Genomic DNA, 144,179 nt, shown 5'->3' with positions numbered 1-144,179 from the left:
TGGACTTTCAAAAGGCATTTGATAAAGTACCACATAATAGACTTGTCAGCAAAATTAAAGCCCATGAGATTAAAGGGACAGAGGCAGCGTGAATACAAAATTGGCTAAAGGACAGAAAACAGAGAGTAGTGGTGAATAGTTGTTTCTCAGACTGGGGGTAAGTATACCCTCAGGGGATGGTATTAGGACCACTTCTCTATTTGATATATATTAATGACCTGGACTTGGGTACAGGGCACCAACAGTGCTCACCGCTCTATAGATTTATACTAACCCACTAACTTACTGCAGTCTTGTGCAATTCTTTGAATAGGAAGCGGAGAAGAGCCCAGCATCAGTTCAAGCGAAGCTAGGATCCATGGGAGCGCTATTGAGCTCACCGTTCTTTTCTAAGCAATTTCTGGGCCAATGTTTTTCAGATTGGTGATATGTGGTGTACTGGATCTGTGCTGGTCCCTCTTTTGTTTCCCATTTATATAAATGATTTGGACGTAGGCACAAGGAATGATATCAAAATTTGCTGATGATACCAAATCGGCATGGCAAACTGTGAGGAAAAATGCAGGTGATTCCAGGAGGAGATCGATAGGTTAGCGGAGTGGGCAGATAGGTAGTGAAAGTAGTTCAACGCAGAAAAATACACTTTGGAAAGAAGAACAGTGAAAGAAAGTACACCCTAAATGGTAAGATTCTCAAGAGATTGGAGGAATAGAGCGATCAAGGAATGCAAATAAATAGATCTTCAAAAGGTATGAGTGAATGTCGAAAAGACCAAATAAAAGCAAGATATAGTTCTGGGTATTATAAAGAGGGACAGTGAATAAAAAAGCAAGGATGTGATGTTGAATTTGCACAAGACGTTGGTTCGGCCACAGTTGGAGTATTGCATGCAGTTCTCGGTGCCCCCTTATCGGAAGTGTATTACAGCCACGGAGATGGTGCAGTGTAGATTCACTAGAATGATACCAGGAATAAGAGGTTATAATTATAAAGAAAGGCTTGAAAAATTGAAGCTTTTCTTTTAACGAAAGCTGAAAAGATTCTCAAAAGAGAAAATGAAAGCTCGTGAGAAAAACAACAGTGGAAGATTGTTTCCAATTAGTTGATAACAAGGGGGCATAAATTCAGGATCAGCATGAGAAGAATGAAGTGGGAAGTTACAAGACATCTTTCCCACACATAGAGTTTTTAGATTTGGGATGACTTACTGCGATTGACTGCTGAGGCAGAAACAATGATATCAATTAAAAGGGGGAATTGGAAAAGTATCTGAAGAAGAATTAAATCAAGGATATGCGGACAGAGTCGATAAATAGGATTGGAGTAGATAGCTCCAGTTAAGGAGATAGTATTGGCTCAGGCATGAATGACTAAATGGCCTCCTTCCGTGCTGTAAATTCTATCAGACAATATGAAGAGAAATAAGCAAGAAAAACTACCCTCAGGAAAAAAATTGAGAGCGCGACTGGGAAGAATACAGGAATCTCCCAAAAATATAAAAATATGGTCGGAGGAGCAAAGAGGTAACTGGAAATGAGCAGAGCTGTAGAAGCCAATCACAACAGTAAGAATTTCTTCCAGTATTATAGCAGTAAGATGGTTATCAAGGAAGAATTGGGACTCTTAAGGATTAAAATGGGGTTGAAACTGAGGATAAACTTAAAATAGTTGGCATACTAAATGATTACTTCCTGGAAGTATTCACTACAGAAGACACTAGCAGCAGACGACATATAGAGGAAGCTCTATATGGGTTTGGAGGAGGTCCCATTGAAGTGGGAACAAGCCAGCATAATATCTATTTTCAAGTTAACTACAGATCCATTAGCCTTACCTTGAAATCGATCATTAGGAGCAAAGTTGAGTACCTTTATGAAAATAACCTAAAAAGTGGCAGCCAGCATGGTTTCAGATAGGTCATATCCTGTCCCACTAACTTCCATGACTTTTTTAGGCGGTGAAATCCGAAGTCGATATTGGAAAGCTCTATGACGCAATGGCCCCAAAAATGCATGGCCCTCTCCACCAGCAGAGGTGTGCGGAGTAGGCACCGGTGACCTCTGCTCCTGATCCCACCAGAGGATCAGGGATGGGGGGGGGGGGGAAGGTCATCTCATTTACATGGGTTTGTCATGAGCCCGTGCAACTATGGGTGCATCTGGGGTACCAGACAGAGGAAGGGGGCAGGACAAGTGATGGTGGCCAGCTGTTAGTGCAGCAGCTGGCACCATTAGAAATTTTAGTTATTTCTTCAGGCCCAGTTTATAAGGGGGGCCAATTTCAATGACAGAGCTGCCGGTATTATTGGGGGTCCAAGTCAGACCACCTCCACCACTGAGCGCGGCTATATGCCAGGTTCACCTAGCCTTCGGGGCACTCTGCAGTGGGGAAATCGGAACCGAGGAAATCCCCAGTGTGGGAATTCCCTCCCCCCAACCTTGTCCCTTCCGATGTCAGGAGCTATGTTTGAGGCAGATGGACTGCCCAACAGGGTGAGGGCAAATTCCACCATGGCCCAGACCTGCCTTGGGATAAGAAAAGAACATTCAAGTGTCCATGAAGATCCTATTATAGCAAAAGTGCTAGTCTGACTACAAGAATAGCATTGAAGAGACTGTCATTACCAACTCTTTGAATTCACCTCAATTTAGCACATCTCAGTAAATCTAACAGCAGAAAATAATTTGCTGAACTATATTGTCAGGAGCTTGAAAATCTTTCCCTGGTTGATGCAGTGGGCTGGATTATTCAGGAGACAGAGCTGGAAATCTACAGACTGTGGGAATTTTCACTAAAAGTGAAATCCATTTGTTGGTGTGTTTTCAGTTGTGCAACACTAGGTGCCACTAAGCTCTAATTTAAAATCCTCCATCTCCAAAAATGTAAATGATATCTATCCAAGTTCCTTCTTCGCCCACTGGGTCAAAATCCTGGGACTCCCTACTTAACAGTGTTGTGGGAGAACCTTCACCACACGGACTGCAGCAGTTCAAGAAGGCGGCTCACCACCACCTTCTCAAGGGCAATTAGGGATGGGCAATAAATGCCGGCCTCGCCAGCGACACCCATATGCTGAGAATCAATTTTTGAAACTTTCACAGTGATGGTAGTATAGGACCCAAGAAGGTATACACTTTGAGGGCATTAATGTGGTGGGTGTAAGGACCTTGGTGTGATGGGAGGAGGGATGGTTGGTGCATTGGGGAGGGGAGGGTATCTGCAGGTAAACCTCTACTAAACCTCACAGCTATTGTAGCTGGTGCCATTGTTCACCCCGCTCTCCCTCACCATCCTCATCTTGCAGCTCCTGCATTTCTTCCTCCGCAGGTGGTTCCAAGAGTTGGCTCCTTTGCAGGGCAAAGTTATGGAGCATGCAGCAGACCACCGCAAAATTTGGAGACTCTTTCGGGGCTGTGCTGCAGAACTCCTCCAGAACGGTCCTGGCAGCGAAACCTCCGTATCAGAGGTTTGTTCGATCCGAGCTCTGGTGGGCGCACAGCCATGGGGCTCTTGGGTTCTGTGCCCGGGTTTCTGGCAGTAACATTCCGAGTAATGACGGACAACTAGTATAACTCTGGAGGAAACATGAGTAATGACGGAAAACTAGTGTAACTCAGGAGGAAACTCTTTCATGCGGCATATGGCCCTGAAATCATGTAGAGGCCATTTTCGGCATGGAATTTCAGGGCCGATATAATTTCCACGATGGGATTTACGATCTCCATTACTTCAGTGGATTATAGGGGGAAGCCCGAGAGAAACGGTGTGAATGGCAGTTTACTTTCTCCCGCCAGAGCTACGGCGGGGCAGCGGGAGAACCCTCACGGAAATGCCAGGCGATTAACTCCTTGCTGGCATACCGAACACTGCCGAAGTGACCACAGGACAGCCGGAGCCTAAAAGTTGGTAGGCGGGCTGGCCGATCTCATGGGAGCATTAGAGCAGAGCGCGATCCTGTCCACACCAGCCATCAGCACACGTGCACGTCCAACATGGTTTGCTGGACAGTAATAACAAGCAGGAAGCTCTGGTTTTTCGCCTCCTCCCTTGTCCAGTGGCACTCAGGTCAATTTTAGCATCCCCTACCAACGCCCTGGAGATCAACCGACTCAACATAGACCAGGGTCTGAACCCAGGACCTTCTTATACAGGAAGGCTCGGCTGCTTAACCAGCAGAGTCATTAAGGGGTCCATCACTGTTTTTTTGCATGTGATTACAGCTGATCAAATTTCTTTCCTAATCCAATCCTAGGAGAAATTTTAAAATAACCTGGAGTATTACTGTATTTATATTGCAGCGGTGGACATAGTTCGTCTGGTGTACAGTCACTTTCCCTCTGTGACACTTGTGCCTGTTTGATTTTCACTGTGCTGGAAACGATAAGCTGCCATTTTCTCTGGCTGTGTGCACGGTGCTGGCAACAGTGTAAATGTTTCCGGTCCCGTTCCCCCCACCCCCCTGCCATCCCACAGCATCAGGGACTTTTCAATAACTGGACCTGCTGAAGTTTGAACTGGTGCAGTTATTTTCACTTTTCCCCTGCCTTTCCTGAAGGCACGAATTCCTTTATTGTATTAAGGTTCCACGTACAGCAATTGTCTCCAAGTGGCATTATTCACGTGTGAGCTATTTGACAGTGTGTGTCGGCAGCCTTGCCAACCGTTGAGGGCAGCGTAGCCAAGCTTCATTCTGTCTCGCCTGCTGTACACGTGCACCTCCAGCAGACTGCACTTTATAGCAGTCAGAAGCAGGAATCCACAATGAAAGTCCAAGCTTCTGCAGGCTCTCCCCCCCACCGCTCAGACGCCAGACCCTCACAGCAACCCCTCCCGCTGGAATTACCTTGTTGCCGGCAGTCTGATCTGTGTTCCCTCCCCCCGCCGGCCATTTGCCACTGTCCTCCCAAAACAGCGACCGCCGGCCTTCAAAGGAGGCCCAGCAGTTAAAATCTGCCAGAATTACGACCAAGGTTCCCATGGGGAATTGCAGTCCTTTCCTACCGGTTTGACTTTTAGACTGGCTCCCTCTAAATGCACGACACCTTCACTTTGCCCTTTACATAGAATGTACAGCTCAGAAACAGGCCATTCGGCCCAACTGATCTATGCTGGTGTTTATGCATCTAACCCTATCAGGATATCGTTCTATTCCTTTTTCCCTCATGTGTTTATCTAGCTTCCTCTTAACTGCTCCATGTGGTAGCGAGCACCACATTGTTTCAGGTAGCTCCACTTTTTCTGATTAGCAAGTCGCGTTTTCAGAGTGTCCGTTCAGTTCAGTAACCACACTGTGCCAAAGTGTTGCGAGCATCAGGTCTTTCTTGTCGGATCAAATGTTGTATTTTAAAATCAACTACAACAAATTTGGGATCCTTAAACTCCCGGTTCTGACTCTCTTTCTCGCTGGCTTTACATCACCACAGCTGCTGCTGTGAGACATGTTGTTAATGAGTCATTATCTGAGGAACCCTGAATTAGCCCCTTTATTGTGTCATGTGTCTCATTAGCACACATTTAAAATCTCATTTCTGTACCATTTATGTCTTACTGTGATCGGCATATGCGCATGCACATTGCACCAAGGAGAAAGAAGACAAAAATATACACCGCCGAACACGGCCAGGACACAGCAGCATAAAGGTCTGCAGGAGGAACCAGAGCACACACTGGTAAAATTAACCTGTGTACTCTTTTGAAGAATTTTCTTGTAAAAGTTTTTAGAGGATATCAAGCTTGGCTGCCAAAATTTGAAATATATTGCAAGACGATCAAGGCTTAATCTAAAATTTCAGTGTAATACTTGGGGGCATTGCAGCTTTAAAGCCTTTTGATGTGATGTATGGAAGCCTGGCTGAATCATCTTCCCCCATAATAGGATTAATACTGTTTCTTGAAGCAGTCTGACTTCACCTAAGTATTTTAAATCCCTCTCACCATCCTCGTAGAGGCCAATTCATTCTCAGGGTATCACATCACCCAGAAATAAGTTTCTCATAAATGCAACTGAAGCAGTTCTGATTTTTATAAGGAAAGGCCTGAGCTAAGAGTCATTTTGATCGCAGACTTGACTTCCTGCTGTCACTTGCTGTCTGCTACGCTGTACATGCTGCCACTGCTGTGCTATAACTTGTCACATTGTCAGGGATAAGAAACCCATTAGGCTTGGATTTCATTAAAGCAGAATAAATCTCTTGTTCCGGTATCTTTTATTAAAAACAATCAGGGTAATTTATCGTACCACACGTAAAGCAGGCGTAGTGTAACACTAATACCCTGTATCGAATGCTTAAGATGTTTGTCACCCAGTAAATAAAATAAGACAAAATGAACACAACGCAACTCAATGTAAATGTAAATCTTCTCTGAAATGTAATGATGTGCATAAAAACTGAATGTACCAGTGCCAAACAGTAACTGTGAACCTTAGTGAGGCATTTTTTGAAGTGTAATAATCTATTGCACCAATGCCAACATTACTTGAAATAATACACCTCAGTGCCTTAAACTCTGTTGATGACCTGTACAGAATGTCTGTTTTCTTTTTGGATTGCATTTATATTTTGCATTGTACACGAATAAAGTTGATTTTTGGAAAAAATAGGGGATAAAAATAGCAAAGAACATACAAAAATATATTTTTGGACAAATTCAACATGATTTACTTTATAGCTCTATTTTGAAATCAGTTGATTTGGTCAACTTTTAAATATTCTTATTGCCAAACTATATTTGAAGCATTTTTTATTTTATCTGTGATCCAATGTTTAATTTGAAACAAAGTGTTCATGTGCAGAACTATTTATGTTCTTTTTGAAGTGACATTTCCGTGCAAGCATTTTATATTCTCCTCATACTTTTTTAATGTTTGCTGAACATTTTTCTCAATCAACATATGTTGCAGGTGAATTCTTTTCACCTTTTTTCTAGTAAACCATTGCAAAGTAACATAAACACTTACCTTATCAGGCATGTGGATCAGAGGTTCCGAATGTAAAGCACTGCAGAGCTAGTTGTAACCGAGCTCAATGCTGGATAACCTTCCATCATGATCAGTCCGAGAGATTAGGAATAGCATTATTGATCCATAGACCATCCTTCACTAATCCCTGTACAGTGATCACATCCTCTGAACTGGGTTATTACCTAATATATTATACTCTTGCTGAGTAGATGATGAATTTTCTACAACTTTTTATACACTCAAGAGGGGGTCATTTAAAGCATGGTCTAATGCAAAACGAATTTATTCGCTGAAATTCCATTTCTTATTTGTGCAAAAAGGACAGTTTAAGACTACTGGAAAGTTCAGAGAATTGTATTTATGTTGGTTAGATTCTCATAGATGCAAAATTAAGAAACTAATATTTTCAATGGAAAGAATAAGGGTTGGGATTAAAAGGAAAAATAAGTGTAATAAATTTAATACAAGCAGGGTTCCGCTGGGATGAATAGGGCAATATTTTGTTTAAAATATAATTTAAGTGTGAGTAGAATGTATTATCACATGTTTCAAGCATTTTTGACATTTGGTCTATTCAACAATGTTACTTCATTTTCATTAGCAATGGTGACTATCTTTAACAAATCATCTGGGTTGTCTGGGGTTTGCACTAAAAAAACAGCCTTCCCCGAAGCCATTTAGGAGCTGAAATTCTTCTTTCCACGGAAATTGCAAAACAGGCCTTTTTTTACAATAGACATGAGCAACAACTTGCCTTTATATAGTGCATTTAACGTAGAAAACACACCTCACAGAGATATAAGGAAATAACCGATGCGGCCAAAGGAGATAGGATGGGTGACCAAAAGCTTGATCAAAGGGGTGGGTTTGAAACAGGGTCTTAAAGGAGGAGGGGGAGTTGGCGAGGCGGAGGGGTTTAGGGAGGGAATTCCAGAGCATGGAGCCTAGGCAAGTGAAGGCATGGCTGCCAATGGTGGGGTGAAAAGAGAGGGGTGCGCAAGAGTCTGAGGAACGGTGAGTTCGTGAGGGTGGACTTTGTAGCACTGGAGGAAGTTACAGAGATAGGGAGGAATGAGGCTACGGAGGGATTTAAACACAAGGATGAGATTATTAAACTTGAGGAGTTAGCCAGACTGGTAGTCAATGTAAGTCAGTGAGGGCGAGGATGGTGGGTGACTCGGACTTGGTGTGGGTGAGGATACCGGCATCAGAGTTTTGGATGAGATGGAACTTAGAGGGCCTGTAGAATAGGAGGCTGGCAAGGAGAGCGTCAGAATAGTTGAGACTGGGGGTGAGAAAGACATGGATTTGTCACATGCAGAGTGACATCTCTTTGCCCTTATTATAGATTTAATTTGCACTCTGCTGTAATCCTTGCTGCCAATTATAAATTGTACTCCATGGAATTAATACATTTCCAAGTTGATTAATGAAAATAGCCACCAAGATCTGACTCTCCAAAAGATTCCTCTTTCTTAACCACTGGTTTAAACTCGTTCCTAGCTGATAAAGGGTTAATAATTCGGCTTTAATTAGTTTAATGTTAACACTGAGCGTTAGCAGGCTATTCGACTGTGTGGTGGGAAGAGGATCAGACACCACATCTGAGCCTGATCCGATCTCCCCCAACTTTCACACACGTGTACTTTCCTACAAGGGTCACTAGATGGCGATCAGGAACAACAAACCGAGCTGATTCCTCCCTCCATTCCCCTCCCCTCTCCCACCTCCCTCCGTTCCCCTCCCCCACCTCCCTCCGTTCCCCTCCCTCCCCCACCTCCCTCCGTTCCCCTCCCCTCCCCACCTCCCTCCGATCCCCTCCCCTACCCCCACCTCCCCCCGTTCCCCTCCCCTACCCCCACCTCATTCCCCTCCCCACCAGGACTCTGAGGTCAATTGTGGTGCCCCACTGCAATCTCAACTGAGATCAGCTAACTCAGCTCAGTTAGGGGATTAATCCCAGTTCAAGCCCCACTCCAGAGATTTGAGCACAGAATCCAGGCTGACACTTCAGTGCCGTACTGAGGAGTGATATTATTAAGATGTTGTGCACTTGTGTGGAAAATATTCCACATATATCCTTGGAAAATATCCTTGACAATGGGAGTTTTTCCTTTCTTGCACTGGCTGCAATGCACGGTGCTCGAGAATTCCATCTGACTTATCCTTCGCACAAACTCCGATTCACCGGTGACAACGAAGAGATTACAGTGGAGTCTGCGAGTGTAAACCAAGCATTTCAACAAAGAAAAATCATAAATCAAGAGAATAATTCAGACCTCACAGCGGAAGGCAGAAGGTGATGTAACAACAGCAAAGTCAGAAACAAGATCCTCCCAATCAAACATTTCAAACTCTGCTGCAGTTAGCGAAAGACCAAGATAGTGATCACATTTCTGCAATACAGTAGAGTAAGGGAAATTTTGAAATCACGGAGACTTGTCAATGCACAAAGAAACACCTTTATGCCAACTGCATACAATGAACCCGTGTGACTCCTATTGTAACAAGTGTATTGTTAGTAGTGATTTAAGATGGAGTTTTACTCGGAGCAGTTTTCCGAAGGGAGAGTTAATTCCCTGTCAGCAGCAGCTGGAGGCTTTTGCCGATTTTAACCGCCAGGACTCATTTAAATTCCGCCGTCCGCTTTCTGCCCCAGCACGGGTGGGGAGAGGGCGCAGAGCGGCCGTCGACTTGTGGGTAAGTGTTGGAGTGTTGGGAAGAGGATTCGAGGGGGTCTCGTTGAAGGGGACAGGGGAGTGGGGGGAGGCCACGACTTTCCTAGCGGGGCTTAGAGGAGCACTTCTGCTCCTCCTGGCCCCTCGGAGGAAGGTTTTCCACTTTCCTTTTGGGCCCCTTCTTCCTTCCTTGCAGCTTCACCTGGCGGGAAAGCCGCAATGGCTTCCCTGCGCAAGCTCGCGTCAAAATGCAATCGGGATCCTACTGATGTAATAGGACCCCAATTTGCACAGATTCATGAGGCCCCCCCCCCCCTTCCCCCTCACCTCTGCTCGTTTTAGGCGGGCACCTCAGCCGCTTGCTGAACCCTGCAGGTGGCGGAAACTGGGTGACATCCAAGAGGGTAAGTAATCCCTCGGTTTTAGGGGCCCACCTGCCCCGTTTCTGCTTGGCGGGGAGGGTAGTGCCACTTTGTTTCTGGCTCTTTATTTCCCACCATGTGCAGCCTTTGTGCCCTGCGCCTGCCATTGATGGGGGACGCTTTTGAAGCAAAATAAAAATAGCTTGTGCATATATAGTTTTTTTTAATTCATTCTTGGGATGTGGGCGTCGCTAGCAAGGCCAGCGTTTATTGCCCATCCCTAGTTGGCGTGAGAAGGTGGTGGTGGGTCTTCGTCTTGAACAGCTGCAGTCCATGTGGTGAAGGTACTCCAACAATGCTGTTCATTGTAACTGTTTGATACAACCGACTACCTTGTTAGGCCACTTCATAGGGTAGTTAAGAGTCAGCCACATAGGGTGTGGGACTCAAGTCACCAAATCGAGTGTTCTTCCCTAAAGGACATTAGTGAACCAGATGGGTTGTTATGACAATCCGACAGCCTCATGGCAACTTTTACTGAGACCAGTCTTTTTTATTTCCAGATTATTTAAACAGAATTCAAATTCTCAAACTGCCACGGTGGATATTTGAACTCACGGTCTACTGAATTATTAGCCCAGGCCTCCTGATTACTAGTCCAGTAACATAACCACTGCTTTGAACTTTTTTTGCGGCAATACATTTCCCAATTACTGCCTAAATTGCCTCCATGTCTATGCCAGGGATAGGGGAGTGACGGTTCATCATCATTACTTAGTTGCAGCTGCCCTCAGATTGGCATCAAACCAAAGCTTTCGCTTGTGCCACTGATTTTCAGAAAGCTGCCCAGAATTCAATTTCTGATAACAAGTCGAAGGCACTGAGGTGACCGCTTCATTCGTGGTGAACTGGAGCAAAATTATTGGGGTTAATTAAGTTCATGTTTACTGCTGTAATAGGATTATTAATAATACCCAGAACTGTGCACGTATCAACTGACTCCAGTCAACCCCAAGCTTTATGAAGCAAATCGCCGTGGTAATTCAGGATAACAAGTGTACCAGTTTATAGTCGACAGTTCTGATTGAAGGGTCATCGACCTGAAATGTTAACTCTGTTTCTCTCTTCACAGATGTTGCCTGACCTGCTGAGTATTTCCAGCATTTTCTGTTTTTATTATAGTTGATAGAATGTGCTAATTTCTTTTAATAGCTCCATTTTATACCCTAATATGTGAATTAACAGGAGGTTCAGCTTAATAATGGCTGTGATTTACATCGTGTCCATTCAACACTTTGATGACGGATCCCACCTAAAACATTAACTTATTTTACTCTTCCAGACATTGATGGGACCTCTATGGAACTTCCAGCACTTTCTTTACTTCAGACAAACGTATTCTATGTTCCCTTGTCGCTTCTGGCGGAAAATCCTGGAAATGGGCGAGGATAGTGGGGGGTTTGTGGAATAGCTCCCAAAGAGTTTCCTACTGCCGCCCCCTGGAGTTGGGAAGCTGGTGTCACTTTAATTGAAAATTCTGCCCAATATCTGTATTGTATTGTATTTTTTTTTAAAAGGACAATAATGTGAGGTGAAACTGTCTCTGTGGGAAAAAGGGTGTTTGACAAACTTTCCCCTGTTCAGGGAGGGAGATGAAAAGCAAGATCCTGCGTTATTTTCATCATGTGATGTTATGTGCAGCTGATGCAGTGACGGATTTTGGCACAATTTACTTCGTTGCATTTTGTGTCCAATCACAAATGGGAAAGAGGTTTGCCAAACACTTTTATATGAAGATGGTGTACCTTTGAAAATGGAATCGATGAAAAGAACAGACTAGATAATTGGCCAGACGGAGAGGAAAATGGATCAGGGATCCATTATGCTGCATTCCCAGCCATTTTCGCACCTGCCATATTTTCCACTATCATTTTAAGTGGACATCCAAAGCATATGCCCATTTTAGAGTGGGTGCACGTAAATGACATGGTGATCTCAAACACTCCATTTCCACCTCATTTCCACCGAGTGTTAACCACACCAACATAAAACCTAAGTCCACGGTTGCTAGATCTGAGGTTGGAAGTTTAAATGAACAAGTTTGTTCAGTTACTGTTGCTGTTCAACTTTATTATTGTTACTTTTGTTGTTTCTTTTTGATTTTTAACTGGTACCACCTGCTTTGCCATCATTCTTGGTGCTACTTGCTGAAAGACTGCCATTTGGTCTTCCCCGTCTGCCCTCTCAGGTGGATGTAAAAGATCCCGCGGCACTATTTTCGAAGAAGAGGAGTTCACCCCGATGTCCTGGCCAACATTTATCCCTCAAGCAACATCACTAAAAAACAGATTATCTGGTCATTACCACATTGCTGTTTGTGGGAGCTTGCTGTGCGCAAATTGGCTGCTGTGTTTCCTAGATTACGACAATGACTACACTTCAAAAAGTAATTAATTGGCTGTAAAGCAGGTTGGGACGTCTGGAGGCCGTGAAAGGCTCTGTATAAAAGCAAGTCTTTCTTTTTTATTTTCTCTCCCTTTTCAGACGGGGCACAAGAGGTTTCCGATTGGGGATTCGCCTCTATCTTTGCTTCTTGGAAGAAGAGGAGAAGGCGGAGCAGTGGAGAAAGACCATGCTGATGAGGCTGCACCACAGGCGCATGGCACCCAGCCACCAATACCCCCAAATCAGAGAATACAGACAGAGTATTCCTGCCTGGATTTGACCATCAAGCAGTGCTTGCAGATGCTTCACTTTGCGAGGGAAGCTTTTAACAGGTTTATGCCACATATTGCAAGCTGACCAGCAGCCAGCCGGCCACCGCCACCCTTAACACCTATACGACTGGTCGTAACAGGCTGCTGCTGATGGCATTTGTAATGCAAGGCACGGACAACCAGTACCAACACGACACAGCACTACAATTTTACCAACTGGCAGGATTTCTCCCAGTCTAGGGAGTTACAAATGGCACCCGGGTGACCACACATGTTCCTTTCAGCAATGGACAGCCACACATCAACAGTAAATCATGCACACACTCAACACACAGCTTGTTTGTCACCAGTAGCACAACGTCATACAAGTGAATGCTCACTTCCCTAGCAACTGCCACAATACCTTTACTTCAAGGAATTCCAAGGTATCACCACTCTTTAATACAAGAAAAAAATCTCCTCAGAGATAAACACTGTCCACTGCATCTTTGGATGATGACACCGGTGGATTTTCCCAGGACCCCACCTGAGTAGCACTATAATTAGGTCCATTCATCTACTAGAATCATTACTAAGTATTCCCAGAGGCTTGTTGAAGGCATGCTTCAGGTGTTTGGATTGATTGTGGGGTCCTGTAATATAGTCTGGCAAGGGTCTTGAGGATCATGGTGATCTGCAGCATGCTGCACAACTTCACCCTACAAAGAAACCTCCTCATGGAGGTCCCAGAGGACGGAGACCCCCAACAGCAGGAAAGGGTATCAGCAAGAGGAGCAGTAGTTATGAAGGAGTGGAGGACAACCTGTTGCTGGCTTCAAGAGAAATTTATGTCAGTCTGATATGGAAGACCGTCTTTTGACGACAACATCTGACTATTACAATCCTGCCTCTATCTTCCCATTTCGTAACATAAAACTGTCATTATCCACAGACCCTTCTCCCTGCACATCAACTCACACAGCTCTGGTTCATGCCACCTCATCAAAGCCAGTCCCAAACCTTGCCCAAAAACAATGTCTGCATACACAACAGCTTTAATGCTACCATAATTTTATTCAAAACCCACAGTATGTATATCTGCGTAATGCTTCTTACAATTTAGATGATTCTATAAGAGCTGGAGTGTGGGACTAAATTAGACAGCTCTTCCAAAGAGCCGGCAGAGGCACGATGGGCCGAATGGCCTCCTTCTGTGCTGTATCAGTCTATGATTCTATGATTCTAAACATACGTCTTCTTGGTGACAGAATGTGAACTATAAGATCTTAAGACTAATCTAGTGCTTCTCCTTGGAGTACATGAGGTGACTGGCTGCTTCATCTCAATAGGAGTCTCTTTGGATTAAGGTGGCTCTTGTCTTATGGCAGCTAAGTCCTGAGAGGGACCTCTTGGCGACGAAACTAAATAGTGCTGCACTGCCGGCACGAACTAGTCACAGGGAACAATCCCTGCGCTGGAATGTGTAGGCCCGAGGTACACTCGACATTGGGCCTCGGGCCTCATTTAAATTTGACCAGCAAGCTGTGGATGCCTGCTGCATGATTACAGGCAGCTCGCTGGGGAAGCAGTTTTAAATTTTGGGCCATTGCTAATTGGGAGAGAGGGGAAGTTGATCAGGAGAGGGGGGGGAAGGCGATCGGGAGGGAGGGGGGAAGGTGATCGGGAGGGGGGGAAGGCGATCGGGAGGGGGGGGGAAGGCGATCGGGGGGGGGGGGAAGGCGATCGGGAGGGGGGGGGGAAGGCGATCGGGAGGGGGGGGGAAGGCGATCGGGGGGGGGGGGGAAGACGATCGGGAGGGGGGGGTGAAGGCGATCGGGAGGGGGGGGGGAAGGCGATCGGGGGGGGGGGGGGAAGTTGATCAGGAGAGGGGGGGGGAAGGCGATCGGGAGGGGGGGGGAAGGCGATCGGGAGGGGGGGGGAAGACGATCGGGAGGGGGGGGGAAGGCGATCGGGAGAGGGGGGGAAGGCGATCGGGAGAGGGGGGGAAGGCGATCGGGAGAGGGGGGGAAGGCGATCGGGAGAGGGGGAAGGCGATCGGGAGGGGGGGGAAGGCGATCGGGAGGGGGGGGAAGGCGATCGGGAGAGGGGGGGAAGGCGATCGGGAGAGGGGGGAAGGCGATCGGGAGGGGGGGGAAGGCGATCGGGAGAGGGGGGGGAAGGCGATCGGGAGAGGGGGAAAGGCGATCGGAAGAGGGGGGGAAGGCGATCGGGAGAGGGGGGGAAGGCGATCGGAAGAGGGGGGGAAGGCGATCGGAAGAGGGGGGGAAGGCGATCGGGAGAGTCATAGAGTCATAGAGTCATAGAGTTATACAGGACGGATAGAGGCCCTTCGGCCCATCGTGTCCGCGCCGGCCATCAGCCCTGTCTACTCTAATCCCATATTCCAGCATTTGGTCCGTAGCCTTGTATGCTATGGCATTTCAAGTGCTCATCCAAATGCTTCTTGAATGTTGTGAGGGTTCCTGCCTCCACAACCCTTTCAGGCAGTGAGTTCCAGACTCCAACCACCCTCTGGGTGAAAAAGTTCTTTCTCAAATCCCCTCTAAACCTCCCGCCTTTTACCTTGAATCTATGTCCCCTTGTTATAGTACCCTCAACAAAGGGAAAAAGCTCCTTAGTATCCATCCTATCTGTGCCCCTCATAATTTTGTACACCTCAATCATGTCCCCCCTCAGCCTCCTCTGCTCCAAGGAAAACAAACCCAATCTTCCCAGTCTCTCTTCATAGCTGAAGCGCTCCAGCCCTGGTAACATCCTGGTGAATCTCCTCTGCACCCTCTCCAAAGCGATCACATCCTTCCTGTAGTGTGGCGACCAGAACTGCACACAGTACTCCAGCTGTGGCCTAACCAGTGTTTTATACAGCTCCATCATAACCTCCTTGCTCTTATATTCTATGCCTCGGCTAATAAAGGCAAGTATCCCATATGCCTTCTTTACCACCTTATCTACCTGTTCTGCCGCCTTCAGGGATCTGTGAACTTGCACACCAAGATCCCTCTGACCCTCTGTCTTGCCTAGGGTCCTCCCATTCATTGTGTATTCCCTTGCCTTGTTAGTCCCTCCAAAGTGCATCACCTCGCACTTTTCCGGGTTAAATTCCATTTGCCACTGTTCCACCCATCTGACCAACCCATCTATATCGTCCTGCAGACTGAGGCTATCCTCCTCGCTATTTACCACCCTACCAATTTTTGTATCATCAGCGAACTTACTGATCATACCTTTTACATTCATATCCAAGTCATTGGGAGAGGGGGAGGAGATCAGGAGGTTGGGAAGACGATCAGGAGAGGGTGGAGACGATCGGGAGAGGGTGGAGATGATCGGGAGGGGGGGAAGAGGAGATCAGGAGAGGGGGAGGAGCACATCAGGAGGTGGAAGACGATCAGGAGAGGGGGATCAGGAGAGGGGGAAGACCATTGGGAGAGGGGGAGGAGCATATCAGGAGAGGGGGAGGAGGAGATCGGGAGAGGGGGAAGACCATTGGGAGAGGGGGAGAAGGAGATCTGGAGAGGGGGAAGATCATTGGGAGAGGGGGAGGAGCAGATCAGGAGAGGGGGTGAAGATGATCGGGAGGGGGGAAAGACGATTGAGAGAGGGGGAGGAGGAGATCGGGAGAGGGGGAAAGATGATTGGGAGAGTGGGAGGAGGAGATTGGGAGAGGGGTACTAGATCGGGAGAGGGGGAGGAGATCGGGAGGGGGGAAGACGATAGGGAGAGGGTGGAGATGATCAGAAGAGGGTGGAGACGATCGAGAGAGGGAGAAGAGGAGATCCGGAGAGGGGGAGGAGCAGATCAGGAGGGGGGAAGATGATCGGGAAAGAGGGGAAGCCGATCGGGAGAAGAGGGAAGACCATCGGGGGAGGGGGAGAAGCAGATCGGGAGAGGGGGAGGAGGAGATCGGGAGGGGGGGAGGAGGAGATCGGGAGGGGGGGAGGAGGAGATCGGGAGGGGGGGAGGAGGAGATCGGGAGTGGGGGAGGAGGAGATCGGGGGAGGGGGAGAAGCAGATCGGGAGAGGGGGAGGAGGAGATCGGGAGGGGGGGAGGAGATTGGGAGAGGGGGAGGAGGAGATTGGGAGAGGGGGAAGAGATCGAGATAGTGGGAAGACGATCGGGAGAGGTGGAGGAGGAGATCGAGAGAGGGGGAGAAGATCGGGAGAGAGAGAGGAGATCGGGAGCGGGGGCATTAATCTTTAATTTCTGGAGACTCCAGGACAATCCTGGAGAGTTGTCAATGCTCGGAAGGCCTGTTTCATTTTGAGGGCAGTTTCTGCTTCACCGCTGGGTTCAACTCTCTTGAGGATGCTTAACCCTTTATCCTGTTGCAGGCATTTAAAGCCTCTAACCACACACTATTTTTCCACTCCAAAAGGGTGAGGTCCTAATCAGAGGCATTTGCAATGGCTGGACCTTGCCAGCATTATTCAACTCAGGGTGACCCCAGTAATTAGGCGGGGTCAACAATGTGTAGCGTTGGTTGGTCGGAGATCAAACCCCACCAAACATCCAGCGAGGCTGGAGCCTCCACAGCACATCTAGGCTTACATAAATTTAGCCAAATTTCATCATATTGATGAACATTATAATAATGGGAAAGCAATACATATTTTTATTTTTAGGATTCATTTATTATGATAAATATTCCCTAATTTTATATCCATTAGCATTTTAATTCATGGGGAAATATTATTTCAAACAGCTAAAAATATCACAGTTGGTTTTCTGCTTTCTGGGTTTAAGATCCTCCAAGATTCTATTCCACATAAAATGCCAGTGTGTGTATTTGGAATTTTAAAATCCACTTCAATGCATAGTCCCTTGCAGTTCAATTTCAATCCTGAGAACGGTTAAGAAAAAGTAAATTCATCCAAATCATTCCCCTATGCAAAGGGGATTGGAATAATTTAGTTCAGTACGCACTATAAATCACTGCTAATATGCGCACAGACCATTTCATCCCAGACTGTTATTCTCAGAGAAGTGTGCTGATAAATCCCTGTCTGGCCAATTTCAATTAGTCCACTGCCTAAAAAAAAAACACACATCTGCCACAATCTCTTGCATATTTCTCTCAGCACATTTTTATTATTATTACCAGAATAAAATATGTAGCCTACAGCCATTTGCAAGTCACCGTTTGCCTGTTATTAATCGACCTGCAGTTGGGGGATGCAGTGGGAAGTCGCGTTGCACGTTGATGGTGGTTTGCAAGCTGGATGCTGAGAGCTTGTAACGTCATCCACAGGCTCAGGTTACAGCTGCCTGCAGTCCAGCTCCCGGTGTGATAAATATTCCAAATTTACGCAACAACTTTATTAGACCAACACATTCGGTGAAAACCAATATTTTTTTTTGTGGACAAGCCAAATGTGCTTATTTTGCTATTTTGTGTAAAGTCGAATTCAGAGAATCAGAGTGCTCAGTTAGTAACCTTTGTGTGGGGAAGGGTGGAAGGAGTCTGTTTCTTGTAGTAAAGTTTTTGATATGGGTAAAGAGAGAGAAACTTTAAGTATCTCTTGCATTGGTGGTTCAGTGGTAGAATTCTCGCCTGCCACGCGGGAGGCCCGGGTTCGATTCCCGGCCAATGCAATTGTATATTTTTTTTAAAAATCCCATGTGTTGGACAATTGCCTCACAAATTTTCTACGATGATCACTGTGTGGCACAAAATTTACATTTTTTTTTTAGCTTCTGCCAGTACATAAAGTTGTTACTCTATAATGTTGATTTCTTTCCCCCTGCTCTAACACAGTCCAGAGGATGATGAAGCATGCTGATTGCTCCCTTGGCAGTGAATCCTTAATATTTAACAAAGGCAACTTTTGCAGGCAAAGATAAACGGAACCATGTCACAGATTTATCATAGTATCACAGTAGGCACAGCACAGAAGGAGGCCGTGCAGCCCATCGTGCCTGTGCCAGCTCTTTGAAAGAGCTATCTAATTAGTCCCATTCCCCTGCCCTTTCCCCATAGCCCTGTAAATTTTTCCCTTTAAGTATTTATCCAATTCCCTTTTGAAAGTTACTATTCGGTTGGCTTGGAAAGTTACAGTAGCAGGAAAGATTCACGCTGTGACAACTTTTACTTCTACAGGAGCCGACCTTGATTCAGATGTTGTGAATCATCCTGCAGCAGATGGCAGACCAGTGACATGGACGTGGAGTATACAGGTCTCCTCTGACATGTCCAGGTCTGGGTCCCAGGCTAGTGACAGGTATAACCAAAACGTCTCGGGGGCCCTTACACTGCATTTGTTGGCTGCGCACAAGCTCCTCTAACGCAGCATGTTTGGAACCTCTGAGGGAATACCCATCGTCACCTCTTTGTAGGTTGTGACATCCGTTGGCGGTAACCAGTAAATTAATGAAGAAAAGTATTGGCAGGGAAAAAAACCGTAAAATGCAGCAAAACCAACGAATGCATGGAGCAAAATGCAACAAGGGATACATGAAAACACTAAAAAGAAAGCCTATCTTCTCCCTTTCAGAAGGTCCCAGGACTTCCATGCATCCAGTTTATATGGGTTAGGCATGTGTTCTAGGCACCCAATAAAGGAAAAGTTGGAGATGCAAATCTGAAAGGATTTTAATATTTAAATCTGTGGATTTGCTTTTAAATGTCTAAAAGTTACAATAGATACCATATTTCTGTCAGAATAATTCTCGCCTTGTGAAATTTCATATTAGAACATTTTTAAATACTAAATTGATGTTAGGACGACAGATAGGAACGTACCTGTTATTCTTTCATAAAGTTACAAAAAAAGTGACTACTTCACTGAAAAATTGGTGTTTTGCAAATACATTGTGTTATTAATAGAAGTATTTTAGAATCTCTCTGGTAAACTGGGTCATGTAACATATTACACATTGGCCCTTCCCATGTCAGATTGGTCCAAATGTCTCTTGCAACTGGCAAACAGGTAAGAATATGGTTTAAAACAATTAGAGCCAAATATCCTGGCTCGCATGGCACCAAAACATTTTAGCAAGAGGGCGAATGTTAAACGGGGGGGGGGGGGGCGGCGGGGTGGAATTCGGCATCTCTGTGAGAACAAGGACAGCTCACACAGCAGAACATCAGGGAGGCCATAGAATAGATAACATTAATGTGAGAAGGTGGTTTACACCAAAATAGGAGATGTGGGTGCTACAAAATCGACATTTGTGGGGCCGTGCAAGGCCGAATAGGGGGGCTGTACTCAGATAAGAAAGGCCATGCATTCCTCAGAGGAACAAACAGCTTGTAATCAGAGATGAAAGGTTGAGGTCATTAGTTACGCAATGTAGAACAGCTCATTTGGGTTGCTAACGTGGCGTCAGCCTGACAAGGTAATTTATGACCAGCAGATAAGGCCAGAGATGTTTACGTGCAGAACAACTTAGCCGAATAGTATAAAAATAGGGCATGCCCTTCCCAAAATTTAGAGCTCTTGAGAGGACAATAGGAAGTCCACCGCCGCAGGCTGCTACAAATGTCAGATCTAATCAATCTGAGTCCGCGGGCAAACCAGGTTGTATTAATTGCTTGTCATTTAATGTAATCTGAAGACAGTTGTATTGTAATTATTACACTGTTGAGAGTCAATTTATTAAAGCTTGTTGTTTCATAACCGCTCGGGTAAGAATGAAGCCTAAGTTATTGTTGAAGGATTAACAACCCTTTGTTGTGACAGTAACAGAGAAATAATCCGCTTACAGCATCCTTCTCATGGTGCAGCTGCTCTTCTGCACAGCCCTCTCTGAATCACTCATGCACCTTCCTCTTCATCCTCCAGCCAAGGTTGCCAACTTTAGTTGGACGTATTCCTGCATGGTTCATCACATGGTCTCCTGCCTCCATCCACTCCGCTCCCACCACTGGTCACCCAACATTTCCATCCACATGGTGCACCGCCTTCCCATGCCATTTGGAAAGCCAATAGGCTCTTAATTATCCAATTGGGTGATTCTTGACTGTCTATCAAACAGCCTTCTTAATCCCTTAATCCCGTCTCCAATATTTTTAAAACTAATAAATGAAAGTGTTCAAAAGATAATAAAAATAATCACACACAATTTGTTTTTTTAATGCCCCCTATGATTTTTCTCTTGGGTTGCTCGTAGAGGTGTCCTGGAGATTAATCTTTAATTCCTGGAGAATCCAGGACAATCCTGGAAGTTTGGCAACCCTACCTCCAGGGCCTCCTTTAACTGCTTTTGTCGCCAGATTATGTTGCAGTGCTCGTTAGGAAGACATTTTCCGCATTAAATCACTTATTAAAAAAATTCCTTCTAGCAAATCAACAAAAATAGAAAGAGAGGTTTTTTTATTTTGTTTTGGTTGTGTTGCCCAACATTCTAAAAACACTGTGGATTTTAGCCAGCATCAAACACTTTAATGGTGATGAAAGCTGCTTCTGATAGCTCCAAAATTCATAGTAGCTGCTACACAGTAACTGGAAAAATGCTCCTATTGAAGGCCACGTTCGTATGATGAGTATGGGCCTAGAAATTGAGCTGAACGGCGAACGGACGTCGCCTGCCACTCGTAACTAACTAACTCACCGACAAACCTTTTGCAGGTTTTTGGGCACCAACTTGCTTCAGTGGAGACCTGCAAAAAAAATGCAGGGGTCTTTCCCGGGCTTCTCTGAGCTGTGAGCAGGGGGGCGGTGGGCGGGGGGGGGGGGGGGTGGAGGGGGCGGGGAAAGGGGTTCCCTCTCCCCTCAACCAATCAGCTGGAAGCGTCATTGACAAGCCATGCGGTCAGAACCAGGAAGTGGAAGCGTCCTTCACAGGCCCACGCAGACCAAGAACCAGGAAGTGTCAGGGAGATTAGTAAACTCTCTATAAAATTAGTTGGAGAAAGCAAAATTAAGAGAGGGTAAGACTAAAAGACAGAGGTAAAAGAGACAGAAAGAATAAGTAAAAAAAAATGTAAAATTAAAATTTAAAAGAAAATGTCCAACAACAATTAGGTTCAGGGGGAATGAGACTCCACATTTTTAAAAGTTAATTTTCAGTACCAGAGAGGTTGTTTGGCAGTCATTAATACTTACCATGCTGTTAAAAAGTTAGTTTAGACCTAAAAAAAAAACCAGCGTATCTTTTTTATGGAGAGATTAGATTGTTTCCAGCTGGTCCATTCATTCAGCTGGCGAGATCGCTTTACTGTGAAACTTTCAAATGAGCAGGGAAAATGTTAGAGCAATTACCAGATTTCTGCGTTTGACTGCACGTGTGCTCTCCGGAACGTGCTCTTCCATTTGCTCTGAAATAGCGGTGAGCACTGTTAGTTATTTCATGAGCAATTTCCAGGTCATTGTGACTCTTTCCCATTCATTGGAATCAGGAGGCAACAAATGAGACACTACTGCAAACTGAGACCCATATCATAGGAGTGCTGGTATGTCAAATAAATAACAATGGCAATTTTCAGCCGGTAACTGACATAGTAATTCCTGTGGCGTACACCTTCCCACAATCTCAGTCTTTCATAGTATTGGTTTTGTCCTATTCGACTGAAAAAAATGTATCTGTAACTAATTGAGTCAGGCACAAGAACTGGTCTCCGCAGTAAGAAAATATTTGTGAGCTGCAAAAAAATACATAAATTACGACCTAAATAAAAGTATCAGAAATAATCTTAGCCCTGCAACTGACATCAACGTGCAACTGAAGAGGGGCTGTTATTTTCTGAAATCATGTATCATAGGATAGCTGATTTGTCAAATAAACAGCCAAATTTTATTTTTCTTTGTATACATTCCTAAATTCATCCACCTGTGAACAAATCTATGCTTTCTTGGCTCAAAATTAAAATCGGAAAACTAGAGGGTGGATTTTGACCTTTGGGCGACCCCCTTGGCGGAGCGCGCTGATCGGCTCCCGTTCCAGCGATGAGAAGGCCACCGCGATTTTGAGCTCCTGGCCTCATTTAAATTTGGCCGCCGAGCTGCGGCGAGCCAGACATACCTCCCGATGCAGCTCGCAGGACTGAGGCCTCAAGATTGGGCCGGGGCAGCATGGCGAGTTGGAGAGGGGTGGGGCGGAGGGGAGGGGAGGGGAAGGGGGGTGGTGTTTGCAATCGCGAAGGTTGGGGGACCCGGGGTGGTGGTGACACATGGAGCATTCATCCGGGGCGCACAAAAATATTTCAACACTTACCTTTGGCTGGGTCTCTTCGGTTCCAGCGCCCGTGGAACTGGTCGGAGCCTGCAGGATGCACACTCTGGCCATTCCGACCTAAAATGGTAATCAGGGTCCTGTTTATGTTATGGGACCCCGATTTCTATATTAAAAGGGGCCCATCACCTGAAACAGGTGGCGGTGGGCCCCTTTCAAAATGGAGCCGACTGCGTCGCCGGTGGTAACGGGGCGGTAAGTCTACCGACTCCATTTTGAGGCTGTTAATGCTCCGTTAACGCCAGGCGATGGGAATGAAAATTGGCCCCAAGGAGTTTAATCAGCAATAAGATTTTGGAAGCAACAAATAAAATATTTTGAATAGGTAGATAAGCAGGTACAACTGTCTTCACAAAGTATGATGGTAAAAGGAGTTGACGTGCATTTTCAGCTGATCCTTAGCTCTCCTGAATTCACTCAATGAAGATTACAGAACACAAAAGCTACAACAGGTGTATAATGAGAACTCACCTTTTATTTCTCTCTCCCGCACACATACACACACACACACACACAAAGCCTCTCTTAAAAAGATACTCAATATAAAATTTGTCCTCTTGTTTTTGAAAATTACTTGAAAAAAAAGTTACTGGGTAAAAAGTGCTTTGGAGGGAGGGGGTAAAGAAAAAAAACTCCATGAGGTCAGCTGACTGGTACTGAGGCATCCTGGGAAATTAGGTACACTGCACAAGCTCAGACTGCACAATCCAAATTCAGTTTGCAGAAATCGCAATTCTTGGCCAAAGTATAAAATTCAACCCCAGGCCTTTCATTGAAGGCATTAAAAGACACAAAAGACAATTTAATGGATAAAGGTAATCATGTTATTGTAAAATATGTAACAGAGGTAAAGGGCCAGTATCTAAACCCCTGCATCATCCGATCTCCCAGCAACAAATTTATAAACTAAAGCCGGGCTTCTCCACATTGGCAGAATCCTGGTGCACCTTAGTTTGGCCAGATTTCAGGAAATTTCTAGAATCTCCAAATAGAAAACCATCAGTTTACTGTCGTTTCAGATTTATTCCAGTTAGTAATTAATTTCCTCTTTTTCAACCTAATTGAGAACTGCAGTCTGTTTCTTGGAAAGCAAAGAAATCCAGATATGTCTCAAGCTTCCCTTTACACAGATGTGTTAAATTGAGATTTTTGGGAGCGATGACTTAGCGTTTATGAAGCCACAGTGCATTTGAAATGTATTAACTGTAATTCCTTAGATATTTGATACCAGAATTTGTATGACTGCCAAACATGGGGCTTGTCTCATAATTACCAGGCTTTTTTTGATAAACTGAGTAAAATATAAATGTAAAGGGTAGATTTTTCAATCATCAGAAATGTCTTGCTGGCATAAGTGGGAGAACAGGCACCTGAAAATCTTGACTTAGTGATTTCATTGGGTCTCTGGTCATGATGCGCCCTTGCAATTTTCCAATTCGTGTTGGCTGTCAGAGTATACTGTGTGTGACAGCTTCATTAGTCATGTATAATTAGTGTTAATTAAGGCATTGCAATGCTGCTCTCAATTTTTCATTTTTTAGGGCAGAAGTCCTGTTCAGCATTAAATGCTGTCATCGAAATTGGGCATACAGCAACACTGAGGAAGATCAACGGAGCTGGAGTACTCTCAGCTGCCATTATACCACAACTGGTTCTGGTACATCGGCCTGATAAAGACAGAGGGAATTACCTGAACCGGCACTCCCAGTAAGGAATGACGCTTGCAGGGAATACGAGTTGGGGAATTGCAGTCCTGCAGCTTCTGATTTTCTGCCCATCTAAACGAGTGGACCCTATATCAGGCACTGTGGGCTTGCGATTTCCTGACCAGCGCTCCCTGCAAACACTGTTTTTCTCCAGAAGTGCCCAATCAGCCCTCCTCAATCAACTGTTACGCCTCTGCCTCTGGCCTTGTATCAGGATCATTTGCTGCATCAGGGGATTTGCCACCCTCTCTTGTCTCAAACAAGTGAGAAGTGCATTGTTCGGCAAAGCCAAACTTTGATTTCCTTTTCCCACTGAATAGCAACTGCAGCATGACACAGTTGCTTATAAAATTTAGTGGGGGGGGGGGGGCGGTGGGGGGGTCACTGATGACATCCACGTGGTCTCCCTGCAGAACTTTTGTGTATCAGTAATTGAACATGCATCATGCAGCTAGGGACTGCTGTGTGAAGCACCTTTAAGTTTTTAATGTGAAAACAGGTCCTATATATATAGAATCTTACAGCACAGAAGGGGTCCATCGAGCCTGTTCTGGCTCTTTGAAAGAGCTATTCATACAGTCCCACTCTTTCCCCAAAGCCCTGCAAATTTATAGAAATATATGCTATGTTGCTGTATGGCCATACATGTTCAACATTCAAATAGCTGTATGGCAGCATGACATCACTGGAGGGGTGAGCAGAACAAGGATAACAGGTTCTAAGGTCACACTTTATGACAGGCATATTTGGTACAGATACTTGTAGAAATCTACCAGGTACCATTGCCTTGGCACCTTTACTCAGCTCTGCCATTTTCTTCCTCATTTGCAGTCCGATCCTCTGGGTGTTGCAGAAAGCAATCACTCTCTGCCAGTTATTTCCTCCAAGGAGATGGTTCACATAAGTGTCACTGAGGGTAAATCTCCTGTGTCTCACTGCATGCATCAGCACTTCAAGGGCACCATCTGCAAATACGCCTGTGTCCTTTCTGGATGAGAAACAGGATGAATCTTCAAACACCTTTCCTTCAGTTCATGTGAAGTGGGCGGTTAATTCAGAGACAAAAGCAAAATACTACGGATGCTGGAAATCTGAAACAAAAACAGAAAATGCTGGAAACATTCAGCAGGTCAGGCAGCATCTGTGGGGAAAGAAACAGAGTTAATGTAAAGGTCGACAATCTGTAGTCATTAGTTAATTCAGAGAGTTCACTGTTTTCAATATTATTTATAGATTATGAGGGGCAACCTTAAATAAGACTTTTGCTAGCTAAATCGCTATTGCATTTACAACATACTTAGGTTGCTTTGTAAGGAAAGCTCACTGTTGCTTCTCAGTGCAAAATGCAAGCAAGTGATTTAAAATAATTGGAAGATGCTGAACATTCGCAACCATTATCACACAAAATATCTTAGTTCACTATGCTTGCAACCTTGTGATTTGTCACGCTTTAATATAGTTAAAACTGTGCACTCCCTTTCCTCGTTTGTGCAGTCTTTATGCAACTATAAAGTCTGCAATTTTAGCTGCACTTCGAAGTCCATAGTCTTATCTGCCATTGCATTTTAGATGGAATAAAAAGTCAATCAACATTTGGCTACTGCCACAGTTTAAATCGTTGCAGAAATGCTTAGAAATCCCACCTTTTGTGTGAGCTCCCAGGAAAAGTCCTTCTGCACAGGCAGGCACTTACCGTACACAATAAATTGGGGCCAGATTGAAAGGTGCAGCAGAAACAGCCATTCACAACTTATTAAATTAATGGGTGGAAAATCAACTGGGTTCATTGCGGACATGCAATACTCCCTGCCCGATTTTCCTTAATCTACTCCAGTCAGGCAATGGTATACATACATACAAGAACTAAAGAGGAAATTCTGCCCCATTGTGTCTTAAAACAACAAACTTTTCAAAAGAAGAAAAAACTTTTGTGAAATCAGCAGTGGAATCACTGAAGAGTGACCAACTGCGCAGTGTTTGGTTCTATAGTGAGATTCTGTACTCGATTTACTATGAATACTGTTGGATTGACATTTGTACAGTGTCGATAACACTGTTAGTACCAAACCACACACAAATGAGGAAAAAACATTCAGAGTAGTTCCTATTGATGTCTCACCGAACCACTGACAGAATTTCTATCTGCTATATGGGCAGGCCTGGTTCCGATTGAAAGCTAATATGCTTCATTTGCTCATTGTTAAAATTTTCTCAATATTCAACCTTATAAACTATTTAACAGAGAGACAGCTTTTCTTGCAATTTGAATAATCGTTGATTTTGTTTTTTTTCTAATTGCATCTTGAATTGTTTAAGATGCGCATTTTAGAACTGGATAACTAACTTATGTCTTGATTGCTGAGTTTTTAAAGATAGATTTTTCTCCCCTTTATTGATATTTCTTGCTGCTTTGTGCTGTTCCCCACCTGTTACGTAGCCTGTTCCCAAACCTCTGGCTATGCACCCTGTCACCTGCCTCCTGGAAGCACACAAGAACTTGGGGTAACTAATCCTCCAATTTTACCTCTTTCTCTTTAGAGACCGATCATCCTCTCTTTGTGACAGATCATCCCAAGTTGGAGAAAAACGGATTCAAAAGCCTCCATCGTACAACCCGTGATATATCATGTCAGTAATGAACATGCTTTGTCACTGGGCTGTCTTGATTTATTGTAGACTTTTCCATTTTGCCATTCCATTCTATGACTTTCACGTTATGTACGAGCTCAGGATTTTAACACTGGGTGTGAAATTATCTGCATAGTTTTTGCTGAACTTTGCATCAATTCCTAGAAAACCTGATGTAATCCTGCAAGGGTTTGTTACGTGCATTAGTGGGGAAATTGAGGTTGGCAACGACAAATGATATTATAGTTTATGTTTATTCCAATGTGAGCCGAGAATTGGTTTTAAGGTACTTGGTTTCAATGCACACTTAATACACCATGAATACAAGGGCATAAAAATCTGTGTGCAGTCAATCCCGGCATAACTGCCATGATTGACTTGCTGTCAGAATATCCAGGGTCAGGGCAGATTGCACCCATGTTACTGGAAGGTGCCCGCGCCGCTGTTACATTGAGTTTACAGCACAGAAACAGGCCATTCGGCCCAACTGGGGTTTATGCTCCACACGAGCCTCCTCCCTCCCTACTTCACCTATCAGCTATTCCTTTCTCCTTCATTTGCTTATCTAGCTTCCCCTTGAATGCATCTATGCTATTTGCCTCAACTACTCCTTGTGGTAGGGCGTTCCACATTCCAACCACTCTTTGGGCAAAGAAGTTTCTCCTGAATTCCTATTGGATTTATTAGTGACTATTTTATATCAATGAGCTCTAACTTTGGACTCCCCCACAAGTGGAAACATTTTCTCCACATCCAGCCTAACAAAACCTTTCATTATCTTAAAGACCTCTATCAGGTCACCCCTCAGCCTTCTCTTTTCTAGGATGTGGAGATGCCGGTGATGGACTGGGGTGGACAAATGTAAGGAATCTTACAACACCAGGTTATAGTCCAACAAATTTATTTTAAAATCACAAGCTTTCGGAGATTATCCCCTTCGTCAGGGGGATACTCTCCGAAAGCTTGTGATTTTAAAATAAATTTGTTGGACTATAACCTGGTGTTGTAAGATTCCTTACATTTCTCTTTTCTAGAGTGAAGAGCCACAGCCTGTTCAGCCTTTCCTGATAAGGATATCCTCTCAGTTCTGGTATCACCCTTGTGAATCTTTTATGCACCTTCTCCAATGTCTCTATATCCTTTTTATAATATGGAGACCAAAACTGTGCACAATACTCCAAGTGTGATCTAACCAAGGTTCTATACAAGTTTAACATAACTTCTCTGCTTTTCAATTCTATCCCTGTAGAAATGAACCCCAGTGCTTGGTTTGCCTTTTTACGGCCTTATTAACCTGTGTCGCTACTTTTAGTGATTTGTGTATCTGTACCCCGAGATTCCTTTGCTCTTCTACCCCTTTTAGACTCTTAATATCCAAGCAGTATGTGGCCTCCTTATTCTTCCTATCAAAATGCATCACCTTACACTATGAGCACATCTCGGGCGCCCCACCAGAGCAGAGGGGACAGGAGAGGCAGCACTGGCCGGCTGCTCTTTTTTTGCTATGCTGGTGTCATCTGTACAAGGACATTTTTGAGAGGGCACATTGATGCCATTGCAAGGGGAGCTGATTTACCCAGAGAGGTGCCATCATTATTTTGAGGATCCAGGGTCCAGGCTGGGCACTACTTATGCTACTAGTGACGCCGCTGTGCCTTGATTCTCTTGGCGTACCAGTCGCCCAGCATAACCCAGGCTGGGGCCAAGGAAATTCCTGATGTGGGAATTCCCTATCCCCTTGTCACCCCACCGATGTCACCCCAAATAATATCAAATAAAAGTATTACACAGAAATAAGCACAGGATGTGTGTCTTTAAAATGCGGATTGAATGTATAAATATTTTGTATTATTTTCCTATCTAGGTGTAATTAAACATCTTGGGCCTGATTTTAGCAGGCCTGCGGGTTTCCGGCGGGTTGGGTTTCGGGTGCGTGGCCTCCGCGCCCGGTGAAATTAGTGGGTTGCCCGCGCGATCGTAGCAGGCAATCCACTAATTGGAATCATTTACCTGCTCCTCCGGGGTCCACGCTGCTGGTCTGCGCGTCGGGCGGGCTGCGCATGCGCAGTACGATCTGTCAGCTGGAGGCTCTCTAGTTAAAGGGGCAGTCCTCCACTGACAGATGCTGCAACCAATGGAACAAATTACAGCATGGAGCAGCCCAGGGAGAAGGCTGCTCCCAGTTTAATGATGCCTCACCCCAGGTCTCATCAGATGGGGTGAGGAGGAGGGGGAGGGCAGAGATCTTCCACCCGGCGGGCGGGAGGAAGCGGCCTGCCTCTGCCACCAAGAAGGCCTGGCTCGAGGTGGCAGAGGGGGTCACCTGCACCACCAACATATCGCCCACCTGCATACAGTGCAGGAGGCGCTCCAATGACCGCAGTAGGTCAGCCACAGTGAGAACACTTACTCTTTCCCCTACACTCCGTCTGCCACAACACCGCCCCCACCCCACATCTCCTTCGGCACCGCCAACACTACTCTGTCACATCACCCCTCATACCCACTCAAACCCCATCCTCATCTTACCTGCACTTACTCACCTCGCCAGTACTCATCCCGCCACTACCACTCAACCCAATCCTCATACAATCTCATGGCTCTATCTCATACTCACCCTCTCGTGCATCTCTTTCACGGCCAGCCTCACTCAACCTGCCACTACCTGTGCTGCAGCCACAGGGCATGCATCACATATGTGCAGTAGGCAGCGTAAGGCAAACGTGTCGTGAGCATGAAGGGGATGCACAAGGGTGTTTGAGGGTTTGTCATGGTTGTTACTTATATTGAATTTCTGACCAACGCACATTACATATTATATTGGCACCACTACTGCCATGTCTCCGCGAATCCTGTCTGTTGTGTGCAATAATGCCCGCTCCTGGGTATCACTATGAGGACCCACCACTGATGCCACCCATTGTGTTACTGCAGAGTAGGTGCAGGTGTATTTGCAGGGCTCTTCCGCGCAGACGAATGAGAGACATCGGCGGTGTACCCGGCTGCACCCTGGAAGGATGCGGTGGAGAAGTTGTGGAGGGCAGTGGTGACTTTGGCAGCTACAGGTAAGCAGATGGTTCTGGGGCCAGCCAGGAGCAGCTCGGCATGAAAGAGCCTGCAGATCTCCACGACTACATGTCGAGTGAATCTGCGCCTCCGTGTGCACTGCTGCTCGGAGAGGTCCGGGGAGCTGCGCCTCGGTCTGTGGACCCTGTGGCGAGGGTAGTGCCCTCTGCGACGCGTCTCTCTCTGCGGTAGCCCTCCCTCCTGCTGTACAGGTGGATGTGTCACAGCACTGTGTTGTGGAGCTCCACGTGTCAGAGGTGGACGGCGTGGCCAGCGAGGCTGGTGATGCTGTTCGCCCTCCGAGGGGGTCATGACTGCAGTTACGGCGGCCCCCATCCGCAATATGTACATCTGAGGGGGTCCGCAAGGTAGGCACATGTCTCCGGACCCCGGGGTGAGTGTGCAGGTTGGTCACTTTGACCGTCCGGAGGTGGGTGGTGGAGGCCACACTTTGTCCCAAGTGACAGAGCGGCCTCCTGCAATGGGTGAGGGTCTCCCCCCCCCACCTGTCAAATGGACCTTTGCAGCTGCCACAGGCTGACGGCTGCAACACGTCCAGTTCAACTAGGACTGTTTCCCCCAGTGTGTGAAACAGTCCCATGTTTCCCCAAAATCACACACAGTCCCTTAATCAGGTCAGTTAATGACCTGAACAAGCAAAATAAATACACTCAAGTGGCATCCCGCTGGCTTTAATTGCCAGCGGGATTCCCACCAGCGGGGGCCACGCACCGCACCCCCGCACGTCATCGGGGAACCCGGAAGTGGGCGGGATCGTGGCGCGATCCGGTCACCTGACTGGATATCGGGATTTTCGGGGACCCCCGCTGGAAACCCACAGGAAACCCAACGGTAAAATCGAGCCCCTTATGTCTGCGCACCTTGATCCCGATTATTCCCCACGTGCCAACTCCGCTTCACCCGAAGACCACATTTGGTCTTGACTCCCCATGTGCTATGCCACAGGAGATTGACCCATTGTAAGTAAATATATCATATTGTTAGATATATATTGATTTTTTTATTCATTCATGGGATGTGGGCGTCGCTGGCGAGGCCAGCATTTATTGCCCATCCCTAATTGCCCTTGAGAAGGTGGTGGGTGAGCTGCCTTCTTGAACCGCTGCAGTCCGTGTGGTGAAGGTTCTCCCACAGTGCTGTTAGGAAGGGAGTTCCAGGATTTTGACCCAGTGACGATGAAGGAACGGCGATATATTTCCAAGTCGGGATGGTGTGTGACTTGGAGGGGAACGTGCAGGTGGTGTTTTTCCCATGTACCTGCTGCTCTTGTCCTTCTAGGCGGTAGAGGTCGCGGGTTTGGGAGGTGCTGTCGAAGAAGCCTTGGCGAGTTGCTGCAGTGCATCCTGTGGATGGTACACACTGCAGCCACAGTGCGCCGGTGGTGAAGGGAGTGAATGTTTAGGGTGGTGGATGGGGTGCCAATCAAGCGGGCTGCTTTGTCCTGATATGATTGTCCCTCTGGCGACAGGAATCTCACCATTTACCTCAATGGTCGGGAATTGCCTCGAAGCTCTGTTGCCGTAGCTTTTGTGCAAACGGGGTTTCCACCACACTTCCGGCGAAGTTACGGAGCGGAGCGGGAGCAGCTCCGGCAAATTTCCTGCATTGTCTCTTTTGACATATGTATGTACTGTAACTATTTTGCTGATATTGCTGCTAGTACGACTTGTATTATTTGCTGGTACTGTTGCTTCTGTTATACTCTAAATAGCCAGAAAACTGTGAGGGGAAAAAAAATCAATGTTCTACCTACAGACATCATGGTGGATATTGCTGGTTACATACGATTGCCTTTAATACACAATTTCTCGCCAATGCAACGCAGTAACCGACTCCTGCTCTCCGATAGTACCCGACTGTTGCTTAGAAATGCCGGCGGATCAGATAGCATCTACATTCCAGCAACAGCATTCTTGCCAGTTGAAAGTCACACCTCGGCTTGCTTCAATGGAATCAGCACCAATCAGCACGATCGGCTGGCATCAGAACAGCTGATCGTGTGGCTTATCTGCTGGCATTCTGGCAGACAGTGGGGTCAGGTTGGGTTAGGGTCTGCCTGAGTGGGTGAGGGTAGATGTTGGGATGAGGTATGGGGCCTGTGGAGAGGGGTGGGGGTGGGTGTAGGAGATGCGTCTTGATTTACTAGGGATAGAAAATCAAAAAGAAACCCACTTGAGCCCTTGGAATGGTGAACAGGCAAGCACGGTTTCTTAAATCAAGTAAATGGAGTGCCAGGTTTGTGCTAGTACTCTCTCTGCAATGTTTTCAGATGATAAAGCACTCAAATCAGAATTCACAACATTTAAAGCTGTACTATTATCAAAAGCTTTTGCCTCAATCTGAGCTCAGGAAGGAATTGGGGAGTATCTTGAGGAGAACACTCTTTTGCCGATAGAGCAGATTGTCTTGCTCCATCGTTACGGGGTAGAATTTCTCTTTCCTGGTGAGGAAAATTGAAATTGGTGAAAAAAGTTTTGCCTAATGTGATTGGAAAATCGTGAAAATAGAAAATAAGCAATTAGAAAGCAGATAAATGCAGAGTCTTAAAACACTTATCCATTGAACAAGGAGAAAATAGACAGACTCAACGGTCATAATGTAGATACTAGAAATGTTATTATAAAGGTACTATCTCCTTCGTACTCACTCTCCCTATCCTCCCTCTCTCCCTCTTTTTGCTCCCTACTGGAGAGGTCTCCCACTTTGTTCTTCAGCCATTATGCTGAGCCAGGCTGAATTGCTGAGTTCTCTGGCCCCTGGTGAATGCTGCTCTGCGGTCAACTGACAGCACAGGGCCAAAAATCCTCCAATAAACGGTGGATCTGGGTGCAGGTTTTGCACAGGAGGCCCAGCTGAGACAGGAATTCTAGCAGGACCAGGAAATGCAGGGTCTCTGCTCAGAATCCCACTGGCTGGTCAATTCCGACGGGGCCTGGGTGCGGGGGCAGAACTTGTGTCCACCCCAAACATGGCCCATGACTTCGGAGAAAGGCAGGGCTGAGGGGAAGGATTTCTCGTGTCAGGAACATCCTTGACCCCTGCTGCCCTAACACCCAGCGATCTGGACGCCGGATGAACCTGACATATGGGTTGTTGAACCAGAGAAAATGGAGCCCACCTGAGGGGCCAGGCCTCCGTGCTGCTGGTGGCACCTGGGCAACGAGCATTTACCACCCCACAGTGGGTCCCCAAGAGCACTTATATTGGACGAGGCACCCGCTGAAGATACTTAAGTCAGTTGACCCCGTCCTGACCCTGGATACACTGGCGTGGTCAGGTATGGAGATCACCAGCGCCTACTCCGCTGCACTTAAGCCAGTTCAGCTGGGTCGAGGATTTTCAGCCCCCACCAGTCCTGTCGGTCTTTCCTTTCCTGAAAATGGATTGATCTTCTTCCATTAAGTACGCCATCTCATGCCCCAGGCTAGAATTTACAACATTCCCAAGGAAAATTGAATTCAGGCTGTCTGGATTAGAGTCTTAATGCTACACTGCCACAACCGCTGCAAACTGTGATAAATCATTCAATTCTCAGTAAATGTGTACGAAGGTTTGATTCATGGTGCTGATTTTCTCCTCAGCCCTCTGCTGGATCGTGAATGAAATGGAGAGCACCCAAAGTGTCCCGCAACTGAAAGCAACAGAACACAACAGTAATTTTGAGTTCAGACAGTTTACACAGAATGGGTGAGTGGCGGGCGCCCATTATAGAATTAGCTGAAAAGGGAGTAATGTTGGGCTGGGGAGATGGGTTGAGTGTAGTGCCCCAGGGATCGCTGCTGTGGCCCCTGTTGTTTCTGAACTACATGAATGATCTAGATTCAGAAATGCAGTGTAACTGGGTCAAATTTGCAGATGATATTAAGTTGGAGGGTGGGAGGGGGCAATAGAATCTGACGGAACAGCTGAGGCCCTCGACAATATTTACAAATGGGCAGAACTATGGCAAATGAAATTCAATGTGGATAAGTGCAAGAACTTACACATTGGGAGAAGAAAGTGGGGAATGTAATGAATGGTGTTGAACAAGCTAGGCGAGAGGCAGAAAGAAATCTGGTCATCATCATAAACTCTACAGCTTTGCCCATTGCAAATATCGTCGAGGGCCTTCTGTAATTCCTCAGCTGTTTCATCAGGCTCTATTGCTCTCTCCCACTCTCCAGTTCAATACCATATGAAAATCTGACTCAGTTACACTGCATTTTTGAATCTAGATAATTTATGTTGACAGTAAACTCTATACCAAGTCCAGTCATCAAAGAGCAGCAATTAACAAAGTAAAGAGAATGTTGCGCTTCACAGTTAAATCAGTAGAGTTAAGGTCAGAGACGATCATACTGAAGCTGTGGAGTGCTTTAGTGAGGTAATACATTGAACACTACACCCTGGAAGCAGTGCAGAGAAGAGCAACAAGGTTGACCTCCAGTGTCAGAGGACTGAATTATGAGGAAAATCTTTGAACTCCTCAGCCTTGAAAGGAGGCATATGGGAGGGGATCTTATGGAGATGTATAACAAATTAAATGGCATGGAAAGGGTTAATCCTGAGCATTATTTTCAAGTTAAACCACAACTGCAAGACGAGAGGACATTATTCTAATTAGTAAATGACAAGTTCAGGACTGATGCCAGGAAGCATTTTTTCGCACAATTAATGGAATAGTCTTCCAGGAACGGAAGTGGAGGCAAAAGTCTGTGGATTCATTCAAGAGGCAATTGGATGTCGTGAAGGGGGATTGTCGGTTCTATGGTTCGATGGAAAGATGTTCTTTCCTTTCTGATCTCTTTGATGAGTACTAAAGCAAAGATCACTTAGGAAAAAAAAGGTTTTTTTTTGGAGTTTTTGATCAAATCTGTATTCTACACTATATAGGCCAATTGTATTTTTTTCCAGTTACTGCTGCCCATCAAAAGTATGATGTCAATCCTATGGCTAACAAGCAGAAATACTGAACTGATAAACACAAAATTAAGGTTGGGAATCAATGACCACTGCATGAACAATTAAACTTAAAACCCTGCATAAACATGGTGCAAGTAACCTGCTCTTTGACACTAGAGAGTTCTCTCAATTATGTACCTGTCTCACTTGGGAACTCCAATAGCAGAGCTGAGGGAATTGATTTTCACATCTGGGTGCTGTGTATTGTTGTGTATGTACTCAGAGCAGGTCTCTAGGGATGCTGTCTAAATTATCACTCAATAACCCTCATACAGTTTGGCCTCAGACCACCACTTGCAAGAATCATGATAGTTTATAATAACACGGGAAGCAGGATTTGATGAAAGCCGAGATATCTTCCAATGTCTTGGAATCTGAGCTCTTGCCATTAGGCCCTGTTCCATCCTGGCTTATGTGACATGAGGATCTGAACACCAGCAACATATTAACATATTGAGAGGCATATAGGCTGCCTTATGTATAGGACTCACTTCGGAACATAGGAACAGGAGTAGGCCATTCAGCCCCTTGAGCCTGTTCCACCATTCAATGAGATCATGGCTGATCTGTATCCTAACTCCATCCACCCGCCTTGGTTCCATATCCCTTAATACCATTGGCTAGCAAAAATCTATCAATCTCAGTTCAGTCTTGAGTTTGATATTTTTATTAACTTGCATACAGGCTTATATGTGAGTCACTATGGTCTATTCCTTGTTAAAGATTGGATTCTGCAGTGTGACTCATAACCACATATCTCACTGCTGCTATAGTTAACCCCCAGACAGCAGCGCCAGTTCCTTTGCAATATTGAATATGTGAGCAAATAAATTCTTTTTGCTTAATAGTTCCAAAAATTTGGACCTGGGCCCAAACTAAAATGTTAATGCATGAGTCTCATCTCAATAAAAGAGAATGTAGAGAATTTCATCCTTTGTACTGCATTTATTGTTCATGGACAGAATCATATTCCCTGTGTTTGAATATGGATCCATCTTTTAAGATCTGTACGCCACACTGGATGAGTCATCTTTAACATTGCTGACAAAGACTCTCAGCTAAAGTTAATTTTGTGTCAGCCTTTATAAGAAGAACTTGGTGAATATCTGGAATTGAGGATTATAAAGATAAGCATATGTCAAAATAATCAAATCCTGTGTAGGACGTGATGGTCCCTGAGCTGCTTAGACATTAAAAATTTGATGTCAAGGGGGAAAAATCACAAGATCACAAGATAAATATGGATTAGAAAGGCCATTTGGTGCCATTGGTGGGGTGAAGAGAGGGGAGGCCAGAGTCAGAGGAAGAGAGAGTTTGGGGGAAGGGGGAAGGGGCTGGAGAAGGTTACAGAGATAGGGAAGTGTGAGGCCATGAAAAGACTTAAACATAAGGATGAGAATTGAAATCTGAAGTATTGGGGGACCATGAGCCATCGTAGTCAACAAGGACAAGGCTAATAGGTGAGCCGGACGGTGCTGGATGAGGCACAAACAGCAGAGTTTAGAACGAGCTGAAGTTTACGGAGGGTGTAGGATGGGTGGTCAGTCAGGAGAGCATTGGGGTAGTTGAGTTTAGAGGCGATCAAGGCAGGGATGAGAATTTCAACAGCAGAAGGACTGAGGTAGGCATAAAGGTGGGCGATGTAGAAGTAAGTGGTCTTTGTGATGGAGAGGATTTGGGGTTGGAAGCTCAGTTTGGGGTTGAATAGGACGCCGAGGTTGCAGTCTGATTCAGCCTGAGACAGTGGCCGGGGAGGGGGATCAATTAGTGGAAAGGGTACAGAGTTTGTGATGGGGCTAAGGGCGATGGCTTCAGTCTTCCCAATATTTAACTGGAGGAAATTGTGGCTCATCCAAGACTGGATATCAGACAAGCAGTCAGACAACACAAATGCAATGGAAGGATCGAGCGAGGTGGTGGAGGGGTAGAGCTGGGTGCCATCGGAGAACATGTGGAAGCTGACCCCCATATCTGAGGGTGATGTCACCGAGGGGCAGCATGTAGATGGGAGCACAGGAAGGAACATGAGTAGGCTATTCATCCTCTTGAGCCTGTCCCACCACTCAGTTAGATCATGACTGATCTGCAACTTAACTCCATCTACCCACCTTGGTTCTGTAACCCTTAATACCCATACCTAACAAAAAAATCTATCAATCTCAGTTTTAACATTTTCAATTGACCCCCAGTCTCAACAGCTTTTTGTGGGGGGAGAGTTTTCCAGATTTACACTACCCTTTGTGTGAAAACGTGCTTCCTGATATCACCCCTAGCTCTAATTTTAAGGTTATGCCCCCTTGTTCTGGACTCCCCCACAAGAGGAAATAGTTTCTCTCTACCTACCCTATCAAATCCTTTAATCATCTTAAACACCTCAATGAAATTACCCTTCAACCTTCTATCTTGCAGGGAATACAGGCCTCATTTATGTAATCTCTCCTCATAATTTAACACTTGGAGCCCCGGTATCATTCTGGTGAATCTGCGCTGCACCCCCTCCAAGGCCAATATATCCTTCCTGAGGTGCGGTGCCCAGAACTGAATGCAGTCTCCAGATGGGGTCTAACCACAGCTTTATACAACCATAGCAGATCTTCCAGCCCCCTTGAGATGAAAGCTCACATTCCATTAACCTTTTAAATTATTTTTTGTACCTGTCCACTAGTTTTTAGAGATTTCTGTACATGGACCCCTAAATCTCTCTGCTCCTCCTCAGTTCCTAGCTTCTTACCATTTAGAAAATATTTGATCTATTTTTGTTAGGTACAAAGTGGATGACCTCACACTTCCCCATATTGAACTCCACCTGCCACAGTTTTGCCCACTCACTTAATCTATTAATAACTCTTTGCAACTTTCTGCTCCCATCTACACTATTTACTGTTCCACCAAACTTAGTGTCATCAACAAACTTGGATATACGGCTCTCTATTCCTTCATCTAAGTCATTGATAAACATAGTGAAAAGCTGAGGCCCCGGTACAGAACCCTGGGGGAACACCACTAGTCACATCCTGCCAATTGGAGTACATACCCATTATCCCTATTCTATCTCCTACCTCCTAACCAATTCCCTGCCCATAGCAATAGGTTGCCTCCAATTCTATGCACTTTCATTTCTTCTGACAGTTTTTTGTGTGGAACCTTCTGGAAGTCCATATAAATAACATCCATAGACACTCTCTTATCCACCACGTTAGTGACCTCCTCAAAAAAGTCAACTAGGTTAGTCAGACACGATTTACCCTTTATAAATCCACACTGGCTCTCTCTGATCAGCTCATATTTGTCCAAGTCTAAGATGAAGAAGAGGAGGAGTCCAAGGATAAATCCTTGGGGGACTCCGGAGGGAACCGTACGAGGTGGGAAGAGATGGTCAGATAGGTAAGAGTGGAACCAACTGAGGGCAGGAGGGGATAAACCTCATTGCTCTTCTCTAAACTGCCTTCAGGGCTTGATTGAAACAAAAGGGAGACAGTGACGAGAACTGGATAGAACATTCAGAACATTCAAGTCAAAAGCAAAATACTGTGGAAACTGGAAATCTGAAATAAAAACAGAAAATGCTGGAAAAGCTCAGCAAGTCAGGCAGCATCTGTGGAGAAAGAATCAGAGTTAATGTTTCAGGTCGAAGACCTTTCGTCAGAACTGGAAGATGTTAAAGAGTTAAAGTTTTTAAGCAAGTACAGAGCCAGGGATATTCAGCATTCCTCGAACCACTGCTCTCGCTCTTTCCTGAGATCCACTCAATGCCATGCGATGCCACATGCATGCTCTCGACCTCTCTCTCCAGCAGCACCGACTCACTCTATTTCAGAGTTGTACTGATCCGCAATTCCATTTCATCCTTCGCCTCATCCGGCGCTTTAAGGAGAAACCTTTCCTTGTTCCTTTCAGGTGTCAAGGACCGCGAGCTTCAACAACTCTTAGATACCAACACTCCTCCTGATCCTTCTTCCCATTCACTTTACTCCGACCCTGGCCCTCCCTCCAATCTCATCCTTTGTCGTATTTTCACCATTCCCTCTGACCTTCCCCTCTCTGACCCCGAACAATCAGTCCTCAACAAAGGCCTTAGCTTCCCCCCCCCTGCCCCCATCTCAATGAGTTTCGAGCCCGACACGATGTTGAGCTCTTCTTCCGTCGCCTTCACCTCCGCGCCCACTTCTTCGGCCAGGAGTCTTCCCCCCGCACAGCGGACCCTTTCTCCCATCTTCAGAATTCTCATTCAACCGGGACCCCTCCCTCTGGCCTCTTACCCTCTTTTGATCTTTTCGTTGGGAACTGCTGGTGTGACATCGGCCGTCTCAATTTCTCGACTCCCCTCACTCACTCTAACCTACCTCCCACTGAACTGGCAGCACTCCGTTCTCTCAGGTCCAACCCTGACATTGTCATTAAACTTGCTGACAAGGGCGGCACTGTTGTTGTGTGGAGAACAGACCTCCACCTTGCTGAGGCTGAACGCCAACTCTCCGACACCTCCTCCTACCACACCCTGGACCGTGTCCCCACTGCCAAACATCAAGCCATGGTTTCCCAGACTGTCACTGACCTCATCTCCTCTGGAGATCTTCCCTCCACGGCCTCCAACCTCATAGTCCCCCAACCCCGCACACCTCCTTCTACCTCCTTCGCAAGTTCGACAAACAGGACAGCCCTGGGAGACCCAACATTTCAGCCTGTTCTTGCCCCACGGAACTTATTTCCTCCTACCTTGACTCTATTTTTTTCTCCACTTGTCCAGTCTCTTCTGACCTACATCCGCGACTCTTCTGATGCCCTCCGCCACTTTAACAGTTTCCAGTTCCCCAGCTCTAACTGCCTCATTTTCACCATAGATGTCCAGTCCCTCTACACCTCCATCCCCCACCAGGACGCTCTTTGGGCCCTCCGCTTCTTCTTGAATGGAGTCCCAACCAGTCCCCATCCACCACCATCCTCCTCTGCCTGGCTGAACTTGTTCTTATGTTGAACATTTTCTCCTTTGATTCCACTCACTTCCTCCAAATAAAAGGTGTCGCTATGGAAACATATATGGGTCCCAGCTATGCCTGCCTTTTTGTGGGATACGTGGAACATTCCTTGTTCCAGTCCTTCTCAGGTCCCCTCCCTCACCTCTTTTTCCGGTACACTGATGACCGTATCGGTGCTGCTTCCTGGTCTCACCACAAACTGGAAAATTTCATCAACTTTGCTTCCAATTTCCACCCTCCCCTCGCATTCACATGGTCCATCTCCGACTTTTCCCTTCCCTTCCTCGACTTCTCTATTTCCATTTCTGGGAATAGGCTGTCAACCAATATCTATTAAAAGCCCACCAACTCCCACAGGTACCTTGATTACACTTCCTACCACTCCGCTTCCTGTAAGGACTCTATTCCATTCTCCATTTCCTTCTCCCAGTTTCTCCGTCTCCGTTGCATCTGTTCTGACGATACCATGTTCCACACCAGTGCTTCCGATATGTCTTCCTTTTTCCTCAACCGAGGATTCCCCTCCACTGTGGTGGACATGGCCCTCAACCGTGTCCGTCCTATTTACCGCACTTCTGCCCTCACCCCTTCCCTTCCCTCCCAGAACCATGATAGGATCCCCCTTGTCCTCACCTTTCAACCCACCAGCCTCCATATTCAACATATCATCCTCTGCCATTTCCGCCACCTCCAGCGCAATCCCACCACCAAATACACCTTCCTCTCCTCTTTCAGCATTCCGAGGGGACCACTCCCTCCGTGACAACCTGATCCACTCTTCCATCATCCCCAATACCCGCTCTCCTCCCCACGGCACCTTCCCGTGTGAGTGCAGGAGATGCAACACTTGCCCCTTCACCTCCTCCCTTCCCACCGTCCAGGGCCCCAAACACTCCTTCCAGGTGAAACCGCGGTTTACTTGTACTTCTTTCAATTTAGTAAACTGTATTCACTGCACACAATGTGGTCTCCTCTACATTGGGGAGACCAAACGCAGATTGGGTGATCACTTTGCTGAACACCTCCGTTCAGTCCGCAAGCGTGACCCTGACCTGACGGTCACTCGCCATTTTAATTCCCCTTCCCACTCCCCCTCTGACCTCTCTGTCCTCGGCCTCTTACACTGTTCCAATGAAGCTCAATGTAAGCTCGAGGAACAGCACTTCATCTTTCATTTAGGCACTTTACAACCTTCCGGACTCAACATTGATTTCAATAACTTCAGATCATAACCACTGCTCCCATTTTTTCGGACAGCAGATGCTGGTGATGGTTCTGCTGTTGCCATCCTCAGCTTTATCCCCCGTGGAACCGGTCAGAATGTGCACGGTGCGCACTCTGACCAGTTTCAACCTAAAAGGGCAATTGGGATCCTAGGACCCTAAATTACATATTACAAGGGGCCTATCGCATGAGACAGGCAGGCATTTCGGACGCCAAAGCGGTCGGCCACATTCAACGTGTCGCTGGTGGTGATAACGAGGCGGTGAGGCTCCCGAGCCCATTTTGAGGCCGTTAGCACTCCGTTAACATCAGGCGATATAAGTGAAAATTGATCCCAATGACTTTAAACTGGGGACTCGATGTTAAACCGCCCCCATGACAGGCGGGAGAGGGTCGGGGCGAGGGGTTAAATCATCAAATCCGTGTAACGCGACCCTAATCCGCCGCGCACGGGCCCGTTTCCGTTTTTACAATTGCGGATATCGGAGCGTTCGATTATCCCGCTCTGGAGAGACGGGTCCATCATTATCATATTTAAACGAGGCTCCAATCGTGTGATTTTGCCAGCGATTTGAAATTAATGCCTCCTGCACGGGCTCAGAAACTCGCCAGTGAAACCGAGGCGAGGTTGAGCGGCACTTTATCGCGATGGGCAAAGGTCGAGAGGCCAGATCTGAATAAAGGCTCGGTTTTCACAGCTCCTTTCTCTGGGAAACGGTTTGGTGAGAGGACTTGTTGAGAGAGATTTACATGTGCAGTTTAGAGGTGTTGATACAGAGAACATCAGGATGGGTGGCGCCATGGCTGCTTTCGACTGGACTTTTGGAGGAGGAAGACGATCACCATCCACAGCAGCAAGGCCGGGCTGTGGAGGGAGCTGCAGGTGGCCAGCAGAGAGAGGATGAACAGAGGGGTTGAGGTCGCAGGAGGCACCACCCACCTAAAAGGGCCAACAGACAGAGGTTCAGCTTTCTTGACCTCTCAGATAAACAGTGCTTCCGGAGGCTGAGATTGCCATGTCAGATGGTCGCAGAAGGAGACCTGTTCTCTGCCGGACCTGGTGGCCACGCATTACCAATGGCTGTGAAAGTCACCACCGCCCTCAATTTCTTTGCCTCTGGTTCCTTCCGAGGCGCTACCGAAGACATCTCGAGGGTCTTGCAGTCAGCTGCAGATAGATGCATATGGCAGGTGATGGATGGATTGTTTGTCAGGGCTGGGAGTTATGTAAAATTCCCCTGTGATGACAATAGTCAGAATGAGCGGGCACTGGGATTCGCCTCTCTGGCTGGCTTCCCACAGGTGCAGGGTGCCATCGATTGCACACGTGGCAATCTGAGGATCACCAGATCAACCAGGAGCATTCGTCGACCGCAAGGGATTTCATTCCATTAATGTTCAGCTGGTCTGCAAACACAAGAAACGGTTCACGCAGGTGTGCGGCAGATTCCCTGGGAGCTGTCGTGATGCTTTTATACTGCGGCAGTCCAACATCCCCGACCTGTTCGTACCTGGAACCAGCCTTACAGGGTGGCTGTTAGGCGACAAAGGATACCCCCTTCAAACGTGGCTGATGACACCTCTGAGGAGCCCCACCAATGAACCTCAAGAGCGCTACAACGCAAGCTATATGACAACCAGATGTGCCATTGAGCAAGCCAAGTTGCACTCCAGGTGCCTGGACAGTCTGGAGGTGCCCTTCAGTACTCGCCAGCGAGGGGGTCGAGCATAATCATGGTGTGCTGCGTTCTGCGAGTACTAGCGGTGAAGGAGGAATAAGCCGCTCAGCATTCTTCATCTGAAACGCTGAAATGATAATCCTGGACAAAATTAACAGTCACTTGGACAAGTGTGGATTAATTGAGGAAAGCCAGCACAGATGTGTTAAAGGCAAATCATGTTTAATTAATTTGATTGAGTTTTTTGATGAGGTAACAGAGATGGTTGATGAGGGCAATGCGATTGATGTGGTGTATATGGCGTTTGATAAAGTGCCACTTAATAGGCTTGTCATCAAAATTGAAGCCCATGGAATAAAAGGGGCAGTGGCAGCATGGATACGAAATTGGCTAACTGACAGGAAACAGAGTAGTGTTGAACAGTTGTTTTTCGGACTGGAGGGAGGTATAGAGTGGTGTTCCCCAAGGGTCGGTACCAGGACCATTGCTTTTCTTGATATATATTATTGACTTGGGTGTACAGGGCACAATTTCAAAATTTGGAGATTACACAAAACTTGGAAGGGTAGTGAACAGTGAGGAGGATAATAATAGACTTCAAGAGGATATAGACAGGCTGGTGGAATGGGCGGACACGTGGCAGATGAAATTTAACCCAGAGAAGTGTGAAGTGATACATTTTGTTGGGAAGAACGAGGAGAGGCAATATAAATTAAAGTTCAATTCTAAAAGGGGTACAGGAACAGAGAGATCTGGGGTATATGTGCACAAATCGTTGAAGGTGGCAGGACAGGTTGAGAAAGCGGTTAAAAACGCAAACGGGATCCTTGGCTTTATAAATAGAGGCATAGAGTACAAAAGTAAGGAGGTTATGATGAACCTTTATAAAACAATGGTTCGGCTACAACTGGAGTATTGTGTCCAGTTCTGGGCACTGCACTTTAGGAAGGATGTGAAGGCCTTAGAGAGGGTGCAGAAAAGATTTGTTAGAATGATTCCAGGGATGAGATACTTTAGTTATGTGGATAGACTGGAAAAGCTGGGGTTGTTCTCCTTAGAGCAGGGAAGGTTGAGAGGAGATTTGATCGAGGTATTCAAAATCATGAAGAGTCTAGACAGAGTAGATAGAGAGAAACTGTTCCCATTGGTGGAAGGGTCAAGAACCAAAGGGCATAGATTTAAGGTGATTGGCAAAAGAACCAAAGGTGACATGAGGTAAAACCTTTTTTACACAGCGAGTGGTTAGGATCTGGAATGCGCTACCTGAGGGAGTGGTGGAGGCAGATTCAATCGTGGCCTTCAAAAGGGAACTGGATAAGTACTTGAAGGGAAAAAATTTGCAGGGCTATGGGGATAGGGCAGGGGAGTGGGACTAGCTGGATTGCTCTTGCAGAGAGCCGGCACGGACTCGATGGGCCGAATGGCCTCCTTCTGTGGTGTAACCATCCTATGATTCTATGATGAAGATTCCAATGGAGAGGAGGAGAACGAGGATGAGGGAGGTGAAGATCGGGCGTCTTACACCAGACCAGCCGATCCCATTGCTGCTCGGGATGCCAGGGATGCCCTAATAGCTTAAAGGTTCAGTTAGTCACTCACACTGGACCAAAGTAACGATCACATCCCCCAGTTGATCTCAGTCAATTCATGGCTTCACATTCATCATCAAACAACTGAAAACCCGAGTTGGCACTCACCAGGCAAGAATGGGGAACATGGGAAAGTGGTTCAAAGCAATAAATTTTATATGATTTAATAAATTAAAGAAAGTAAAAACACATTTTCGAATATACCCACGTGCATACCCTCGGTGAACTACAAAGCTTTTCTTATTCTTTCCCTGGTTCTCCTATGTGGTGCAACTCCCTGTGGATTCAGCAGAGCGAGAGGCAGGCTGCTCTGTTCCTTGCCCTGACTTCTGAGGTACTCGCAGCCAACGACCTCTGGGATTTGGACTGCTCTACCTACACCTGCGCAGGGGCAAACTCGGCCAGCAGGAGAGGAGGCAGCACGTCGGGTACTGGTTGAGTGGCGGGGGGCGGGGGGGTGGGTGGGCGGTGGGGGTAACAGGTGAGACGAGCAAACGCTTTGAGTGGAGTTCCCACTTTCATCTTCCCTTTCGCCATCGACCCTGTCCCGGGCCAGCGGTGCATCACTCCTACCTCTCCGTGGGAGAGCAGCTTGGAGCAGATCAGTGACGCCTTGTAAGCCCACGGCTAACGTATTTAGTTATCCTGTTTGAGGCGGCAGAAATACTGGCATCCATGGCTGTGGTCAGGGCCTGCAGGCACCGATTTGACTGCCACGATTCAAGAGGCCATTCTCTCAATGGAAGACATCCTCGCAATGGTCTGCGACATCAACCCACAAATGTTTGAGATGGACTCCTCCATCCTCTGTGACATTGTGGAGAGTGTACCTGGCACGACCGCCAGTACCTTGCACATTTGCTGCTGACCCTTCATCATTCTCCTTTTCATTGATGGCCCCCAGGGTTCAGCATCACTGTCCAGCTGAGCAGAGCTTGGAGAAGAGTGCGCCCGCCAACGCAGTTGCTCCTGCCACCACTCACTGCTCGTGCTCACTTGTGCCGTACGATTCACCCGGTGAGAACCCAACTAGCTGCCTAACAGGACCCACCGAAGTGCTCGTATCTGCGCTGGCGCCTGGTTCACAGGTGTCCTGTGATGGCGCATCCTCAGAAGGAATCATCTCCTCTGAGGAATCCTTTTGAGCAAGTGGGTTGGGTTGCTGTTCTTCGTGTGATGGCCCTGGAGGAGAGAAGAGACGCCTGTGATTTAGTCATGGGAATGTATAAATGTTGAAATGCACGTGATTAAGGTGATCATATTTCATTTGGTGCTGAATTCAAGTCAAGATGACTTAGTCTTGTAGTGGATGTGGGTCAGAGATATTTAATGCTGTCACCATGCAATAATGAAGTACGAGTCTCGCCGTCTCCGATGCTCGGGGAATCTAACATGCCCCTTATCATAGAATCATAGAAAGGTTACAGCACGGAAGGAGGCCTTTCGGCCCATCGAGTCCGTGTCGGCTCCAAGCAAGAGCAATCCAGCTAGTCCCACTCCCCCACCCTTTCCCTGTAGCCCTGCAAATTATTTCCTTTTATCTCGGCATTTATGAACTCCACAATCTGCGAGGGACTGCTTTAGGTCCGGTCCGCTCCCTCTCCCTTGTATTTTGTGACCTTTTCTCCTCCAAGGGGGGCATAACAGACCTTTGAGTGTCTGTAAGGCATGTGTGCATCCGGTGGACGCAATGCATTCGGCGAGGGTGGCTATCAGACAGATGCATCACGAGTGACACTGGCATACATCTGAGGACGAATGTTGAGAGTTGGAGGAGCTGAATGAGGTGGGATCAAATTACATAAGGATTGGGATAAGTGGCAATGGTGGATGGAGGAAGGGGGAGGTGAGGAAGTACATTGAAACGGAACGACGGGTGCTGCTGCAACTTAGGTGTGAGGAGTGATGTGAATGGAGTACGCTTGACAAGACCGAGTTGGCGGGGGTGGGGTGCACTACAGGATGTAAGTGAATCTGCAACTTTGATCACCTTTCCTGACCTGGCTAGGTCATTGAAACGCTTCCTACACTGGATCCACGTCCTCATGACAACACTCCTGCTGCTCACCTCTTAGGCCAGCTCCAGCCACGCCTTCTTTGTTGCAGTACTTCCAAGCATGCCGCATCAAATCGGGGCGCAGTGTCTCCCCTGCCTGATTCCATCTCGCAACTTCCACTTCACTTAACATAATCCACATGACTCCTCCAAATTGCACCTGTGAAGTGGGCCTTTAAATAGTCCAGGTGAAATCTTGTCCACGTCGTGCCTGCTCACGCGCGGTGGAGACGCGAAACCCGGAAGTAAAATGATAAAGAGGCGACCCTGTTGAAATTGGACATTCCCTGCATCCCACGATGTTGCGTGTTTGTCGCCCGCTATCGTCCTCCGCCCGCTCGGATCCCGCCTTCGCGTTAATATCGGGGCCATTATTGTCTGTATGCTCTGCCCCCTAATTATTGCTTGCCCCCTAACTCTGCTTCCCCACTTGGTGTTGTCTCCCTATGTGCAATGCTATTGGGGATCAACTATATGTGTGAAAATGCTTCATTTAGTATTAAACTACTCCATGAAGGTGGAATCCTCCCCTCTATCATTCACACACAGATTCTTGGATTGCTACTCAGGCGTAGGCCAGGCTACTACTGAATGCTAAAAGCTGTCGGAGCCACCTGGATGAATCTGGTCTCCCCAACTCAAGTCCTCCTTGTGCGGCCTATCCCATAAATAGCTCCAACTTTCCTTAGCTATGTAGACAAGAACAAAAAGTGCTGCACAGTTGAAAACACCATAAAATAATATTACTCGAAAATATTATTGCATTTACAGCTCTCTAACACTATCAATGAAACCTAAGAACAAACTTTTAAACCTTATTAAAAGGAATATAATATATATATATTGCATTAGTCCCTTTTAATAGAGGTATCTTCAGCTGAAATCAGGGTCCGATATTCCAAACGGCAACAACCGATGTGAAGTCTTAATAATTTTAACTACTTTTAATAAACTTGTTCCCACAATCACTATGGACTATTTTTGTGCTTATATACGAAACTTTATTTTATGGTTATGAAATTCAGCTATTTCAACCTGAAATCATTTCTTACCCATTAATATTTCAAAACGAATTCCGGGCTGAGGACGAGATGCTCAACAATTTTGACGAAATTTAGTTTTCAAGACTTTGTAATAAAAGGCGGCAAGTATATAATGACTGTTTAATGGCACCAAGGGAGGGACTTACCTTGCGTTGGGGCCTGAGGAAGAGATCAGACATTCTCACGGTTTCTAAGGCGACAGATATTTTAAGGATGATCGCATCCAGGCGTGAGTGTGTCAAATACCCTGCGGAACTTCAGGAGCCGAGCTCAGTGCTCAATCCGCATCAAGCATCGCCAAACGTGCAGGTGGGTGACTATCCTCCCAGACTCCAAGCTGGCTCCTTCTGTTTGTTTCATGTTGCTAAAGCTACGAAAATATGGATTAAAATATTACTTATTGTAATCTGTGACAGAGGGGTGTTTAAAAACATTATTTAACTGTAAGAGATTTGTTTTAACCTTTCACAGCCATATTATTTTTTTATTGCTACCGTCTGATTTATTACATTCTCCGAAAATTGAGGCGACTCTTTCTTTTACTTGGTCGTTTGCAGTGAATATATTTGTTATATAATTTGAATGAGGTATTTGGAAAGTGTGGGCAGTTAATTAGCCCGAAGGAAAGATTCCGCAGACTTTCATTGAGTGTGCCTCGATAAGTCACTGTGCTGTTTCTCTCCAGGTCTCCCCGTATCTCAGTGACAAGTGTAATGTCACTGAAGAAATCAAATCAAGTCAGACCACTGATCTTTGAAAATGTATCCGCGGTTTCCAACAACACCCAGGTAACTCTTTTTAATGTTTTGTCTAAAACTCCTTTATTTTTTCCCCCCTGGTATTTTCCCAAGGTTTATTAAGTGCTGTGACCGAGATCTGCGTCCTCATCTTTAATTGGTTTCATGAGGTTAGGGCTGAGATGCCAATAGCAACAACAGCTTCCTCTGCAATTAACTAGCTTGGGAGGTCACTTAAGGCAAATACCGTTGGTTGTTTTTTCTCCCCCCCCTTCTGCTTCATAGAATCATAGAATGTAGCCTGTTAATTGCAGATGGAGTCCTAATCTGGGCAAGTCTGATCACGAATTATTTCTTCTGTACACGTACTGTAGCAAAATATTATTGATGTACCAAAAATACATTATACACATATACATAACAAACACCCACAGCCGTACACACAAACACCAGGTCGTATAGAATCGTAGAATCTTTCAGCACAGAAGGAAGCTGTTCAGCCCATCTTTGAAAGAGCGATCCAATTAGTCCCACTCCTCTGCTCTTTCCCCATACTCCCTGCAAATCTTTCCTTTTAAAGTATTTATCCAATTCCCTTTTGAAAGTTACTATTGAATCTGCTTCCACCACCCTTTCAGGCAATGAATTCCAGATCATAACAACTCGCTGCATAAAAAAAATTCTCCTCATCTCACCTCTCGTTCTTTTGTCAATTATCTTAAATCCGTGTCCTCTGGTTATTGATCCTTCTGCCAGTGGAAACAGTTTCTCCTTTTCTCAATTAAAACCCTTCTTCATTTTGAAAGCCTCTATTAAATCGCCCATTAACTTTCTCTGGGTTAAGTTACAAGGAGAGATTACACAAATTGGGGTTGTATTCTCTAGAGTTTCGAAGGTTAAGGGGTGATCTGATCGAAGTTTATAAGATATTAAGGGGAACAGATAGGGTGGATAGAGAGAAACTATTTCCGCTGGTTGGGGATTCTAGGAGTAGGGGGCACAGTCTAAAAATTAGAGCCAGACCTTTCAGGAGTGAGATTAGAAAACATTTCTACACACAAAGGGTTGTAGAAGTTTGAAACTCTCATCCGCAAACAGCAATTGATACCAGCTCAATTGCTAGATTTAAATCTGAAACAGATAGCTTTTTGGCAACCAAAGGTATTAAGGGATATGGGCCAAAGGCAGGTATATGGAGTTAGATCACAGATTAGCCACAAATAGCATGAGAGGCTGAATGGCCTACTCCCGTTCCTTTGTTCCTATGTTCCTATGCTCTAAGGAGAACAAGCCCAGCTTCTCTAATCTCTCCACATAACTGAAGTAATCCACTGCTGGGGAAATCCTGCAGACAGAAGATTTGCTCCGGCTTAAATCTACAGCACTCCAATAATACACGCTGCACAAAGAAGGGCGCTCAATACTAGGCTGTGCACAGTCGGCACTCTACACCGTCACCCTTAAAGGTACACCGCATCCCTTGAATTGGCGCTCGGGTGTTTGTTCCTGTCATATCAACGGCGTTCAAGTCTCATGCTGTGAAAGACGTTTGGCCAAAGCCAGCACTGAGATCCATCCGATTAAATCCAGAATCAGACTCACCACTCGAACCAACTGACAACAGATACTACATTTGATCTTAGCCAAAAGGCCGAGAAGCTATCTACCATTCACAAACTTGCCGTAGTGACAGCAGAATTGTTGATTCTTCGGTGTATGAACGATTGATTGTTAACATTGATATGCAGAGCCATTCAGCTATGAACATTATTGCCCTCACTATCTCTTCTGATCTCAAGTGAAACCCCCACAGCTGCCATTGTAGAAACTGCCCGAGTTTCATTCCCATGGACTTCAATAGAATCATAGAATGATAAAGCACAGAAGGAGGCCATTCAGCCCAACATGCCTGTGCCGGATCATTGAAACAGCTATCCAATTAGTCCCACTCCCCTGCTCTTTCCCCACAGCCCTGCAGATTTTTCCCCTTCAAGTGTTTATCCAGTTCCCTTTTGAAAGTTAATATTGAATCTGCTTCCACCACCCTTTCAGACAGTGCATTCCAGATCATAACAACTCGCTGCATGAAAAAAAAATTCTCCTCATCTCACCTTTGGTTCTTTTGCCAATTACCTTAAATTTGTGTCCTCTGGTTACCGACCCTTCTGCCACTGGAAACAGTTTCTCCCTATCTACTCTATCAAAACCGTTCATGATTTTGAACACCTCTATTAAATCTACCCTAAACCTTGTCTATTCTAAGGAGAACAACTCCAGCTTCTCCAACCTCTCCATGTAACTGAAGTCCCTCATCCCTGGTATCGTTCTAGTAAATCTCCTCTGCACTCTCTCCAAGGCCTTCACATCCTTCCTAAAGTGTGGTGCCCAGAGTTGGACTCAATACTCCAGCTGAGGCCTAACCAATGTTTTATAGAGTTCAGCATAACTTCCTTGCTTTTGTACTCTATTCCTCTGTTTATAAAGCCAACAATCCCGTATGCTTTTTTAATGGCCTTTCCAACTTGTCCTGCCAACTTCAAAGATTTGTGTGTGTGCACCCCCAGGTCTCTCTGTTCCTGCACCCCCTTTAGAATTGTACCATTTCATTTATATTGCCTCCCCTCATTCTTCCTACCAAAATGAATAACTTCACTCTTCTTTGCATTAAATTTCATCTGCCATGTGTCTACCATTTCACCAGTCTGTCTATGTCCTCCTGAAGTCTGTTACTATCCTCCTCACTGATTACTACATTTACGAGTTTCGTGCCATCTGCAAACATTGAAATATACCCTCTATACCCAAGTCCAGGTCATTAACATATATCAAAAAAAGCAGTGGTCCTAATACTGACCCCTGGGGAACACCACTCTGAGAAACAACTGTTCACCACTTTCTGTCCCTTAGCCAATTTTGTATCCACACTGTCACTGTCCCTTTAATCCCATGGGCTTTAATTTTGCTTACAAGTCTATTATTTGGTACTTTGTGTGGCTCAGATAATGCTCCTGTGAAGTGCCTTGGGATGTTTTGCTACGTTAAACATTTCCGAGTTTCGTGTCATCTGGCAAGTCCAGGTCATTAATATATATTAATGGGAATGAAAATCGGGCAGTTTCTCTAATGGCCGGATGATCTGCAACGCCAGTTTTATGCTCAGGTGGCAAGTTGAAAACCTAGCCCGATATTTGTAAATTTAAACCTGCGTCCTCTAATTCTGTACTCGCAGTTGAAATAAAATAGTCTGCTTAAGGCCACATCATTTATTCCTTTTGCCATTTCAAGGACAGGGGATGTGGGGGCACACTTTCTGTGCAAAGTTGAAGAGAGCTTCTTTAACTGAACTGACATTGTAAATCTCTCCAGTTGAAGAAAGTAATTTTTTTATATAGCACACGGAGCAAAATACACTCCAGGATTGAAAAAGAGAGATTATATTCATGTCACTTAGCATCATGATAAGCAAATGACAAAATGGCCCTCAATTATTTGGAACCAAGAAATTTAATGTCCACCTCAAAACAGTGACAATCCGATTATGCAATCTAAATGTTCTAACCAATTAGAACAAGTGTACATTCCCCCTTCCATTACCTTTCCCTTAAGTCACTAAGTTTGAACCGGTTCCTATACTTTATTCTTCATAATGTATTTAGCTTGGTACAGTGGCACATCATTACCCTAAGCCTCATGCTGTCATTGTACCAGCACACTTCCCAGGAGATGGAGCATTCGCATTTTCTGGTCATTATTTTTAAATTGAAATTAAATTTGAAATTTCATTGATTAGTTATGGAAAAGGACAAGGAGCAATCTAGAGTAAAAATACTTAATTGGAGAAGGGCCAATTTCAGTGGGTTGAGAATGGATCGGGCCTGGGTGAATTGGAATCAAAGATTGGCAGGCGAAACTGTAATTGGACAATGGGCGGCCTTTAAGGAGGAGATGGTTCGGGTACAGTCTGGGTACATTCCCTCAAGGGGGATTAAAGCTAGAGCTCCCTGGATGATTAAAGAGATAGAGAGTAAGATGAAGTGGAAAAAGGGGGCGTATGACAGATGTCAGGTTAATAATACAAGTGAGAACCAGGCTGAATATAGAAAGTACAGAGGAGAAGTGAAAAAGGAAATAAGATGGGCAAAGAGAGAGTATGAGAATAGACTGGGGGCCAACATAAAAGGGAATCCAAAAGTCTTCTACAGGCATATAAATAGTAAACGGGTAGTAAGAGGAGGGGTGGGGCCAATTAGGCACCAAAAAGGAGATCTACACTTGGAGGCAGAGGGCATGGCGGAGGTACTAAATGAGTACTTTGCATCAGTCTTTACCAAGGATGAAAATGCTGCTAAAGTCACAGTAAAGGAGGAGGTAGTTGAGATACTGGATGGGCTAAAAATTGATAAAGATGAGGTACTAGAAAGGCTGGCTGAACTTAAAGTAGATAAGTTACCTGGTCCAGATAGGATGCATCCTAGGTTGCTGAGGGAAGTAAGGGTGGAAATTGCAGATTGCCATAACTGGCCATAATCTTCCAAACCTTCTTAAATAGGGGGATGGTGCCAGAGGATTGGAGAATTACAAATGTTACACCCTTGTTCAAGAAAGGGTGTAAGGATAAACCCAGCAACTATAGGCCAGTCAGTTTAACCTCAGTGGTGGAAAAGCCTTTGGAAACAATAATCCGGGACAGAATTAACAGTCACTTGGACAAGTGTGGATTAATAAAGGAAAGCCAGCACCCCCTTTAAGGCAAATCATGTTTAACTAACTTGATTGAATTTTTTGATGAGGTAACAGAGAGGGTTGATGAGGGCAATGTTTTTTTTTATATATATATATAAACTTTCAAAAAACGTTTGATAAAGTGCCACATAATAGGCTTGTCAGCAAAATTGAAGCCCATGGAATAAAAGGGGCAGTGGCAGCATGGGATACAAAATTGGCTAAGTGACAGAAAACAGAGAGTAGTGTTGAACGGTTGTTTTTCGGACTGGAGGAAGGTATACAGTGGTGTACCCCAGGGGTTGGTACTGCTTTTTTTGATATATATTAATGACTTGGACTTGGATGTACAGAGCACGATTTCAAAATTTGCAGATGACACAAAACTTGGAAAAGTAGTAAGGAGGATAATAATAGACTTCAAGAGGACATAGACAGACTGAAATGGACGGACACATGGCAGACGAAATTTAATGCAGAGTAGTACATTTTGGCAGGAGGAACGAGGAGAGGCAATATAAACTAAATGGTACAAATCTAAAGGGGGTGCAGAAACAGAGAGACCTGGGGGTATATGTGCACAAATCTTTGAAGGTGACAAGACAGGTTGAGAAAGCAGTTAAAAAAGTATACGCGATCCTGGGCTTTATAAATAGAGGCACAGAGTACAAAAGCACGGAAGTTATGTTGAACCTTAATAAAACACTGGTTCGGCCACAACTGGAGTATTGTGTCCAATTCTGGGCACCGCACTTTAGAAATGATGTGAAGGCCTTCGAGAGGGTGCAGAAAAGAATTTACTAAAATGATTCCAGGGATGAGGGCCTCCAGTTACGTGGATAGACTGGAGAAGCTGGGATTGTTCTCCTTAGAGCAGAGAAGGTTGAGAGGAGATTTGATAGAAATGTTCAAAATCATGAAGGGTTTAGATAAAGTAAATAGAGAAACTGTTCCCATTGGTGGAAGGGTCAAGAACCAGAGGAGACAGATTTAAGGTGATTGGCAAAAGAACCAAAGGCGACATGAGGAGAAACTTTTTTACGCAGCGAGTAGTTATGATCTGGAATCCGCTGCCTGAAAGGGTGGTGGAAACAGATTCAGTCGTGGCTTTCAATAAGGAATTGGACAAATACTTGAAGGGAAAAAGTTTGCAGGGCTACGGGGAAAGAGCGGGGGAATGGGACTAACTGGATTGCTCTCACAAAGAGCTGGCAAGGGCTTGATGGGCTGAATGGCCTCCTTCTGTTCTGTAACCATTATATGATTCTATGATTAGTTAAGGGGGAGTTTCAGGCTTGTAACTCACGTGCTTATGTGATTCTGCTTGTCCATTTTTGGAGGGACTCTCTCTGTTTGCAATGTGCTGTGGAGTTTGTGAAGTCCCTGAGTTGTGCAGAGCAAGCAGCTGTTGATTTGTAATTAGCAAAAGCTGTGCTGTAATTGTTTATGAAGTTGTTTATATAGAAAGTGTCACGAGTGAGATATACGGGCCTCCATTTCAAATTGAACAAAAGTTGTATTCAAAAACCTCCTGCACAGTATCCTGTTTCTGCAAGATATGTGTGCCAACTTTGTCATTTTGTTAAAATTTTAAAACAAACCTATCTTGCTTAGTAGTAAAGTTTTGGTCTGGGTTGGTGATCTTGTTTCTTGACCAGAAAACAGTAGAAATGCTAAAACTTGATCTTATGGGACCAACTGTCAGAAGTTGTGAAAGATCAATTGTGGTTTTAGGTTCCATGCTGTGTAACTTTAATATCTGTTAAAGTTGGTCATGGTGGAGAAGTTTTCATAGAGGTATCTTTTTAAAAAATAATTTCAAACATCCCAGAGTGTGGATTACAGAAGACTTATTAAAAAAAAACAGAAATATAGGTTTAAAGGCCAAGGCTCATAACAAGGTCACCACCAAGATTGTGAAGTTCAGTAGGGGGTTAATTTGCTTTTCACTGAAATCTCAAGATAAACCTCCTTAGTTTAGTAACATCATTTTTATTTAAACTTTCCGCACAGATCGAAATAGGGCTCTGGGAGGAAGATTTCCTCTGTTACAAAATCATAAACCTGTTTATATAGAGCTTGTTTATGTTTTTCTGCACGTAGAACGCAGCGGGATCTTCCTCTAGCTCGGGAGACCAGATAAACAAAGAAACAATAGTTAAGCGACGACAACTTTGGGTTTTGAAAGCCTATATATTGTGAAGTTTTATTCACAGTGCTCATGCTTTACCTGAAGCTGCTATTGTGCTACAGGATCAACAGCATGCTGGGTTTTTTTTTTACAGTCATATCTGGTCTTTGGCTTTACAACAATGCTTTCAGGATAGAGAGCTTTAGTTTTATTTGTGAATTTCTGCTCATCAAGGTGAGGACTCAGCGCTGGGGAATTTTGTGTTTTCAATTATCGGCCATCTTACTTGAAAAAACGTCCGGCTGGCAGTTGAGAATAGTGGGTTAGGGACACCTTGGCCATCCTATTTATGCAGTCCTGCAGGCCGTAGGACCCCAGTGGCAATTTTCAGGCACAAATAGGCGGAGGGTGCGTGGTCCAGCTATTTGTACCAGGCATTCAGCGGCCTAATCAGTGGTCCTCAAAGGAAATGCTGGAGGCTGCTTAAAAAACAGACTTAGACATTTTTAATTTTAATTTTTGTGGGACCAGGAGGAGCAGGAGCACAATTGGTGAGCTGCAGCGTCTGTAACTGTTTGGCGTCTGTAGCATTTAAATGAGACCTGAACCCAAAATTGGTTTGGGGCTTTTAAGATACTGGCTTTGAGATGTCCTGTACATACACGAGGCCTACCAGATTCCTGATCAACCTTGCATAGAATTACATAGAATTTACCGCACAGAAACAGGCCATTGGGCCCAATAGGTCTGTGCTGGTTTTTATGCTCCACACGAGCCTCCTCCCATCTCACTTCATCTCACCCAATCAACATTTCCTTCTATTCATAAGAACATAAGAAATAGGAGCAGGAGTAGGCCATACAGCTCCTTGAGGCTGCTCCACCATTCAATAAGATCATGGCTGATCTTCGACCTCAGCTCTACTTTCCTGCCCGATCCCCATATCCCTTGATATGATATTCCTTTCTCTCTGATGTACTTATCTATGTCCCCTTAAATGCATCTATGCTGTTCGCCTCAACCACTCCATGTGGTAGCGTGTTCCACATTCTCACCACCAGTGTAGATGGAAGCATAAAATTACAGAGAGATATTAATAGATTAAGTGAATGGGCAAAACTGTGGCAAACTGATTTCAGTGTAGGCAAGTGTGAGGTCATTCACTTTGGACCTGAAAAGGATAGACCAGAGTACTTTCTAAATGGTGAAAAGCTTGGAACAATGGAGGTCCAAAGAGACTTAGGGATCCATGTACATAGATCATTAAAATGTCATGGACAGGTACAGGAAATAATCAAAAAGGCTAATGGAATGCTGGCCTTTATACCTGGAGGACTAGAATACAAGGGGGTAGAAGTTATGTTACAGCTATACAAAGCCCTGGTTAGACCACACCTGGAGTATTATGTACAATTCTGGGCACTTCACCTTAGGAAGGATATATTGGCCTTGGAGGGTGTGCAGCGTAGATTTACTAGAATGATACCTGGACTCCAAGGGTTAAATTACGAGGAGAGATTACACAAACTAGGGTTGTATTCCCTGGAATTTAGAAGATGGGGTGATTTGATCTAAGTTTTCAAGATATTAAGGGCAACTTATAGGGTAGATAGAGAGAAACTATTTCCCCTGGTTGGGGAGTCTAGGACTGGGGAACATAGCCTAAAAATTAGAGCCAGGACTTTCAGGAGTGAAGTTAAGAAACAGTTCTACATCCAAAGGGTTTTAGAAGTTTGGAACTCTCATCTGCAAATGGCAGTTGATGCTAGCTTGATTGTTAATTTTAAATCTGAGATTGATAGATTTTTGTTAACCGAAGGTATTAAGGGATATGGGGCTAAGGCGGGTATATGGTGTTAGGTCATAGATCAGCCATGATCTCATTGAATGGCAGAACAGGCTCAAGGGGCTAAATGGCCTCCTGTTCCTATGTTCCTCCTCTCTGAGTAAAGAAGTTTCTCCTGAATTCCCTATTGGATTTATTAGTGACTATCTTATATTTATGGCCCCGAGTTTTGGTCTCCCCCACAAATGGAAACTTCTTCTCTACGTCTACCCTATCAAACCCTTTCATTATTTTAAAGACCTCTATCACCTCTCAGTCTTCTTGACATTTTTGAAGAGTGAAGTTTCGAGTGGACTTCTGAAAACCGAAACTTTCAAAGGGCCTTTCACCAATGGCACAAAAGATTGTGGGGAAAATTTTTCTGACCTTCGCACCTGGGGAACGCCCATTCCCCAGATTAGAAAAAAGGGGATGGAGGCCTGTGTGGAACTCCCTTATGCTGTGCTAGAATTGCTAGTGCTTCCCCTGACTGGGGGAGCGAGGCGTAGACCCAATATACCAATGTACCAGTCTCCCACCTCCATTCTTCTGTAGTTATGGCCACAGGGAATCAGGGGTGCACCAAGAAGCTGTGGGTGGCGTGTGCCAGGAACTCTCCTTAGATCAGAGGGTTGGAGGCGACCTGGCAATAAGTTGAAGAGGATCCCAAAAGTAAGATTACAAATTTTTCGAACTTAACCATTGGATCTTTGACTCATGAGGCTTTCTGGCTGTTACAGGCCCAGATTAGAAAATTCCAGCGCACCTGGGACTGAGCAGACACAGAAGGGCACCAGGAAAATCAGCCGCTGCTACTAAAGCTTAAATTAGTAAGAATGCAACGTAACATCTAAGAAGGGATAAATAATCGGCTGAAATGGTGGAAATAACAGGGTGTGATATTGGGTAGGAGGGCATATTGAGTGGTGTGCCCCACAAAGCAGTTTTGGGACCACTACTGTTGCTAATATAGAATGATGACACGTTCAGATTGGGGGGCAGTTTAATCTGAAGAGCCAGCTAAAGACCTCCTGGGGGGCAGACCAGTGGGAGATGAAATTCGACATGGAGAAGTGTAAAGTACCACATGTAGGAAGAAAAAATGGATGATGTATGTAGCCCATGAATGTTATCAAAACAGCTAAGGGTAAAGTTGGAAGTGATTTTATGACTCAACACTTAATGGATCCCATCACTTCAGAGTGCAACCAACAAAGCAAATAGAACGCTGAACTATTTCACCAAATCGGTAGAGTACATGTCGGAGAAGTCGATAGAGTACAAGGAGGATGTCATGTTAAAACTATAGAGTGTTCTGAGGAGACTGCACTTTAGGTGCTCTGTCCAGTGAGATAAAAGGGAGGCAGTTTGCCCTAGAGGGGTGCAGAGAAAAGCCACATGGCTGATCCCCAGTATCAGAGAACTGAGTTTTGAGGAAAGGTTGGAAAAGTTTGAACTTCTGAGCCTTGCAAACAGGCAACTGAACAGGTATACAGGACAGTAAATGGTATAGGAAAATTAAAGCCAGCACACTACTTCAAGTCAAACCATGACAGTTGGGCAAGGGGTGGGGGTGGGGGTTCTGATTCAAACTGATGGAAGGCAAATTCAGGATAATATCGGGAAGTTTTTCACACAAAGAGATTGATTTTGACTTTTGTGCGACCGACTGGCGAAGCACACTGATTGGCCGCCTGTTCTGGCAGCGTAAAGGCCGTCTTGCGATTTTCAGGCCCCATCTCGTTTAAATTTGGCCGGAGAGCTGCGGGGCTCCAAACAGGCCTCCCGATGCAGCTCGCCGGATTGAGGCCTCAAGCTCGGGCTGGGGCAGCAAGGTAAGTTGGGAACCCCCCCCGCCCCTCCCCGAGGTGGCAGCGACCCAGATTATTTTAATAATTCGACAATTGCCTTTAGTTGGCCTCTTGGCTTCCATCACTAGTGGAACTGATCAGAGCCTGTACAGTGTAGGCAACGATCACTCCAACCAAAAATGGCAATCAGGGTCCTATTTATGTTTTGGATCCCTGATTTCCATATTAAAAGGGGGCCTATCGCCTGAAGCAGGCGAGCGCTTTGAACACCCGGTGGTAAGCCCCTCTCAAAATGGAGCCGACTGCATCACCAGTGTTAACGCGGTAAGTCTACTGACTCCATTTTGAGGCTGTTAACGCCAGGAGAAGGGAATGAAAATCAACCCCTAAGAGTGATCAACAAGTGGAATGCACTTCTTGATAAGGTGATGAAGATAACAACCCAGAATCATTTAAGAAACAAGTGGATGCTGTATTGGGGGGCATTGTAGGTTATTTCTGGATGGATGAGCTAGGGTGGGCCGCATGACCTTCCTCATCAGCATCAATCTTGTAACCTTGTGATTTTTGTTCCATATTATGTCTGTGTACTGCCAGCCTTAACACTTGCTGGAGGCTTTTAGTACATTTTCCATAGGATACCTCCAGAGGCCTAACAGCAACAGCCAGATGAGCCACATATGATTACTTTAGTGCAGTTAACACAAGCTCGGGCCAGTACAATTATGGCAGGTCTAATCACCCGACATTTTAATTATGAGTAGGCGTCATAAATATGTTTTGTGTTTTAACATCATTGTTAGACTTAATAGCTTTTGTCTTTTCAATTAGGACGATTGTTGGTAAATATGGACTGATTGCAAAGTAGGTTATACTATTAATGTGAAAGATGTCATACACCATAAATAATTAATTCATATGCTTAGTACTACTACTGCTACTACTACTACTACTACTACAACAACAAACAACATGTATTTATATAGTGCCTTTAACATAACAAAACATCCCAAGGCGTTTAACAGATTCACTCTTTTCATTTGGGACCAATGACTTTTCTGAACGCCTTGTGGTCTGAACAGCGTGTTCATGGAAGTGACTTTCCATCTATTGGTCATTTTACTGCCACACAAAAAATTAAATTCTAGACACAAATGGATTGAAACCACACTGTGTATAACATTAGTAATCAACATATTAATATATTCATATGAGATTTATTTGTGTGTAATTTTAACAAAGGTGTTAACCTGTTTATTTCAAATGCATTAAAGCATTTATTACTAATATCACACAGTGGGATTTCAACGCAAAATGATCATTCAGGCAAAGTTGCAGATGGTTCTAATTTTCCAACATAGCTTTAGAAAAGTGGTGCCGTTTTTTTCTCTTGGTGGGTTGAAAACAGGAATTAGATTGATTATCGGCTGGGCAGATGCAATTCATTTTAGCCATACTGCACTTTCTGAATAGTTAAATGGTAAGCACAGACCCAAGGGAAAATTATGTAGGGCACACTGACCTCCGCTCCTCATCTCATGATGTGCCCGCCCACTGCCTGAAGCTCTGTACAAGGAGTCACGGTGGTATTAGATAGGGAATTCCAGGACATTGACCCAGTGACAATGAAGGAATGCTGATATATGTCCAAGTCAGGATGATGTGTGACTTGGAGGTGATGGTGTTTCCAAGATACTGCTGCATTTGTCCTTCTCGGTGGTCGAGGTCACAGGGGAAGGAAGTGCTGTCGCAGTAACCTCGGTGAGTTGCTTCAGTGAATTGTACATCCTGCAGTCATAGTGCACTGGTGGTAAAAGGAGTGGATATTGAGTCCAGTGGCACTGGGGCTGACCAAGCAAACTTCTTTGTCCTGGATGATGACGAGCTTCTTGAGTGTTATTGCAGCTGCACTCATCCAGGTGAGTGGTGAGTATTCCATCACATTCCTGACTTGAGCCTGGAAGATGGTGGTGAGGCTTTGAGGAGTTATGAGGTGAGCCACTCGTCACAGAGCGTCTAGTCTCTATCCTGCTCTTCTGGATACAACGTTGACATGGCTGGTCCAGTTAAGCTGCTGGTCAGTTGTGACCCGCAAGTTGTTGATGGTGGGGGTGCTCAGTGTTGGCTGTGCTCTCTAAAGTTGGAGGAAAACGGCTGTGCTTTCTATTCGTGATGGTCATTACCTGGCACTTATGTGGCATGAATGTTATCTGCCAATTGTTATCCAGCTTCTGCAGTAGGCTGGCATGGGCTGCTTCATTATCAAGAGTTGTGACTGGAGCTGAACACTGGAATCATTTCCATTGGCATCATGAGAGGAGGACAGATTCAATGTAAATTCTGATAAAGTCTTTAATGCTTTTTGCCAAGGGCACAAATTCATAAAATATATACTTTAGTATCAAAAGTGCTGACTAGGTCTACACTGTTGCAGCACAACCCTTCCCCCCCTCCCCATGACTCAATAATGCTCTGTGAATGGTTCAGTCCTGCTGAACCATATAGATCAGGAAGGTCTCAGAATTGATCTGTGGCCTCCAATGAGTCAGCGGAGAGTGGCAGTGAAGCACTGCAGTTGGCTTCTGCATTTATCAGGCAAGGAGAGAGGAAATAAGGTAGGCTCACCACTCTTGAATACTATCCAACGCCCTCTGATAGAGTGTGTGTGTGTCTGTGTCTGTGAATTAGAATAGGACCAGAATTAGCTGTGATGCTGTCAATGGTCAAAGATCCTCCCAGCACTGACTGCTGAGGCTGATGCATGAACAATGGCTACTTGAGTGAGGTACCAGGTTTTTTTTTATTCGTTCATGGGATGTGGGCGTCGCTGGCAAGGCCGGCATTTATTGCCCATCCCTAATTGCCCTTGAGAAGGTGGTGGTGAGCTGCCTTCTTGAACCACTGCAGTCCGTGTGGTGAAGGTTCTCCCACAGTGCTGTTAGGAAGGGAGTTGCAGGATTTTGACCCAGCGACGATGAAGGAACGGCGAAATATTTCCAAGTCGGGATGGTGTGTGACTTGGAGGGGAACTTGCAGGTGGTGTTGTTCCCATGTGCCTGCTGCTCTTGTCCTTCTAGACGACAGAGGTCGCGGGTTTGGGAGGTGCTGTCGAGGAAGCCTTGGCGAGTTGCTGCAGTGCATCCTGTGGATGGTACACACTGCAGCCACTGTGCGCCGGTGGTGAAGGGAGTGAATGTTTAGGGTGGTGGATGGGGTGCCAATCAAGCAGGCTGTTTTGTCCTGGATGGTGTCGAGCTTCTTGAGTGTTGTTGGAGCTGCACTCATCCAAGCAAGTGGAGAGTATTCCATCACACTCCTGACTTGTGCCTTGTAGATGGTGGAAAGGCTTTGGGGAGTCAGGAGGTGAGTCACTCGCCACAGAATACCCAGCCTCTGACCTGCTCTCGTAGCCACAGTATTTATATGGCTGGTCCAGTTAAGTTTCTGGTCAATGGTGACCCCCAGGATGTTGATGGTGGGGGATTCGGCGATGGTAATGCCATTGAATGTCAAGGGGAGGTGGTTAGACTCTCTCTTGTTGGAGATGGTCATTGCCTGGCACTTGTCTGGCGCGAATGTTACTTGCCACTTATGAGCCCAGGTGCTGTATAAGAGTAACTCAGAATGATTCAGTGTTTTCAGGACAGGAGGAGAGAAAACTGGCGAAATAGAACTACACTGTTGTGAGAAACAGTACAATGTTCTCTGATATTTTTCACTGAAAACATGAAAACTATTTTTGATCTATTGAATCTTATCTTTTGTTAAGTCAGTGCTCGCAGAAGAGTCCAGATGATTTTCATTCTACAATCAGTAAACGCATATTTGAATATTTCTCCACAGGAAGCACCAAAGAAGACTGCATTTGCGACCGGACCAGAGAGTTGGGACAATGCAGAGGACAAATGGAAGGACTATGTGCGAGAACGACGAGCTCCACATAAACATATACCGTTTAAAACAGACGCTGAACTAGGTAGTGTGACCTTAGATTTACTGAAGTTCTAGTCAAATTATTCAATCCTCCACAGCAAGCTGGTGGAAAATAACCAAACTGGTTTATGTGGTGCTGCCTATGATCTACCAGGGTTGTCTGGAAGCAGGGATCCACTAGTTTGTTGGTTAAGGTCCTTCTAAATTATATCTTTCATCAGGAATACAAGTAAGAACATTTCAGGTAAGCAAATATTCATGTTTCTTTGATCAAGTTCATGTTACCAATGTCTTTTTGTGGAAACAAAAATTGGACGGGGGTGTAAAATGGGCAGTCGATCCACGACCACCTGTTTACTGTAAAAGTGAAAATTCCCCCCCCCGCAAACTGATAGGATACATCTTGAGGGAAATGGGGGAGGAAATTATAGGGGGATTCTCTTCTTCGGGATGGCAGGACTTCCGCCCCAGCCCCAACCCGTTTACTTGGGACGGGATTTATCGATTGCGGCCGCAGGGAGTGGTGGTAACACGGGTGGAAAGGCGGATAATCCGCCGGGACCCGGGCCCCACTCATCCCACCGTCACCGTTTGTATGCAGCAGGCGGGGAACGAAGAGGCAGCTGCATCCCCAGTCGGGGTGGGAGGAGGGGGGTGGTGGTGGAGGGGAGGGGAAGGAAATCAGGCAGGATCACAGAGGAAAATCCTCACCCCCTAGATTTCAGGGTTCTATTGAGAATGATGGGGCTGAAATTCAACTTCTACTGGGAGCGTAAAAGGGCGGTAGTTCACCCCGCCTGATTTTCATTTCCAATGACTTCGACAGAAAGGGACATCGGGTGGGGTATGTAACGGGCGACAGTTCCAGTACCGCCCGTCTTGCGCCCTTTGTCGAAGTTGAATTTCACCCCCGATGTTTGCTGGAGGTCTGGAGAGTGAAAAATGTAATACCCACTTTCAAAAAGGGAGACCGAGGTAACCCAGGTAATTACAGATCATTTAGTTTCACATTGCGGTGGGGAAAAATTTGAAATCTTTAAAGATGAAATTACTAAATATCTACAAGAAGTGAAAATAATTAGAAGCAGCCAACACAGATTTCAGAAAGGAAGATCAGAATTGTCAAACACGATATAGAGCTCTTTGAGCAGATTTACACCATCTCCCCCGGATTTTCAAGGGCCTCACCGGAGCGAGAGCTCACCGGACGCTGCCGGTACCGCGACTATTTGGTCGGTGGAGGAATTGCAGTGAATGTGGTGTACGTGGACTTTCAGAAAGTCCATTGACAAGGTACCACACAGGAGATATTGGAGAAGATTAAGGGATATAGAATTAGAGGGAGGGTAGCAAACTGTATTTTAAAAATAGTTAGAAGGGAGGAAACAGAGATTGGGAGTTAAAAGCAGTTTCTCAGTGGTTAGAAGTGGGTAGCGGTGTCCCACGGGGTTATGTTCTGGGACTGCTTTTGTTCACTGTGTACATCAATGATTTGGATATAGGACAAGAGGGCGTGGTGTCCAAATTTGCAGAGGATGCTAAAATAGGAGGTATAGTGAATAATTCTGAGGACCAAAGAAAGCTGTTAGCGGATGTTGATAAGTTGTTAAGAATGGGCAAAAAAGTGGCAGATGGAATTCAACATCAGTAAATCAGTGCAATAAAAGTAATAATTATGCTTTGAATGGAGAAAGGCTGGGTGATATGGCAGAACAGAGAAATTTGGAGGTCAGGTTCACAAGACATGAAATACAGCACCTTGAGTGGATAAAGCTTTAAAAAAGGCCAACAGGATATTGGGTTTTATGGCAAGTGGTATAGAATATAAAAGTTGAGGTGTAATGGTGAATCTATATAAAACCTTAATAGGACCACAACTGGACAACCATGTGCAGTTTTGGACTCCACACTATAGGAAGGATGTTGAGGCAATAGAGAGGGTACAGCGCAGATTCACCAAGACGCTGCCTGGTATAAGAAAATGGTAACACGAAGAAAGGCTTGAAACATTGGGATTGTCTCTCTATCTCTCCACTTCCGTCTCTCCTCCTTCACTTGCCTCTCCCTCTCTCTCTCTTTCTCCCTCTAAGCTACTGCTGTCATTCTGCTGCTTCACTGCTCACTCTTTCTTGTCCTCCTTCACTTCTCACTTCCCTGCTCTCCTCCTTAAATTCTTGGTTTTTTTTCTCTCACGCCTTGGCTCTGTGGTAGTACTCTGACCTCTGGCTCAGAAGGTCATGGGTTCAAGCCCTACTGCTTTGATGTCTCGGCAGGCTGGAAAGCATTCAGGAGAGGGCCCAGACAGGAAATGTCTAGTGGGTCGAACAGACAGGTTGTAATATGGTGCTGGCCATTGCATTTTCAACTCCCAATATATTTGGAAGCATTCCATTTGGCTCCCAGTTGGAATGTAAAATATTTATTTGGGCTCTTTCTCTTTCTCTGTTTATATTTTTACAGTTGGGACCTACTGCTCCTCCCCTTGCTTGTGGTGCTAAAGTTCATTTTGAGGCTCTGGTAATTTCCCAGGCACAGGAATAGTTTGAATTGGTCTGGTTTTTGAAATTTTATCAGAGAATCTACAACAGCAGGTAAAAATAAATCAGCTAAAATAGCGATTTTAAAAATACAGAAAACTGGATTAAGTTGCTTGTTTTAAACGAACAATAAAAAACAGCCTGCTCAAAAAATGGGCTGAGTGGCAACTGCACCCTGTACAGATGTTGCTCTGACTGGTCTACAGCTCCTTTATTTAATTTCAGGACAACATTTGCCATAATCCAGGCCTCGGGTGCAATTCCTATATTTCTTGAGCTCCTAAGACATTACCCAGGGTCTCATCTCTCTCTTTCCTTTGGGAATTCTAGGTGTACCTTTATGGAGATAATTTGGTCATTTTATGGGTCCATGGTGCTAGCAGGGAGCCTCGCCCATTAGCCACGCAAGTCGGAAATTCGGATCGTTACTGGTCGGGATATTGTGAGCGGTGCGTGTTTGAATTTCCGATGCGTGTCGCTGCTGGATGAGGCTCCTGACCAGCGATGCGGATGGTAAAATCGCTCCCTTTATGCCCCAGGTAGCTTGGACCCATTTTATCCTGTGAATATGTTGGTAATACACCCTTTACTAACATGTCCTTATAAAATCCTGCATCAAAATGACCAGGTGTAAAACGTGTCCTCAGTCTTCAGTGAAGAATCCCTTTTGCAGATCATTTCCAGATCATCTATAATGTTTCTACCCGTTTTATCATTCACAGGACTTATCTGGTCTTTAACATGCGTCCACTGCTTCACATACCTAAAAATGCCTGGATCCCTATTGCTGCTCTCTACAATCTTCTTAATATTTTAATTATCCTCAGCTGACTTTTGTAAGACTCCCATTCTTCTCTACTTTTTGTTTCTTATATCTTTTATGTTATCGAATCATAGAATGATACGGCACAGAAGGAGGCCATTCGGCCCATCCTGCCTGTGCCGGCTATCTGAAACAGCGGTCCAATTAGTCCCACTCCCCCTGCTCTTTCATAGCCCTGCAAATTTTTCCTTTTTTAAGTATATATCCAATTCCCTTTTGAAAGTTACCATTGAATCTGCTTCCACCACCCTTTCAGGCAGTGCATTCCAGATCATTACAACTCGCTGCGTAAAAAAAATTCTCCGCATCTCCCCCCTGGATTTTTAGCCAATTATCTTAAATTTGTGATTTGTGTCCTCTGGTTACTGACCCTCCTGCCAGTGGAAACAGAGTAAATAGGGAGAAACTATCAAAACCCCTCATAATTTTGAACACCTCTATCAAATCTCCCATTAACTTTCTTTGCTCTAAGGAGAACAATCCCAGCTTCTCCAATCTCTCAACGTAACTGAATTCCCTCATCCCTGGTACCATTCGATTGTGTTCCTCTTTTTTTCTTCCAACATAAAACATACTTTCTTTCCACATCACCTAAAATTATCTTAAAAGTTCACTCTCTTTCTTACATTGTGTTGTACACTAGATTCATCAAAACCAGATGGATGCAAACCTTAACGCCCCCTCCTCATGGCAATCTGTGAGAAGCTGTAACCTATTAATCTCGTCATTCGATTTCCAGAGACCACGGATTCTGCCACATATATTGGCTTGAAAAGAAATGCAGATGCAGGGCAACAAATAGTGACATCGGATCATCCTCCAGCAACAAACATTCAGGGCAACAGCAGTGGCTCTTGCCCCACCGCAGCTTTCCTTCACTATTTTATCATAACATCAAAGAGAGGCAATGAAAGCAAGGTAATTCTTCTGTTACTTTGGTTTGTTTAGGTGAAAGTATTTTAAGTAATGTGTTGGAGGAAAATTTTATATCATTAATTTTTTTTCCCCTTCTTACATAGTGTCAAAATATTACTTTAACAATTTACTTTCCTACTGCAGACGCCTTCCCTACGATGCTTGCAGATGTAACTAATGAACCAAACAAGGTGTGCTTAAGTAAACCCGAACAGGAAGGGGTGCTCTCTTAGTGGGCTTTGACTTCCCCGCTGACTCTTCTGATATCAGGCATAGGCAACTGATTAAAAAGAACACCAGCCTTTTAAAATTAACACCTCTGTGTGAGTTCCCTGTTGTCAATAGATTGTGGGTACAAGCAGGACAGGCCCAATGCAATTCCAGGAAAAACCCTGACCGGCCTCTTAACTGGTGTCATTTTCCTTCTTGTTCTGTTTCAAGGGACCAATGTCATCCCTGTGCGGGTGCTTCTTGCGCCTAAAAAGAAATCAGGTAATGACATCGGATCGTCCTCCAGCAGCAAACAGTCAGCATAAGACCACGAGGCAAAAATTCGATAGGGGCCGTTTTTGGACACGGGTAGCGTGATGTGCTATTACCCCGCGCCCAATGACCCCTGCGCAGGCAGGACACAAGTTTGGACCCACGGGAGCACTTACCTACAATCAGCGTTCCATTCCAGGCCTTTCACATGGAATCAATGCAGTTTGCACTTTCCACCACCAGGGGAGCTCAATCTCTTAAAGGGAGAATGTTTCTTAGGATTCTCTTAAAGGTAGCTGGTACCTGTTATTTGCTGAAAATAACAGTCTACTGTCTGCACGGAGTCTGAATGGAGATCAGACATCGCATATGTAAAACACAGATGCAGGTTCCATCCCTGTGTTTATACACTGATGAGTTATGAAAACATTGAATAAAGGTTGCGCACTACTAAATCCCACATCCTCCAATCTGCATGCCAGACCTCACCAATCTGCTGATCTGAGTTGGTACCAGGCCTGCGAGAGTGCGTGCACCAAGGTTCTCTGATGGTGCACTAGAGACCTTGGCTGCAAGAGGTGGACAGAAGGAGGGATAGCAAGAGGCCCTCCAGACATATACTCAAAAGGTAGTGGGGGGCAGCGGGGGGTGAAGTCAATGCCAGGCGCACAGCATCATGAACATGGATGCAGTGCAAGAAGAAGTTCAGTGCTTTGACATGAGTGGTCAAGGTGAGTGAGGTCAACTGTCAAGTGGCATCTCCTACCAACTGCACCACGCACTACACCCCCATCACCCACATACCAACAAACTCTTTCCATCAGTACTCACCTTTTCCAATCAGATGCTTCCACTCACCCTTACACATTACCACTGTTTCAACCCACAACTGACAGGCCACACACACTAGCAGCTATTGAACCATGACAGGCACATCACCCAGACACATGTCTCGCTTTCTTGCAGGAGAAGGTGGCGCATATCAAGAGGCAGCAAGTGGTAGTGGCATTTAGCCCCTCGAGCCTGTTCCGCCATTCAATGAGATCATGGTGGACCTGTGACCTAACTCCATATACCCGTCCTAGCTCCATATCCCTTAATACCCTTGGTTCACAGAAATCTATCAATTTCAGATTTAACATTCACAAGTGTGCTCGCATCAACTGCTATCTGCAGAAGAGCGTTCCAAATGTCTCCCACCCTTTGCGTGTAGAAGCATTTCCTAACTTCACTCCTGCACGTCCTGGCTCTAAATGTTAGGCTATGTCCCCGCGTCCTAGTATTGAAGTCTAGGAGACCTCCAAAAACAATTACAAATGTCTCGGCAGCCAGAAGCAATAATCCAGTCACTAACCTGTATATCCTGCATGGTCCCTTTAAATAGCGCTGGTGGGGGTCCTCCAGGCACTCTAAGACACGTTCAGATGGTCGGGGTTAAGACCGTGCATTGAGTTGAGCGTTAAGTCCCAAAATGGTGTGTATCACTTTAAATCAGCGTTGCACACTGATTGAAGCCATTTTCTCCCTACTTTACATGATTCCAGCATTCGTTATCTGCGCCTGCGTTAACTCCTATACCAAGATGGCATCTGGCGCATGGCCGAAACAACGGGCGTTACACGGCCCAATTTAGCGCCCCACTATTTTTGAGTGTCAGCCGTGGCTCAGCTCGTAGCACTCTCGCCGCTGAGTCAGGAGGTTGTGGGGCTCAAGTCCCACTCCAGAGCTTTGAGCACACAATCTAGGCTGACATTTCAGTGCAGTACTGAGGGAGTGCTGCACTGTCAGTGGTGCCATCTTTCAGATGAGATGTTAAACTGAAGCCCCATCTGTGCTCTCAGGTGGATGTAAAATATCTCATGGCACTATTTTGAAGACGAGCAGGGGAGTTCTCCCCAGTGTCCTGGCCAATATTTATTACTCAACCAACACCTAAAAATAGATTATCTGGTTATTATCACATTTCTGTTTGTCGAATCTTGCTATGAACAAATTGGCTGCCACGTTTCCTACATTACAACAATGACTGCATTTCAAAAGTACTTCATTGGCTATAAAGCACTTTGGGATGTCCTGAGCTCGTTAAAGGTGCTATATAAATGCAAGTTTGTTCTTCTTCTTCTTTCATTAGTAAGTTTATCTTAGAGTCATAGAGAGTTATACAGCACGGATAGAGGCCCTTCGGCCCATCGTGTCCGCGCCGGCCATCAGCCCTGTCTACTCTAATCCCATATTCCAGCATTTGGTCCGTAGCCTATAGAGTCATATATCTTGCCTGATAATATAAGGTCAGCTCACCTGAATATTTTTCTGATGCTCCAGTGCATTGTTCACGATGTTCTGAGAGTGCCAGAGGCCAACAGCCAAAAAATTCAGGGCGTTAGGATGGGGTGACAAGAGTTGCGCGGGTATCTTCAAAAAAAATATATTTTAACTGGGGGCTCCATTTCGATGCTTATTCCAAAGGGGTGCTGTATGGCTGGAATGCTGCCCAGGTGCACCAGTTACGTTACAGGGCGGCCTCCAAATTTAGGGGGTAATTTTAATCTAACCCGCCGTGAAGTAAATAGAATGTAAAATCGGGCGAGGTGTACAATGGGCTGTTGACCAAACCTGCCTGTTTCCCGCACAGCGGGTTAGGTTAAAATTACTCCCTAAATTTTGTTTGGGGCCTTAATGAGTCTTTCGTACAGTTTTTCAACAGGCTTTCTTTGCACTGGCTGGCCAGATTGAGGTGTGCTGGACACCTCGGGTGTGTTGCAAACCTCAGGCCTCTGCCCTGATAATTCAGGCAGCGGGTGCCCAATGCGCTTCAGCCTTTACCTTATGTCCCTGGATATTAGTATTTATGCTTTTTATTCTGCACTGTGAGTTGCCATTTATGGTTCTCTTGATTCACAACAACAGGTCTGATCTAGAATAATTCATTGTTCGGAGTCTGAGTGGATTTGTGTGTTTATTGCTAGCTTTACAGCAATATCAGTATTCTCATGGAGGAGTTATCCCACCAGCACTGATTCTAAAAATAATCCTTCCCTCGTTCCCTTGGTGGTTTAGTGGGTAAAGCACCACCCAGAATGATTCAAGGCTCCTGATTCAAAGTAAAAAATTTAAATTATTCCATTACAAGAACCGAGATAATATGATCCTTTTCAACAAAAAATTTACCTCTATTTACATCTTCAATGAATGACAGTTCCAGTTTCGGATCATATGTACATAATATGGAAATGTAGATATATGTGTGAATCATGTTTGATTATTAATCTAATGTCAATACTGCAGCATTAATGTCACTTGGAAGAATATTTCTACAATTATCAGTGTCAAAAAGCTTACTTGGAAGGGCAGTAATTGCCACCATGTGACCCATAAAGTCATATTATTGAGAATTATAAATCAGGATATTTTAATCAACTCGAATATGCAGAGAAGAGCTGCTGTGTAAAAGGCATCCCCGTGTGCCTCTAATGGTTGCTATTTGAGCAAGTTTTGATATGGAGGTGAACAGGACGAACGGTTGTTGGGGAGTGAGGGGGATGGATAATGGCAGATTAAAAAAATAAGCGAAAAAGTATTCATAATCTGCTTAATGATTAAAGCCACCACGGTACTATGTTGAATATTGGTGGTTGGAGGGAAAATTAGTCATTCCTCTAACTGCTGTTTGTGGGATGTGGCTGGTGCAGAATGGCTGCCATAGCAACAGTCATTGCAGTTCAAACTGTGTGAAGCACTTTGAGACAATTCAACATGATTGCTGTATAAATGCAAATATTATTATTTATAAAGAGGTGGAGAAAAGATGATAATCAAAAGTGACAAGAGGAGGAAATAAGTTACCTACAGCCCACCCAGTGTAATCTCCACGCTACGTGTTATGTTTGTTTTTGATGAAATATGAGGATCTGTTCTCTCAGTCTCTGTTTAACTATTAGTAATATTAATGTTAACAACCAAGAAACCTTTTGTTTTTAGATTGATTTGGAGCTCTTGAATAAACTGCTGGAAAATGGAGCAAATATCAATGCTACTGACAGATACGGACAGGGCGTTTTGCATGGGGTAATGTGAACCTGATAAAATGATTCATTTTAGATAAAGTATTTTCACCACTAACCATATATTGGATTTAATAATTATGATTGGTACTGTTTTTTAATTGTGGCTCTAAGTTCTACGTTATGATTTTTATAGATATAAATGCTGACTCACAAGAAATGTTATCTTTTGCTAATTGATATTCAACATCAAACACTAACTTGCGCCTTTAACGTAGTAAAAGGTCCCAAGGCAGGCAAAAGGAGATCTGTGAATTTATTAATACAGGGTGATCCAACAAGTTGAAGTCAGAACCCTGTCTATCGTCGTTAAAGTATAGTTAACTATAATTGTTGCTAATTGTCCTTTTACAAATATCCTGAAAATCTACTCTTGACTAGTAAACATAGATATTGCCCTTATCAGAACATATTTGCACATCACATACCACTTACCCAATCAGTCATAATAACACGCAATTTAAATGAAACATTCTCAAATATGTACATCTTTGAATACTTTAGCGAAGCATACTGGGCCAGACTTGACTTCACTCCTACAATCCAACTGTCATCTTGACGCCACATGTGTGTTCATCAGTAACTGGCACTTAGTAGAACATATGTGTGGAATTTAGCAATATGTTGAATAAAGTACATTATTTTTTCAAACCGTGTTAAAATTTCAGACAAATTTGACCTTCAGAAAAGTCAAACTAAAACTTTTACAGACTTACAATAGTAACAGGAAAAGACCTATTCATGACACCACCAGCTTTTATCACCTTATTTTAGGCTGGCACGAGAATCTGCTCATTAAGTGGTTTTAAAATGGTACTTACTAAACAGTGTAACTCCACAATTAGTATCTCTGTCAATAGGCAGCCCGAACCTGGCACCCTGATGTTGCCAGGTTTTTGATTGAGAGGAACGCTGATGTTAACAAGCCTGATAACTATGGTGTAACCCCAATGCACGTGGCTGCAGCAATAGATTATCCTGAAATGGTCGACTTTCTTCTTGACTGTGATGGTAAGATAAATGTTTGTAGAAGTAGCTATAATGTGATAGTACTGTACAAGTTTATTAAAGGAGGGAAGCTGTGTTCTTTAACCTGTCATTCACACCATCATAAATATGTATACCTGTTGGTGCGTGTTTACCCAACTGTTTCATTATTTATTTCATGCTGTTCTCGGGTTTCAGTACTGTAGCTGTTCACACCCTGTTAAGGCCTCACCCTATCTGCCATCTGTGGATGTTGGCTGAGAAAACTTTGGTTGGGCTGTGCCCTAAATAGCACCTATGGGTATCCTGCTGTTCATTCCTCTGCCTCCGCTGTTAAGCGCCTTGGGATGTTTTACTACGTTAAAGGCGCTATATAAATCCAAGTTATTGTTATTGTTCTTGCTGGTCCTGGACTAAGGACAACCAGATCGGAGGAGGCATGGAGTACAGGCCAGCTTAGCATCCATGATCATTGCAACCTGATGTGCCTCAAACATCTTTGCCTTGCAAAGGACCAAACGTGCAGAATGCGGATATCCTTGTGTTGTTTGTTCCTTGCCACATTTCGTGGATCACAGAGCAGATGCATTGAATTGGCAGCAGTACTGAGTGCAGTGCTAAAATACGGGCGCACCTGTATTTGGAAAGTTAAAAGAGTGCTGTGCATTTTCCCTCTGTGGTGCTGCACCAAGCTTACAGAAAAGTGGTGCTAACATAAATTTTTAAGGTGGCATAATAATATTAAGCAAAGTATGAATAACCCTTTAAGAGCTGCTGTGGATAATGCACCCCATTGCTTCATGTACTGGGAATGTTATGATATTATGCAAAGAAGTTGACCTTGCATAATAGCATGAAGTCAGCTCATAGAGCTATAGGCCTCCCAAACCCACGACCTCTACCACCTAGAAGTATAAGGGCAGCAGGCTCATGAGAACACCACCACCTGCACGTCACACACCATCCATCCATATATCGCTGTTCTTTCATCGTCGCTGGGTCAAAATCCTGGAACTCCCTTCCTAACAGCACTGTGGGAGAACCTTCACCACACGGACTGCAGGGGTTCAAGAAGGTGGCTCACCACCACCTTCTCAAGGGCAACTAGGGATGGGCAATAAATGCCGGCCTTACTAGCCACGCCCATATCCTGAGAATGAATTTTTTTAAAAAGGCACATGCAGCACCCAAGGAACAGCTCATTATCAGATCTCAGACCTGGACCTAGGGTGCCTAAATGCCCTGGGGGTGTAATTGGTCTTTCTTAGTAGCGCGAAACAGGCTCATAGCGAATCAGCAGCCTGTTTTGCATCGTGTCCAATTTTCTACTGGCAAAGACCAGTTTCACTCCTCTTGGTTAGGGGATGATGTGTAGTCCAGAGAGGCCAATGCAGGAATACACCATTACAAAAACTAACGTTAAAACGAAAGTCATTGGATTATTATTGAGTGGGACATTAACTCAATCAGAAATCAATGCAACGGATATTTTTAATTTTATGTGCTGTTTTTATTACTTCACCCCTGATGCAAGAGCTGGTCCGAGCAGTTAATCTTTCAGTACTCATCTGAGTGCCAATCTGTAGTCAACTGAAGAAAGGTACTCTCCTCTCCTTCCTCTCTCCTGAAGGTGATACTGCATCATGAGCATGGCTAAGCACTGATGAAACTCATCCTAACTGTAGTAGGGCTATTAATGAAATAGGCCTGGTCTAAATCAATACACATTTAGTTGAGTGAGTATTGAACCTGTAATTGTACTGTGGTGATACGCTATGGACTTTTAAAAAAAACAATTGTACGCCATTTATATGGGAAATCGATGATATTGGGATGTTATTTAATGGTTTTCTTGGCCAAAAACTCATTTCAATTTGCATTTCTGCTTTTAGTAAGCTTCCTATATCGTATGAAAACAGTGGGGTAGACATTCGTCCTAGACGATAGCTCACAGTGACCGGTATTGAATCGGCCGCCCCTTACACACCCCGACTTTGGGACTGAATATCGGGCAGGGCCGATTCAATGCCGCCAGGGACGCATTTCTACCCCAGTGTGTGGGTAGCACCTTTCTCTGGGTTTTCATAACATGCAGTCCTGGGTGGGGGGGTGGGGGCAGTTGTTGCAGGTGGTGAGACCTTTACAATAGTGTGATCTTGTTGTTGACTGTTGGCTGGTGGGAAACATAATCAGTGATTTTTATGCTGGTGCACCAACATCTTGGCTTTTCTGCTGTGTAGAACAAAATATTGTGCTAAAATAAGGTGATATGTACAGTAAGAACAAAATATAGCAACAATACAATATAACTGTCATCACCCTTATTTAGCGGACATTGAAGCAAAGACGTCTGGGATGATGCAGACACCAGTGCACTATGCGGCAAAGTATGATGCTGCTAATTCCCTGAACTGTCTGTTGAAACACAATGCTGACATCAATGCTCGAGACTACAAACAGCGAACCCCTCTGCAACTGGCAACAGAGCTTGGTAAGATTCACGATTTCTTTTTTAACGTTAGATTGGCATCTTAAGCACGATCTTTCCCATTCCCGACAGCACTGCATTTTGACACCGTGGGTTTTGTTGGCCACAAGTACACACTGCCACGCAAAGCATTTATTTTATGTCCTGGCGAAAGGTCATCGACCTGAAATGTTAACTCTTTTTCTTTCTCCGCTGATGCTGCCTGACTTGCTGAGTATTTCCAGCATTTTCTGTTTCCATTTCAGATTTCCAGCAACCGCAGTATTTTGCTTTTGATTTTATTTAAAACTTATTTTCGTCTCATTATCATTTGACTTAAGTATCCTGGTCTTTGCACTTTGCAGGTGCTATCATTTGCCAGCTGCTGGGAGAACTATCTGAAACTGCTCCGCCTTCCTCCCCAGACGGACTTGTGCTATTCACAACTGGCACTGGTGGTGCTTCAAAATCTCCACGTTCTTTAAACACCCAACATTAGGTTAATGTGGCACCAAGGAGCCCGAGTAAAATTGAAGTCAATGGGAATCAGGGAGAAAACTCTCCAGTGGCTGGAGTCATAACTAGCACAAAGGAAGATGGTAGTGATTGTTGGAGGCCAATCATCTCAGCCCCAGGGCATTGCTGCAGGAGTTCCTCAGGGCAGTGTCCAAGGCCCAACCATCTTCAGCTGCTTCATCAATGACCTTTCCTCTATCATAAGGTCAGAAATGGGGATGTTCGCTGATGATTGCACAGTGTTCAGTTCCATTCGCAACCCCTCAGATAATGAAGCAGTCCGTGCCCGCATGCAGCAAGACCTGGACAACATCCAGGCTTGGGCTGATAAGTGGCAAGTAACATTCGCACCAGACAAGTGCCAGGCAATGACAATCTCCAACTAGAGAGAGTCTAACCACCTCCCCTTGACATTCAACGGCATTACCATCGCCGAATCCCCCACCATCAACATCCTGGGGGTCACCATTGACCAGAAACTTAACTGGACCAGCCATATAAATACTGTGGCTACGAGAGCAGGTCAGAGGCTGGGTATTCTGCGGCGAGTGACTCACCTCCTGACTCCCCAAAGCCTTTCCACCATCTACAAGGCACAAGTCAGGAGTGTGATGGAATACTCTCCACTTGCATGGATGGGTGCAGCTCCAACAACACTCAAGAAGCTCGTCACCATCCAGGACAAAGCAGCCCACTTGATTGGCACCCCATCCACCACCCTAAACATTCACTCCCTTCACCACCGGCGCACAGTGGCTGCAGTGTGTACCATCCACAGGATGCACTGCAGCAACTCGCCAAGGCTTCTTCGACAGCACCTCCCAAACCCGCGACCTCTACCACCTAGAAGGACAAGGGCAGCAGGCACATGGGAACAACACCACCTGCACGTTCCCCTCCAAGTCACACACCATCCCGACTTGGAAATATATCGCCGTTCCTTCACCGTCGCTGGGTCAAAATCCTGGAATTCCCTACCTAACAGCACTGTGGGAGAACCTTCACGACACAGACTGCAGCGGTTCAAGAAGGCGGCTCACCACCTCCTTCTCAAGGGCAATTAGGGATGGGCAATAAATGCTGGCCTCACCAGCGACGCCCACATCCCATGAACAAATAAAAAAAACGGTGTGACCTCGAGTAAAACACTCATTTTTCAATTTGTGCTGCTGCGCAATGCAAGACCTTAAGAAGCAAAATAGAAAATTGTATTTTTTCTGAACTTTTTGCTGATGTTTGTAAATCCATTTTGGAGGGGTAGGGATATTCAGAGCAGCACCAAATAATGTTGCCATTGCACATTCTACCAAATCACTGAGATCTGTTTACTATCTCTTAGCGAACAGAAACAAATAAGCCCCTAATAATTATTTGAATTATCCTCCTGAGTATTGTGTGACTCTCAGTCCTTACTGTCATTTGCACCTTTTCAAATATTTATTTTTGGCTTTCAGGTTACTTTTGACCATCTCATTCAGCCACTCTAGCCTTCGACCTGTTACAATTCACCTACTCATAAGGATATATTTTTCCGTCAAAATGATTGTTGAAAATATGTCATTTTTTCTAGTTCCAATTCTCACACAAAATCCTCCCAAAATTTCTTCTCATAGCTGCAAAGTTTGCTGTGTTTTAAGTGTTGTACAACTGGTACGGTTATGTTTGTTGTACACAGCTGGAGATCTGTCCCACTGAGGACAGGCCACCAGGCCTCCAGGCTGTAATCTCAGTTGCAGGGGTCCAGGGAGCACAGCTTTTCAGAAGAAGCGAAGATAAGAATGTAAGCAGATGAGAACAAGAAAAGGCCCATTTATCTTGTTCAGGTCGTGTACAGGGCCGCTCAGACTAACTTCCATCTTTTCCAACACCAGAGAAGGTGGAAACTCTAGCGGTAGGTTGGTAGTGAAAACAGTTCGCTCCCTTGCCAATCAACTTGTCCCTTCTTTGCTGTGGTGTCAAGAAATAGAGAGGCATCAGAGCCTTTGTGGAACTTGTAAAGATGGGCAACCACTAATAATGGCTCCAGTCCTTCTGATAGACGAAGGCACAGGACCAGAAAAGATAATTTTGTCAGTCCCAAATTTGAAACGTGCTGTATATCTTTTATACCCTTCAATCGTTTCTTTCACCAGAATCTATCAAGCTACTCCAGAATTTGCTGGCACTATCCATCACCAGTGTCTCTTTGGCAGTCTGTTTCACACATTCAATGCTGTCTATGTGAAGTAGTTAAATCTAAACTGTCCATCTTCCCCTTTCTGACCATGAGCCAATGTCCCTGATTACAGAGTTTGTGGTTCTGTAAAACAATTTACTAGGGATCATAAATAGTTTATATTGCTTAGGATGTTTAACCACTTCGATAAGGTTTCCCATAAGCCTACTTTTCATCTAGTCTAAATATTCTCAGCTTCCTAGTCTCTTAGAGTCATAGAGTTATACAGCACGGATAGAGGCCCTTCGGCCCATCGTGTCCGCGCCGGCCATCAGCCCTGTCTTCTTGTAGCTCAGCTGCCTAATCCCTGGTATCAGTTTAGTTATTATCCTATGTACCTTTTCCAAAATCAGGGTGGCCCCACTGTAATACAGTGACTAGAATTATACACTGTACTCCAGATGGGGACAAACTAGTGCTCTAAATAAGCTCTATGTTCTATTCCTTTGACTCTACACGCTAAGATCTTGTTTGCCTCTTTTAGTGCTGTCATGCACTATACTGATGGTTTCAACAATTGTCCATCCTCTCATATGTTACATTCTGTAGTCTACTACCATTCATTTTATATTCCCACGAGTTAGTCCTCTTCCCCTGTCTCATCAGCTTGCATTTGTATGCATTAAATTACGTTTGCCACTTGTCAGCCCAATTCCCCCAATCTATCCAAATCCATCTGTATTTGGTCTGCTTGTCTTCTGTTATTTTCAGCCTCCTTCATGTACATTAACTGCCAGTGGAGATGCCATCATTGTAGAGAGTGTAAATACACACAGTAATAATGGCTCCACTCCTGGTAGATGAAGGCACAGGACCAGAAAAGATAATTTGGTCACTCCCAAATTTGAAATGTATTCGATATCCTTAAAACCGATCAATCACTTCTTTCACCAGAATCTTATTGAGCTGCCTCTAGAATTTGCTGGCACTATCTTGAGGTAGGCAATATGTGTGAATGTGCAGAAAGCACCATAATATCTGGTATATTCTATATACAAGTGTAAAAATGGCATCGCCAGCCCCCTCCGCCCAGGTTTGTAGGTCATGAAACCTTAGCTAAGGATATAATTTTATGGATTAGTTTAACACAATACAATTATTAGTGAAAGCAACTCTTAAAAAAAAAAAAATTGGAATTGGAATGAGAGACTGTGCATTCTTTCAGTAGCCATCTCAAGTATCCAGAAGTCTGGGATGGGTTAAACTGTAAATACACTGCAGTATTTTCTGTTTCTACCTAACATTCCTCTGGTCACTAAATTGTTTGCTTCTATGATGTTCCCCCTCAGATCGATCTGAGGCAGCTCGATTGTTACTTCAGTTTCAAGCAGATGCGGGAATTTTTGATAATACAGGACAATTATGTCTGACATTGATGGCTGCAAACATGCCTCTACTTGTGAGTAAATAAAAAATCTTAATTTAATATTCACATGTATATCAAAAGGGGTAACACAATGCCATGATCCTGCTCCACTCTGAGTGTTCTTGTACAGCCATTGTCTCCTTATGCATCCTCCACTCCTCTGACACCAGATTACTGTTCATCGCCCTCCTTCCATTACACCACCTGACGACGATCTTTTAGTCTCTTCACCGCTCCCTTCTGAAATTCTCTCTCAAAAAAAATCACTCTGCCACTTCCCCCCCACCTTCAAATGTCTCCTAAAAATCCTTCTCTTTTGGTGCACCTTTGTTCTCCTCCGACTAAATTTCCCACTTCTTCCGGATCTCCACCTTTTTTTTTGCTTTTACACATGGAGTACTATATAAAGGCAAGTTGTTGTACGGTTCCACCATATGGTGTGGCACTGAGACATACAGGTCAGGTCCCTGCTCTGTGCTGAGTTAGTTAGGGTGGCATTGAGCGCTACACTTGGTGTCAGTATACCTGCAGTGGAGATGGGAAAAATGAGCCAGGATTGTTGCTCCTACTTGTTGTCCAGTGACCCTTGCTATTAAGTGTATACATGTAGAATAGCCGACTAACACCCACAGTCTAAGCGTGCACAAGACAAACGGCTCCTTGGGTAAGGTACCAGAGGGCTACTTGCACCCATGGAATTGTACTCCGGCGTGAGTCGTCACTTTTGTGAAAGGAAGGGATTGGATGGGGAAAGGACTTTTATATAATCCCAGAATGTATGATGAATAAAACATATTTTTTCCTGAATCCCATAGGCATATACGGCTTTGGATCAGTTTGTCATTAAGGACAGAGCTAACCGAAAACAGTACTTCATGCTGAACATTCTGATACCCCAACCTTCAGGTGGGTTGACTCAGTTCATCAATTAAAAGAGCAAGTTGTTTTACAGATTGACTTTCACAAGTAGGCTGAGCCTCACTCGAATGCTGGGGACCCATGTGCAAGCATTTTGGATCTAAGACTTCCACAATTATCAGTGGAAATCTGACTGCTCAAGTTTGACTCATGCCCATCTAATATATAACAGGACTCGCTCAGTCACATGGCAGGACTCTGATATATGATTCACCTGCATACTTACCATAAACCTGTTCTCACCTATTTACAAGTTTGGACTGTCCTTGTGCTGTGTTGCCAGACTAGAAGCATCTTTGTTGCTCTTGTCTGAATCCTCTCTAGTGGATTAATAACTTTTTCCAAGACAAGGTGCCCAAAATTGCACGCACAATTCCAAAGTGACTTCATCAGAGATCTAGAAAAACTTGTGTTGACTGAGATACATCTCAGTGCACGGATAGCTTTGCTGATCAGAGCTTCACATTAGCTGGTGACTTTCAAAGAACATTCAGCAGTTACAAATCTTTTCTCTTTTCCACCTTTGCAAATGGCCCTTTGTGTTGCTATTCATAAGAACGTAAGAAATAGGAGCAGGAGTAGGCTGATCATCGACCTCAACCCCGCCCGATCCCCATATCCCTTGATTCCCCGAGAGTCCAAATATCGATCCATCTCAGCCTTGAATATATTCAATGACTCAGCATTCACAGCCCTCTGGGGTAGAGAATTCCAAAGATTCACAACCCTCTGAGTGAAGAAATTCCTCCTCCTCTCAAATATACAGAAGTCCTTTCCCCCTCCTCATCTTGAATGGCCGACTCCTTATCCTGCGATTATGCCTCTAGTTCTAGACTCTCTAGCCAGGGGAAACAATCTCTCAGCATCTCCACTGTCAAGCCCCCTCATAATCTTACATGTTTTAATGAGATCACCTCTCATTCTTCTAAACTCCAGAGAGTATAGGCCCATTCTACTCAACCTCTCTTCATAGGACAACGCTTTCATCTCAGGAATCAATCTAGTGAACCTTCATTGCACTGCCTCTAAGGAAAGTATATCTTTCCTTAGATAAGAAGACCAAAACTGTACGCAGTACTCCAGGTGTGGTCTCGCCAATGCCCTGTACAATTGTAGTAAGACTTCCTTACTCTTGTACTCCAACTGCCTTGCAGTAAAGGCCAACATGCCATTTGCCTTCCTAATTGCTTGCTGTACCTGAATACTAACTTTTTGTGTTTCTTATACGAGGACGCTGAAGTCTCTCTGAACTCCAACATTTAGTAGTTTCTCACCATTTAAAAAATAATCTGTTTTTCTATTCTTCCTACCAAAGTGAATAACATTTCCCCACATTATACTCCATCTGCCACCTTTTTGCCCACTCACTTAACCTGTCTATATCCCTTTGCAGACTCTTTGTGTCCTCCTCACAGCTTACCATACGATAGGCTGTACCATATGGTAGGCTTGTCATCAAGATTGTGGCCCATGGAATAAAGGGGGCAGTAGCAACATGGATACAGAATTGGCTAATTGACAGGAAACAGAGAGTAGTGGTGAACGGTTGTTTTTCGGACTGGAGGGAGGTGTACAGTGGTGTTCCCCAGGTGTCGGTGCTGAGACCACTGCTTTTCTTGATATATATTAATGACTTGGGAGTACAGGGCACAATTTCAAAATTTGCAGATGACACAAAACTTGGAAGGGTAGTAAACAGTGAGGAGGATAGTGATAGACTTCAAGAGGATATAGACAGGCTGGTGGAATGGGCGGACACGTGGCAGATGAAATTTAATGCAGAAAAATGCGAAGTGATACATTTTGGTAGGAAGAACAAGGAGAGGCAATATAAACTAGAGGGGACAACTCTAAAAGGGGTACAGGAACAGAGAGATCTGGGGGTATATGTGCACAAATCATTGAAGGTGGCAGAGCAGGTTGAGAAAGTGATTAAAAAAGCATAGGGATCCTGGGCTTTATAGATAAAGGCATAGAGTACAAAAGCAGGGAAATCATCATGAACCTTTATAAAACACTGGTTCGGCCACAACTGGAGTATTGAGTCCAGTTCTGGGCACCACACTTTAGGAAAGACGTGAAGGCCTTAGAGAGGGTGCAGAAGAGATTTACTAGAATGATTCCAGGGATGAGGGACTTTAGTTATGATAGACTGGAGAAGCTAGGGTTGTTCTACTTGGATCAGAAAAGGTTGCGAGGAGATTTGATAGAGGTATTCAAAATCATGAAGGGTCTAGACAGAGTAGATAGAGAGAAACTGTTCCCACTGGCGGAAGGGTCAAGAAACAGAGGGCATAGATTTAAGGTGATTGGCAAGAGAACTGAAGATGACATGATGAAAAACTTTTTTACACAGCGAGTGGTTAGGATCTGAAATGAACTGCCGAGGGGGTGATGGAGGCAGATTCAATCATGGCCTTCAAAAGGGAACTGGATAAGTACTTGAAAGTAAAAAATTTGCAAGGCTATGGGGGTTGGGCAGGGGAGTGGGACTAGCTGGATTGCTCTTGCATAGAGCTGGCGCGGACTTGATGGGCTGAATGGCCTCCTTCCATGCTGTAACCTTTCTATGATTGTATACTTTCCCACCTAGCTTTGTATCGTCAGCAAACTTGGATACATTACACTCGGTCCCTTCATCTAAGTCATTAATATAGATTGTAAATAGCTGAGGCCCAAGCACTGATCCTTGCGGCACTCCACTAGATACAGCCTGCCAACCTGAGAATGACCCGTTTATTCCTACTCTGTGTTTTCTGTCCATTAACCAATCCTCTATCCATGCTAATATATTACCCCCAACCCCATGAGCCATTACCTTGTGTAACAACCTTTTATGTGGCACCTTATCGAATGCCTTTTGAAAATCCAAATATACTACATCCACTGGTTCCCCTTTATCTACCCTACTAGTTACATCCTCAAAAAACTCTAATAAATTTGTCAAACACGATTTCCCTTTCATAAAACCATGTTGACTCTGCCTAATCATATTATGATTTTCTAAGTGCCCTGTTACCACTTCCTTAATAATGGATTCCAGCATTTTCCCGATGACCGATGTCAGGCTAACTGGCCTGTAGTTCCTTGTTTTCTCTCTCCCTCCCTTCTTGAATAGTGGTCTTACATTTGCTACCTTCCAATTCATGACCAGTGGGCAACACATAGAATCTTTATTTTGAGTTCCCTTCACCGTACCATTTTAATTTAATTGGTTATTTTGGCTAATTTTGTTTCAAAATCAGTTTGGGTGGGGCAACCCAACCTGAAAAACAATTTAGTGGTGTCACATCTTTTAAGGAGTGGTACTTTGATAGTGTCCCAGTGGAGTGAGGAGTGCCTGACTCTGTATTTAATCAGCCTACTTCAAAGTAGGACCTCTTCATTGTGTTGCCTTCCAGGACAGGTGGGTCCCGCATGGAATTTTTATTTTGACTCCCCTGATTTTACAGTTTTCATTTAATTTTGCTACACTCATTTATTTTATATAAATTTTGGTAGGCCTACCCTACCCAGAAAATGTAGCAGTGTTACCCCTTTTAATTGGAGACATTTGGTTGTGTCCCATTGAGGTTCAGGTTGAGTGGCCCAGTGTTTCAACTGGCCTGTTGCAAATTAGAACCTTTGTTATCTTACCTTCTGTGACCAGTGGGCACTGCACAGAATTTTTGTTTTGATTTTACTACTTTCATTTAATTTGGTCATTTCAGTTATTTTTTTTGCGTTGTTTTGTTTTGAGAAGTCCCTGTCATTTTGATGGCCTCGCCCGTTAAAAGGAGGTGCTTACTGTACCCCAGTTAGGCAGTGCTTTGCCCAAACACACAGTCCCATTGGCTTCTCTAAAAAGGACCTCTTCATTTTATTTTCTTTCTGCAGCATTCGCACTCAATTCCCCATTTGTGGTGCCAAGCATGCAAGCTGTCCCCTGGCCTTGCCATGCTACTTTTGAGGCAACCAGTAGGAGGCGCACAGATGGGAATGACTCACTTTCCAAGTTTATTTTTTTTAAACCCTCCATCATTCCTTGCGAGGAAATGCCTCTCCAATAGTCCAATTGTGATTGGGAATTTTCCATGCTTGGAAAAACACCAACAGGATGGAAGATAACACACAATGCTGGGTCTTCCAATGGATTAGAGAGTTTGTCCAGTGCTAAGCTGGGCCATGCAGACCAGGAAGGATTCTGGTTCAATCCCTGGTCTAAACCGAGTTAGGGACACAACAATTGCCCTGAACATCCCTGAGTTTGGGAAGGAAAATTCAATCGGGGCTCTTGCTGCTGACTGTCCAATGACCTGTGTTGGAAGTGTGAATATGTGGGCAGGATCAGGCTGACTTGTGATGCCCCAAGGTAGAATAGTTTGTTCACACTCACCAGCAAGGCTTACATATGAACAAAATGACCACTTGGGTGCAGTACTGGAGGGCACCTGGCACTTGTAGCACTGGAGCACAAGAAGATATTAACAAATGCAGGAGAAGAGCAGATAAAACTGTCAAGGAATAAAATAGAATATGGTTCAGAGCTGCAAGAACTCAGCAGGCATTATTTGTCCTCAGGAATAATAGGAACTTAGAGGTTAATTATGATCAATATAAATATTAATCTAGAAAGTGTAATTGAAAAGAAAAATGAGATAATACACAGAAGAAATCAATATTTGAAATCTCTTGAGGAGTAAAATAATTAATTTGAGTTTGAAAGGTTATGTTTGCTGATCAGGTGACTCATCAGGCTGGTGTCCCAGATAGTGGCTGACTGCTAGCTGGGAAATATGCATCTACCAGCCTTTGCAATGTGTCAGTGTGAGAGGGGTTCAGAAAACAGGTGCTTCTGTGTCAGTTCTAATCCGCCTCAAGATACAATACTGGAAAGCAGTCTGGAGTATTGGCAGCAAAAATGAAATAAGCCAGCAGGAAACAGAAAAGTGAGAGACCTGTAAATGATAGCGCAGCTGCCATTTGTTATTGGCTGTGACCGTAATGAAGTTGGTGTTGGTAATGTTTATATTACAACTTAGTATCAATCACCAACACAAATCATATTGACCGTTCCAGTGAATTCCCACCGTAACTTCACGGAAGACATAATACATCGGCTCTCGGTCACTGTGCGAAGTCTCCAGGGCAGTCTTGTGCGGGGGGTGGGGCCCTCTGTCCATCCCTACCAGGGCTGTCGGCGTAAGTGGGTGGGACCGGGAGCATGGACTCCCTAAGTGGGTAGTCCTGCACCTTGGCCCTCAATGGAGACCTGATGTATGGTGAACGCAGATGTGCCTGGTGAGCCTAGGTGTACCTCACTGACAGAGGTGGATGTGTATCCCACCTGGGATAAGGGCCTGAAAATTTGTAATTGTATATTAAAAGTGACCCCTGACACTAGGGGCAGTCTCTTTCCCTTTCCGTGGTGTGGGGGGGAGATGGGGAATTGGCACCCCACCAGCCCAGCAAACTTCAGCCAGCATTTCCAGGCTCTTTGGCTGGAGGTGGAGGGGAGGTGCCCAGGGGTGCCCCAGATGTAATTCCAAAAGGCCTGTTACTCACAGGACTTCTCCTCCTTCACAAACTTTGGTAGGTTCAGTGAAAGAGGCTGAGGATGGACAGATCCTAGCACTTACACTGGACTGCCCCCCTCCGCCCTGTGGATTGTCAGTGCCTTTAATTTTCCCTTTCCACTCGGGTTTGGAAATGTACTGGCAGGCGCAGTCATGTGACTGTTCTGAAACCTTCAGAGACCCAAAGAATTATCACGTTTTCTAGATTTTTGTCTTTCTGCATGTGGTTCTCTTCATGGCAAATCCTGTCACTATTGCACCATCTAGAGCAGTGTTTACTCTTTGGGATGTCACTGGCATTACCCTGCAAAACTTACTTTGTAATGGTGTCAATTAAAATACACCAACTTTTAGCTTGGATTATCTTTCAAGTCATAACATAGGGTCCCAGTGGTGAAGCATCTTATTGAGTAATAAAAGGAAGTGATAAGCCTGGAATTCATACATTTATTATAAGTTAATAGAAATTCTTGCTTAGCAGAGATGGTTTATAGTAGAGGTAAAGAATGATGGCCAGATGCTGCACTTGTATGTTAAAGTAACTTTTACAGATAACGAAAGTTGCAATTGATATTCAGTAACACTGTGATTTTTCAAAATCTCCTTTGAAACAGAGACCAATGACAGTCGCGCCAAGTCCTTAGTAAGTATTACCTCAGTTTTGATAAATAGAGCGTTATGCCGCGGTTCTGGGAAAAACCTCTGTTCTCACTGAATGGTTTGAGCACAGATCGATTGTTACGCGAGGCTTCTCAAGTCTAACAATCAATCACCAGCTCAAATCTATCGGCTAAGAACAGTCCAAGTTCTTTACTAGAACTGATCCTAATGCTGCATCTGTTTCATTTTCACTGGGTTATTGATGAGTGCCTTGAAGTTCTGTTACAAGTTTAAATTGGAAGTGCAGCCTCTTTATTCTAGTTAGGATTCAGAGATCAGATGTAGGCTGGTTCTTTAGACAGAGAGTGAACAATAGGCGGTAAATAGAATAATGAGCCCCAGAATGCTGCCATGAATCAATGCAAGTGGAAGAGTTGAAATGTTTACTGTAGTCATTAAATTTCTTCATTGAACAATTTTCAATTTCACTATTTATTTATCTACATTAAATGAATGTAAGTCTATTGCTTTTTATCGATCTCTCTAAGCAAAGATGCTTGTGTCACCAACTGCAGGCAGCTCACTATGACAAGGCCATCAAGCTACAGAGAAGATGCAGTTATGGCTATAAAATTTTGCTGTGTTCACAGGAATAATTTCTGCACTGGAAAAATTATTTTAACTAATGGATTAATTTGTGTAAATAAACTTTAGTGTGTATTTTTTTTTAAAAACTGTAATAAACAGGCAGTTAAAGAGGCACAGAGTACAAAAGTATGGACGTCACGATGAACCTTTATAAAACACTGGTTCAGCCACAACTGGAGTATTGTGTCCAATTCTGGGCACTGCACAGGAAAGATGTGAAGGCCTTAGAAAGGGTGCAGAAGTGATTTACTAGAATGATTCCAGGGATGAGGGACTATACGTGGATAGACTGGAGAAGCTGGGGTTGTTCTCTTTGGAACATAGAAGGTTGCGAGGAGATTTGATAGAGGTATTCAAAATCATGAAGGGTCTGGACAGAGTAGATAGAGAGAAACTGTTCCCATTGGCGGAAGGGTCAAGGACCAGAGGACATAGATTTAAGGTGATTGGCAAAAGAACCAAAGGTGGCATGAGGAAAAGCTTTTTTACACAGCGAGTGGTTAGGATCTGGAATGCACTGCCCAAGGAGGTGGTGGAGGCAGATTCAACCATGGCCTTCAAAAGAGAACTGGATAAGTACTTGAAAGGAAAAAATTTGCAGGGCTACGGGGAGAGGGCGGGGCAGTGGGACTAGCTGGATTGCTCTTGCATAGAGCCGGCACGGAATCGATGGGCCGAATGACCTCCTTCCGTGCTGTAACCTTTCTAAGATTCTATGAAACAGAACCTCCTGTCCACTACAAATACCCTTTCAGCATCCACTATTAGAACTGACCTTTAAAATCTATTAAGAAGGTGAAAACAACTCAGTTGAAAGCACAATGACAATATAACATTCCAAAGAATGGGACAATATGAGTTTATGTTCTTAGCTGGGTCATCGGGGCCAGGCACCAAGTGATAAGAGATGGAAACTGATGGATGAGCCCTGGGCTCTGGTCATATTACGACTGTAACTTCAGTGCCAAACTGCAGTTATGGTATAAATACAACCTGAACCCAAAATCAAGGTTCAACCTGCCACTGGAGCAAAGCAGAGTGAGAATCCATGGAAAAGGTAGTCTCACTCTGCTTTGCTTCAGAGCCAGTTTGGGCCTTGCCACTCTGTACACTACACAAGTCGGTGTGAAGTTGAAACTGCTTTGCACCAGTGCTGAGGTTATCGCGTGCATGCGTCGTAAACACTGCTCTTGTGCATCTCCTTGTGGCTGGTTATAGAGCATCATTGACGGAGCGTCCCCTCTCATTTGGGGAATGGGAAGGCAGTGAACTACAAAAGAATTTTAGGAAAGAATAAAAATAAAGTTTAATTCTGATTTATGATCAGACAATTAACAAGTGTAGATTTGTCACTGACATCACAACATTTTTAACTAAAAAATAAGCTCCATTAAGAATTTGTACTTCAACTTGTTTGAATCCATCTGCCCACTTTCTTTAATACACTGGTTAACACGTTTATATTACATTTCTCGCTCTGCTATTTTAATGCAGTTTATTAACTTTTTTTTATAAGAATAGGTTAATGACTGCATTAAAGATTGTACAGGGAGAAATTTAGTATGAATGCATAAATCAGTAAAATAATAAGTCTCCTAAGAGTTTGGTTTCCTCTTTCATGCCAAACACTTCTATTACCCTCAATAATTCTTAACTTTCCATGAAGCCATCCAAATCCACCCAAGACTTGAATACTGCTCCCATATATTTGGAGATTTTTATAGCCCTTTTCTCACATTCCTTGACATGATACTAGAAAAAGTTTATCTTCTGATAGACTACCTCTAGCTTCCATTTTTTTTACCTTTTCTCTCTCTCTGTCACAGCCTTTCTTATCTTTGTATGGATACTGCCGTGACCATTGCTCCTCTGAAATTTTCTCTCGCTCTTGATCTACCTAAGCTCCAAATACACTGTCTTATATGATCTTCAGCCTCTCTGCATCCTCATTTTGTTGAATCAAGATATCATTCACAGTCAGCTCCACAACTCATTCTCTGCTGGGATCACTGAACTGTAGAATTCATTACCCATTGAGTCTTCCCTTCCTCCTGCAATATCTAGGAACATAAGAATATTAGGAACAGGAGTAGACCATTCAGCCCTTCAAGCCTGCTCCGCCATTCAATTAGATTATGGCTGATCTACACCTCAACTCCACTTTCCCGTCTTTGCTCCTTTTGTCCAAATTTGGCATCACCTAGCCACCAGTTCTTGATTTATCCTGTCTTCTCTCCCAATTTTTTTTAACCTTAGTCATGTCCTTCACAATGGGCATTGGCTGGTCTACAAGATTTCTTGATAAAAATAAAAGTTGATCAACATCCACCAGGTACTTTACAGTTATATGGTTTCATGTGCTGGGTACAGCTTGCAACATGTTATGCAGCGCACTACACAAATAGATGAGTGCGCACAATACTATGGTATCTGACATTTTTTTGGGGTATGAGTTTGTTTAAAAATGCAGCAAAACAGATAAATACAAAATTGGAGTTCCTAGTTTCTAACATATAAGATTGCGTCTTCTGTTCACATATTGTAAATTCAACTAAATTACACTACATTTGAGATCACTGTACAGTGAATCGTTGGTATATTGATACTAAGAATAGAGATTTCTGTGCATTTCTTTAACACTCAACAATTGAAAGCTAAGTAATTCTGAGACTATGCCATTCACTGGTCACTAAAATGCTTCTCTTTGTTTGCTTGAAAATATTCATCAGCTTGAAGTGATTGTCCAATATCGACAGCTAGACCTCATCATGCATCCGGTCGTGCAGAAATTAATTCATGTTAAATGGAAACGTTTTGGAATGTAAGTGTGACCTTTCAATATCAGCTTCATTATGTGATGATTCTTCTCTGCTGTCTGAGTATAAGAGGAAGCTCACAGTTTGTCGTTTTTTTAATTTAGGAGAGGGGTAGCGATTATGTTGACCCTAAATATCCTCTTCATTACTTTTTGGACTGTTCTGGGACTTACTTCATCGCTGTCAAATGTCAAACAACTAAGTTACAAACTACCTAATGTAAGTACAGGATCTCTACTTCAACACAAAATGTATCAATTCAGAACCAAATTATAATTGTAAAACAAATTGGGGTCGATTTTAATTTCGGGCGGGCGATGGGAAGAGCGCTTGCGCATCCTGCCCGAGCCATTTTGAGGGTCGAGCCTCATTTCAATATTGACGGTGAGCTGCGAGTACTGTTCTGGAACTCACAGGCAGTTGGGGGACAGTCGGTATTTCAGTGGTTCAGATGTGGAGCCGAACCAGAAATGTTATCCTCAAGGGTGGGAGGAAATCTCAACGAGGGGCAGGAAGTGGGTGGGAGGTGGCACGACAGGTCCAGCGGCTGGCCAGAAGATTTTTGTGGGGCCCGGAGAAGCATTGATGCTCTTCCTGACCCCACATAAATCTTTTTTCACTGGGGTTTTCAGCAGGCCTTTTGAGGGCCACTGGTTAGGCCATTCAATGTCTGGTACCAATGGAGGAGCAGGTGCAGTTCAAGCTCTGCCCAAGGGTCCCTCAAAATTGCCTCGGGGGCCTTTGTACGTTATAGGACCCCGATTACCATATTAGAATTAAGCTCCTGCTGAGGCCCTCAGGTAAATGGTGACGACCGGTAAGTGTATCCCGTGATTTTTGGGGCGCAGCTGCCCCGTTCCTGTCAGGCGTCGGGAGTTAAAATCTACCCCATTAACTTTTAGACTGCAGCAACTGCACATACAGATTGCATATATATAGTGTGACAAACCTCTGGTTTCACTCCGCACTTACAAACAAAATTTTGTTTGTGGCCTACCACACAAAGGTAGTTTCCTCTTAAATATCTGTGGTGTTGATTGCTTACCCTGACTCCATTTGCTTCAACTAACTTGGGTTCCCAGGGCTGTGTTCTCCATTCCACTCTGTTCCTTCTCCAGATCAATAACATCTTCCACTCATGATCTAACCCTGTCTACTTATTTGCTAATTAATTCACTGTACATTCATCAACCTTCTTCAGAAAGTATGCCTTCAGTGCTTGCAATTTTCATTCTTTCTGCAGTGCAGTGGCTGAATCACTGTATGATTCCTCTATGCCCTTTCATTGCACAATGGAAATCCTGTTTCTCACAAGTCCAATCAACAGCTGCCATGTCTTGTACGGTTCCACCCTTAGTTCTTCTTTATCCATTGGTATTCTTTGCTTCATAGACTCCTCTGATCTCAAATGGAACTCCCACATCTCTTTTACTAAAAATAAGCTTGGTCTTCTCTTTTGCAACAAAACATTTCTTTTGCATCCAAGTCTGTCCAAGATTTAAATATTACTCCCATATCTAGCATGTCTTTTGCACTCCTGGGCAGGACACAAGAAATAGCTTGCCATCTGATAAGCAATCCTTTCTCACTTCTCCATCCATTCTCTCTATCCAATGCAACCTTTCTTCTCAATCTGTATTTTTTTCCTTGACCTCCTGATCTCCAAATATGCCATGCTACATGTTTTTCCTTCTTACTGCATCCTTATTGTATTGAACTTAAGACTCACTGCACAGTCTTCTACTCGAATTCATCCTTTCCCAAGACTTAAAAAACTGTGGAATTCCATACCCTCCTCAATCTTTTGTTCCTTCTACATTCTTCAGACTTTTAAAACCTAATTCTGGCATCATTTTTAAAAAAATTGTCCTTGGTTTGTGAGTGGCACTGGCAAGGCCACATTTATTGCACATTCCTTGTTGCCGAGAAGATATTGTTGGGCCGCCTTCTATAATGATTGTGGCTTGCTCGGACTTTTCAGAGGGCATTGAGTCAACAACATAGTCTGGAAATGGAGTCACATGCAGGCCATACTAGGTAGGGTTGGCAGATCCCCTTCTCTAAAGGACGTTAATGAACCAGTTGGGTTTTTAATAATAATCGGCAGTTTTCACGATTATCTTTTCTGGTGCTGGCTACAAATTACCAGATTTTTATGGAATTCAAATTCACTTCTTCCTGATGTACCTCATTTTCTATTTTCATCCACGGTGATGCTCTGCACTATGGTCCTTGGCCCTTCACCAAGATGTTTCAATCAAAAAGTTTAAAAGTTAAAGAAGATGACTTGTCATTAATAACACTTTTTGAAATCAGACGTATACAAAGAATTCTGATTAACTTTAACATTCTTTCCCCCCCACCCCCACAACACCCTGCATCCATATTTTTCTTAAATTTTGAAATGTTGCTTTTGACCTGAGTATTAATTATATCATTGGGAGAATTGGCTGGGAGGATTATTGGATCTAATAATGTGAGGGAGTTTAATTGACCACAAGGAAGCCTAGTGTACTTCAGTGATAATGTAATTTCAAATATATATGTTAATCAGCTCCTTCAAATGTCCATGCTCAGTTATTCTTCAAACGTGCAGAAAATTGCTCACAGCATTCAAAGAAGATTGGGTGGATTTGTGGGAGGATTATCCAACGTATAGGATGGATGATGGATGGGTGGGAGGATGTGAATGTCAGAGTTTACACAGCCCTGAAATAGGTTTGGCTTGTAACATACATACTTTGTCACATCATGTAACAGGAAGTATTGGTGATGTGTTGTAGAATGTGTGTTGCATTTAAGATGTCAATTCAATATTTCAGAAAGCATCAAAATACAGGAAAGAAAGCTGAGGAATAAAATATGCTGAATTGTCTCTTGTTCTTTTTGAAGACATTTTCTTTCTCTTGCATTGTATGAATACAGGACTGGTGGAGGATTCTTATTAGTGCCATAGCAGTTGGACTCACTGCCCATCAGATTGCAGAGGAATTCATGGAAATCCATTCGTCAAAGGTTAAGTTTTCTCGCTGGAAAGAGTGGAGAAGCCAGGAAATAATGAAGGATTTGAACTTGTGCCACCCACGGTGGCCAGAGGTACAAAAAATGTCTATGAGTCTTCTACGGGAAAGAGCATCTTAATTATTAAAAAATAAACTCTACAAGTAAATTTCCTGTAATTTTTTAAAAATTATACATGATGCTTTTGATTGGCTTTGAAATTTTACACGTCTACACGCGAGGTGTGACCAAAAGAATGGAGAAAATGATAAACGTAGAATTGGGGTATATAAACAAACATGTTTAAAAGAAGCTTTTAATTAGATCAAAAGCAAAATACTGCAGATGCTGGAAATCTGAAATAAAAACAGAAAATGCTGGAGAAGCTCAGAAAGTCAGGCAGCATCTGTGGAGAAAGAAACAGAGTTAACGTTTCAGGTCGAAGACCTTTCGTCAGAACTGGAGGATGTTAAAAGAGTTGAAGTTTTTGAGCAACTACAGAGCCAGGGAAAGGGGGGGGAGGGAAGGTTTCTGATAGGGTGGAGGGCACGAGTGATTAAATGACAAAAGAGTTGATGATGCAAGGCAAGGAAGGTGATAATGGGACAGGTTAAGAAACTTTTAATTAGATCAGTTACCCAGCATATCAGCAGATAGTCTCATGGGCCAGATGTGTTATTTTGCTGCCCCAAATTTCACCTTCACAGTTGAAGCATCATCTGTTAATAATTTCATGCTTAATGCTTGATTTAGATGCGTCTGTTATCAGATACTGATTATGCTGTGCTAATTTGCCTTCACTGACAGGAGGAGGCATATCTAAAGAAGCAGCTGTCTGGACTGGAAGACATGCACCCCAACTATTTTAAAGATTTTTGGTAAAGATATTTATTAAAGCTCTTTCTTCTAGTTGTACAATATGCATGAGTTGGTCTTTAATATTTGGTTCCCAGTCAACTGTTGACTATCCCTCCGTGGGCTGATAATAAGGGCCCACGCCTGGCGTAAATGGGGCAATAGCAGCCTGAAAATGGCATTAATTCACATGCCACCCCGTTTACACTGGCGCTGCGGGTAGGGTCCTGCAATGGATGGCTTGAGCACCAGCCTGTTTCAGGTAGGAGGTCGCTTGTGATATGCAAATCAGGGTCTTATGACATACTTAGGACCCCAATTGCAATTTTGAGGTGGAAATGGTTGGAGCTCACACTGCTTACACTCCCACCACCACCCCGCACCCCCCCCACCCCAAGTTAAAACTGCCCCCCATAAATTTGTAGCAATTTTTGGTGTAATTACCACTCCTGGAGTGTGGATGCCATTGTGCATCGTGACAAGAAGTGTGCTGACCTAATTACACTGACAGACAGCACTGACGAAAGAAAATCTGACCCCAAATTAAATAAAAGCGACCCAGATATAAACCGTTTAAGTTTCATTCGCCTGATTTACTGGATCTTTTAAAAGAAAGGCAATTGTGTGTTGCACTGGGTTACATGCTGTCCTGGCACCTCAGCCTAGACAAGGTGATAACAAGTTTTTCTATGTTCTGGTTGTAAAGGTTATGTGCAAAATTTATTTGGGCTGCCTTAACATAATGTCCTAGTGTACATGGGCCTGTAGCACAAAACTACCCCCTAAATTGGTAAAGAAAAAGAAATTTAAAAACCCCAGCAATACTGGAAATCTGGAACAATAACAAGACTGGAAATCCACAAGGAGTCAGTCAGCCTCTACGGAAAGAAAAGACAAGTTTATATTTTGAGTGGAACCCCTTCTTCAGAATCTTGTCACTCAGGGAGACCACAGGATGGCTGGTGCAAGAAGTGGCAAATATCATACTGGTGCATTAGTGAATGCTTTACTCAGTTTTGGGACGGAGAGACCTGAGAGTCTTATTGTTCATCTAATCTTGCTGTACCTGAGCTGGGACTGCTTGATGCTCACACTGGATCCCAGAAGTGGAAAACTATCCAGTTTCACAAAACTAACATCCCTCAATTTAATGAGTACAAAATTTACAAAGGAAAGCACAAGGGGGCAGATTTTAACGGAGCGGGTTTCTGGCAAGAAACCGTTCCGATGAGTTAATTTCCTACCAAATGGAGGCAGTAGGAGTCCAGGGCGATTTTAACCACCGGGTCTCATAAATGCCGCTAAAACGGGCATGAAGAAAGTGTAGAGTGGCTGCCGGCAGGTGAAGATTGGACAGCCCTTGGGGTAGGAATTATAAACAGAAGTGTTAAATGAAACACATTTCCATTTTCAGTTACAAATCATGAAAGTATATGTGATATATATCAGTGTCGTGGCCAACATTTATCCCTCAACCAACATCACTAAAACAGATGATCTAATCATTTATTTCATTGCTGTTTGTGGGAGCTTGCTGTGAACAAATTGGCTGCCATGTTTCCTACATTACAACAGTGACTGCACTTCAAAAGAACTTCATTAGCTGAAAAGCACTTTAGACGTCCTGAGGTTGTGAAAGGCGCGATATAAATGCAAGTTCTTTCTGTCTTTTTATTTTGTGTGTTTATTGTTTTTAATAATCAGTTTTTATGGGGACAGTGATGCTAAGGTACATTGATCATGTATTTGTACTTTCAACCTTTATTCTTCCTCTGCCTGACTTAATACCTGGAGCAAAAGGTGGGTGCACAGTATGCTACCGATGCCTTCTGTAACTGGCTAATTGGGAGTAGAGAGACAGTCCAGGTGCAATTCTCCTCTTCAATTTTCCCTCCTCTCTACTGGGAAAGATCGCAGCTTTAAATCGCCACCTGGCCAGTTAACATCATTTGGATTGAAAACTGAGTAGAGTAGGACTCTAGCCTGCAGCTGTTCCTGCTCCATGGCACTGTTAATGTGCTAATGCTGAGCACCATCTGTATTTGCCTATATTTAGTAACATAGGAACAGGAGTAGGCCATTCAGACCCTCGAGCCTGTTCCGCCATTCAATTAGATCATGGCTGATGCGTATCTTAACTCCATCTCCCTGCCTTGGTTCCGTAGCCCTTAATACCCTTACCGAACAAAAATCTATCAATCTCAGTTTTTAAATTTTCAATTGACCCCCAGCCTCAACAGTGTTTTCTTGGCCGGTGGGGGTGGTGGGGGGGAAGAGATCCAGATTTCCACTACCCTTTGTGTGAAGAAGTGCTTTCTGACATCACCCCTGAACAGCCTAGCTCTAATTTTAAGATTATGCCCCCTCCCCCACCATTGAAAATAGTTTCTCTCTACCCTATCAACTCCTTTCATCATCTTAAACACCCCAATTAGATCACCCCTTTAATCTTCTATACTCAAGAGAATACAAGCCTAGTTTATGCAATCTGTCCTCATAATTTAACCCTTTTAGCCCCAGTATCATTCTGGTGAATCTGCGCTGCACCCCCTCCAAGGCCAATATATCCTTCCCGAGATGCGGTGCCCAGAACTGAATGCAATACTCCAGATGGGGTCTGACCAGAGCTCTGTACAGCTGTAACATAACTTCCACCCCTTTGTATTCCAGCCTGCTTGAGAAAGGCCAATATTCTATTAGCCTTTTTAATTATCTTTTATACCTGTCCACTAGCTTTTAGTGATTTCTGTATTTGGACCCCTAAATCTTTCTGCTCATCCACAGTTCCCAGCTTCTCACCATTTAGAAAATATTCTGATCTATCTTTCTTAGGTCCAAAGTGGATGACCTCACACTTTCCCACATTGAACTCCATCTGCCACAGTTTTGACCACTCACTTAATCCATCAATGTCCCTTTGCAACTTTCTGCCCCCATCTACACTATTTACTGTGCCACCTAACTTAGTGTCATCAGCAAACTTGGATATAAGGCTCTCTATTCCTTCATCCAAGTCATTTATAAATATAGTGAAAATCTGAGGCCCCAGTACAGATCCCTGGGGAATACCACGAGTCACACCCTGACAATTTAGTACATACCCATTATCCCTACTCTCTCTGTCCTACCTCCTAACCAATTCTCTATGCAAGTCAATAGGTTGCCTCCAATTCCATGCACTTTCATTTTTGTTAACAGTCTCTTATATGGCACCTTGTTAAATCCCTTCTGGAAGTCCCTATAAATAACAGCCATAGGCGCGCCTTATCTACCACGTTAGTTACCACCTCAAAAAATTCAACAAGGTTCGTTAGACATGACATGTATAAGGTAATTACAAACCCATGCTGGCTCTCTATGATCAGCTCATATTTATCCAAATGCTCAGCAACTCTGTCCTTAATAACTGATTCTAGTAACTTCTCCACAACTGACGTTAGACTAATAGGCCTATAATTTCCTAGTTTATCTCTTTTACCCTCCTTAATGTGGAGATGCCGGTGATGGACTGGGGTTGACAATTGTAAACAATTTTACAACACCAAGTTATAGTCCAGCAATTTTATTTTAAATTCACAAGCTTTCGGAGGCTACCTCCTTCCTCAGGTGAACGATGTGGAAATGATTTCCACATCGTTCACCTGAGGAAGGAGGTAGCCTCCGAAAGCTTGTGAATTTAAAATAAAATTGCTGGACTATAACTTGGTGTTGTAAAATTGTTTACAATTACCCTCCTTAAATAATGGAGTGACACTGTCAGTTTTCTAATCCAAGGGGACAATTCCTGAACCATCATTGACATGATTTTTGCCATTTTTTCTAGGAATTTGTTTGACTGGCTGGTTTACCTGCTGCTCCTTGCTCTGATAGCAACTCATGTGGCTGATCTGTTAATGACCAGTGAACTTATTCACACTACGAGTATTCGACTGTTTGCTGTGACCATCATATTCCTTTGGCTTCGGGTCATGAAACACGTCCGAGCTATCAGGTATGCAGCTCACACTTGTTCATTCTTTTCCGTCAAATAAAAGGTGGCTCTACATTATGATGTTCCTTTTCTTCCCTATCCTTCATTCTGAAATACACATTCGGTGATGTATAAGGTAATTCAGGGAAATTTTATACATCACAGTCTCTTCTGCATCCCATTTTAAAAATATTTTTTAAAACTCTTAATCCAGTATGAGGGTTTGACTGCTCAAATGCATGTTTGAAATTTACCTTATTGATTTTTGTAACTACTATTCTCTAAAATATTAAACTACATCCATTTTATTCACAGATAGAATGCAGCGCTGATAGGCAGTTTTACAAACCCATCTGTTGCTCAGTGGGTAGCACTCTCGCCTCTGAGTCGGTAGGTTGTGGGTTCAAAGTCCCACTCCAGGGACTTGAACACAAAATCTAGCTTGATACTCCAGTGCAGTACTGAGGGAGTGCTGCAATGTCAGAGGTGCCATCTTTCAGATGAGATGTTAAACCGAGGCCCCGTCTGCCCTCTCAGGTGGTCATAAAAGATCCCATGGCACTATTTCAAAGAAGAGCAGAGGAATTCTCCCCGGTGACCTGGCCAATGTTTAACCCTCAACCAACATCACTAAAACAGATTATCTGGTCATTATCACATTGGTGTTTGTGGGAGTTTGCTGTGCACAAATTGGCTGCTACATTACTACAGTGAGTACACTGCAAAAAAAGTTCTTCATTAGCTGTAAAGCACTCTGGGACGTCCTGAGGTCATGGAAGGCTTTATATAAATACAAGTTCTTTTTTTTGGCCACTCTTTCCCCTCCCCTCCCCCTCACAAAAGTGCACACGTACAATTCGGTGAGAAGAACAGGCTTAATTGTATTGTTTCCCCTCTCTCTATGGTCAACTAGCCTGCAGACACATGAATGATGACTACTTGAGTAAGATGGTGGAAGATTATCGGTGTCTGTAAAACCATACCTCAGCATGGCTTTAAGCGAGGAGCAGAGACAATTTACCCTGTGCAACGCACTGTTCCCCGCAATGTGACTTATTCCCAAGCTTCTTCAGATGCTGATTGAAGCAGGAGGTAACAGGTGTGCAAGAACAATCGCAGGTGATTCATCCTCAGATTTTGTTCTTTCACTTGGAGAAAATACCTCAATAAGATTGCACACCTGATCATGAAAACTCCAATTTAGGCCAATTGCATAAGTTGGTTCAATTACATGTGCGCTGAAATCTTATCCAGGGAAGAGATGTGGTGCAGTTCGCATGGGACGTTTGTTGCATCAACACCTGAATGGTCCTGGAAAAGAAGGAAGTGTGTGGTAGAAATTGGACCTCGTTGTGCCCATTTTATGGGCATGAAACGGGCACTGTTGGGTCCAAATTTGGGGACCAACGTCCTGCACCCAAAGTTGCCTGAAAGACGTTCGACCCGATATTGGGTTGGGGTATTTTTCAGGCGTCCCTGGCAGCCACCTAAAACAGACGTTAGGCTCCTTACATACGTAAATGAAGGGCCTAACACCTGTTTTAGGCCCCCTCTCTGAAATTGGATTCCGATGAGTGGACCCGGGCCTGCTCCGTTCAGGATTCTTCAGTGACTGCCACCAAAAGGTCATTTTTTTTTCCATATTAATTCTTGTTGAGCCAGGAGGAGCAGGACTGCTCCCCCCGACTCCACAGTACTTGCGACATCCCCCGCCCCCCCCCCCCCCCCACTCCGTTGCTGCTTCATTCCCCCCCCCCACCCAGGACTTACTTTGGGGCCATTGCTGGCGAAATTCATCTAGTTAAAATGGGTAAGCTGCCCGTGGAGATGCATCAGGTGTCAGCAGCTCGCCCAGATTATTTAGGTCAGGCCTGAGTCCCAATTTTGGGCCGGCCTCAAGCCTCCCAATTTGAGCGCCGATGAATTTCCACCCCTATATGTGTGGACAAGCTGTGGGAGAGAAGTAGAGGTATTGGCAGCCACACTGAAGGAATCATTAGACTTAGTGTCCTCACTGAGTGAATTCCTGCTGTTGGTGACCTTGCAGAGCAAAGTGTTGGTTTCTCTAGGTGCCTTGAAAATTGAGCCCCAAAAAGTAAATAAATTGTACCTTAGGCACATTAGGGACAAAATTAATTTGGTTTCTATATCAAGAAGAATGGTTTTATAGTCTTGCTAGAAATACCGACTGAAGAAATTGTTCATGAACATATTTATGACATCACTACACATAGCAACTAGAACAATTCTCTGTCCATTGTTTATTTCGGAGTCACACTTAGTACAGTTTGTGTAATATTTATATACAATCATCATTCACGGTTTAACAAATTGATAACATATAATCCTTGGAATTAATTTGTTTTGTTTTTGCATGTTTTCATATCCTTTTGAAATTTGCGAGTTGATCTAAAAAAAATTCCCCACACACTGGTTTCTTTTTTCTATATCCCAAAACCTCTCTGTGCGTTGTGGCGACCAGACCACAGCTGAACAAAAAAAGTGCGGCCTTAAAAAAACAAACTGCTCGCAGCACCGTGTTCAACCTCAAAAGCACAGCACATGACACCCTAGCAAGGATTAGTCACTGCTGCCCAGACAATCAAAATGTGTGAAACACAACATCCATTTGCTAATGGAAAATATTCTCAATGTGTAATCTTTGACCCTCATGAAATTAAGTTGCTATGCCACTGGCAACTATATATAGCACATTTGCCGACGTACAGTCATACTTACAGAAGTGTGTAGGGGTTTTATATATATATATATATATATATATATAATATACATGCACACACAAGTGTCAATCTCCTGCGGCATTGCTTATGGTTAGTCAGAATGGGGGAAAAATTCACCCAAAAATTGGACATTAGGCCTCCAAATTTTGCATCACAATCTGTCACGCCTGATATGGACCGAAAGTGCATCGGACACCATATTGGCTTGGGTGACTTATAGTTGCCCAGGCGCTTGCCTGAAATAGGTGTTGGGCTCCTTAAATATGCAGTCCCTATACGTTTTGCAGGACCCTGAATGTGAAATTCAGGTAGAAAGAAGTAGGTGGAGCTTGCACCATACATGCTTCACCTAGTTATACCACATCTTAAGTGGCCTAACCAGTGTTCCTTAAAGGGACTGCTGGAGGCCTGCTCAAAAGAAGGCCAACATTTTTTTTCAATTTTTGTTTGTGAACCCAGGAGTTGCAGGAGTGCTCATTCTGGGCCCACAAAAACACTCCATCCCACTGCCCCCAACAGGATCTCTCTACTTCTACCCACTAACCCACACCCTGCAAACAACATTTGTCTTTATATCTCTCTTTGTTACCTGCGCTAGAACACTCTAGGATTGCCTCCCACCACCCAGACCCAACACGCCGGCCGGCTCCACGTAACAGTAGGCTGATTTCCCTCCCTCCACAAATGACGAGCTGCATCTGGACACCATCCCAATCTCTCTCTACGTTCTCCATGGACGCCGTCCCCAAAGTCCCCCCCCGCCACAACCACCTTTCCCCTGTCCCCCCCCCCCACCACCCCACCCCAGGATAATGTGAACCCTGCAGAAAATAAGAAGGTAAAAATATTATAGAGACAACTAGGAGAGAGGAGTAAGAACAGGGAAAGAAAGAAGTGGAAAGAAATGAGAGAAAAGAAGCAAAAGAGCAGCGAGGAAAAGAGAAATAAAGTGGGTGAGGAAAGCAAAATAAAGGAACAAAGAAGTGAAAGAGAGGGTGAGGAAAGCTGATCTGCTTAGGTACAACGACCCATCGAGGTGAAGCAGCTGCCAACTTTATTTAAGCAGTGTTCTGGCACAGGTGACAGAGAGGATAAAGAGACAAATGTTGGTGGGGGGGGGTTGGGGTTGCGGGAGAGGTAGAAGTAGAGATCCTGTTGGGGGCAGGGGCAAAGAATAGGTACCTTGTTGTGAGGGGTGGGGAGAGAGAACCTGTTGAGGGGAGAAGACTCTACTGCAGGGGAAGGGGAGTGACACCCCCTTGAGCAGCAGTGGGGGCCTTTGGAAGAAAAAGGGAAAGAAATCCTTTTGCTGGGAGACATCTTGGGCTCCCCTGGCGGTGGGAGAGACAATCGCTGTTGGGACACAACAGATCCACATTAGAAAATGCCACATCCTGTGACTCATTGCGAGGAATGGCACAGAATATCCACTGCTTTAAAATATATATATATTTTATGTAAGTGTGAATTTTCTCAAATACTGTTCTTGACAACAGAAGCTGCGTTACATCAAGAGTTACTATTTTAAAAGTTACTTTTTGCTGATTTATTTGTATAACATTGTTAATTTTCTGGTGCAGGGCATTGGGACCTTTCATTGTAATGCTTGGGAAGATTGCCGTCGACCTCCTAAAGTTCCTCTTTCTTTATGGAGAGTTTTACATCCCTTTTGCATGTGCGTTTTGGATCATATTTGGTGGTAAGTCTTGTGTTTACCTGCAGATCATTAGATGGAAATCGAAATTTATCATTTTGTTGAGACTGGGGGACGAAATGTCTCTTTTAACAAAAGACTAGCAAATGGCCATATTTCTCAATTATTAACGAATCACTGGTGAAGCTGTAGAAGGCTGTGACCGTAAAAAGAGCAGTTTCTGAGAATGCAATTTCATTCGTGGTTCAGTAAAGGGCACTCTCCCATTTTTTGTTAAAAGGGGAATTTCAACCCAGTTACCAGAACATTGAAAACTACTGATGTTATAAGGATTACAGAATCATGACTCACCTCAGAAGGTGGGAATTAAATCAAGGGTATAAAAGGTCAGAAGTGACAGGAGAAGAGGCGAGGCAGCTTTATATGTCGGTGAATTTGGAAATGAAGGAAGGTTCATTTGATATTTCCGGGGGAGGCACAAAGCCACATGGTCTGGTTTGAGTTAACAAGCAGGTGGAGGTTGGATTAAAAATATGGATATGCTACAGACTCCATGAGTAGAATGATAACAGCATATTATACAATGAGATAAGAAGGGTGTGTAAGTATGGCAACAATGGGCAACTTCGATCAACCCAACTTAAACTGGAAGTAATGCAACAGAATCAGAACTCCAGGATGTGGTACAAGGTTACCTTTTGAGCCAATGGAGCAATTTTTTGTCTCACTACCGCTCATTTAAGCCAGTTAACGGGACATTAGTCACCACCACCTTCTCAAGGGCAATTAGGGATGGGCAATAAATGCTGGCCTCACCAGTGACGCCCACATTCTGTGAACGAATAAAAAAAAATTAGCGAGATGTAAATCTGGTGGGGGGGAGGAGAACACCGACTTAACACTGGAGGTCTGCTCATTCCGATTTTCGAGCGGACCGTGGTTTAGGTGGCCAGAGCTCTCGCGCTTAATTAAGATATTCAAACAAGGGGCCAAGTGACGTCGTCAGGACCCCCAGTGCCATTTTCATGTCAATCAGCACTGTCAGCATTACTTTCTCAACCCACCCACAAGCCATGAGTGCTACAGGTCGGGAGGGATATTCGCCTGTTCTCATTTAAAATTCTGCCTACATTTGAGAGACATTCTGCTAGTAGTTTATGATGTTTTTTTGGCTGATTAGATCATTTTAACATGCTTGAAGTAGCTGAACAACCTTCTGAAATCTTCAGTTTTTCGTACATGGGAATCTCTCTGGTAATTCCACTCTAGCTAGAGGAAGAAGAGCAGCAGCAACAGGGGTAAAGAGCAAATAGAGCTGTAGGAGGACCAGAGAGAAGGAGCCATGCTTGCAGGAATTCTTACCCTCCCAACAGAATGTGTAGACCCAGAACAGCATACCTGCACTTACCTGAGCAGTGAATAAGGAGGCCGTGCTTCTCTTGAGAGGCTGTGCTGTGTCATCCCCTGCAACAAGACCATCTTCCACAATGGCACCGCATTGCCTGTTGCAGTTAAGGTCACTGCAGCCCTAAACTTCTTTGTCTTCAGCTCTTTCCAGGCTGCAACGGGGGATATTAGTAACATCGGTCAGTCTGCAGTTCATACTTGCGTTAAGCACATGATTGATGCCATGTTTTCGTAAAGCAAACACTTTCATCACGTTCCCCATGGACATCCAGAAAAAGGATGGGGTTGTGGGGTTCGCATAGTTTGCAGGGTGGGAGATGGGGCAAGGATATGTGTGGATCTACTGCTGGCCCCCACTGGATCAAAGGGGGCGTGGCTTGGGGAGTTCGAGGGTTACCCTAGTCCACCACCTCATTGGCCCAATGGAACCTGTGCCTGCTGAGAACAGGTGTAGGCTCCGTTACATGCCTAGAAGAGGCTCCAGTCTGCCAGAGGGAGCAGATAGTAATCCTAGAGGGAATGGATCACCTTGCAGGGATGGCCCAATATTTCCTTTAGAAGCTAGAGAGTTGGGGGCTGCTCTGCTCCTGTAAGGCCCTTTGTGCACCTGAGCTGCTTTGTTGGAGCTGGTCCGACATTCCGGTCCTCAGTCAGAGTCAGCGCCACTGATGCGCCCTTACAGGCACAATGCAGCTGCCCCGATCATGCTAATAATCCCAACCCCACAATTTGAGACACAGTCAGCGGCCTCCTCTTTGGACGGCTGTGGGTTCCACACTACCGCACTTGTGCCAGCGGAACGGGCCCATCAAAACTTTGGCCCTTTAAAATTGTGAAAGTGAACAATTGCAGAAGACAAAAATAACTGCTCACAATGTTTTCTGCTTTGTACATCTTTTCCCAATGATTAATTATCTTCCATCATTTCCTTGTTTCCAGGCCTAGTACCAAATATGACAACTGTGCCCCAGATGTTGTTTACTGTCTTTCGTGTTACACTGGTTGATGATTATGGGTTTGATGACATGTACGCAGAGGACCCAGTAATGGCGTATTTTCTCTGTGGAACTTTTCTTGGGGTCTCAAGCATTCTTTGCATCAATCTTCTCATAGCACTGCTTTCAGATACCTTCCAAAGGTAAGTCTTAATGAAAAATATTTAAGACTTAACAAATGATCTGACTTCCCCTGGTGGATCAGTGGGTAAGTGCACGTGGTTTTACTGCTCTTGATGATTTAGGTCAAGGGTGACAATGGCAGTAGTATGACAGGCCTCAGAATCCGTGGGGTAGAGGAGGGAAAATAATCCCGGGTTCCTGATCTTAATCACGTCAATGGACTTCAGTTGGACGTTCATAGGATAGCAAGCGAGGACAGGATCAGGCTTGGCTGTAGTGCCCCCATAGTGGAATTGCACATATCAGCAGATTGTCCCAAGTATGTCCCCTGCCATATGCACAGCTACTAACATCCTAGAGAGCTCAGGGAGTGAGGTTGAGGAAGGTGCAATGGGTGAATCACAACTCGCAAGCGAAGGTGGCAGAAGAGGACGAAGAAACCTCTGGCCAAGGTGTGAACCCATGCCATGTGTCACCGGTATAGTCAAAGGGATGGTATCTTAATGGGCCTATCTTCAGAAGGGAGTTAGTGCAAGTGCAAAAGACCTTTGACTCTGCCATGAGCAGATGCAGCAGCTGGTGGAGTGTGTGCAACAATAAACCTCTAACGTCATTACAGTCCTGCTGGAGGGATTTATGGAACTACAGATTATTATAGATTGAGTGGCATTTCCATGGCCATCTGCAGAGGAGCCCCAAAGCAGGCAGGGAACAAGTGCTGAACAGCATTTCCTCACGAATGCTACGATCAGTGCCATTGAGACCTTGGACATCCAGTTACTGGAGTCTTTCACTGCCGGATTTGACAGCCTGATAAATTGTTTGGAGAGAACCGCGATGATGAGCGTCATCCACATTGGAGAGACCCTGCTCAGATTGCAGAGGTGCCCCCTCATTAAGGCATGGCAGGAGAAGAACCGAATAAGCACCTTCCTCTCAAAGTACATCCTTCCACTTTAACAAGGCCTCTCAAAGGATTGAGGAAGTACCAGAGAGCAAAAAAGCATTGGGCACTACTGTGTTGTTGAATAGCTCCAGCTGTGGCAAGGACGTACTTGACCCAGCATTGCCTCTTTGCTTGCCCGAACATCTAGCCTTGGAAAATTAGGCACATATAAATCGAGCTCATGAGGCTGGGGGCCCAGTTTCCTGTCCTGCTGTTTGCGAGACCCTGTGATGTTGGGGAGCCTCAGAAAACTATGGCTATTGAATATTGTTTTAGCTTATCTTCAAAAGAGCATTGATGCATTCAAAGGGAATTCAAAGGAAAACAAGAAAGTTAACTCCCCAGCATAGTGCTCTAGGTTATGAAAAGACTTTCAGAGCCAAACTTGTTTTTAGTAAAGAAGATCGACGAAGGACATGATCCAGGACTTTGAAATGCTGAGGCATAGATAATAGGGATGTAAGATGGGCATATAAATTGGACCATGAGTTCAGAACTGTAGGGAGAAGGTTCAAAATTAGAGCTAAGAATAATATTTTCCAACCACTGCCCAATGCATTTGTAGAACATGCTCCCAGCAAAAGCAATTTCTTCTGTGTCAATTGGCTCTTTCAAAAAAGATCTGGAGAAATATCTATGAATGTGTTTGAAGGTTACAGGGGTAAGTATAGATTAAGATGGTCAAATACTCCATGGGAGATGATGGTGGGTGTGTTCCTGGGAAGTGGGGATATCTATGGAGGACAGGATTGAAAAGTGATGATGAAGGATGAATAGATATTTTACATATTTCGTTTGATTACCTTAGGAGATTATGCAGAATTTTCCCTCAGGAGATTGATTGGACTGGGATGGGGGGAATGGGGAGTGGAGTCTGTGATAAGGTAGATTATACATTTCCTATGGAAAGAATCATAGAATCATAGAATCATAGAAGTTACAACATGGAAACAGGCCCTTCGGCCCAACATGTCCATGTCGCCCAGTTTATACCACTAAGCTAGTCCCAATTGCCTGCACTTGGCCCATATCCCTCGATACCCATCTTCCCCATGTAACTGTCCAAATGCTTTTTAAAAGACAAAATTGTACCCGCCTCTACTACTGCCTCTGGCAGCTCGTTCCAGACACTCACCACCCTTTGAGTGAAAAAATTGCCCCTCTGGATCCTTTTGTATCTCTCCCCTCTCACCTTAAATCTGTGCCCCCTCGTTATAGACTCCCCTACCTTTGGGAAAAGATTTTGACTATCGACCTTATCTATGCCCCTCATTATTTTATAGACTTCTATAAGATCACCCCTTAACCTCCTACTCTCCAGGGAATAAAGTCCCAGTCTGTCTAACCTCTTCCTGTAAGTCAAACCATCAAGTCCCGGTAGCATCCTAGTAAATCTTTTCTGCACTCTTTCTAGTTTAATAATATCCTTTCTATAATAGGGTGACCAGAACTGTACACAGTACTCCAAGTGTGGCCTCACCAATGCCCTGTACAACTTCAACAAGACATCCCAACTCCTGCATTCAATGTTCTGACCAATGAAACCAAGCATGCTGAATGCCTTCTTCACCACCCTATCCACCTGTGACTCCACTTTCAAGGAGCTATGAATCTGTACTCCTAGATCTCTTTGTTCTATAACTCTCCCCAACGCCCTACCATTAACGGAGTAGGTCCTGGCCCGATTCGATCTACCAAAATGCATCACCTCACATTTATCTAAATTAAACTCCATCTGCCATTCATCGGCCCACTGGCCCAATTTATCAAGATCCCGTTGACTTTTGTCCGATGCTTTCTTACGTTCTTGATTTTTTGATTGAGTTCCTTGAAGTGCTTGCGTTGATTGTCGATGGTTATTATTTCAGGGTTTATGACAATGCAACTGCAAATGCAGCCATGCAGCAGGCTAGCATTGTACTGCAAGTTGAAGAGCACCTCAATCCGAAGAAAAAGAATAAGTTTCGAGAATATATTCATGAGTCATGCGCACCTTTGGAAATATTCTTTGACGATGATCTGACAATAGATCAAGAAGATGATCTTAAAAAAGTCACCTTTCAAATAAAGGTAGTGAGAATGTTCTGATGAAATCATATTTGGCCAAATCGAGTGACTCAAAATCTGAAACATCTGAACCATAAATTAGAGTAAGGGAGGATTGGATGCTGCAGTGTGTTAGCAAGATTGTCCTTTGGGATGATTTTGTATTAAGTCCAAAACGGTGTGCTACGGGAGTGAAGGTATACTTTATTTGAGGATTGTAAGCGTCTCACATGAAATATGGCAGTTTGAGAATTTGATTTCAGTTTAAAAAATCAGGAAACAAAAAGCTGGTGGTAGTAAAAATGACCATGAAGCTGTCGGATTGTTGTAAAAACCCAATTGGTTCAACAATGTCCTTTTTAGGAATGGAAACCTGCCATCCTAACCAGATCTGGCCTATTCGTGACTCCAGTCCCATTCCAACGTGGTTGACTCTTAACTGCCCTATGAAGTAGCCCAGCAAGTATTAAGTCGCCACACGTAGCGGTTCAAGAAAGAAGGCCTGCCAACAGCTTCTCAGAGCATCTAGGAATGGGCAATTAATGTCCGCCTTGCCAATGACGCCCACATCCCGAGAACGAATTAAAAAAAAATATGCTTGGGCAACTGAATGTGTTCTTCGAGAGTGCCGAGATTCAGGGATATGGTGAGAAGTCAAATAAGTGGGTTTGAGTTTAATCAAAAAGAGATAGGCTTGTTGGACCTATTGGCCTTTGCTTATATTCAGAAAAAAAAATATGTTCTTAGTCTCAACCCAGTTCGTAGTGAGCACAGGTCCACAGCACAATATTGCTACAATTTGGCACTAAATTGGCAATCTCACTGAGAAGCCAAAAGGACAGCTGGTGTGGGAGATGAGAAAATTCTTCCAGTGCAGTTGGAGATGTTCTAATGAGGTTGGGCATAATGTACATTGTTGGGGCAGAGTAGAGAGAACCTACATCTGACAGTGCTGTACTTGAACTAGTAGTAACTGCTGATGCTGGGGGTTATTTTCCCAACACCGAAAATCTGTGGTATTGACTTCATTGGATAGGAAAATCGGGCGGGGTGTGAAACAGGCTATCGATTCACTATCAATTGTTTTGCATTACCGCCAAAGTTGAATTTCACCCCCTTTGTGTTTAGCAAGGTGAGGGATGTTAGTGCTACAGAACCAAATGCTTTCTATGTCAGTCACCCAGTCTTAGTATTAGGCACTTCCTCAGTTACTGCGTGATTAGATCCAGAGTAAAGCTCCCTCCATCTGCCACAACAATGTTCTTCAGTCTCAACCTTAGAGAAGCACCATTTCCATTTCCTAAACTACTTAGCCAGCCACTGGTCTCTGAGTGAGGTGTTTGAGATGAAAGGCCAATGCCTAATCCATTGCACCATCCAATTTCCCAATATTATTTTTTCTAATAAACAGAACTGATTTGAGGGCAAGAACTCACCATTCTCCATACTTAGATTAAAAAGAAAAGAAATTCTAACTCCGAAATATATCCCTATTCAGGATGAAATAGATAATCTCAGAAGTATAATGCAAATGGAAGAATGGGAAAAAGGTGATTATGAACAGAGTCCTGGACCCAACCGCTCCAGAAAGATTTTGGGCAACGGCAGTGGCCAAAGTCAAGATGGACGTTCGGAACAGTAAGTAGCTGTTCCTAAATTTTCATTCTATCTTACATTGCACACATTTCTGAACAGTTGTATTGAGTTCATTTAGAATTTTATATCCAATATTATTGTCCAGTAGCCTTCAGATTGTTATATTTCCTTACAGGCTGTCACATAATAAAAATGTTGATACTGCATAATTAGGACAGATTTTAAACTTTGATTTAATATAAAAATAGTTCTAGGTATCTCTATTTTTCTGCTGTGATCTTGTGATCTTTTAGCTGTACTCACCCCGTGCTATGGTTGTTATATTGGAAGACATTTGTCACCATACATCAGGGTGCACAATTAAATGCAGGATCCACATATCCAAACATTGTATTAACTGTGACAGATGAGGCTAACATATACAACATTGTGTACACAAATTTATTTTTTGTTCAAGTATTTCTTTTTGACATCTGCTGATGGCTGTAAACTGGTTAACTAATTTATTTATTTGGAAAGCAAATCAACCTGTAAGGTCCTTTTCTTTAGTTTTTAATTTTTCTCCCCTTCTGTCCTGAAGGTTGTAGGAAAAATGAATCAGGATTTGGACTTGGGTATATGGGGGAAATTTTACAAGTTAACAATCCTGGTTGTTCCGCAGGCCACTGTGTGCCTGTGTTTGAATGAATGAATGAATGAATGCCACAAGCTGTTGGTGAAACAGAGCTCATAAATTCTTTTATAAGTGTATTAGTTGTTTGAAAAAGAGCAATATTAAAGGGTGTAGGAAGCAAACAGAGAGTGAGATTAGAGTAGGTGGCTCATGTTGGAGAAAAACATCGGCACAGACTCGATGGGCCGAGTGGTTATTTTTGTACTGTAGGATTCCTTGATTCTATTCTATGAGTGAGTGAGCGAGTAGGGAGTGAAAGAATAAAAAAACGAGCATGGTACTAGCCCTGAACCTGGGGACCTCCAACTTCCCCACCCCCCACCCCCCACCCCATCACCAAATCTCTCGTTTGTTTCTAGGGTTTCTGTCTGCATGGCCCTCATAGGGGGTCAAGGTATCATTCTTGATACGCTCTCTCCCATCTGCAGTTTTTTTACACCTTTTTATGTGTAGCCTACTCCTGCAAGCAAAAAGAAAATGGGCCTTTGTTGAAATGAGGAAGATCACAGAATCATAGAAAGGTTACAGCACGGAAGGAGTCCACACCGGCTCTATGCAAGAGCAATCCAGCTAGTCCCACTCCCCACCCTTTCCCCGTAGCCCTGCAAATTTTTTCCTTTCAAGTACTTATCCAGTTCCCTTTCGAAGGCCATGATTGAATCTGCCTCCACCAGCCCCTCAGGCAGTACATTCCAGATCCTAACCACTCACTGTGTAAAAGAGTTTTTCCTCATGTCACTTTTGGTTCTTTTGCCAATCACCTTAAATCTATGCCCTCTGGTTCTTGACCCTTCCGCCAATGGGAACAGTTTCTCACTATCTACTCTGTCTAGACCCTTCATGATTTTGAATACCTCTATCAAATCTCCTCGCAACTTTCTCTGTTCCAAGGAGAGCAACCCCAGCTTCTCCTGTCTATCCACATAACTAAAGTTCCTCATCCCTGGAATCATTCTAGTAAATCTCTTTTGCACCCTCTCTAAGGCCATCTAAAGATTAGAGAGAATACATCTCACCCAAGTGAATAGCTCAGCTCTTACCTTATGCCAGTCTCTGAACATGCAGCATGTAGGCATCCTGTGTTGGCAGCATGTTTGCTGTTTGCATTTCTCCACATTTCATGGGCCACACAGGGCAAATGCATGTTTGCTGTTTGCATTTCTCCACATTTCATACAGAGCAATATAAAGTGGGCAGCAAAAAAAAAGGCATGCCTGCGTATTTGCGAAATAGGTGAATAATTGCCACAGTGCTGCTGCTCGCTGCGGTGTTGCACCAGCGAGGTTCTGTGAGCGTACATTAAAAGCATCACGTGAAATTTGGCACTGTGTGATGGCACTCATTTTGGCAACCTCTTGTGTACCTACAAATTTCTTGTGTGTCTGCTCCCACCTTCTGTGGGCTGGTGAAACAACATTGACTGTTTTGCCATCTGCATCCGCATCCGCACGTCCTTGACACTGCCATTTGCTACTAAAAGTCACTTCCCTTTGGAGAAATTTTTTCTCTCAGAGGGTCGGGAGTCCGTGAAACTCCCTTCATAAGAACATAAGAAATAGGAGCAGGAGTAGGCCAATCGGCCCCTCGAGCCTGCTCCGCCATTCAATAAGATCATGGCTGATCTGATCCTAACCTCAAATTTAAATTCATGTCCAATTTCCTGCCCGCTCCCCGTAACCCCTAATTCCCTTTACTTCTAGGAAACTGTCTATTTCTGTTTTAAATTTATTTAATGATGTAGCTTCCACAGCTTCCTGGGGCAGCAAATTCCACAGACCTACTACCCTCTGAGTGAAGAAGTTTCTCCTCATCTCAGTTTTGAAAGAGCAGCCCCTTATTCTAAGATTATGCCCCCTAGTTCTAGTTTCACCCATCCTTGGGAACATCCTTACCGCATCCACCCGATCAAGCCCCTTCACAATCTTATATGTTTCAATAAGATCGTCTCTCATTCTTCTGAACTCCAATGAGTAGAGTCCCAATCTACTCAACCTCTCCTCATATGTCTGCCTCCTCATCCCCGGGATTAACCGAGTGAACCTTCTTTGTACTGCCTCGAGAGCAAGTATGTCTTTTCTTAAGTATGAAGACCAAAACTGTATGCAGTATTCCAGGTGCGGTCTCACCAATACCTTATATAACTGCAGCAATACCTCCCTGTTTTTATATTCTATCCCCCTAGCAATAAAAGCCAACATTCCGTTGGCCTTCTTGATCACCAGAGAGCGGTGGAGACTGGGTCATTGAATATTTTTAAGGCTGAGTTAGATAGATTCCTGATTAACAAGGGAGTCAAAGGTTATAGTAGGTAGATGGGAAGGTAGGGTTGATATTACAATCAGATCATCCATGATCTTATCAAATGGCAGAGCAGGCTTGAGGGGCCGAATGGCCGACTCCTGCTCTTAATTCATATGTTCGTATGTTCATAACAGCATATTAAAATAACCCCATTCGACAGTTTTGTCTTGCTGTAGCCATTTCTCCCCTTCGGTGGCAGTACAGCTTTAAGATGGCCAGTGGCCCTTTAAGAGTTCCTGGCATCAGATAAACTGCCCTCGACCGTCCCCACACCACCCCCCCCCCACCCCGTTATCCCGCGCACACGCCTTGTGCTTTACGCATTGCATGCTGGGAGTGCTGTGATAACGTAAAGGAGCTGACCACACATTCTAACATGGTCTCACTGCTGCTGTGGCAGGACTGCATTATTGGTCCCATAAAGACATACCGCCTCTGCAATCAGGACACAATTTAACTGTTACATTGAAGCAAAGCAGTTTTCCTCTGCAATGAACTGCTTCCAGCCTCTGGGGTACATCTTTGGCAAGTCATCTGTAGTTATATAGATTCCTGATTAAATCATTCCTAGTTCTTTCCTAGTTTATCAGTAGGTGTCTTCTTTTTCAAACTTCAAGTAAACAGCTTTCATGTAAAACTGTTACATTTTTTTTATACTTCTACCAACTTGTACATCTGAGTTAACTGTTAGATTACTGTCTGAATTACACACATCTAACATCCTTCACACTTCTCAGTATATTCTCCAAATGTTCTAAAATGTAAACTAAAACCTCCCATTTAAGCCCCCTAATTTGTAAGGATGAAACCATTACTTCATGCAGTCTGACTAATCAATCATTCTTCATCAAGGTTAGAATTCCAATTAAAACTGCACAAACACATCAGTAAATTTTAATTGTCTAACTAACTTTACTTCTGTATATACTTCACGGTATGACCATCTCCAACAAGAGAAGGCATAACCACTTCCCCATGACATTCAATGGTATTACCTTTGCCGAGTCCCCCACCATCAACATCCTTGGGGCGGGGGGGGGGGTGGGATCACCATAGACCAGAAGCTCATTATGCTATGCCTAACACATAGAGGAAATTCCCCCCACCCTCTGTGAAAAGAAAAGAGAACTCTCTTTTGTTTGACTTGTGCCCACTTCATTCATCACTATCTGCTTTATGTACAGAAGTTAACCCTATGGTATTGGATTTACTGTAAAGTTTCCTACAGGCACTGATTTTTTTTTCTGGGGTCCAATTCTGTGGGCACTGGCAGTAAAGCAGTTTTTATGCATGAGCTAAGATAGCGAGTGTTGGCACGATAATCAACTCATCACAGGTTAATCAACTCTAGTCTGTTCCCAGCCAACATCCACACACATGTACTTCCCAGAGGGGTCACTGAAATCTATTCTAGAACCCCAACTACTGCCTACCTGAGGTCAGCTACTAAACAATGGGTGAGCTTGAACCTGGGAACTTCCGGTCTGTATGGATTAGTATCACATCACATCAGGCACATTTACCTTCTGAGCCATCAAAGATGATCTTTTCCATCATCCTCTTTACGTTGCAATACAAACTCACACGGATATTGGTCCTCCTAATGTTCTGGAAATCACATCATTTGCTCTAAGGGAGCAGGATCTATAGGACAACTGGCAATGGGCAAACAACTGCACACTGGTGCAATCTTGTGCATGCATACTTGTTCAGAAGTCATAAGAACATGAGTAGGCCATTCGGCCCATCACAATTTGAAATATTGGCCCCGATATTTATGGGACGCAGGGGAGGCAGAAAACGGCTGAAGAATCCGGCAAGGCCAGGGATGTAGAGGTCCTGTCGAACTTAACGGCAGGACCTCATTATCACTTTTTGAATCCATTTGCCGCCCGGCTGACGGTGAAATTGACAGCCTGACCAGCGGCCGGGAGGGTACACCAATGGCACGAGGTCACAGCCGGGGACCCTTGGGGACCATCCCCGGCAATCTTGGTGCGGGGGGGCGTGGGAAGATCAGTGATCGGGGCTGGAAGGATGAAAGGTCGCAATTGGGCGATTGGGGGGGGGGGGGTGGTGGGGGTGAGAGAGAGAGAGAGATAACGATCAGCAGGGGGGAGACCGAAGGCTTCCTTGAGGGGCCGGTGGGAGCACTCCTGCTCCTCCTGGCCCACAAGGAATGCTGAAAAAGATACTTACCTTGTGGAGCCGGAAGCTCCCGCCTCCCTTTCACTGCCGGGTTTCCCGAGCCCTGGGAAACCCGTGCAGCAGCAGTGAATTTTAAATCGGGCTCCCAATTGCTCTTCATTAATTATGTTAATGAAATGTCCTGCCACTCCACGGCGGGACATTCGAACACTCCGATATCCGCCGCCGTAAAAAAGGCGGTTGGGGTCGTGTTTCCCATATTTGAGGTTTTAACTGCCCCCCCCACCTCCCGCCCATCGCCCATTGGAAGATTGTGGCCAGAGCCTCCACAATTTCTACCATTACTTTCCTCAGCAACCTAGGATGCATCCCATCCAGTGATTGAAGAACAACACTGATGGCCGTTATAGGTGGGAAGTGTTCAGCTAGCCGATGACCAGAAGCAATAGTGTTCAGCACACTGCAGGGGAACTAGTGAATACCATTCTTTAGGTGTTTTCTTGCGCATCCAACGCTGCAGCACACTGCCTCATTTACATTACACTTCCTTTTAACACTACGGTGATTCATTTACACGACGTCATCCCATTAACAATATAGTGTACCATTAACATTACACTGCCTCATTAACATCACACAACCTAATTTACATTACACTACCCTATAAAGATCGCAGTGCCTCACTTTAAATTGCAACACTCTTTTTAAGTTGCATCTTAATTTATATTCCACCATCTCATTGACTTTACACTGGTTCTTGTACATTACACTACTCAATTTACATTACACCATTCTATTTACTTTACACGATCTCATTAACTTTACAGTATCTCATTAACATACAATGCCTCATTTACTTTATAGTGCATTCATGAAAGTCAGGGCTGCTGTTGGGTGTAGTGCTGTAATTTAAAGGAGCCGTAACAATTATTTTCTTCTTTTTCAGAAGCATGCCACCAAATACAGCAACACATGAAGACATTGAGAGCCTGCAGCTGAAGGTTTCAGCCATTTATGAGCAACAGGAAAATGCAACTTCAAAACTCACCGGCGAGTTACAGAGAACACAAGATTTGATTAATGAAATTCTCAGGCACATTGGACCTGGTAATAATTTGACACAGTCAGAGAAAAGGATCTGCAAGAAAGATGCTGTTCATTTATTAGCAATAATTCTCTGAATACCAAACCTACAGAGTTTAATTGATTTTTATGGAGAATAATGAAGGGAAAAAATTTACAGGGATTATGGAGAAAGAGTAGGGGAATGGGGCTAATTGGATAGCTCTTTCAAAGAGCCGGCACGGACACGAGGGGCCAAATGGCCTCCTCCTGTGTTGTACCTAATATGATACAATGATAATGGGTCCTCTGGAGTGATTACAAAACATAACCTTATTTGGGTTTTGGATGGTATTAAGTCCAAGAGAGAATTTCAAGGAGTCCATAATAGGTATCTGAATCCCAAAATAAGAGGACTGCCTAGAAACCATGCTGGTGCACCATACATTTATTAGTTTTATAATACATTAGTGGATGTCCTGCAGTGTTGCTCATAGAGTATTGGTTGGTCAGCTTGCTAAACGTCACTCCCAACCAAGCAGAGTCAGAAGGATTCCCTTCATTCATGACCAGATTTCTCTCCCTCTCTTTTTCACCCCCACCTGCTCCTCAGGGCTCCTTTCCCAGTTCCTTTAGCAAAGTATTTGCCCCTCAACTGGTTTTCTCTCTTTCCCTCTTTCTACTCCTCATTTGGGTCTTCCTCACTCTCTCATTTTCTCTGTTCCTTAAACTGGGTCATTCTGCTTCTCCCTTCCCCCTTCCAACAACTTCTGTGCATGTCCCTCTCTCCCTCTCTCTCTCACTATCTCCCTGTTCCCCTGAAGTTGGTATTGCTAAGAAGAAGTAAAGTCTAGAGTCTGATTATTGGAGACAGACTCCTGCACATTTGCATATTGGGGCCATTGTCGGTTATATGAAGAAAAAGGTGAGTTCCTTTGCACATTCATTGGAGCCCAGACCATACGGTAGCTCCTGAAAATTGTAATTTTCACAGAGATGTGCTTGTGCACATGTATATTTTGGAGCATGTTTGCGTGTTTCTGATGTTTGTTATGTGACAATATTATTTTATGGGGAATATAGTTGGTGGGTGAGGACAGTCATGGTAGCTGTATCGTAGAGATTTTTTCCTGCTAGAATGAGATTGCGCAGAAATTGTTTTGATCAAATGTGATTGGGAGAAAATTAAAATTGGGCAGAAAGTTCTATGTATTATGATTGATGAATGCAAAAATTAGGAAGTAACGAATTAGAAAGGCGAGAAACACAAGGGCCAGGATTTTGACCAAGAGCCCGGAACGGGGCGGGGGAGTCGAATCACAGACGGGAAACCCGGAAGTACGGTTTTCCCGGACGTCGTTACAATTTTGACGTAAGGACGTCTTTTATTTCTTTTTGTTGGTTTGCCGTCCGACAGGCCGGCCTGATTGACAGGCTGGCCTGAGTCGGATGGGAGCAGAGCAAGGAAGAGGATGTGAAAAGGTAAGTGTTCAGATAAGTCTTAGATTGTGTGGTTGGGGGGGCATTGATGGGCATGGCATCTGTAGGCACAGGGGCACCAGGGGTGCATGAGGGTTACGGGGAGGTAGTCATTGGGGATGGGGGCGGAGATCAATCATTGGAGGTCAGTCACCATTGAATCATAGAAAGGTTACAGCAAGAAAGGAGGCCATTTGGCCCATCGAGTCCACGCCGGCACTATGCAAGAGCAATCCAGCTAGTCCCATTCCCCCGCCCTTTCCCCATAGCCCTGCAAATTTTTTCTTTCAAGTACTTATCCAGTTCCCTTTTGAAGGCCATGATTGAATCTGCCTCCACCACTCCCTCGGGCAGTGCATTCCAGATCCTAACCACTCGCTGTGTAAAAAAAGATTTTCCTCATGTCACCTTTGGTTCTTTTCCCAATCACCTTAAATCTATGATCTCTGGTTCTTAACCCTTCCGCCAATGGGAACAGTTTCTCTCTATCTACTCTGTCTAGACCCTTCATGATTTTGAATACCTCTATCAAATTTCCTCGCAACCCTCTCTGTTCCAAGGAGAACAACCCCAGCTTCTCCAGTATATCCACATAACTAAAGTCCCTCATCCCTGGAATCATTCTAGTAAATCTCTTCTGCACCCTCTCTAAGGCCTTCACAACTTTCCTAAAGTGTGGTGCCCAGAACTGGACTCAATACTCCAGTTGTGACCGAACCAGTGTTTTATAAAGGTTCATCATGACTTCCATGCTTTTGTACTCTATGCCTCTATTTATAAAGCCCAGGATCCATATGCTTTTTAACCACTTTCTCAACCTGCCCTGCCACCTTCAATGATTTGTGCACATATACCCCCAGCTCTCTCTCTTCCGGTACCCCTTTTAGAGTTGTGCCCTCTAGTTTATATTGCCTCTCCTCGTTCTTCCTATCAAAATGTATCACTTCGCATTTTTCTGCGTCAAATTTCATCTGCCATGTGTCCACCCATGCCACCAGCCTGTCTATATCCTCTTGAAGTTTATCACTATCTTCCTCACTGTTTACTACCCTTCCAAGTTTTGTGTCATCTGCAAATTTGGAAATTGTGCCCTGTACTCCCAAGTCCAAGTCATTAATATCTGTCGAGAAAAGCAGTGGTCCCAGCACCGACCCCTGGGGAACACCACTGTTCACCTCTCCAGTCAGAAAAACAACCGTTCACACTACTCTGTTTCCTGTCCCTTAGCCAATTCTGTATCCATGTTGCTACTGCCCCCTTTTTTCCATGGGCTGTAATCATGATGATAAGCCAAATATGCGGCACTTTATCAAACGCCTTTTGAAAGTCCATATACACCACATCAACTGCATTGCCCTCATCTACCCTCTCTGTAACCTCATCAAAAAACTTTATCAGGTTAGTTAAACACGATTTCCCTTTAACAAATCCATGCTGGCTTTCCCTAATCAATCCATACTCGTCCAAGTGACTGTTAATTCTGTCCTGGATTATTGTTTCTAAAAGTTTCCCCACCACTGAGGTTAAACTGACTGGCCTATAGTTGCTGGGTTTATCCTTACACACTTTTTTGAACAAGGGTATAATATTTGCAATTCTTCAGTCCTCTGGCACCATCCCCGTATCAATGGATGTTTGGAAGATTATGGCCGGTACCTCTGCAATTTCCATTCTTACTTCCCTCAGCAAGCTAGGATCCATCTCATCCAAACCAGGTGACTTATCTACTTTAAGTACAGCCAGCCTTTCTAGTACCTCCTCTTTATCAATTTTTAGCCCATCTAGTATCTCAACTATATCTTCCTTTACTGAGACCCCGGCAGCATCATCTTCCTTGGTGCAAAGTGCTAATTTAGTACCTTGACCATCCCCTCTGCCTCCATGAGTAGATCTCCTTTATGGTCCCTAATCGGCCCACCCCTCCTCTTACTACCCATTTACTGTTTACATGCCTGTAGAAGACTTTTGGATTCAGGGAGTCAGTCATGGAGGGAGGGGATTAGGCACTTACCTGTTAGTTTCAGGCCTTCTCGTCTCCTCTCACGCGGCGTGAAGGAGAAGGCCCGGGAATCCCACCCCCAAGGGTTGAACCTTTCAAAACGGAGGCCTGCAGCCTCCCTGAAAGGTTTTACTGACCAACCTGCCTGCCCCTCGTCCCACCCCGGTGAAAACCAGAAATGGGCGGGTTGGGGGTAGGTCTGAAATTGTTGCAATTTACAATGCCTGCCCCCAACCCACCCGTTTTTCACAGTTAAAATCCTGCCCAAGGAGTTAACCAATGAGGAAGAGAAAAATTAACAGTCAAACCTAACGGTCACAATGTGGATGACAGATAGAATGCATACAACATAAGAAATTTTATTATAAAAATACTATGGGGATAGTAGGACAGTTTTGCTGCAATAGTTTTGCCACTACTAGGTGTCATGGTGGATTTTGACATCAGGATGCTCCATGTAGTTGGTGAGTGATCCACATTGAAGGATCAATGGTTATGAGCTGCTGGCTAAAGGTAATACTCTTCACATTGAGAGGGGAAATTGAATGAGGACTGTCATTAATGCAAGCCTCCTGACAGACAGACAAAACGGCACTGGCTAAACAGGAGATTGCTAAGAGCGTGATTTGGTCTCTGGCCTTGTGTAATCTTCGACCTTTTTTTATCAGTTTTCTCAAAATACCGATTTCAGGGCAACTGTTCTTACTGGAGGAAGACTGGCACATTAGAGATTAAGGTCTCAATTTTCAAAGTGAAAAACGGGTGGGTTGGGGGCGGGGGGCATTGAAAATTGCCACCATTTCAGACCCGCCTCCAACCTACCCATTTCCGGTTTTCACCGGGGTGGGGAGAGGGGCGGGCGACCAACCCGCTCCCAGGAGGTGGGTCAGGCGTTAAAGCCTTTCAAGGAGGCTTCGGGATGCCATTTTTCTGGACTTCCCGATTTCAACCCCTAGGCCTTCTGTTTTACACCTTGTGAAAGGAGGCAAGAACGCCTGAGACTAACAGGTAGGTACCTAGAAAGGCACAACTTGTGGGCCCGAAGGAGCAGGATTGCTTCCCCCAGGCCTAACAAGTCTACCTGCACCGACGCCCCCCCCCAACGATCGCGGACACCTGACCCCCGATCGCGGACCCCCCCCGATTGTGGATCCCTGACCCTGATCCGACCCAGATGCTCACCCCCCACTCCAATCCTCCGACCCCGATCCCCCCCCTCAACGATCGCAGACCCCCGCAATGACTCCCGATCCTGACACCCCCCCCCCCGTGACTAACCCCCCGATACCTCCCCCCATGACTTACCCCACCCATGCCAACCTACGTCCAACCATGTCCCCCCTTGTCCCCTCCCCCCCCCCCCCCCCCCCATCCATACAAACAAAGTCTTACTTGCAGACTTACCTTAACATGGCCTCTCCCTGGCTGGTCTCCCCACCAACTGAGACCAGCCTGTCAATCAGGCCGTTCAGTCGGATGGGAAACCGACAAAAAAAAATAAAAGACGTCCTTACGTCAAAATCGTAAGTACAGACCCATACTAATGGGTTTCCCATCTTCAATTTGACCCCCCGCCCCCTTCCCGGCTCGGTTTTAAAATTGAGCCCAAAGTTTCACCTGGAATTTCCGTGGGTGTTCTCCCCATCTCCCACCATATCTCTGGCAGAAATCCAGGAGAAATAGGCTAACGGCCATTTACGCCATTTCTCCAGGATTTCCACTGAGTTATGATGGGAGTTCAGGGGAACCCCTCCAGAATTTCCTGGTGTTTGTGTCTGTAGCTTTCATCAGAAGATGTAATTGAAATACTTTATAATTTTTAAGTTTACAAATGTCACAACAAATTAAAATCACAAGTTTTATTACTTCACTATGTTAGGAGGCCTTGCACCTGTTTCATTAATCCAACCTGAAACAGTTTTGGTGCAGAGTAGATGGGTAATTAAAACAATATTGAGTATTTTAAAAATCAGAGAATAATATTCAGCACAATTTGAAGCACTCCACAAACCAGTTTATAAAAGTTCTCCGACAATAAACATTGCTTTTTGTGCTTTCTCTCTTTTGTAAATCACCTTTAGGTACTACTGGAACACATTCATCTCACCAGCCACAAGATGATGTCCAGGAAAGCGGTCACCAATGGTAAATAATGTTTAGTTAGTCTTTTGCAATATATAGTGCAGAGTTAGGTTGTTGTTGACTACCAATTCTCCAGCGTCCAGCAGAAGTCTCATGCACGAGATCACAATCTCTCGCTCTGCTATGGTATACACTTTTCAATGCAGGGTCCAGTTTTCCAAAGTGCAGAGCAGCACAGCAAAGGCCCTCTCTGATGTACATGCTTTTCTGCGGGAATTTTTTTTTAATACATGTACATTCCAGCAGTTGAGACCATGTGTGCCTAGAAGGCAGCACTCTGGCTTAGCAGAAAGTGCTTCTCATAATCCAGGAACCTATTTCAGTAGGATATGCTTACAATGCCTCCACAAATTCTATCCAACCATGATAGATGACTACTGGAAGAACTGCAGCCAAACAGGAGCTGTACTGCACACATTCTGGTCAGATTCCTTCCTCCATCCTTTCTGGATGAATGACTGGAAGTCTTCTTGCTAGCCTTAACCATCCTCCAGCCCCCACCCCATGTTTACATGGCCTGCTCCTGACAGAAGGATCCCCCACAACCTATCAACTTGCCTGATTTTACTGGCAACGGTACATCCACTTACGTGATGCAACATGAGACCCATACGACAAACAGAAGGACAAAGCATCTGTGGGACATTTGCCAGTCCATACGAATAATGCATAGGCTTCACATGGAGCTGGGGAAATAATACAATGTGTGAGCTCCATTTCTGCAGGCCCACCCCACCATTGAACCGAACCACCTGACCTCACCCAGATGAGAGGACACAAAACCATTGGTTGGCCAAAGAGAGACCTGCCTCCTATTGCCTACAAAAACACCCTGTGTAGCTGCATAGCTCCCAATCCTTGTCCTTCCCCAGCACTCAGCCAAACTCCTGATTCATCATCCTCATCATCATCACACAACCTAAGCTACCCTAAATCAAGGAAAAGATTCTGAACCTGTCAACCCTCAATACATGGTGCCAACAAAGTGTACTGAACTCTGCAAAGATCTTCGCTGCAAGAAACTTTGTACCATACAATGGAATCTTTAATGTGCTATAACCAAAGAAAGTATGTAAACTTTACTAAATTCAATCAACAAAAGCTTGAAAAAAGGGAGCTTTTGTCAAAAAGACATATGAGAACTGGTAGATTTAGTATTTTAGGGATTGAAAAAATTGTAGTGTTTGGGCAGTGTTGCTGGAGTTTGGCATATATATAGACCAATATGTTTAGCTGTGTCCCCTGGTAGTGCAGGTTTTAATGACTGATGAGCATGCTGCAGAATGTTATACCACACTCCAACAAGGGATAATATTTAATCCTTTATCTGTCATATACCCTCAATAAGGTAATCAAATTATAATTTAGACCTGATCTTATTTTATGCCTACTTGCCTCCATATATAAGTCAATGTACCTCAATATATTGTCTAAAGTAATACTCCATTTTTGTGTGACTGACTGACAGCGCCTTTTTCTTTTCCCTAGAGATTCCTTGCCAAGTAATTCCTCAAGGTGATATGAAATGAGCGCTAAATGACATTCCATTCAAAGTGGAAACTGAATGAGAAGTCTGATCAAAAAGCTACCACTGAAGAAATGTCAACACATATTATTCTGTAGAAACATTTTATTTGGGAGGGATGGTTACAAATGTAGACACTTGTGTCAGAACTCAAAGATAAAAGATTAACTCCTAATTACCAGCATCATAATTTACTAAGTTAATCTTTCACCATTGCCTTCTCACTTCTTTTGATTTTAGGTGCATGACTTGAATCTAGTTTAAACTATGGGACTTTGTTCCCAGACTGCACCAATATAATTGGACATATTTATGCAAGAGAATTGCGGCCTCCAAAGAGTTTGGGGGTAATTCTGACTTTGTGCTATAGTGTAAAACGGGTGATAGTGAATCGGCAGCCTGTATTATATCTCTCCCGATTTTTATTCCCACTGACTTCAAGATATGAGATCATTGAAAATACACATTAGAATTTTCTTTTTGCAAGAAATTCCAAAGATACTAAGACACCTATGCTTCTTTAATGAGAAAACGCTGGGTCCCAAAGATTTAAATGTAAATAAATGTTAAGCGCAGTGCCTTTAGATCAATTACTTACCCCCAACAGAATTATAATCTCAATGAGAGGGAATAATTATGTTTTAGCTGTTACCTGAATTTTGCCCCTATTCCATCAAAATACAGCTCAGCATAATTGATTCCCAGCCATAAGTGTAGGGGGCTGTGTTTCAGTGAGAGTGGGAACTAAGTGTGTTAGGCTATGTTTTGTTGAAAACGAGGATTGCTGTTGCTCATCATGCAGTGGATGATACTGCCTGCTGGAAGATGCCTCGTTACAGAAATGTCTAAAAATTGTTGTGCTCCAACCTCACTTCCTCAGATAAAAGTACCACGCAACAGAGTGTCTGCCTTTTGCATATTGCTACACCAATAGAGCTGTGTCTACAAGTAGCACTTGGCGTGGGATTTTGATAATTGTGTAATGTCAGGCAACAATCACAGAAACCTGCAATACATCTCCTACAATAGAACATCACTGGGTTTCACGGTAAGGAGGCAAAAGAATGGTCTTACTAGGGGTCCTTTGGTTGATAGCTTCAGTTTTCATCAACCAGATGATTAGTTCTGACTGGAAAATAGGATAGTTTTATAGCCTTGTCATGTCATACCTCTGACTTTAGACATGCTCTAAAGGGTTATGGGTGTTGAGGTGCCCTGAGGAGACCTCAGCCACTCATAACATCGTGTTTTCAATGGTCAGAGAAGTCCCATAACAGTAGAAACTGAGGACATTTCTTTGGATTTTGTATTCCTTGTTTAAAGAGAAAAGGAAGCTGCAGAAACACGTACAAAATTATAATTGGCTTATTTTGGTTGTGGCCTCCTTATTGTAAAACTTGTGATTACCAAACCTATCAGAAGGTGGCTGCAAACGTGGATAAAGTTGCATTCCAGGGTGAGCTAGATTTTACATATATACAACATGGATACAGAGATATTCCAAACCATTACCAGTTAAATGCTTTATTTGAATAAGATATACTGGCCTCTTCCGCATCCCCGATTTTCATCACTACACCATTGGTGGCCATGTCGTCAGCTGCCTAGGCCTTAAGCTCTGGAATTCCCTCCATAAACCTCTCCACCTCTCTACCACTCTCTCCTTTAAAATGCTCCTTAAAACCTACCTCTTTGACCAAGCTTTTGGTCACTTGTCCCAATATCTCCAGTGTCAAATTTTGTTTGATAACACTCCTGTCAAACCCCTTGGGATATTTTACTACGTTAAAGGCACCCTATAAATGCAAGTTGTTGTTGTTTATTTGTAAGAGAATGTGTGATGATTTGTACATTATCACTTCAAGCCACGTAACATTATTTAAATATTTGAATTTTATTACTTTTCGTGATTATAGAAATCAACGTTATTGTTAGAAAAATTGTGCGAAGTGTAATTAAATTATTGACTAATAAAGCCTGTTCCACCTTGAATTGGTTGTTTGTCAGTACACCATACTTCTGAAAAGTAGCTTGGTTTTAGCCACGTTAAGGAGAGTGACAAGGGAAATACATGCTAATTTAACCCCTCGGTAGTCAATTGTCTTTATAATTGATTTTTAAGAGGGGCACTGAAAGCACAGTGACACCAGGATTTCTAAAATTCCAATTCTAGTCTTGCCTCTCATTCTCACTTTGGTTTCTTCTAGAAGGAAATTTGCCAGTGTTTGGTCTGGTTAGTTGAAGGAAAGGGGAAAAACTGAGATGGGATCCCTTCACACATTGCTCAAGTACTTTACCTGGCGTACAGGAGGAAGAGCAGTACTGGCTGTACCAGTAGAGAGGTCCTTGAGATGGACCATCCCATATTTCTGCCAGATTTTGGGAAGACAAAAATTGGGGAGGGGAAATTAGCTTGAATAGGAGAAAGAAGCTTGAATAAAATGGGATTTACATCTTCAGTTACAAAACATAGAACATGTGATGTGTTTTGTGCACTCAATATTTTTAATACCTAATGAAGGTTGAAATGATTGTGGCTATGTTATCATACAAGTGCTTAATGCACTCACAGCAAATTGCTTTCTCCACTATTTTAATGCACACAATAACCTGTACAGGTTAACACCTCCATTAAAATAGTGGTGAGAAAAACTGTACAAAGCCTTTGATTTGCATAATATTGTGTATTTCAATAATTAATGCAATGCAACCTAATATTATTGCAATATATGCCTGAACAGAGATCTTGACATTCAACCCATTCATGGGAGCCATGGCCTCCACTTCAATCATAAGAACTGTATAAATCTGTGTAATGTGCCAAATATGACAGTATACTGTGGAAGTAGGCAGTGACAATTTATTTGTCTAACCAGTTGATTTACATTGTGAGTACTTCCAGCAGAATTTGTCAAATATATGCTTTATAATGCTCAGCATGTGGGCATTTGAGTCTTATAGCAGGCACCAGGACTCAGAGCACGACCATGTCTTAAGAGCAGAGTTTAGGTTTCAGAGCAAGGGCTATGTCTGAAAGTGCAGATCGTGCCCGAGGGAGCAGGGGTTGAGTCTGACAGCGGGGGCCATTTCTGACAGCAGGGCGAGGGAGGAATCGAGCCAAATAATAGCAGGAACGTCACTTGCTAAATCCACCATACTGCTTCTGGTAGGGTCCTGCTGATACTTAGAAAGCTTGATCGCTTGTTCGAAAACTAATGCCAGGTCCGAGTAGAAACCACCATGTTTGTTTTCACTTTCCCTTGAATGCTGAATGTATTTCTCTCCATTGTAATGCAGCAGGCCCTTCCACATATTAACAAGCCATTAGCGAGTTTTTTTTTAGGACTTCTTTTGTAGTTTGCCTTTTGGCCCAATAGGTTGTTCCTAATACACGTCATAGACCATGATCATGCCATGTTTTTTTTTATTCGTTCATGGGATATGGGCGTCGCTGGCGAGGCCGGCATTTATTGCCCATCCCTAATTGCCCTTGAGAAGGTGGTGGTGAGCTGCCTTCTTAAACCGTTGCAGTCCGTGTGGTGACAGTTCTCCCACAGTGCTGTTAGGAAGGGAGTTCCAGGATTTTGACCCAGCGACGATGAAGGAATGGCGATATATTTCCAAGTCGGGATGGTGTGTGAGTTGGAGGGGAACGTGCAGGTGGTGTTGTTCCCATGTGCCTGCTGCTCTTGTCCTTCTAGGTGGTAGAGGTTGGAGTACAGCTTGTTGATTGAACGAAGGTACGTGTGAGTAGTCGAATTTAAACTCAAGCTGGGTCAGCAAACTGATAGTTGGCCAGTAAAGTGGAAGCACGTGTTTTATTCTATTAATTGAGAATCCCAGTGCAAAAGGCCAAGTCCCACAGTGTAGAAACTATCAGAAAAGAAAAGGAGAACATGAGGAAAATGAGGAAGTAATGATTAGTGTCACCAAGCTCGTGTTTTAAAACCCTGAATATTGGAGGAGGAGACATTGAGGGAACTGAGGAGTTCCACAGTTTTGAGGTCCTGGGAAAGAATGAGATAAAGTAAGAAACAGTCTTGATCTTAACACAGTGAGGGTGCTGAGAGTAGAGAAATGTTATGGTACAGCATACGATAGTACGGTATACTTACAACTCAGAAGCAACGATAAAATGGAGACGAGAAAGGCTGGGAAGGGGAGTGAGAAGTTAGAGGGGAGAGAGGGATCACACGTAAGGGAACAAGCTTTTTCATTGCATTCTGTGCATTCTCTATGAGAGGTATTAGAGGAGCTTTGCCAGATAAGGGAGCAGGATTCAAGTCTTAAATGGACTTGTGTTTTATAAGGAGTTAAGAGTTGTTGAAGGGAAAATAAATGTTTGGCATGCCACAGAAAACTAAGGTTCCTGGAGGCAGTGTTAGTGATGGAGGAGATGTGTGAGTTCCTTCAGCTAACAGAGGTTTTCATTCCATCAGCTCTGGCAGGGTTTGAATCCAGTTCCAGGTGGAATTTGAATCTAGGTTCTAGAGGTAAAAGGGCAATGGTCTTCTGGCCAGTTTTCTCCCCATCCTTCCTCTCTTGAAGGTGTTGACTCCGTGGCTGGCTGCTGTCCCATTGGTGCTGGTTGCCAAAGATACCCCAAGCAGCCAATATTAATGAGTGAGCGTGGTGGGTTATTAAGTCATCGGTCTCACCCAGGGCTGTAATACTGGTGCTATAATTGGACTCGGTGGATTGGACTAGACAAGGGATTATTGTTCAGCGACTCCTGCTGGAAAATGGGCTCGAGGGGATGTGAAAGTGTTTGGCTGGGATTCCCAGTTGGTTGAAGCTGCTGCCAACAATCACTATGTAAACTCACACATGAAGAATGAACAGAAGGCGTGAGGTACCAGAGGGTAATCCGTGCCTGTGAACCCACACCCAAACACAAAGTCCCTGCATTCAGAAGTGGCAGGAGCAGATCGAGTTGGGGAGGGAGTGTGGTGGTTATGGGACTGTATCCCAGAGAGAAAAAGGAAAGGGAGAAAAATGACATCCAGCAACTCACCACAAACTGCCAATTGAAGCTGTCCACCTGCGAGGTTCAGTACCGTACCGCACGGTACCCCTGCCTCCTCCATCCTCCTGAGAATCCCTACGTGGTCAGTTTTCGGTAAAATATTAAAATGCCTACGTGGCAAAGAAGCAGAATGCAAAATGGTTAGAAAGGGTTAATTAGTTAGTAACTGAGATTGGTACAGGTGGCCTGGCCTCCTGCTGGGCCATATGTTTGCGTAGTCAGCAGGTTTGCATGGTCTTATCAATGATAGGTCTTTGATGTGAGTCAAGGACTGGTCTGAATGTCTCCATGTTTATGGCAGATCAATATAGGTAACGAGCTTAGCCAAAGTTGAAAGACATTCCAGGTTGGGAGATAAGGAACAGAAGGAACAGGGAAGAACATTCCAAGTTGGAAGGTGAGGAAGTATACCCTTTGATGTCTAACAGCAACATGGTCAGCACATGGACGATTTATGATTGGCCGGAAATAATGTAACCTCGCATGGCAACCTGTGCCCGGCTTATGATTGGTGTTGACCCTCGTTAAGTATGTTCCAACCCCTATTGATTGTATAAAAACGTGTGGATTTCTGTATGTTTTTGTTCTTGCTCTGCCAGCATAGAGGGACTCTATCAGGAGTCCAAATCCATGCTGCAGACTAAGAACCCTGCTATTAAAGTTGTGCTGAACTTTAAAATGTATTCGACTTCAGTTTTTACTGAACCAGACTGAGGGGAAAGAATCCGGATCGTCACTCCTACTGACAGAACACTGAGAAGCTTCAGCTTAAAGATCTTTGAAGCCAACTGCAATGGAATGTGTTTCACAAAATAAGAAACGACAACCATTGGATACCTTCATCACTGAAGATCAGGGGAAAAATGTTTGTGACCACTAAAGTTCAATTAGCATCTTCAGATGATTAGGATGAAATCAGAATTATTTCTGAGGTAAAATACAGAACTTGCATGGAATCATTTTAAATGTCGACAGTATATTCTATTTTGGGAAAGTAGGTGTCAACAGTGTTAGAGGTAGGGTAAAGCTACACTGACCCGACAATTTATCTTAGTCCGACTATATTAGTCACTATTCCAGGATCATCCTGGAATGTAAAGATAACTCCCGGCTTCTCTTCTCCATTACAAACCGTCTTTCTAAACCCCTCTCCCCTGCTTCTTCCACCCTCACTTCCAACAACAAGTGCAAGAAGCTCATGGACTACTTTATCACTAAGATTGAGACCATCTGTTCAGCTGCCTCTGCTGCTTCCCTCCCTTCCCCTAGCCCACCAAGTCAAACTTGCCCTACGGTTCCCCCCTGCCCTAACCCTGAACTTGTACCTCTGGTTTCTCTCCTATCTCCCCTCATGCTCTCTCCGAGCTAATCTTGTCCATGAGACCCACCTCCTGCTCCCTCGACCCTATTCCCATCAAACTGCTGACCACCCGACTTCCCTTCCTGGCCCCCATGTTAGCTGATATTATTAACGGTTTCTTCTCCTCAGGTACTGTCCCCCTCACCTTCAAGTCTGCCATCATCACCTCCCTTCCTCAAAAAACCCATTCTTGACCTCTCTGTCCTTGTAAACTACCACCCCATCTCCAACTTCCCTTTCCTCTCCAAAGTCCTTGAATCTGCTGTTGCCTCCCAAATCCATGCCTATCTTTCCCACAACTCCATGTTTGAATCCCTCCAATCAGGTTTCTGCCCCTGCCACAGTACTGAAACGGCCCTTCTCAAAGTCACAAGTGACATCCTATGTGACTGTGACTGTGGTAAACTATTCCTTCTCATCCTTCTCGACCTCTCTGCAGACTTTGACATAGTTGACCACACCATCCTCCTCCAACACCTTTCCTCCGTCATCCAGCTGGGTGGGACTGCGCCCGCCTGGTTCCATTCTTATCTATCCAGAATCACCTGCAATGGCTTCTCTTCCCACTCCCGCACCGTTTACCTCTGGAGTCTCCCAAGGATCTATCCTTGGCCCCCTCCTATTTCTCATTTACAGGCTGCCCTCTGCATCATCATCCGAAAACATAATGTCAAGTTCCACCTGTATGCTGATGACATCCAGCTCTACCTCACCACCACCTCCCTCAACCTCTCCTGTCTCTGATTTGTCACACTGCTTGACCAATGAGCAAAACTTTCCTCCAACTAAATATTGGGAAGACTGAAGCCATTGTCTTTGGCCCCCACCACAAATTCCATTCCCTGGCCACTGACTCCATCTCTCTCCCTGGCCACTGTCTGAGGCTGAACCAGACCATTCGCAACCTTGGTGTCCTATTTGATCCTGAGATGAGCTTCTGATCACATATCTGCTCCATCACCAAGACCGCCTACTTCCACCTGTGTAACATAGCCCATCTCTGCCCCTGCCTCAGTTCATCTGAGCTGAAACCCTCATCCATGCCTTTGTTACCTCTAGACTTGACTATTCCAATGCTCTCCTGGCCAGGCTCCCATCTTCCACCCTCCATAAACTTGAGCTCATCCAACACTCTGCTGCCCATATCCTAATTCGCACCAAGTCCTGTTCACCCATCACCCCTGACCTACATTGTCCAGGAGCTCCTCGATTTTAGAATTCTCATCCTTGTGTTCAAATCCCTCCATGGCCTCACCCCTCCGAGATTTCTGTGCTCCTCCAATTCTTGCTCTTGCATGTCCCCAATTTTAATCACTCCACCACTGGTGGTGGTGCCTTCAGCTGCCTCGGCCCTAAACTCTGGAATTCCCTCCCTAAACCTCTCTGCCTTTCTACCTCTCTGCCTTTCTATCTCCTTTAAGATGCTCCTTAAAACCTATCTCTTTGATCAAGCTTTTGGTCACCTGTCCTAATATCTCCTTATGTGGCTCGGTGTCAAATTTTGTTTGAAAATCGCTCCTGTGAAGCGCCTTGGGACATTTTACTATGTTAAAGATGCTTTATAAATGCAAGTTGTTGATGTTGTATTTGATGTACTAAATATATCATATTTAGAATTGTACCTGCTTCAGAGTTGTTAATTTTGTTGCTGATCTCAGCACTCACCATTCCGTGCTGGGGATGAGATTGTGAAAATCTGAAAGCAACATTCAAATGCTTGTAATCCAACATGGTAGTTATCAAATGATGCTATTAGGAACACCCTTTATCCACAGAAGGAATGCAAATAATTGCATAAATTATGCAGTTTATTTACAACAAAGATCAGCATTCCTCACAGGTTCCTCACATCTACATTTCTGCAATACTTTACTCACAATGAAATGAGGGTAAGAAGGAAGTAAAAAAGAGAAAACAATTAGGAAATAACTCTCATTCCTTGGATTCAATTCCCTGAATTCCATTCCACAAGATTCCTCTCCATAGGGTTGCCTACGTATTCCTGGAGGTTTCAGCACATGAACTCTCACCTCCAACTGCCCCACCCAATCAAACAGATGTTTTCCCATTGCCAGTATTTTTATAACTAATAAACAAAAGTGTTCAAAGAAAATAAAGAAACACAGAATTTTTTTTAATGCCCCTATGATTTTTCTCCTGGGTTGCTTGCAACAGATTAATCTTGAATTCTTGGAGACTCCAGGACAATCCTGGAAAGTTAGCAACTCTACTGTCTATTCTCTGCCCTATACAGTCATTTTCCATTTTTTATCTCTCTGTCCCTCTACTTCCTGTTCCCAAACACCCTCTTCTCCCTTACCACCCTTTTCCTTTGCAACTCTTCCAGTCTCTGCTGATCTGATTGCAACATGAAGTTACCCCATTCTTCCTTAGCACTGTATGAATAAAAATCCAGCCAAGGCAAAAGACAGAAAGGGATATGTGAAAGAATTAGAGGTACAGTTGGAGGGCTGAGCACCAAATCCAGAAACTGACATGTGATCTGGGCCAGGTTCAAGCCCAGGTCCCAGAGTACAGTGTACTAACCTACTGCACCACCCAGTTCCCTTAGCTATTTTTAAACAGCCTATTTGTAATTATCACTCTTAGTCATATGTATGTCAGAGATATGGTGCTTCCTCCCAGTTAATTCTGCATGTTCTGCATTTTACTTGCTTATCAAAGAATTTTTCAGTGTTACCACCCTGTTTCACTAAAACTTCCTTTCTAAAAAAATAGTTCCTTTTTCTTCCCTCGAAGACCATTCCATGATATGGTTTTAAAGTTCCTGACAGTCCTCCAGTACTTTACCCAAATGGTGCTCTTTACTTCTGACTGTAGGCAGTGAGAGTCAGCAAGCTATTCACTCATGGGAGGCCATCATAGACAAGCCCATGAATCGGGCCGGAATCTGCTGAAAAATAACAGCATGCAAACGACGTACACCGTTAGTAATGTGCAAATCGGCCAGCAACTTATGGCGAGGAAGAGATACCCCATTAGAGTCACAAAAATGGCATTTTGCACTTAACCGCCCTATCAGTTTCATGAAGTCGCTGCACTTCCACATTAATTGCCCATTAAACTCACCACAGAAAGTTAAGTCTAGTAATTAACAAAGTACCCTTTTAACGACATGATAATTATTAATAAAAACAGAAAATGCTGGAAATACTCAGCAAGTCAGGCCAAATAATTGTTAATGACTGCTAATCAAACTCCACTGGTCAGAAAGTGACCACTTATAAATGGTTACATCAGCTGTATTTCTTTTATTTATGTTTATCTCAGCACTCAAAAACAACTAGGAAAAAATTATCAATATAATAGAAATTTTGGAAAGACTTTATCGTTACTCAAATTTAGAGGGGAATCCTGAATAACAGTTTTGAATTTAAACATGTTTGTTTAAGTCCTATTGCAGATATAAATTGGGTAAAGAAGGAAAGAAGGAAAAGAGTTTAATCTTTTCTTACATTTTATATATTTCTTGGCCACCTCTGTAGAAACCCATACCATAAACAAATGAACACTAAAGATAAAGCATAGATTTATTTACTTATGTAACTGTAGTATGTCAAGGGGGAAATGTATTTATTCAGGGAAAAAATATATTTATTTACCAACCTATCTAAGGAAAACAATGCTGGGAGATTTTCCAGGGTTTAGCAAATGGCACCTGAAAAACTGCCGCTATGCATAAGAAAAACAGGTGCTAATCCTTCTTTTGGATGAGACGTTAAACCGAGGCCCTGTCTGCCCTGTCAGGTGGTTGTAAAAGATCCCATGGCACTATTTCCAAAAAGAGCAGGGGAGTTCTCCCCGGAGTCCTGGCCAATATTTATCCCTCACCCAACATCACTAAAAACAGATTATCTGGTCATTATCACATTGCTGTTTGTGGGACCTTGCCATTCGCAAATTGGCTGCCGCGTTTCGTACATTACAACAGTGACTATACTTCAAAAGTATTTCATTGGCTGTAGAGCGTTTTGGGAAGTCCTGAGGTTGCGAAAGGCGCTTGTGTGGAAACGGATGTCAAAGGCCTGTGCTCTAAGGCTGGGTGCGGTTCGCAAACTGTTTCCAAAATAAACCCCAAATTGCTGTTATATCTTCCAGAGTTAACAATTAAATGCCTCTCACACTGTCACCCCCATTACCCACCCTTTTTACAACGGCGCAAACTTTGACTCACCGCAAACAATGCCGTGAAAGATCTGCCAGTATGTTCCTTATCAAAATGTACCCTTTTAATCCATTTTTTAAAAAGGGGCACTTGTCCCAGTCAATCCATCATATACCCACGGGCAATGATTTTCCTTGGGGGGGTTATCCCGATTTCCTGTTATACCAAATGCAGGAGATTGGTGAAACCCCTGTAGAAATGGTGTCAACAGCCATTTCCAGCTAATCACGCCAATCTTCAGCTGAAGTTATGGCAAGAAATTGGGACAACCCCTGCGGAAATTCTGGACCACAGTTCCTGAGGTTTGGGGAGCTCCTGAGCACCGAGGCATGATTTTTTTTTGGCACCCAACCTAATACTGTTGTCACCTCACACTGTTCACTTATTGACTGGACCATCTACCGACCTCTGGACCTTTCTAAAGTTGCTCATATACTGATGAGGGTAGATTTTTCAAGTCCTTACAAGCGGTGAGGTTCCCCACCTGCCACAAATGTGCATCAGAAAATCATGGCTCTCTGCCCACAATTTTCCGTGCATTGATGTCAATGGATGGAAAAGTCACAGGCAATGGGTTCACAATTTTCCGTTGCACACTCGCAATGTGTGAGGTATCTCATGAGAGACGGATAATCTACTCTATAGACTCGATTACATAAAATTTACAGCACAAAGACAGGCCATTTGGCCCAACTGGTCCATGACCAGCATTAATTTTTAAATATTCTATTAAAAATATTTCTATTTTTTAAAAAATGACTGCTAAATTCTAACAATATTATTAAGGAATTGCAGGAAGTTTGCGATTCCAATGTAGGATCTTTTTATCAGGGAGGCTATTTTACAGCCTTAGAGTGAGGTCTTCCTTAAAGCACTGAAATCTTAGGCTTACCCAATGATTTAGTAGGTAAATATGCCATGCGGTGTAATACTGAGCCATACAAATCCTGGCACCTGCTGTGTTAGCTAGTCTCAGCCTGGGAAGCAGGGAGGGTACCATAACAGGCCTCAGTCTCTCTGGTTTTGAGAGGGGAAAAATCAGCCAGAGTTCCTGATCCTTATCCGCTAGCCCCTCGTGGAATGTGCATGTGTGTGGATGCTGACTGATGACGGGACTGGCTTGGCTGTAATTCCCCACACAGTAAAATAGTCTGCTACTGCTGGCTGTTTGGCCTCACACACAAAGAATAGCCACTGCAGCAAAGTACTAGTGGGCTGCCACTGCTTATAGAACTGCATCACATTCAGGAGAGAAGAGTAGGTGAAATCATTAAAATGCTGTTTTCTCAACTACAAAGTATTTCACAGCAGAACAGACTAGGATCATAGGGTTATGTTTTATGAATTATCATTCCTGGCCTAGAATTTTGTGCTGTGGGAGTGTATATCGGGAATTCGGGAGCAGAGGTCAATGCATCTAGTACATTTTTCTGCCACTGATTTGTGAAGCACTGCACCAGAAACTCAAAACTGTAAAATCTACCCCATAGAGACAATCAAGTTATACAATTGGCCTTGTCTGTGGAAATTTCAGTTAATTTAACCCTGGCCAACATTTATCCTCAACCAACACGACCAAAACAGATTATCTGGTCATTTATCTCTTTGATAATTTTTTTTTTCAAATTTGTGGGATCTTGCAGTGAGCAAATTGGCTCTGCATTTCATAAGAACGTAAGAAATAGGAGCCAGAGTAGGCTATACAGCCCCTCGAGCCTGCTCCGCCATTCATTAAGATCATGGCCGATCTTCTACCTCAAGTCCACTTACCTGCCCGATCCCCACATCCTTTGATTCCCTTAGTGTCCAAAAATTTATCGATCTCAGTCTTGAATATTATCAACAACTGAGCATCCGCAGCCCTCTGGGGTAGAGAATTCCAAAGTTTCACAACCCTCTGAGTGAATAAATTATTCCTCATCTCAATTCTAAATGGCTGATCCCTTATCCTGAGACTATGACCCCTAGTTTTAGACTCTCCAGGCAGGGGAAGCAGCCTCTCAGCATCTACCCTGTCAAGTCCTCTAAGAATTTTATACATTTCAATGAGATCACCTCTCATTCTTCTAAACTCCAGAGAATATAGACCCATTCTACTCAATGTCTCCTCATAGGACAACCCTCTCATCCCAGGAATCAATCGAGTGAATCTTCGTTGCACCCCCTCTAAGGCAAGTATTTCCTTCCTCAGGTAAGGAGACCAAAACTGTACACAATACTCCAGATGTGGTCTCACCAAAGCCCTGTATAATTGCAACAAGATTTCCTTACATTAAAACAGTGACTACATTACAAAAGCATGTCATTGGTTGTGAAATGCTTTGGAATGTCTTGAGGATGTGAAAGGTTCTATTTAAATGTAAGTTCCTTGTTTCTCAGGAGAGAAGCTTAGCATGATAGGTCTGCAGAGTAGGACAACCTTCCAGTAGTGGACATGACACTTTCTTTAGTTTAATTATTCATTGCTGCAGCATCTATTTTATTAATCAGTTCTTTGGATATGGGCAACATGAGCAAGGCAACATTTATTGCCCATCCTTAGTTGACCTGAGGGCATTAGCATAGTGTGGGACTGGAGTTACATGTAGATCACACCAGGTAGGGGCAGCAGGTCCCTCCTTGAAGGACAATAGTGAAACGGTCTGGTTTTTATGTCATTCCGACAACTTTCATGGTTATTTTTCAGGTGCCAGCCCACAAATTACCAGATTTATTTCACAACTCGCCATGGTGGGGTATGAACTCAAGACCTTTCGGTTGTTAGTCCAGTACTATAACCACTTGGCTGCCCGTATCCCTAAATTGAACCCTCCATTGATGGGTGCTTACTTTAATTGGAGAAAAGAAGATTGCTAGGGGATGCGATCTTTAAAATGCGGAGAGGCACGGATAATATTAGATGTAAGCACGCTATTTAACTTGGTCTGTGAGCACAAAAGTAGGGCACAAGTACAGATTTAGCAAACCTCAAACAATGTTAGACATTAGAAGGGATTTATATTCCCCAACAGAGTACAGAATCTATCGAATTTACTGCAGAAACTGGAGGTAAAACCAATTAACTCCTTCAAAAGCAAAAGCTGAATAAATATTTGACGGGGAATGGAATTGAAGATTATAGCATTTGGTCATCTGTCTCTATTATCTAAATGCAGACAGATGATCAGATACTCTGTGGAACTTGATGCTTCTTGTGCTTCTGGGACTGAGATAATGTCATAAAGTGGAAAGCAGGTTTTAGTAATGGCATAAAGAGCAATCTTACAAATTTGTACTCCTGGCACAGAACTTTATCCAAGTAACACATATTGGGAATTCAAGCACCTGTCCCCCCACAATTTTCTGTCCATTAATTTAATGGATGGAAATTTTTTGGGCAGCACACACCCAAATTCCCAATGTGTGATCCTAACAGGCCAAGCGCTGTACTGGAGTGGAAATTAATAAAATGACTCCTATGATTTAAATAGTGTTGACTCCTATGATTTAATTATTGTGGAGTTTTATTTGACTATCTTTTGAGGTCAGATAGAAATCTTGCATAACTCTCCCTAAGATAATTAAATAGTAAACAATTTTACAACACCAAGTTATAGTCCAGCAATTTTATTTTAAATTTATTTTAAATTTAAAATAAAATTGCTGGACTATAACTTGGTGTTGTAAAATTGTTTACAATTGTCAACCCCAGTCCATCACCAGCATTTCCACATCATAATTAAATAGGGCAGGTAGAACCCATGACAAATCAGAATGCACAGTCTGTGGAAGAAACAGACTTGATGGGCTTAAACATTTAAATGTTAATATACCTAATTTTAAAAGATAGCAAAGTAGCATCTACATCAATGGAACGAAAATTGGGCAGGTTCTACAAAGGGCAGGCGATCCGCTCTGCCAGGTTACCACCCAGCTGATGAAATTGAAACTTAATCCCATGGTCTTTCAGTCTGATGGGTTTTCATAGAGATAATCCTATGCCATTTTGGTGTATTGTCCAGTGGTATAAGGGTAAATTATTTGCTCTATACAGACTATCACATATAAGGTTAAATTTCAATTCACAGAAAGTGAATTTTGTGTCGAACAACAACAACTTGCGTTTGTATAGTGTCTTTAACATAGTAAAATGTCCCGAGGCACTTCACAGGAGCGTTATCAGACAAAATTTGACACCAAGCCACAGGTGACCAAACGCTTGGTCAAAGAGGTAGAGAGGCGGAGAGGGTTAGGGAGGTAATTCCAGTGCTTAGAGCCTAGGCAGCTAAAGATACTGCCGCCAACGGAAGGGCGAAGGAAATTGGGGATGCACAAGAACAGTGGTAAAGATTTTTGGAAAAGGGACTGAATTAAAACAATAATGTAAAAGAAAACTCTGTATGCATTATGAAGACTATCAAATCTCTGACCATGAATTGCAGGCAATAATTTGATTTCTGGATTAGATGTCACCAGATGTCATTCTATTGTGATTCATTGCCAGTCTGTATTATCTGAAGTAAGGTTCTGCATCCATAAACTGTATATTTAGCCCTGATAATTCAAAGTTATTTTTTGTGCTAAAATTTGGAATTATCCAGTAATTCAAATCAAGAAGCTAGTGGTTTAAGAAGAAGGCTCACCACCACCTTCTCAAGGCAACTAGGGGTGGATAATAAATGCCAGGCTTGCCAGCGACGCCCACATCCCGAGAATGAATAAAAAGAATATAACAAGGCTTTTCAGTGCAATTTGAATTTGCATTGTCTAGTCATTAAAATTAAACTACTTCAAATTATCAGGAATATATTGCAGCTATCCATATACAGAGCATTGGCCAACACAGCTGTTTCAACTGCATAATGGTTAATATTATGAGAAATAAAGTCTGCTGCATGAACATAATTTCATAATGCTGGTGGAGATCACCTTCCATATTGCAGACCTCTTATTTTTTTCCTCGACTGGCTTGCAACTGATTCATTTGAGAACAAAGTCAGCCATTTGCAAATGCGCCAGCTCCAAATGCAATTATAACTCAGCACGAGTCCTCTAAGGCAGTGTGAAACAGATAGTAGAATCTGGCTGGGAATCCTGGCACACTCCCATATGACCATGTGATGAGTTTGGTCTCTACCGGTATACAATCTGTGACTGCGGAGACATGAGACAAGTGCTTTTAACCTCTTCAAGAATAACAGCAGCTCTTCTCCACCAATGTTAAAAAATAAAACTTCTTTGCAAGAAAGCCATTTCGTAATACAGTACTTTCAAGGGTGTCATCATTTTACTTACCCCTGAATTGGCCCCGTGCTCAAATGCATAAATTTCTTGCAAAACAAAAATTGTTGCTGACAGTATTTCCTACAGTATTTGGCACCAGTTATTGGCAAGCATGTGATTTTGCAATGATGCTAAAATAATGATATACTGACTGTGTTATTTTCTGGTTATCAACTGCAGACAATCACTTGGCAAACTTGCAGTAATCATTTTAGAATCATTGTTCCTTCATTGAGGATACCATCATTCAGCAACAACACTGAGCATCTTGGCTGCTGTGACATCCACAGAAATAAAACTCCTCTCAATTCCACTGGACATAAAATAAAATCATTATGGTTATATTGGAGTGATTTCCCAGAGGTAATTTCATCCCAAGGGTCCGGATGAGCATTAGCTCGATCTTTTAATGAGATCACAGTATTGTATTAATTGTCCACTATTTTCTTCGTAATTCATCACCGTTTCCTGTGGACTACAAAAAGGTCCTCCAGCTTGGTGATGGTTTTTGATACATTTTTCAGCATTTACACACCAATTGGAATGTACTAGGAAAAATACAAAAGTAAATAGCTGTTAGATCCAAGATGTATATGTATAGAAAAATGTTTTTATTAGGGAAGCACAGGAAAAATGAATTCCATTTAGCTGACAAGTAACAATTTTTCAACATTTTGACAAATTCCAATTCCCTAGATTTGCCTCCCTTACTTATTTTTGCTTCCTTTCACATCTTGGTCTCCTTTTATTTTTGTGCCTTTTAGTTTCTTCGTCTCTTTGACTCTGTTGATATCCTCCTCTTTCACAATGTTAGAATCTAATCAGTTGCACAAAGGCACAGGTCTAAAACACAGAAAATGGCCAGCAAAATTCAAGTTTATCGGTAAATCTTAGTCATTTTATGAGTTTCCAGCCTTGCTGACTCCTACCTTGAAACTCAGAAATGAAAAACATAAGTACAGAACTGCAACATCTTGCATTTATATAATGCCTTTAACATATTAAAACGTCCCAAGCCACATAAGGAGATACTAGGACAGGTGACCAAAAGCTTGGTCAAAGAGGTAGGTTTTAAGGAGCATCTTAAAGGAAGAGAGGTAGAGAGGTGGATAGACTCAGGGAGGTAATTCCCTTAAGGTCTAGGCAGCTGAAGGCACAGCCGCCAATGGTGGGGCGATGATGAGGCCAGAATTGGAGGAGCGCAGAGATCTCGGAGGGTTGCAGGGCTGGAGGAGGTTACAGAGATAGGGAGGGGCGAGGCCATGGAGGGATTTGAAAACAAGGATGAGAATTTTAAAATCAATGTGTTGCCGGACCAAGAGCCAATGTAGGTCAGCGAGCACAGGGGTGATGAGTGATCGGGACTTGGTGCGAGGTGGATATGGGCAGCAGGGTATGATGCTTTCCTGCCTGTTCACAGAGAATTCCTGTGAAATATGGCAATCCTTATTAAAAATAAGAATGCTGACGGAGATCATGAGGGAGTTGTATCAAGCAGTGTGAGGCAAGGTGGTGATTGAACAGCTCACATTGAAATCTTACTGGAAACGGGGCGTCTGCCGCACCTTTGGTGTAGTTTCAAGGAAATTGCCAGCCATGGCGTGGTTCAGTGGGAGAGTTCACAAGACAAGCAGAGGAGACGGTGCCTCGTCCTGAGTGCTAAACTCTTCAGTCTTGAAATTCCGGGAGCACAGTTGCCTTGTCGGAAGTGTAGCGGGTGGGACACCCAGCCACCATCTTGCTGAGGCGTTGGCCCTGCCAGAAATCGCAGCGTCGTTCCATTTGAGGTGAGGCAGGTCTGCCACATCTTAGTCAGGGGAGGCGGGGTGGTGGTGGGGGGCAGGGGTGGTCGGAATCTCATGTGGTGGCATTGATCATTAGTCTTCGAGTCATGGGGGACTGTATCATGGGAACCTGCTTCAGAGAACTTCGATGTGCCATCTTTCATGGTCTGCACAATCTCAATGCCACCATGAGGTCTACCCTCATGCAGATCATTGGCCAGGCAGATCCAGGACCCAGCGCAAGTGGTGTGGCAAGAGTACACCTTTATGATGCTGTCCTCACTCCTGGTTATGACTCATGAAATTTTCAATCAGCCCCCTAGATACCTGCACATGTAAGTGATTGCTGAGACCTCTCTATACAGTCCCCTTCCTCATCTAGGATCTCCACTGAAAGACCCATCATCAGGGCAAAGTTATGCAGGACACAGCACTCAACAACTATTTTATAGACTCAGGCTGGTTTGTACTGCATTACTCTCCCCCCACCCTCCCTCCCAGCCCTGCCAATTTTTTTTAAGGGAATGGAAGCATGTCTTCAGAATGCCTATGATGCTCCCCACAAGTCCTGGCAAAAGCCTCGTTATTCCTTTTCTCCACATCAGCAGAGTGGGTAGAGGCTGGAATAGTGAGCTAGGACAGCAAGGGATAGCTCTTGTCACAGTAGAGCCAGCCAGACCCGTCAACTTCTCCCTAAAATGGAGAGGGAAGGTAAGGATGAAGGCATTGCGATAGCTTCCTGAAAACTGGGCATGGAAGGTCTAATGCTGCTGGTCACGTACCAACTATACATCGAGGAAATGGAATCCTTTGTGATTTAGAAAATCTTGCAACATGGGTACCATCTATAGCCCCTTGCACCCTGTGCAATGCTGCTCCACGATTAAAGTTTATAGCCCCCTGATGTTTTTCCTGGGCTGACATTCCAAAGCATATAAATTAAGGGGCCCTGCTGAAAAGCACATACACATGATTTTTACAGCAATGGGCTGCAAATTGAGTGACATTGCAGAAATCAGCACCTGTAGCCTGAAAGGGCCGTATTGCACAGAAATTGCGGGCTGTGGTGTCTTTCACCTGGACAGAGAGAGTAGTGGCTGTTTAGGAAGGTACTTGGAGGTCTGGTTGCATTAGGACACAAATGGGTTGAATTTCGGGCGCGCCAATTTTTGGGCACGCGGTGGGTGCAGGATAAGGTGAGGCAAGAGGCATTCCCGATATTGGGCCTCGGACCTCATTTCAATGGATCCGGCGTGGTGCGAACAGCCAGCTGGCAAAGAGTAAACCAAGATCGGGCCGCTGCTAGCATAGCAGTAGCCCTCAGGTAAGTGAGGGCCCAGGGTCGGGAGATTGGCGACGATCGTGGTGGGGAGCGGCACTCCTGGTCCTCCTGGCTCCACATTCGGGTAAGTATATTTCAAAAACTTGCCTTGTTCGTAACAGGCGGTCCGAAGGTTTGGTTTTCCTAAGTGCAGCTGGTGCTAGCTGCCTCAGGGCAAACCAATCTTGCAGTGGAAGCCTCAAACAGGCGTTAGACCCCTCTTATACTATTTTCCTTCACCAAAATGGTGGGCGGCGCACTTCCGGCCGGAAATGTGCTTTCTGCCCGCCTTATTGGTGCTTAATAGGCCGGTTACCACTACGCGGCCGAATTTATAGGCCAGAGTTCCTGCAGTGCCTCTTTACTGAACCGTAGCCTCCTTAGGCAGATCTCTCTGATATATTCTCAAAGCAGTGGGGTGCTTTGTAAACTCTGGTGGAAGGGTACCTCCACTTGGTCTTCTTCTTTGGCGCAACCTTTTGCTGTGTGCCTCTCTCATTTCCTCTTCATTCTTGCACCTCTTAATATAATTGACACATGCCGGGGTCCGCATTGAAGGATTAACAAAGGAATGAAATGACGGCAAGTTTATTGAGCAATAAATTCCAATTGTTTATCAAACTACAGAATGCCAACTGGGGAGTCAATCCCAGACTGCATTAAATAATTGCAAATATTTGTGTCAAAGAATTGCAGCCTCCATTGATACAAAAATGGAGATTGATTTTTGGGAACATGGCTCAGCATGACTAAATGCAAATTTCAGACTAGACCTCAAAATCAAACAAAACTAAATATATCTACATATTTTTTAACTTCGAAACATTTTATTTTTCCCCTCTGCCAAGGCCACTCCTGATCCAGATGGCAGAAGGTCTGAGAAAGCAATTCTAACCTGCCAATTTTTCCCTCTCGCGCCATGTGGGAATGTGCTTGAGTTCTGCTATACATCTGTCTCTGACGGCACAACTGATACTGTGAGCTCACCATGTGGAGAACTCGTTGGCAAGTGTTGTACCAAAGTCTACATCGTGGAGTGTTGGAGGCTAGGATTGCATTTGCACTCCAACATGATGTAGTTAGGATGTGGATTTGTGACCAGTATGTCCCTGCACTGGCCTGTACTACCCAGGGAAGGTACTGGACAGAGGCTAGGCACATCCCCAAAGGGTGAGGAGAAACTATCAGGGCAATTACCTTTGCCAAGTCTTGTACATCTTCTATCTGGATAAAGTACGGCACTGGCTGAGGCCTGGGAGCAAATTGCCTGTCCAGAGCAGTCTTCATAGAGAGAGACTCTAGACGAATTCTGCATACAGTCATTTTAGCTCAGGGATCAATATATGTCCATATGTGAACATCAGTAAGGTATATATAATGCAGAAACTGAAGGGGTTATATACAAGACAGCTGGACCAGTCAACATACACCCTTGAACTTCATGAAACATGTTAAGGATTTGATCAATATTTTTGGAGTTTAGAAGCACTGCCCGTTGATTGACATTCACAAGGGAAAGGGGTGAATTCAGGAAACATAGGCCATTAAGCTTAGTAAAGGTAGTGGAGGAAATGTTCAATAGTAACGTAGGGGATGCTAGCAGTGTTTGTCTACAAAGCACAAAGACCACAAGGGATAATCAGCATTGATTTAGAAACAACAATGTAATCTATTTGGATTTTGAGAAGGCATTTAATGAAGTTCCACATATAAAGCTCACAAAAGATTTATGGTCATGGATATAGTGGTAAATTAGCTAATTAGATGGAAAGCTTGGCAAAAGTAAGCAGACGGTAAAAATAGCTGAGAAAAGACAGCTGTAACTGATGGATTTCTACAGGAATCTTTTCCGAGGCGCTTACTGTACATATTATTAATAAATGATGGGGAGGATAGTAATTGTTCCATTATTACAAAATCCTGGAATTCACTACCTAACACCATTGTGGAATCACCATTCACAAGAATTCAAGTCGTTCAAGAAGGCCCACCACCACCTTCTCAAAACAAGTAGGGATAGGCAATAAATGCAGCCTTGCCAGCATTAGCCACATCCTGAAAACAAATTTAAAAACACATGGAGGTAGAAATTTGCCTGGGCCTGTTTTTGGGCCCAGACTCAGCACTGCTCCCACAGTGAGTGCCCCAACTGAGAGGACCAAGGCAGGCCCAAAATTGGACCTGGGGCATTAATAACGTTTCATGTGCAAGCTGCCAGTGCCTATCACATCTCCACAGGCAGCTGAAGATACTCCTCCTGGCTGCACAGGAAGTTTTTTTTTTAAAGATTTAAATTGAAGAAAACTTACCTTCCGTTGGTGGTCACATGGACGGCTGGCCCATGCCTGCTCCGCTCAGGGTGGCTGAATTTGGCACAAGGATCCTTCAACAGGGGTCAGGCCCCCTATGAACATATGCAAGGAGCCTAACGCCTGTTTTAGGCGGCCGTCCAGGACACCTAAAAAAATGGACCCGACGAATGCCCATGTAGCTTGGGCGGGGGCCAGCCCACTGCTAAATTTGGCAGCGTGTGCCCGTTTTACACCCGAAAAATGGGCACAACGCCATGACCTGTCGGAGGAATGGACTTGATAGAATATTTTTAACTCCCACTGGTGCTTCAATTTCATGAGAAGAGAATTCTACTTTATCATTTCATGCTTTTTTATAGTTATTGTCATCAGCATATATTCA

At 44.1% G+C, this 144,179-nt stretch overlaps 1 protein-coding gene, 1 long non-coding RNA gene, 1 other non-coding gene and 1 pseudogene across 3 annotated transcripts; 2 read left to right on the top strand and 2 right to left on the bottom strand.

Moving 5' to 3' along the window:
* The first annotated feature begins 18,240 nt into the window (after positions 1–18,240).
* trnag-gcc (transfer RNA glycine (anticodon GCC)) lies at positions 18,241–18,311 on the top strand. The gene has a single exon. It is a non-coding gene; the product is annotated as a tRNA-Gly (tRNA).
* Positions 18,312–48,031: 29,720 nt separating this feature from the next.
* On the top strand, positions 48,032–124,410 carry LOC137308852 (transient receptor potential channel pyrexia-like). The gene is made up of 23 exons (XM_067977309.1): positions 48,032–48,127; positions 62,888–63,020; positions 67,077–67,255; positions 67,357–67,443; positions 67,694–67,744; positions 71,714–71,800; positions 72,657–72,822; positions 75,125–75,274; positions 79,271–79,380; positions 80,163–80,253; positions 86,435–86,463; positions 89,798–89,889; positions 89,989–90,103; positions 92,810–92,980; positions 93,692–93,762; positions 97,563–97,730; positions 102,031–102,149; positions 104,451–104,649; positions 107,444–107,645; positions 109,120–109,259; positions 115,286–115,446; positions 120,961–121,024; positions 122,510–124,410. Coding segments are annotated over exons 1-23 (2,682 nt in total). The 3' UTR covers positions 122,511–124,410.
* LOC137320301 (U2 spliceosomal RNA) lies at positions 50,079–50,218 on the bottom strand (annotated as a pseudogene).
* Positions 124,411–125,413: 1,003 nt separating the features above from the next.
* Positions 125,414–143,927, bottom strand: LOC137307281 (uncharacterized). Its single transcript, XR_010959095.1, has 3 exons — positions 143,795–143,927; positions 127,561–127,682; positions 125,414–126,419 (listed from the first exon to the last, which is right to left on the bottom strand). It is a non-coding gene; the product is annotated as an uncharacterized lncRNA (long non-coding RNA).
* Positions 143,928–144,179: the final 252 nt, after the last annotated feature.

This window comes from Heptranchias perlo, chromosome 3 (genome assembly GCF_035084215.1).
Source record: "Heptranchias perlo isolate sHepPer1 chromosome 3, sHepPer1.hap1, whole genome shotgun sequence".
NCBI lineage: Eukaryota > Metazoa > Chordata > Chondrichthyes > Hexanchiformes > Hexanchidae > Heptranchias > Heptranchias perlo.
This window is presented reverse-complemented; position numbering and strand designations above follow the sequence as displayed.

Bases quoted from the DNA above. Each gene is read 5' to 3' on its own strand.
- LOC137308852 (XM_067977309.1), top strand. From the start codon at position 48,032: ATGATCGCATCCAGGCGTGAGTGTGTCAAATACCCTGCGGAACTTCAG. The intron at 63,021-67,076 runs GTAGTGTGACCT...TTCGATTTCCAG, and splicing joins TAAAACAGACGCTGAACTAG to AGACCACGGATTCTGCCACA. The intron at 104,650-107,443 runs GTAAGTCTTAAT...TTATTATTTCAG, and splicing joins CTTTCAGATACCTTCCAAAG to GGTTTATGACAATGCAACTG.